We start from the raw sequence: 131,091 nt of genomic DNA, 5'->3' as shown, positions 1-131,091 counted from the left end.
CTAGGGTTAAGTCAGGATTCAGCGTGGCTTGAAGAGCCAGAAGGGCCTTTTATGTGCCGTATCTGAATAAGTCAATAAAATATGTACTGCACTTCTTGTCATAATTATAGTTTCCTCACACAGTGAAACATGCCTCTTTAACTGGAAGCAGCTACTTCCCCCAATACAATTTGCAAAAGGGAGAACATTTCTCAGATTGCGTGGCAAATTATATTTGATTTATTTGTTGAGGTACATTGTGGAATTGCCCTTTGAACCCTTCCAGTCACATCCCCAATTTAATCAATCCTAGCCTAATCAAAGGACAATTTACAATGACCAGTTAACCCACCAACCAGTACTTCTGTCTTCTTCCAGTCCAAATTGGAGCACCCAGCGGAAACACACACACTCATGGGGAGAATATACAAACTCCTTACAGACAGCAGCAGAAACTGAACCCGGGCCATCTGTACTGTATAGTGTTATGCTAACCACTACACTACCGTGCGATGGGAATTGAACCGGGGTCACTGGTACTGTAAAGTGTTGTTCTAACCACTACACTACCGTGTGATGGGAATTGAACCCGGGTCACTGGTACTGTAAAACGTTGTGCTGACCACTACACTACCGTGTGATGGGAATTGAACCCGGGTCACTGGTACTGTAAAACGTTGTGCTGACCACTACACTACCGTGTGAGGGATACTAGATTCAGAGCCAATATTAAACAATTCAATGTCCTTGTATATGTTGGGTGGGTGGGTGGGTGGGGGGGTGAACAGATTAATTTCTTGGAAACCAAAATCCTGTCAGTTATCAAACTTCAGGGAAATGATTTAAGTTTGTTTGTATTTAATAATTAATACTTATCTGAAATATAGTCTCTTTGCTCCCTTCAGTGTTAAGAGGTCTGGTTTTATTTCAGATTTCCAGCATTTAAAACCTGGAATATAACAACACAATACAGGCCCTCTGGCCCATGATGCTGTGCCAACCTTGTATCCTTAATCCAAGATCAATATTATCTTTCCCTCCTAAATAGCCCTCTATTTTTCTATCTTCCATGAACTTACTGTATCTGCCTCTAGAATAGAAAAGAGCTTGAATGTCATTGCTCAAGACAATGCAGTCCATGCAAAACAGATATTTACAATATATGTTGTACGGCTTAATTTAGAAAGAAATAAATCAATGCTTCCATTTAATATCACAGAATGTATACAACCTGAAATTCATACTCTTCACAGACAACCACGAAACAAGAAAACCCCAGAGAATGAATGACACAAAACTTAAGAACTCCAAAGCACCCCTCTCACACACAAGAAGCAAAAGTATCAACCCTCTCCACACTTGTTCCAGCAGGAAGCATCAGCGGCCACCACCCACCAGCAAGCAATAGCAAAGCCCCCCAAAGAGACAATGATCTAGGTCCATCAAGAACTACAGTCCATAACCCAGTTCTTCAACATGCCACAGACTCTCTCTCTCTCTCTCTAACAAGGGAGCGGGAAGTGTCACCCCTTCCACAGCAAGGGGGGAGACCAACAAACACCTCACTGTTTCGATGTTATAGTCTGAAGCATTGTTTTATTTTGAGTTTCTCCAACTTGAAAATCAGTAGCAAACTCTCTACCAGCATATAGACAGAGATAGAAATCAATTTTTTTAAACTCCCATATTTACATGCAACAAGTGACTTTAATAGTCCATGACACCCAAATGTTGGAGTATAGTATTATTCAGCTGCACTCAGCCCTCAGAAAGAAGCTGTTTTTCAGTCTGCCTTGGCTAAATGTTTCTGTATCTCCTACCAGATGGCAGGAGATTGAACAAACGGTATCTGGGATGGAATGGGTCTTTAATGATATCACAATCACGCCGTAGACATCGAGAGTTGTAGATTGTCTCCAGGACCAGTGGTTGAGTCCCAGTGATGTGCTGAGTGTAGGGAGTGTTTTGTGATGTGTCTTGCTGCAGCTAGAGTACCACACCGTTACTCACTATGTCAGGATGCTCTCTATCACATATCGATAAAAGTAATATCTGGGGCAGATTAGCTCTCCTTAAGCACCTGTGGTAGTATAGTCATTATTGTGCCTTCCCTACTATCAAGATTATGTCAATGGACCAAGAGAGCTCCTTGGTGATGTTTATCCCCAAAAACTCAAAACTGGAGACCCCTTCCACTACCTCATCATTTCTGAATAGTGGGGCTTGTTCAGGACCCCTTGCCTTCTTGAAGTCAATGATAATTTCTTTTGTCTTCACAATGTTGAGTTATAGGTTGTGGTTCCTGCACCAATTGGACAGTTTCAGCACCTCTTCTATATGCAGATTCGTCATTGTTTGTGATTTCCACCACCTCTAGCAGGGCATTCCACACACTTACCATTCTGTAAAAATCTTAGGTCTGACATCCCTCCTAAACTTTCCTCCAATCACCATAAAATTATTGATTACCTGACTGGCAGACCACGGTACGTGTGTTTACATAGAAACATAGAAAAACATAGAAAATAGGTGCAGGAGTAGGCCATTCAGTATGATCATGGCTGATCATCCAACTCAGAACCCTGTACCAGCCTTCCCTCCATACCCCCTGATCCCTTTAGCCACAAGGGCCTACTAACTCCCTCTTAAATATAGCCAAAGAACCGGCTTCAACTGTTTCCTGTGGCACAGAATTCCACAGATTCACCACTCTCTGTGTGAAGAAGTTTTTCCTAATCTCGGTCCTAAAAGCTTTCCCCTTTATTCTCAAACTGTGACTCCTCGTTCTGGACTTCCCCAACATCGGGAACAACCTTCCTGCATCTAGCCTGTCCAATCCCTTTAGGATTTTATACGTTTCAATAAGATCCCCCCTCAATCTTCTAAATTCCAGAGAGTATAACCCTAGTCGATCCAGTCTTTCATCATATGAAAGTCCTGCCATCCCAGGAATCAATCTGGTGGTCCTTCTTTGGACTCCCTCTATGGCAAGGATGTCTTTCCTCAGATTAGGGGACCAAAACTGCACACAATTCTCCAGGTGTGGTCTCACCAAGGCCTTATACAACTGCAGTAGTACCTCCCTGCTCCTGTACTCGAATCTTCTTGCTATGAATGCCAGCATACCATTCGCCTTTGTCACCGCCTGCTGTACCTGCATGCCCACTTTCAATGACTGGTGTATAATGACACCCAGGTCTCGTTGCACCTCCCCTTTTCCTAATCGGCCACTATTTAGATAATAATCTGTTTTCCTGTTTAAGCCACCAAAGTGGATAACCTCACATTTATCCACATTAAATTGCATCTGCCATGAATTTGCCCACTCACTTAACCTATCCAAGTCACCCTGCATCCTCTTCACAGCTAACACTGCTGCCCAGCTTCGTGTCATCCGCAAACTTGGAGATGTTGCATTTAATTCCCTCATCATTTATATTGTAAACAACTGGGGTCCCAGCACTGAACCTTGCGGTACCCCACTAGTCACTGCCTGCCATTCTGAAAAGATCCCGTTTATTCCCACTCTTTGCTTCCTGTCTGCCAGCCAATTCTCTATCCACATCAATACCTTACCCCCAATATCGTGTGCTTTAAGTTTGCACACTAATCTCCTGTGTGGGACCTTGTCAAAAGCCTTTTGAAAATCCAAATATACCACATCCGCTGGTTCTTCCCTATCTACTCTACTAGTTACATCCTCAAAAAATTCTATGAGATTCGTCGGACATGATTTTCCTTTCACAAATCCATGCTGACTTTGTCGGATGATTTCACCGCTTTCCAAATGTACTGTTATCACATCTTTGATAACTGACTGTAGCAGTTTCCCCACCACAGATGTTATGCTAACCAGTCTATAATTCCCTGGTTTCTCTCTCCCTCCTTTTTTAAAAAGTGGGTTATATTAGCCACCCTCCAATCCTCAGGAACTAGTCCAGAAGCTAAAGAATTTTGAAAAATTATCACAAATGCATCCACTATTTCTTCGGCTACTTCCTTAAGCACTCTGGGATGCAGACCATCTGGCCCTGGGGATTTATTAATGCTTGCAACACTGTGTGTCCGACAGAGTGATCAGCAGCACTGGGGCTCCACAGGGGACTGTCTTGTCTCCCTTCCTCTTCACCATTTACACCTCGGACTTCAACTACTGCACAGAGTCTTGTCATCTTCAGAAGTTTTCTGATGACTCTGCCATAGTTGAATGCATCAGCAAGGGAGATGAGGCTGAGTACAGGGCTACGGTTGGAAACTTCATCACATGGTGTGAGCAGAATTATCTGCAGCTTAATGTGAAAAAGGCTAAGGAGCTGGTGGTGGACCTGAGGAGGGCTAAGGCACCGGTGACCCCTGTTTCCATCCAGGGGGTCAGTGTGGACATGGTGGAGGATTACAAATACCTGGGGTTAGGAAGTGACAATAAACTGGACTCGCCAAAGAACACTGAGGCTGTGTACAAGAAGGGTCAGAGCCATCTCTATTTCCTGAGGAGACTGAGTTCCTTTAAAATCTGTCGGACTATGCTGAGGATGTTCTACGTGTCTGTGGTGGCCAGTGCTATCATGTTTGCTGTTGTGTGCTGGGGCAGCAGGCTGAGGGTAGCGGACACCAACAGAATCAACAAACTCATTCGTAAGGCCAGTGATGTTGTGGGGATGGAACTGGACTCTCTGATGGTTATGTCTGAAAAGAGGATGCTGTCCAAGTTGCATGCCATCTTGGACAATGTCTCCCATTCACTACATAATGTACTGGTTGGGCACACGAGTACATTCAGCCAGAGACTCATTCCACCGAGATGCAACACTGAGCGTCATAGGAAGTCATTGCTGCCTGTGGCCATCAAACTTTACAACTCCTCCCTTGGAGGGTCAGACACCATGAGCCAATAGGCTGGTCCTGGACTTATTTCCATCTGGCATAATTTACTTATTATTATTTAATTATTTATGGTTTTATATTGCTATATTTATACTCTATTCTTGGTTGGTGCAACTGTAACGAAACCCAATTTTCCTCGGGATCAATAAAGTATGACTATGATAGCCCAACTCTTGTACAGGAATTATTAACTATTAACCTACATATACTTAGTCTACCACTCACAGCAGGACTACCGAGTTTGGTTGGCAGGATAATTAACCAATCATCTCCAGTTTGGTTGGTGACAAAATTATAGAAAACCTACAGCACAATACAGGCCCTTCAGCCCACAAAGCTGTGCCGAACATGGCCTTACCTTTGAAATTACCCATAACCCTCTAATTTTATTGCAGAAGGTGTGAGTACTGCAGAAGATTCTAGAAACCCTAGGTGTGCTGACTAATTGCTAATAGGGCAGAATCAAAGTAAGCTGGAGAAAGTTATAAAACTAGTTAGCTCCATCATAGGCACTAGCCTCTGTAGTATCTAGGACATCTTCAAGGAGTGGTTCCTCAAAAAAGCAGCTTTCATCATCAAAGACCCCCAACACCCAGGACATGCTTGCTTCTCATTGTTACTGTCAGGAAAGACATACAGAATACTGAAGTCACACACTCAGTGATTCAGGAACAGCTTCTTCCCCTCTGCCATGATTTCTGAATGGACATTGAACCCGTGCACACCACCTCATTTTTTCTGTTTTTGCACTACTTATCTTAATTTAACTATTTAATATACATATATATACTTCCTATAATTAGTTCTTTTTCCCCTATATTTATCATGTATTGCATTGTACTGCTGACACAAAGTTAACAAATTTCATGACATGCCAGTGAGGTTAAACCTGATTCGGATTCTCCTTGGGGCAGAGATTCCTTTAACATTTTAGGGAGAGGTGAACGGTAGTGTAGTGGTTAGCCAAACACTATTACAATGTCAGTGATCCGGGTTCAATTCCCAGCCGTTTGTACAATCTCACCGTAAGCACGTGGGTCTCCTCCCACATTCCAAAGACATATGGGTTGGTAAGTTAACTGGTGATGCGGGCTCATTAGGCTGCAGCTTGTTACTGTGCTGAATCTCTACGTAAAACTAATTTACAGTGGTGGTCTTCCACTAGAGGGGTTTCTCACCAGAATCAACCAGTATGGCAGTGTAGCAGTTAGCATAACACTATTACCGTTCAAGTGACCCAGGTTCAATTCCCGCCACTGCCTGTAAGGAGACAGTACGTTTTCCCCATGACCACATTCATTTCCTCCCACATTCCAAAGATGTAGAGTTTAAGCTAAGTGCTCACATGCACTGAACATGCCTGGATTCTTTCGATTTTGTTTTAGACTGTTTTTCCACAGCAAAGCTAGTATTTTGTACACTTTACCTGTTGAAGCACATGGCAAAAACAAACTCAACAGTATTTACCGGTTATAATGTGATCTTTCTTAACAGAAGCAGAATACTGGAAGAATTCAGCAGATCAGGCAGCATTCTTGAGGAGAGAAATAGTCAGCATTTGAAGTCAAGGACATTTCATTGGTCTTTGATTGCCAGTCTGCAGCATCTGTAGCTTGTCCAGTAGTTTGTGTTGCTGCTTTGTGGCTCCAGCAGACTGGCTCTGGAGTCTCCGTGTTCTTTCCATGAGAACACAAGTTTCCTCCCACATTAAAGTTGGAGAAGGTTCACAAAAATGATTCCAGGATCAAAAGGCTTATCATATGAGGAATGTTTGAAGGCTCTGGGCCTATACTCACTGGAATTCAGAACAAGAGGGAAATCTTATTGAAACCTATTGAATGCTGAAAGGCCTCAGTAGAGAGGATGTGAAGCTATGGTGGGTGTTTCTAGGACCAGAGGGTGCAGCCTCAGAATAGAGGGGTGTTCATTTAGAACAGAAATAAGGAGTAATTTCTTTCAGCAGAATGGTGAATCTGTGGAATTTGTTGCCACAGATGGCTGTGGAGGCCAGGTCAATGGGTATATTTAAGGCCCAGGTTGATACAGTCTTGATTAGTCAGGGTATAAAGAGATACAGGGAGAAGGTAGGAGAATGGGGCTAGGAGGGAAAATGGATCAGCCATGATGAAATGGCGGAGCCAAAATGACAAGTCAGATGGCTTAATTCTGCTCCCATATTCTATGGTCTTATGGGTCACAAAGACATGCTGATTGATTAATGGATGCAATTTACCTCTTGGTATAGGTACACATCAAAGGAAAGTTGATGAGCACATGTGAGAAAGAGAGTTGTAAGGAAATGGGGCTAACAGTATTGCTCCACAGGAGACATCATAGAATCGAAAGGACAAATTCCCTCCTGTTTTGTTACAACCTTTAAGATAACATCCCTGAGATTATATGAATTTATTGTTTAAACTTTGCTCTGATACTAATCCTGTAGAATGGTATTTACACCCGATACTGGGGAATGGCTGTTGCAAAACAGATTTCAGCCTGCTTGAATATATTTATATTGTTATACTGTTTATATTGCATGGATCTGCCACACTGCAGTTCTTGACCTGAGAAACCTTTTATTGGTATAGACTTATTCAATACTAGAAACCTTACCACTAAATAGAACATAGAACAGTCAAGCATAGGAACAGCCTACTGTTGTGCCAACCAGCTAAAAAACAAATCAAAAACACCCAAACACTAATCGCTCTTACCTACACCATATCTATATTCCTCCATCTTCCTTACATCTGTGTGCCTATCCAAACGCCTCTTAATAGCCTCTAACGTATCTGCCTCTACCACCATACCAGACAGTGCATTCCAGGCATCTATAACTCTCTAAGTAAAAAAACTTACTCTTCACATACCCCTTGGACCTACTCCCCCCCCTCACCTTCAATGCATGCCCTCTGGTATTAGACATTTCAACCCTGGGAAACAGATACTCCCTGTCCACTCTATCTATGCCTTTCATAATCTTATAAACCTCTATCAGATCAGCCTTCAGCCTCTGGTGTTAAAGAGAAAACAACCCAAGTTTGTCCAGCCTCTCATGATAGCACTTACCCTCAAAACCAGGCAGCATCCTAGTGAACCTCTTTGCACCCTCTCTGAAGCCTCAACATCCTTTATATACCGGGGCAACCAGAACAGTATGCAATACTCCAGATGTGGCCTAACCAGAGTTTTATAAATTTACAACATAACCTCTTGACTTCTGAACTCAATGCCTCAACTAATAAAAGCAAGTATTCCATAAGCCTTCTTAACCTTAAGTGTATCTGAGAGGGTACTGTTAGAATGCCATTTTTTAAACTGTAAATTAAATTCAAAGCCACAATTGGTGAAGTATCTTTGAAGTTTAACAAAGAGCACCCTAATCAATCAGAACTTTTTTATAATTGGGTAGTATTTATATAATTCAAAGTGTGAGACTGTCTCCTGCAATTCCTTCCCCACATGTTTAGTGTCACTAAATGAAAACCTTGTTGTTTAAAGTTCAAATTTTTCTCTTAGTCTGTTAGATCATTTGGAATATTGAGGTGTACAAGATAATAAGAGGAATAGATAGAGTGAATAGCCAGCGCCTCTTCCCCAGGGCACCACTGCTCAATACAAGAGGACATGGCTTTAAGGTAAGGGGTGGGAAGTTCAAAGGGGATATTAGAGGAAGGTTTTTTACTCAGAGAGTGGTTGGTGCGTGGAATGCACTGCCTGACTCAGTGGTGGAGGCAGATACACTCGTGAAGTTTAAGAGACTACTAGACAGGTATATGAAGGAATTTAAGGTGGGGGGGTTATATGGGAGGCAGGGTTTGAGGGTCAGCACAACATTGTGGGCTGAAGGGCCTGTACTGTGCAGTACTGTTCTATGTTAAATCAAACCCTCATTTACCACTTCCGCTGGCAGCTTGTTCTACACTTGTACCACTAAGTGGTTTCCGCTTATGTTTCCCATAAACATTTCACCCTTCACCTGTGACCTCTAGTTCTAGTCTCACCCAACCTCAGTGGAAAAAACCCTATCAAAATTTGTATACCTCTGTCGAATCTCCCCTCATTTCCCTTCGCTCCAGGGAATGCAGTTCTAATTCCCTACAACTCAGGTGCTCAAGTCACAGCATCTCATTCTTATTGATAGCTTGATGGTTTTTAGTTGTAGTGTCACCCAATGTCAGTGGAAAATGGGTGCTTAAATTACCCCTATCTGCACCCTTCATAATTCTGTATAGCATACCTCCCCTCATTCTCAAACGCTCTCAGGGAATAAAGTCCAAAGCTATTCAACTTTCCCTGCAGATAGGTGACCAGAACTGCTTACAATACTCCAAATTATGCCTCACCAACGTCTCACAACTTCATCCCAATGAGTGAGAGAAGAGAGAAGTGGGAGGCAGAGAGAAACAGTGTGCTCAGATTTCCAGTACACACCGCGTGAAGAGTAATAAACCGCATGAAGTTTTATTTGAATCCCAAAGTTTGTCAGATCCAGTTTCAGTCACAATTTTCAAGACAAACCCAATTGAGACAATTAAACTTTATCCAGACTAATTTTAATATTGACCGCTTAAAAAAATGATTCGGGGTACTTAAGTTGAGAGGGCGGTTGCTACCATTGTACAGAGAGTACCTGCAGGTTTAACAGCGTACACGAGTCAAAACAGGATACAATTTCAGAGCTTCAGTGGTTAAAATATAAGCCCAAATGACATACTTTGACTAACCTCCACTTACTTACATTTCAGCAGTGTAAATACTTTTTCCAAATACCTTTACCCTTAAGTTCCAATTTCAATTTATTTTCTATTCTTTCCCAGATTAAAGCATGGAAATATGTTTGAGGGAAAAACAAAATGGATAATGAGCAAGAGATCATTTGCTGTGGGCAACACTGCCCTGCCCAGTGCGAGTTTCCACCCAGTAATCAGGCTATCTAAGACAGGATAGAAATAGGCATTTTCACCTCAAGTTACAAGATGATTGAAATTGTAAGTGTGACAAAGCCCTGAAATTAAACACCCCAGACCTTTACTCGTAGAACAACGCTGTGATGTCAAATACTTTTTCCTCTCTACTGAATGAATTAGACGCGAACACATTTTCTGGAGCCAAAAATCAGCATGGAAGGAGCGTGGAGGTTTGGCTCAAATTTCCCCAAAACTGAGCCAAGCTGGATGCAAGGTTTTTTAAAAAAAAGATCAACCATCTCTACAAATGCTAAGTTGAGGTAACACCATTCCTAAACTAGTGAAGCAGATTGTGCGGGATCTATTCCACAGGTGCACAGACAGTATCTGAATCTTGTTAAATGAGCAAAAATCAACCAACAGGGGGAATCAAATGCCTGAGTCACAGCACACAAAGGTCTAAACAGTGGCCAGAAGGAGAATACAGGGGATTCAGCCTGCCTATGTAATCACTTCATGCAAATTCCTACAGCTAATTTTGAATTCTCGGTTGATTAATACAGACCACCAAACTGCAAACAGCTTGATGCTGGTTTAAAACATTACCATTTTGAGTCTCCTCACTGTACATGCAACTTGTCAGCATCTGCATGGATGCGGAAGCTCAAGGCAATGTGGACAGTGGCCAATGTTTAGGGTCATGGCCTGACAACCTACGCCAGGGATAAATCCTCTGAAAGCCAGTTAATTCAGAGGTAACCAAGGAACGGGTGTAAAAAAAACACTTAAAAAAAATTAATCCAAAACATTCCTATTTTGTCAACATTACTGTATAGTAACAGAGCTAAATTACATTGGAATAAGCTGATTTACTCTCGATGGCAATGTTAGCATTTCCCCTTCCCAGCTTCTAAATACATTGTAGGCCAGGGTCCACTTGCAGAACATTCAAAATTAAAGAGAAAAGTAAACACTTGCCCACCTCCTTCAGGACTTTGTCATTCTTCACTGAGAGATTGGTTTGGATAATGTAATTTTTATTGAAAGAGAAAAGCAAAGGCAATAAAGGGAAACATGGATTTGAAGGAAAACAAAAAAACTATTTGTTAAGCTCAAGAACAGAACACCATCTGTTAAAAGAACTTGTGGAATTGAGAGAGAAAAGTTGTTTACTAAGCAGTGATTTTGTGTTTTTAAACTAGAAAGCAGAACTAGACTGTCTTATTTAAAGTTTTAATCCCATCTGAACAGTCATTATCTAAACCACTTCTGATTATATGAAAACTGTAGAAAGTTAGTAACAGCCACAAGTTAACACCAAAGGTGACACTTGCACGTGTTGAGAGTCCTGTTGGATGGTGTTGTTGAAATGTACTGCCCAGAATCTGATGGTCAGAAAGGCAGCTTGACAGAAGTCTTAGTCCACTGGTCGTTTTTCTGCATATTTCTTAGTAAACTCTTCAGCGTTCTTAAAGAATTTTTTACGGTCCTTAGAGTATTCTTCAGCTAGGTCAGCTCTTAGAGGATGCTCGGGCTGTGGGTCATTGACAAGTGCAATGAGTGACTGGATAACTGCAAGCAAAACAAAATAAAGAGCGTTAACATGCAGATTTGAAAAGTACTCAAATCACAGACAGAAAAAAACTGAAAAGATGACAATTCTCCTGAAACAATCTTCAAACCTATCATTCGTGAAATAAGAACATATTGATTTAAACAGTGAGCAGGTCAGCCAATATGCAGAGAGGGAAAGATATAATGTTTCTGGTTGATATTTCAAAATGCTGCAGGCTCGCAGCAGCTCAGGCAGCATCTATGGAAATGAATAAACAGTCGATGCTCCAGACGAGACCCTTCTTCAGCACTGGAAAGAAAGGGAGTTTATGTCCTGTGTGTGATATATGTTGTGTGGTTACACTGTGCACTGGAGGAATGTTGTTTTGTTTGGTTGTGTATATGCACAGTCAGATGACACTGAATTTGACTTGAACAAGGTCTTAGTTCCCCATCTGTAGGAAACAGACTGAGTTTATTCACCTCATGACGATTTCACACATCTCTATATCATCCCTTATTCTTCTATAAAGTACCAACTGCTCAACCTCTTGGTGCCTCCAGGCCCAACACCATCCTCATATTTCTCCTCTCAACTCTTTCCAGTTTAAAGGCATCTTTAATGGCAGCTGACTAATTAAATGATCCAAAACAATACTAGGCTATTTACACACTTTGGAATGTCAACTTAAGGTCCAATTTCCAGTTTGTTTATTGATTGAGATACAGCGCGGAATAGGCTCTTCCGGCCCTTCGAGCAATCCCCTGATTAAATCGAGCCTAGTCACTGGAGAACTTACAATGACCCTTTAACCTACCAACCAGTAGGTCTTTGGACTGTGGGAGGAAACCAGAGCACCTGGAGAAACCAACGTGGTCATGGGGAGAACATACAAATCCCTTATGGGCAGCGACAGGAAATGAACCCAGTTCTCAGATAAGTCTGCACAGCAGAATGGGTGAGAATGGCACGGTGGTCATTAAAATCAGAGTACATTACTACTCATGGAAAGCTTACGTTTATAAAGATGATATGAATTCTGTTTTAGTTGAAAAGTCAGTTGAGGGGTCACCCACGAAAAGGAATTTTCCGTTTTTTTTGAAAGAAGAGTGAAAGATCTCAGGTAGTGAGTGGGAACTTGGTAAATGACTACGGTCAGGATTTTGTAATGCAAAAGGAATTATTCAGCAATTCATTGGAACCCTTTTAGCATAACTGGGTACTGAATCACAGGTGCACCAGTTTAAAAAGGAGATGGATCACAAACATGAGAAGTTGGCAGATGCTGGAAGTCCAGAGAAACACACACAGAATGCTGGAAGAATTCAACATCTCTGGGGAGCAGAAGAGGAACAGAGGAAGGAGAATTTTTCTTTTTAACTGGAAGGAGAAATCGATATTCATGCCATAAGGCCGGAGGCTACCCAACCACTTATCAGTTGCATCTTTTGAAATAATTTTACTTCTTCTGTGAAGTATAAAACAGTACACCCCACACCCAGAGCTCCAGGATCTGCAGAACTTTGCATGTTTATGATGACATTTCAAAGCTGTTTTTTTTTATCATTTCCACTGCATGGTCAGTCCAGAAATAATCAAAATTTACTGACTATTTAAGTTTACTCTGTGCACATCTTCAAATCCAACAAAACTTCCTTCACCAAAAGAGCATAATTGTTCTAGGATTAAGTATGAAACAGGAATAGGAGGAACCTCTTGATTCTGGTCTTTTGTTCAAGATCTTCAAGAATCACTAGATTCTTGGTTCCGGAGGACTGGAAAATTGCAAATGCCACTACCACTCTTCAAGAAGCCAGGGAGGCAGAAGGTATAGGCCAGTTAGCCTGACCTCAGTGGTTGGGAAGATGTTAGAAGATGTTGGAGTTGATTATTAAGGATGATGTTTCAGGCTACTTGGGGGCATATGACAAAATAGGCCAAAGTCAGCATGGTTTCCTTAAGGGGAAATCATACTTGACAAATCTGTTGGAATTCTTTGAAGAAATAACAAGCAGAATAGACAAAGGAAAATAGGTGGATGATTTTCAGAAGCCTTTGACAAAGTGCTGCATACGAGATAGCTTAACAAAATAAGAGCCCAAAGTACTAAAGGAAAGATACTAGCTGCTTGGCAGGAGGCAAAGCTTTTTCTTGTTGGTTGTGGTGACTAGTGGTTTATGTTGTGATTGGTTCTTTTTACATTAACTACCCATTATTTTGATGACAGAATTGATGGCTTTGTGGCCAAGTTAGCGTATGATATGAAGATAGTGGATAGAACTGAAGAAGCAGGGAGGTTGCAGAAGGACTTGGACAGATTAGGAGAATGGGCAAAGAAGTGGCAGATGGAATAAAGTGTAAGGAGGTGTATGGTCATGCGCTTTGAGACAAGGAATAAAGATGCAGACTATTTTCTAAATGGGTAGAAAATTCAAAACTCAGAGGTGCAGAAGGACCTGGGAGCCCTCTGTGATTTTTTTAAATGACCTGAGTGAAGAAGTAGAAGGGTGGGTTAGTAAGCTTTTTGATGACACAAAGGTTGGGGGTGTTGTGGATAGCCTGGAATGTAGTCAGACATTACAGAGGGACATTGATAGATGCAGAACTGGGCTGAGAAGTGGCAGATGGACTTCAACCCAGATAAGCGTGAAGTGGTTCATTTTGGTAGGTCTAACTTGAAGACAGAATATAAAATAAATGGTAAGACTCTTGGCAGTGAGATCTGAGAGATCTTGGGATCCGTGTCGATCGGACACTCAAAGTTGTTGTGCAGGTTGGGAGTGCTGTTGAGAAGGCGTATGGTGCTTTGGCTTCCATCAACAGTGGGACTGAGTTCAAGAGCCGTGAGGAAATGTTACAGCTATATAAGACCTTCGACAGACCCTATTTGGAGTACTGTGTTCAGTTCTGGTCACCTCACTACAGGAACGATGTCGATACTATAGAGAGAGCGCAGAGGAGACTTACAAGGATGTTGCCTCGATTGGAGGGCGTACCTTATGAGGACAGGTTGAATGTACTTGGCCTTTTCTCCTTGGAGCGATGGAGGATGAGTGGTGACCTGATAGAGGTGTATAAAATGACGAGGGGCATTAATCTGGATAGCCAGACGTTTTTTCCCAGGGCTCAAATTGCTAACACAAGGGGGCATAGTTTTAATGTGCTTGGAAATAGGTACCGAGGGGATGCCAGAGGTAGGTTTTTCCACACAGAGAGTGGTGGGTACGTGGAGTGCACTGCCAACAGTGGAGGTGGAAGCCGATACAATAGTCTTTTTAGAGCCTCTTAGATAGCTACATGGAGCTTAGAAAAACAAGAGGGCTCTGTGCTGGGGAAATTCAAGGCGGTTTCCAGAGTAGGTTACATGGTTTGCACAACATTGTGGGCCAAAGGGCCTGTAATGCACTGTAAATTTCTATGTTCTATACCATTTTATCCTTAAATCCATAAAACTGCTCTCAACCCTTATAATTACCTTCATCTGCATTTACATCAGCGTTGCAGACTTAAATTTCTTAAAAATTTCTTGTAAATTTGAAATTCTACCATGCTATGATCACTCTGCCCTAGAGGAACTTTTAGAACAGCACAGGAACAGGTCCTTCAGCCTTCATTGTGCTGAATCAGCCAAAAAGCAAATCAAAAACACCCAAACACTAATTTTGCCCACCTACACCATGTCCATATCCCTCCATCTTCCTCACATCCACATGCCTCTCCGAACGTCTCTTAAATGTCTCTAATGTATTTGCCTCTACCACCATACTGGCAGTACCTTCCAGGCATCCACGACTCTCTGAGTAAAAAACTTACCCCTCACACCCCCCTGAAACCTATCCCCTCTCACCTTCAACGCATGCCCTCTGGGTTTAGACATTTCCACCCTGGGAAACAGATCCTGTCTATCTATGCTTCTCATAATCTTGAAAACCTCTATCAGATCTTCCCTCAGCCTCCAGCACTCCAGAAAAAACAACCAAGTTTATCCAGCCTCTCACGATAGTACATGCCCTCTAAACCAGGCAGCATCCTGGTAAACCTCTTCTGCATCCTCTCCAAAGCCTCAACATCCTTCCTACAGTGGGGCAACCCGGAACTGTATGAAATACTCCAGATGTGGCCTAACCAGAGTTTTATAAAGTTGCAACATAAACTGTACTGGAGATCATTAAATAATCCTGTCACATTAGGTAACAGTCCACTCCCTGGTTGATCCCTCAATAAAACAATCTCAATACATGATAAACTTGATTTCAAGGTGACTGTTGCTAATTTAACTTCACTGGTCGTTACATAGGGGGTAATTGATAGGAGATTTGTGAACCAACAGAAGGCTGAGAGTTGGGATATGTAGGCGTTTTTCTGGTTGCCAATAAGTAGTGAGCAACTGCTGTAGGGGGTCGGTGCTGGGCCTGCAACCATTCAAGATGTACAGTACATTAATGACATAGAAGCAGGAATCAAGTGCAGTGTATCTGAATTTGTTCAGAAAGATATAGATAGGTTAATTGAGTGGGCAATAGTCTTCCAGAGAGGTTGGTAATGTTGGTAAATAGATGAAAAAATTATTATTTAAATGGTGAGGGATTGAATTTAAGAGTAGGGAGGCTATGCTACAACAAGTAAGGAGACCAAAATTACATGTTCATGGATTCACTACTCACTGGGAAAAGCCAGTCTATCTTTTCTCATGTAAGGAGACATGAACTGTGTGCATTACCAGTACCTGGAGTAATGCATGACGTTCTGGTCTCTTCACCTGAGAACAGCAGAGGAGAGTAGATCACCAAGCTGGTGCAGGAGATGAGGGGTTAAACTACGAGGAAAAAATGAGTCTTTGGGACTATACTTGCTGGAATTCAGAAGAATGAGAATATAGAAACACAAAATTATGAAAGATGCACGAGAGAGATGGGAAAGTTGTGTCCATTGGTAGGTGAGACTAGTACTAGCCTCTCAAGATTCAGGGGAGTAGATTTCAGAAGCAGATGAAGAGGAACTGTTTTTTCCCCAGAGAGTGGTAAATCTGTGGAATTATCTGCCCAGAGAAGCAATAGAGACAACTGTATTAAATATATTTAAGATACGGTTAGATAGATTTTTGCCTAGAAGGGGAATGAAGGTTTAAGGGGAATAGGCAGGTTGGTGGGGCTGAGTCCAGATCAGCCACGATCTTAATGAATGATGGCCTACTCCTGCTCTCATTTCTTGTGTTATGACGATTAAAATCACCCATGACCATTGCAGCACCCTTCCTGATTTTATACTGTGTAGCTACTGTAGGGGAAATGCCAACTACTTCCATCAAGTGATTTCTTATCCTAACTACCTACAGAAAAGATGTAAATAAGTTTGAAAGAGTACCAGAGAAAATTTACAAGGATGTTGTCGGGTCTGGAGGACCTGAGTTACATGGAAAGAGTGAACAGATTAGGACTTCATTCCTTGGAATGTAGAAGATTGAGAGATTTGATAAGGTATACAAAATTATAAGGGTATAGATAGAGTAAATGCAAGCAGGCTTTTTCCACTGAGTTTGGTTCGGACTACAACCAGAGGTCATGAAGTGAGTTGAAAAGTTTAAGGGAGACATGAGGGGAAACTTCTTCACTCAGAGGGCTGTTAGTGTGGAATGAGCTGCCAATGCAAATGGTGGATGCAATCTCGATTTCAATGTTTAAGCAAAGTTTGAATAGGCACATGGATGGTTGGGGGTATGGAGGGTTATGGCCCCAAGTGCAGGTCAATTAGAGTAAGCAGTTTAAATGGTTCAGCACAGACTAGACAGGCCAAAGGTCCTGTTTCTGTGCTGTACTTCTCTACGACTCAAGAATCAGATTTATTATCACTGACATCATCTTTATACGACATCATAATTATGTACCATGTCATATGACGTGGGCGATCATAGTCTTTCCAAGATCATGATTGTTCTTGTCAAAATTTTCTACAGAAGTGGTTTGCCATTGCCTTCTTCTGGGCAGTGTCTTTAAAGATGGGTGACCCCAGCCATTATCAATACTCTTCAGAGTATTGAACACTGGCGCCAATAGTCGCATAACCAGGACCTGTGATATGTACCAGCTGCTCACACAACCATCTACCATCTGCTCCCATGGCTTCACATGATCCTGATTGGGGGAAGCCAAGAAGGTGCTATACCTTGCCCAAGAGAGATGCATCTCCACCCTGCCACTCAACCACAGACATATGTTGTGAAATTTTTGGAGTGACAAATTTACAAATGTTATGGGACCCAGGAATTTGTAGGCCCACAACTAGCAAAGGTGAGGATGAACTCTGCCACTTGTAAAAAAAAAAATCCACTGATTATAAGATCTTAAAAGTCTGACATTTAAACTATTCTGATGAAGCGTCCTGATCTGAAACATCAACTATTCATTTCCCCTCATAGATGCTGCCTGACCTCATGAGTTCCTCCAGCATTTCGTGTTACATCAAACAGATCGAAGGGTAGAGGTCAGACTAGGAGTGGCCCATTGTCCCTCCAGGCTCAGGGGTTCAGCTCAGGGCTAATGGCCCTGACTGGTAAAACAAAACTGTTACTGAATCAGTAATGAAGTATCCTTCTACATCTGCGTTGGATGGTATTTCCGAGTCTCCACCCAGGACTTGAGTGACTGACAGCAGTGAAAACTGAGAAGAAGCTACTGACACGATGAAGGAAGTCCTGAATAAAGCCAATTAAGTGTACCAGAAAAAATATTAATATTGAACTAAACCAAAGAGCAATATCAACTTACCTTCTCCTTGGTGTATTCACTACAATACCCTTCAAAAATCATTGTTACCTTGGACCCTGCTCAAACATTGTCAGCAGGGTCCAAGGTAACAACTGTCCAAGGTAATCATTGTTTCAAAGTAGGGCGCCTGGCTGAGATAGAGTCTCTATCCTCATCTTGCCTCTGAATGCTGCTGGAATGTGGAGAGCATCAACATCCAGATCAGGTAAGGGCAAGCACGGGGCAAACTTTAAGCAAGGTCCTGACAGCCCAGTTGGCATGGCAACATGCTACATATGAACAGCAGCTCTAACCCCATCATGAGCCTCAAGTCATTTAAGACTGCCTACTGTCTATTATCTTACAGGGCTTAACACTAGCAGGCAGGTGTGTGCGCGTGTGTGCGTACTAGATCTGGGACCTCCCTGAAGCGAGGTCATTCTATCAACAGGCAGAATAGTCAATGACAAAATAATAAGCCTTGCCACAAGATTGAAGGGGTGATCATCCAGTATAACTATAAGCAACAGCAACTGAACTAAGATCTGATGGTGGACTCCCTGTGGAGTACAACAGCAATGCGAAAACGGCCAATTCTACCTCCTGGTCCTGTCAGTGAATGCTGGACTTCCACTGATCAGAATGCACACACAAGATCAATTGTTTCAATGACAAGATAAAACCTTTTCTGTATGTAAAGCTATACACACACAAAATGCTGGAGGTACTCAGCAGGTCAGGCAACATCTATGGAAAGGAGACATCTCGGGTCGAGACCCTTCATCAGGACTGGAAAGAATGAGGAGTCAGAATAAGAAGGTGGGGAGAAGGGAGGAAGAAGTACAGGGTGGCAGGTGATAGGAGAAAGCAGGAAAGGGGAGGGGTAGAAGTAAAGAGCTGGGAAGTTGATTGATCATAGAACATAGATAAACTATGGTACAATACAGGCCCTTCAGCCCACAATGCTGTGCCGAACATGTACCTAGAAATTACCTAGGGTTACTGATAGCCCTCTATTTATCTAAGCTCCATTTTTTAAAGCTCTTGAAAGACCCTATCATATCCGCCTCCACCACCGTTGCCACTGGTGGAAAAGATAAAGGGCTGGAGAAGGCAGAATCTGATAGGAGAGGAGAGGATAGAAGATCATGGAAGAAAGAGAAGGGGGAGGGGCAGCGCAGGGAGATCAAGGGCAGGTGAGATTATGCGCAAAGCTGCCTGATTTGAAGACATTGTCATATTTCTATTTCTCCATTTAGAATCAGGAAAGTTCTGGCAAACACTGTTATTTGTAACTGTAATGGAGCCAAATCAAGGAAAAACAAGCAAGTCTGAAACAGGATTAATTTGCCCTGTTAACCTTCTCTCACCTTGGTCAGTTTTGGTTGCTGGTTTCCAGTTTTCTGCACTAATGACTGGGAGACAAACTTGTCCTTTTTCATCGATGTTGGGATGATAGATCTTTGTCTTGAATGTAATTTTAGGTGGTTTGAAAGGGTATTCTGATGGAAAGCTTATTTCAATCCTGAAAGCCCCTTTGTCATACGGAGGGTTATCCTAGGAGAGAAGAGGAGCATTTTAATACGTTGGAAAAACCACTGAGTGGTACTGCTTAGAGAATAAACATCTTAACCAAATAAGCAGAACTGAATTAAATTCCATATTTGGGATTTCCTCTATAGAAACATTACCAATAACCCAAACCTTTTAAGATACCATGATACTTGAGGTTTAAAACCAGCCAAATCGCATACAATAGCAACACACACAAAACACTGGGAGAAATCAGGTCAGGCAGCATCTACGGAAATGAAAAAGTAGTTGACATTTTGGGCCGACACCCTTCGTCAGGACTGGAAAGGAAGGGAGAAAGAAGCCAGAATAAGTAGGTGTGTCACATCTGCCATGGCTAATACCTTATTTTAAGGTGACTGAAGGAAAGTATAGGGGGGATGTTATCAGCAGATTTTTTTTTAAACACAGTATTAGGTGCTACCAAGGATAGTGGTACAGGTAGATACACTGGGGATATTTAAGAGTTTCTTTGACAGGCACATAGATGAAAGAAAAACAGAGGGCTGTGAGGGAAGGAAAGATTAGATTGATCTTGGAGTAGATTAGATATTTGGCATGACACTCCGAGGTGAAGAGTCTTTGCTGGGCTGTACTGTTTCATATTACAGTTTTCAGTGGTAATGTATACAAACACAAATACATAAACTATACATTTTTTTAATTGCAAGATGGCCATTCTGGAACTTCTGTGTTGCCCATTTAATATTTTCCAAGATATAGGAGCAGAATCAGGCCATTTGGTCCATCGAGTCATTTCATCAAGGCAGATTCATTTCCCACTCAGCCCCAATCTCCTGTCTTCTCCTCGTATCCCTTCATAAGCTAACTAATCAAGAGTCTATCAATCTCTGTCTTGAATATACCCACTGACTTGGCCTCTACAGCTGCCCGTGGCAACGGTTTCCACAGAATCACCACTCTCTAGCTAACAAATTCTTTCTCGTCTTCATTCTAATAGGATATCTCTCTACTCTGTAAGGCTCTGTCTTCTGGTCCTAGAGTCCTCCACTGTAGGAAACATCCTCTCCAGTTCCACTCTACCGAGGCCTTTCAATAGGTTTCACAGAACATAGAAATTTACAGCACATTACAGGCCCTTTGGCCCACAACATTGTGCCACCCACATAACCTACTCCAGAAACTGCCTAGAATTTCCCTAGCGCATAGTGCTCTATTTTTCTAAGTTCCATGTATCTATCTAAGAGGCTCTTAAAAAACCCTACTGTATCCACTTCCACCACTGTCACCGGCAGTGCATTCCACGCACCCACCACTCTGTGTGAAAAATTTACCCCTGATGTCCCCTCGGTACCTATTGCCAAGCACCTCGTGTTAGCCATTTCAGCCCTGGGAAACAGTCTCTGCTTATCAACACGATCAATGCCTCTCATCAGGTTACAGTGAAATCCCCTCCCTTCCATCCTTTTGAATTCCAGTGAGTACAGGCCCAGAGCTATCAAACACTCCTCATATGATAATCCTTTCAACCCTGGAATCATTTTCATGAAGCTCTTTAAATCCTCTCCAATGTCAGCACATCTTTTCTTAGATAAGGGGCCAATAACTATGCACAATGCTCCAAGTGAGCTCTCAGCAATACTTTATAAAGCCTCAACATTACATCCTTGCTTTTATATTCTAGTCCTCTTGAAATGAATACTAACATTGGTTTTGCCTTCCTCACCACTGACTCAATCTGCAAATGAACCTTTAGAGAATCCTGCACAAGGACTCCCAAGTCCTTTTCATTGTAATACAAACAAGAATTGCTTGCACAAACACGAGGAAATCTGCAGATGCTGGAAATTCAAGCAACACACACAAAAAATGTTCGTGAACGCAGCAGGCCAGGCAGCATCTATAGGAAGAGTCGACTGTACCTCTTCCTATAGATGCTGCCTGGCCTGCTGCATTCACCAGCAAGAATTGCTTGCAGATCCCCAGTAGGTATCTATGAAGGCCAAAAAGAGTGAAGGTTTAGAAACATCAAAAACCTACAGCACAATACAGGCCCTTTGGTCCACAAAGCTATGCCGAGCATATCCTTACCTAAGAAATTACCTAGGGTTACCCATAGCCCTCTATTTTTCTGAGCTCTGTGTACCTGTCCAGGACTCTCTTAAAAGACTATCGTATCTGCCTCCACCACCGTTGTTGGCAGCCCATTCCACTCTCTGCGTAAAAAAACTTGCCCTGACATTTCCTCTGTACCTACTTCCAAGCACCTTAAAACTGTGCCCTCTCGCGTTAGCCATTTCAGCCTTGGGGAAAAGCCTCTGACTATCCACACGATCAATGCCTCTCATCATCTTATACACCTCTATCAGGTCACCTCTCATTCTCCATCGCTCCAAGGAAAAAGGCCGAGTTCACTCAACCCACTCTCATAAGGCATGCTCCCCAATCCAGGCAACATCCTCGTAAATGTCCTCTGCACTGTTTCTATGGTTTCCACATCCTTCCAGTAGTGAGGCGACCAGAACTGAGCACCGTACTCCAAGTGGGGTCTGACCAGGGTCCTATATAGCTGCAACATTACTTCTCGGCTCCTAAACTCAATCCCATGACTGATGGAAGGCCAATGCTCTCTTTTTGCATTACTTGTTTAATTTTTTAAATATATTTCTCAAGTAATTTTGTTTTTAAGTATACATTTCACTGTACTGCTGCCACAAAACAACATATTTTGCAACATACACCAGCAATATTGAATCTGATTCTGAACATCTGAGGTAACTCTCTTAATCAAAGACCCAGGAGTTCAAAATGACTTAATAAATTCCAGCAACACACATCAAGGTTGCTGGTGAACGCAGCAGGCCAGGCAAGGGAACTGTGCAATGGTCTAGAAGAGCATCTACTCAGTTAAGGCAATCTAATAAGTGTTTATTAAACTTACAACATAACATCTCCAAAGAGGCAAAGCCATAACTCTAGCTCATCTTGGATTTTGCTAATGATGTAATCCCAAATGTTCGTATACCTGGTATTGCACACAATTCTGGTCACCCCATTATGCTGAGGTTTTGGAGAGGGTGAAGAACAGGTTTATCAGGATGCTGCCTGAATTAGAGAGCATGTAATATGAAGAAAGTCTGGAACAAACTTAGGTTGTTTCCACTGGAGCGGTGTTGGCTGAAGGGAGATCTGATAGAGGTTTATAAGAGTATGAGAGGCACAGATAGAGAGGACAGACAGTACCTTTCTCCTAGGGTTGAAATGCTGGTTTTAACCAGCAGGCATGCATTTAAGGTGAAAGGAGGTAATTTCAAATGAGATGTGAAGGCCAATTATTATTATTTTTTTTTACAGAGAGTAGTGGGTGCCTGGAATGTGCTGTCTAGGGTGGTGGTAGAGGCAGAAACATTAGGGATTTTTAAAGAGATGTTTAGATAAGACACATGAAAGGATGTGGACATTTTGTAGGCAGAAGAGATTAGTTTAATTGGTTCAGCACAACATTGTGGACCAAAGGGCCTGTTCCCGTGCTGTACTGTTCTATGTTTGACCTAGTTCAAGATATTGGAATAGAAAATATATCAGTGAGAATGAATCAGTACCCCCTTGTGCAGAGGATCAGTGTCAATTGTACTACAGATGGTAGCACTCTTACCAACATCAGAAGGGTTTAGTACAAAAATTTTAGCCGACAGGGAGTATCACAGTAGCATTACACACTTGGAGATGCCTTCACTCAGATAACACAATCGGAGCCACATCTGATCTCTCAGATGGATATACAATGAACAAGGCACCATCTCAGAGAGCAAAGGAAAGATGCCCAATGTCATTGTCGGTACTAATCCTAAAATCAATATTAGTTAGTGAGAGGAACTGACTGGATTGAGTTAATAACATCACTTAGTGATTGTTGGGTGAGAGAGCACTGCATTTCCTTTCATTATAACCACACGGCAAAAACATCCATTTTGGTTGTTTGCGTTCCAGAGGATGAATGATTCATATTGCTTTCACCTCTCACAATAACTTGCAAAGTTTCAGAAATTATCAAGCATGACAATTCTACAAGTTTTGGCAATGACTCTGCCATTACAAATTCGACCTTCACCAATTTGTTATTTTGAAAGCAGCTGTAAGCAGACGATTGTAGAGTCCCAGAGTTAGACAGCACAGAAACAGGCCCTTCTTTCCAACTGGCCCGTACCTATCATGATTCCCATTCTAAGCTAATCCTATCTGCCTTCTTTTGGCCCAAATCCCTCTAAACCTAGGGTCCACAGACCCCCTGCTTAATGGTATTAGGTCCATGGCATTAAAAAGGTTGGGAACCCCTGCTCTAAGTCTTTCTTATCCGTGTATTCTGTCCAGGTCCCTTTTAAATGTTAAAGTGCTTGCCTCTATCACTTTCTCAGGCAGCTCCTTCCATACACTAACCAAACTCTGGGTGAAAAAAGTGCCCTCCAAGTTCCTATTAAATCTCTCCCCTTTCATCCTAAACCTCTATCCTCTAGTCTAGGAGCTGGCAACATGCAAGGTGGATTTTGTGCTCCGGCTCCAACCAAAGGTGAAATTTATTGTCCTGTTTGCCTTTTTTATGAGCAAAGATTATTAAGACAGTGCTGAATATTAAGAACACTACAACGTGTGAGGGTAATAATGAAGTACTGCACAGTTACGGACTAACATGGGGAGTGGGCTCTCACTCTGCAAACTACTACGGCTACTTGGGGAAGTGGCTGTCGGAAACAGTGCACTCAGGGAAGCATGGTAAAGCTAGACTTAAGGCAGATCCCTGTTGATTCTACTGTACTTGCTTACGTCCGATTGCTGGAAACTAAACTGGATTACCTGTGTCTGAACCAGCAGCAGATGAGAGACTGTTGAACACTCATCTTGACAGAAAGGTGGCTTCAAGACACTATTCCAGGACCTGGCCAGAAGCTGCCACCTCAACACTGCAGGACAGCTTCAAAATCACGGACTGGAGCATATTCAGGGAGATGGCTACCTATGATCAGCACATCAATATTGATGAATATGTGGGATCGGTGACTGGCTACATAGGAAAATGCATTGAGGGCGTTACCATGATTAAACACTACACTGCCAGGGCAACCAGAAACCATGGCTGACTGCGAAGATTTGTGCATGCTTAGGTAGGGCTGCATGCCCACCCCCCATTGATGCTGTCGGATCTTGGGCAAGGTTAAATTGACACAGTTTGTGGATTGGACTCTGTAGTTCACTTTATGATGTGTTTCTGGTCTCTCCTTTTTTTTGTTGTTATCTTGGGTGATTTTGAATCAGCGGAGCCTGCAGATAATGAACACTGAGCTGAATAATTAAGATGGTTTCCATTCCGTGTAGCTGAATCTGTGGCATTCAAGTCTGGCGATCCAGATCTGTACCAGAAAAACAGGTATGACTTGTGGAGGGTTATTTCAAGGGCAAAGAGACAATTTCAAATGAGATTAGAGGCGACATCGGATGCACAACAACCCTGGCAGGGTTTGCAAGACATTACTTTCTACAAAGTGAAACCCAAAAGCGTGAATGGCAGCGATGCTTCCCAGATGAATTCAACACCTTCTACACCCATTTTGAAAGGGAGAATATAACCGCAGATGTGAAGATCCCTGCTGCACCTGGACCCTATGATCTCTATCCCGGAGGCTGATGTTAGGTTGTCTTTAAAGAAGGTGAACCCTCACTAGGCAGAAGGTCCTGATAGAGTACCGGGTAAGACTCTGAAAACTTTTGCCAACCAACTGGTGGGAGTATTCAAGGACATTTTCAGCCTCTCGCTGCTACGGGCGGAGGTTCCCACTTGCTTCAAAAAAAGGCAACAATTATACCAGTGCCTAAGAAGAATAATGTGAGCAGGCCTAATGACTATTGCCCAGTAGCACTCACATCTACAGTGATGAAATGCTTCGAGAGGTTGGTCATGACTAGGCTGGAACTTTTTGCCTCAGTAAGGACCTGGACCCACTGCAGTTTTCCTATCGCCACAATAGGTCAATGGCAGACACAATCTCAATGGCTCTTCACACAGCTTTAGACCATCTGGACAACACAAACACCTGTGTCAGGGTGCTGTTCATCAACCATAGCTCAGCATTTAGCACCATCATTCCCACAACTCTGATTGATAAATTACAGAACCTGGACCTCTGTACCTCCCTCTGCAATTGGATCCTCGACTTCCTAACGGGAAAAGCACAATCTGTGTGGATTGGTGATAATATCTCCTCGCTGGTGATCAACACTGGTGCACGTCAGGGTGTGTGCTTAGCCCACTGCTCTACTCTCATGAACACTCCTCACTTTTTTAATACAGGTCCACAATAACCTTATCCGAAATCCTTGGGGCCAGTTGCATTTCGGAATTCAGAATTTTTCGGATTTTATAAAATGGATAATTATATTGATAATTAACCTGTCTCAGTGCAGGTGGACTTTAGGACCCGGGGGAGCTCCGAACCTACACACATCCTCCCGTATACTTTAAATCTAGATTACTTATAATACCTAATACAAAGTAAATGCTATGTAAATAGTTGTTTAGGGAATAATGACAAGAAAAAAAAGTCTGTTCATGCTCAAGCAATGAGTGCTGGAGAGAGAACTTCCGGGTTTTCCCGATCCGTGCTCTTTTTCACTAAGTGTGCATGCGCCGGTCGTGCATGCAGCCTGGTACAGCTGTTCTGATCAATTCTTTCTTCCTCTTACTTTTTAATTTACGTTATTTTTTGTATTTTTTTTTCTCACGGTAACACGTCAAAGCTGCACCCACTCTAACATGCTAGTAGAGAGAGTTTTATTTGGGTCTTTTTTAGTGCTGGAAATGGTTACATCCCGACACGCGGGACAGAAGCAAGGTCGCATTGTGTATTCCAGAAACCAGCTAATGCCGGTTGGTTTAGCGAGCAGAGCGGCGGACACCCCTGCTGAAATCCGGAGGGAAACACACAGAGGATGCAGAGGGAGATTACAAAGTCGAGGAAAGAGGACCGGGTCGAGACAACAGAGACTTATGGAGAAGAGAAGTTAGGTGGGTAACACCATTCCGGCTGACCGGAAGTGCACTGAGAGCGGTAAGCGTAAAGAAGTTGGGTGCTTACTGATCTGGTTAACAACAGATGGTGCAATCCAGGGCATACTACGATTGAAGAACGTGTTTGCAGACTGGATATTGAATATTTTACTGTTGGACTTCGGCCACATTCCACCGTGATACAACACTTGGCAGCACGGAAGTTCGTTCCTGCCTGTGGCCATCGAATATGCAGCTCCTCCCGTGGAGGGTCAGACACCCTGAGCCAATAGACTTATTTCCATCTGGCATAGTTTGCATTTTATTGTTTGATTGTTGGTGGTTTTTGTATTACTATATTTATGCTCTATTCTTGGTCGGTGCGGCTGTAACAAAACCAAATTTCCCTCGGGATTAATAAAGTATATCTATCTATCTATTGACTTATTGGAATAAATGTGGAACGTAAATACTCTAGGACATATACAGGTTCAAACTAAGCTAAATACTCTACAGGAACCTGATGGGCCAGGAACAAGATTCTCAAGTAATGAAGCAGCACTATGACAGACAGCATGTTTAAAGACTTCTTCAAGTGTCATCTCTCTCATTAAAATAGGCTTATGTCTAAGCAATCTGAATTAAAGTTTACTCTTTAACTGAGTAAACTGCCAAAATCTCTTGCTCACTGATAAATGTATGTTGTTCAAGGCCAGCAATTAACTGATCACGCATTTTCACCATACCGTCTATGGGGATTTTTTCACCTGTGTTCACTATGTTATCATCATCACTACTACCTTCACGCTTACCTATATTTAACACTATTTCAGCAATTTCACCATCACTCAAGGAATGCACAACAGGTGCATCATTGTTAATGTTCAGTATTTCTTCAATGTTAGCTTCCTCCAACTTTACACTTTCGTTCGATAACATTTTAGCATAAGTTCATAGTCATACTTTATTGATCCCAAGGGAAATTTGGTTTCGTTACAGTTGCACTAACCAAGAACAGAGTATAAATATAGCAATATAAAACCATAAATAATTAAATAATAATATGTAAATTATGCCAGGAAATAAGTCCAGGACCAGCCTCAGGGTGTCTCACCCTCCAAGGGAGGAGTTGTAAAGTTTGATGGCCACGGGCGGGAATGACTTCCTATGACGCTCAGTGTTGCATCTCGGTGGAATGAGTCTCTGGCTGAACGTACTCGTGTGCCCAACCAGTACATTATGTAGTGGATGGGAGACGTTGTCCAAGATGGCATGCAACTACAACAGCAGCCTCTTTTCAGACACCACCTTCAGAGAGTTACGAGATTTGATATAATTATCTTCTCATTAGCGACACGAAATCCTTCAAAGTCTTTAAATCATGTACAGTGGTAGTTCCGACACCATATTCTTCAGTAAGACGCCGCACAGACACACCACGATCAAGCTTTTGCAATACTCCACTTTCTGCGTTATTGATAATGATAGATGCTTCCTTCTCTTTTTCTCATTATTACCCATAGGGGTATCTGCAGCTCTTTTGGACATTTTCACAGTGAAATTAAACACAAAGTCAACAGTGAACACAAAATATCAGCGAACAGCAAATGCACGTGTAACCAGTATGAGTGCTGAGCCACAACTGACATCTGGTGGCCTCTGCTAGTGCTGCCACGTCACACCTGAGTGACATCAGCTGTTGGCGCGCCAAACAAGCCTTGTTACGACACACTCCACGAGAAAAACTTCGGGTTTTGGAGCAAGGGATTGTGGACCTGTATATATTATTTGTTTTTGTCCGATTTTTAATCTATTCAATATACTGTAATTGATTTACTTATTTATTTACATTTATTTTTTTTTCTTCTATATCATGTGTTGCTAAGTTAACAAATTTCACAACACATGCCAGTGATAATAAACCTGATTCTGATTCTGAATTTGTCAGGTCATGTCCTCAGTGGTGACTGGGTGGCTATCTAGTTACGTCATCCTCATACACAAGATAAATGTTGTTGGCTCTCGCAGCCTGCTACGCTTTGCAGAATAGAATCAAAGTATTACATCTGGCTTGAGTTGGCAATCCCTAGAAAGTAGCTACTCCCACTGGCATCGGAAACAACTGCAAGTCATCCAGAATTATATTTAGCACATAATTTTAACAGGAGCGTCTTGATGATGTTATATTACAGACAAAAATCTCGCTGATAACTGTGAGTTCTTTTAATTCCTAGAAATGGTCATGTAAGTTGATAAGACACAAAGTTTTCTTGGCAGTTATAGATAACCAATGCATATATTCCAATACAAAGTTCAAAGTAAATTTTATTATCAAAGTACATATATGTCACCATATACAACCCTGAGGTTCATTTTCTTGTGGGCATACTCAATAAATGTACAGAATATTAACTACAACAGAATTAATGAATGACTAGCATACTATGGTGTTCAACCAGACTGCAAAAAATAACGAACTGCAAATACAAAAAGAAGAAACAATAATATAAATCAGCAATAAATATCAAGAACATGAGATTAAGAGTCCCCGAAAGTGAGTTCATAGGTTGTGGGAACATTTTAGATGTTTTTCTTTTAGACATCATACCGAATGTCTGCAAACAATAATCCAAGTTTATCTCAATTTTAATTTACAAACTTAGTCAAAAAACAGAAGTTGGGTGTCAATATCTTTGAAGATATATCCTGGACCCAAAATATCAATGCAACTACGAAGGAGGACGACAGTGGCTATATTTTACTAGGAGGTTGAAGAGATTTGGTATGTCACCAAACACACAAGCAAATTTCTACAGATGTACTGCAGAGAGCATTCTAACTGGCTGCATCACCATCTGGTATTGCGGGGGTAGGGGGTGTGCTATTGCACCGTATCGAAATAAGTTGCAGAGAGTTGTTAACTCAGGCAGCTCCATCATGGGTACTATTCTCTGTAGCATCCAGGTCATATTCAAGGAGCAGTGCCTCAAAAAGGCGGTGTCCATCATTGAGGACCCCATCACCCAGGTCACTGGTAAGAAAACTCTCAGAAGATTCTTGGGTATGGTAGAATATTACAGAAAATTTTGTAAGAATTTTGCAAGTATTGCTCTTCCATTAACTGATCTCTTGAAGAAAAATGAAAAGTTTGTTTGGACAGAGTCTTGTTAGGAAGTATTTGATAAATTGAAAACTATAATGTGTAGTCAACCTGTACTCAGATCTCCTGACTTTAAAAAAACATTTTTGTTAGCTGTAGATGCTAGTGATGAAGCTGCAGGATATGCAAGATATGATGGTGATGAAGTTGATCGACCGTTAGCTTATTTTTCTAAGAAATTTAATGCCCATCCAAGAAATTATTCAACAATAGAAAAGGAACTATTATCTCTTGTTTTGGCTTTACAACATTTTGAAGTGTATGTTAGTACTACTCAGAAACGACTCATAGTTTACACTGATCATAATCTGTTAGTGTTTTTGAGTAAGATGAGAAACAAAAATAGAAGATTACTAAATTGGAGTTTAATGTTACAGGAGTACAATATTTTGATCACTCACATTAAAGGTAAAGATAATGTGATCGCTGATTGTCTATTGAGATGTTAAATGCACAATGTAAATTTTTTTGGAGTGGTATTTTAACATTTGTAACACTCCTACTGTATATTTGTAAAGTGCTGAAAGATAATACTGTGTATATTGTGTATGTTGTAAGTTTTATACCTTTGTATTTTTTTTTGTGGAAATTGTTAATTGTTAAAATTTTGTTCCTTAAAGAGACCAAAATTTTTTTTTGAGGGAGGTGTTACATACCTCAAGGAGATCTTGTGACTTTCTTGGGAGAATGATGTAATGGTCTTTTGGAGGTCACCTGATGTAAGGTCACGTGATGACATGTTCACCACGGGTATAAAAGGGAATATCCTTGGTGACACAGTTAGTTTTCCGGCTAGAACGTTAGTCAGAGTCTCTGTTCCGTTGCGCATTTGCTTTATTGCGCAGTTTCATTTTTAAAACAGAGTTTTACATTCTATTGTAAGGTACAATAGTGCTGGACTGGCAGTTGTTACCCATTTCTGTCAGATTTGTTGATGTACCTTTTCAGTAGTATTGGAGAGTGAAGACTTTTATCAAAGTACAGGATCTGAAGGATATAGAAAAGTTGGTAACGTTCGGCAGTTTAACAAAGGATTGACCTTATTGAGTCTTTGTTGAAGAAGTAGTGACCTGCATCGAAGATAACTCCTGCCAAAAGAGCAAGGTAGTTCATGCAGGATTTGCTCGCCGGAAGAAAGGTCAGTTGCTTTTAAGCCGTTTATTTCCTTCGTCGTGAATCCTTTGGACAGAACCAGCAGGAAAGTCACATCTATGAAGAAATCCTTCTCCAAAGAAGTCTCTCCCAATTGAATGCATAAATCTCCTGGACTTTCAAATTTACCATTTTAAGAACTGTATTTGACTTTACCGCTTTAAGAACTGCTTTCGCATTTATCGTTTTGAGAACCAGTACCGAGTGGCGATTTGTTGAATGGCCGCATAGCGGTTAACTTCCGGTTAAGGTTTTCGTTTGTTTTTTTTATTGTTTATCCATGTTTAATAAATGTTTGGTTGTTTTTACATAACCTGACTCGGTTGATATTCATTGTTGCTGGTTACGTAACAGATGGGATAGCCCAGGAAATTATAGACCAGTGAGTCTTACTTCAGTAGTTGGTAAGCTGATGGAGAATATCCTGAGAGGCAGGATTTATGAACATTTGGAGAGGTATATGATTAGGAATAGTCAGCATGGCTTTGTCAAGGGCAGGTCATGCCTTACGAGCCTGATTGCATTTTTTGAGGATGTAACTAAACACATTGATGAAGGAAGAGCAGTAGGTATATGGATTTCAGCAAGGAGTTTGATAAGGTACCCCATGCAAGGCTTATTGAGAAAGTAAAGAGGCATGGGATCCAAGGGGACATTGTTTTGTGGATCCAGAACTGGCTTGCCCACAGAAGGCAAAGAGTGGTTGTAGACGGGTCATATTCTGCATGGAGGTCGGTAACCAGTGGTGTGCCTCAGGGATCTGTTCTGGGACCCCTACTCTTCGTGATTTTTATAAATGACCTGGATGAGGCAGTGGAGGGATGGGTTAGTAAGTTTGCTGATGACACAAAGATTGGGGGTGTTGTGGATAGTGTGGAGGGCTGTCAGAGGTTACAGCGGGACATTGATAGAATGCAAAACTGGGCTGAGAAGTGGCAGATGGAGTTCAACCCAGATAAGTGTGAAGTGGTTCAGTTTGGTAGGTCAAATATGATGGCAGAATATAGTATTAAAGGTAAGAATTTTGGCAGTGTGGAGGATCAGAGGGATCTTGGGGTCCGAGTCCATAGGACGCTCAAAGCAGCTGCGCTGGTTGACTCTGTGGTTAAGAAGGCATACGTTATATTGGCCTCCTTCAATCGTGGAATTGAATTTAGGAGCTGAGAGGTAATGTTGCAGCTATATAGGACTCTGGTCAGACCCCACTTGGAGTACTGTGCTCAGTTCTGGTCCTCACTACGGGAAGGATGTGGAAACCACAGAAAGGGTGCAGAGAAGATTTACAAGGATGTTGCCTGGATTGGGGAGCATGCCTTATGAAAATAGGTTGAGGGAACTCGGCCTTTTCTCCTTGGAGCGACAGAGGATGAGAGGTGACCTGATAGAGGTGTATAAGATGATGAGAGGCATTGATTGTGTGGACAGTCAGAGGCTTTTTCACAGGGCTGAAATGGCTGTCACAAGAGGGCACAGGTTTAAGGTATTTGGGGGTAGGTACAGAGGAGATGTCAGGGGTAAGTTTTTTTTACGCAGTGTGGTGAGTGTGTGGAATGGGCTGCCGGCAACGGTGGTGGAGGCGGATATGATAGGGTCTTTGAAGAGAGTTTTGGATAGGTACATGGAGCTTAGAAAAATAGAGGGCTATGGGTAACCCTAGTAACTTCTAAGGTAGGGACATATTCAGCTTAACTTTGTGGGCTGAAGGGCCTCTATTGTTCTGCAGGTTTTCTATGTTTCTATGTTATCGGAATCCACAGTACTTTAGCAATAAATTTGAAAAAGCATGAAAACAACTAAAGAAAGAAAAATCACATGATTGGGATTTATGTTGATATTTATATTAATCTTAGTTTGTTCATGTTTGTAGTGTACTCCATTGCTGCGGCAGGAAGGTAATTTCCATGTCATTCAAATCTGAGGCCTAGACTGGCATCTGGGTTCAATCCAGAATTTTCATGTTTTCCTTGTGACTACAAGTTTCTGCCAAGTGCTTCAGTTGTCTCTAATGTCCAAAGGACTTGCTGGCAGGTAAATTGCCATAAATTACCTCTTGGTGCTACAAATTGGTAAAAGATCCAAAGGGGGGTGGGGGGGGGGTTGAGGAAGAGAAGAGGGATTGAGAGGCTGTGAGAGAGAATCAGTTGCCACATAAAAATGAGGGAGAATGGAACTGATTTGATTTCTCTGCTGGGAGACAGCAAAGATGACATAATTAAATACTGGGGTGGCAGGGTGGAGATAAGTCTTTACCAAAGGATGTTTAAGGAGAGCCTTCCCTCCGCAAGCTTGCAGGTCACCCTTGGGCAAAGTGTAGCACCTGCTTAGCCCCCTCCCCACCCCACCGCCCGATCAGGATCACATGAAGCCATGGGAGCAGGTGGTGGATGGTCGTATGAGCAGCCAGTGCATATCACAAGTCCTGGTTATGCAACCACTGATGCCAAGCAGACAATCTTTGAGGAGTAATGATAATGGTTGGGGTCTTGTAAAAACACTGCCCAGAAGAAGACAGCAATGGCAAACCACTTCTGTAGAAAAATTTGCCAAGAACACTGATGGTCATGGAAAGACCATGACCAAGTTTTCAGTTGCATAAGACTACAAGATATAGGAGCAGAATTAGGCCATTTGGCCCAAGTCTGCTCACCATTTCACCATAGCTGATCCATTTTCCTCTCAGACCCAATCTCCTGTCTTCTCCCCGTAAGCTTTCATGCCCTGACTAATCAAGAAGCTCTCAATTTCTGCCTTAAATATACCCAGTGTCTTGGCCTCTACAGTCACCTGTGGCAACGAATTTCAGATTCACCACTCCCTGGCTAAAGAAATTCCTCATCTCTGTTCTAAAAGTTGCAGTGGTAAACATGCCTAACAGTGTGACAAACAAATAGGCCATTTTCTGCCAGACTCCTAAGCTCAGAGTAGATCTATTATCAAAGCATATATTTCACCATATACAACCATGGGATTCATTTTCTTGCAGGCTTGCCCAGTAAATCCAATACCCATAATAGAACCATAACAGAATAACAGAATAGATAAATGGATATTTGAAGTTAGTGGACATAGAATATATGGTAAATGAGAATATAAGCACACGGGGATCAAGGCAAAGGCATGCTTTAAACGTAGAGTGCTGACAGAATGATTCATTTGTTATGTGCTGTGTCATATGATGTTGGCAATCATGGTTGTTCTACGACCATGACTGTTTTTGGCGAATTTTTCTAACAAAGTGGCTTGCCATAGCTTTCTTCTGGGCAGTGTCCTTACAAGACAGGTAACCCCAGCCATGATCAGAGATGACCAGCTGATCATTCAACCATCCACCACCTGCTCCCATGGTCAGGGGGCTAAGCAGGTGCTACACCTTGCCCAAGGGTGATCTGCAGGCTAGCAGAACAAAGGAGCGCCTTACATCTACTGTGGTAGTAGAGATGCATCTTCACACTGCCACAGAATGATTAGTAAGGGCATATGGAAAAGCCTGACTAGAGGGCTCAGGCACAGTATTTTTAGAACAGAGATGAGGAGAAATTACTTTAGCTAAAGGGTGGTACTGCCACGGACACCTGTGGAGGCCAAATCATTAGGTATATTTAAAGCAGAGATTGATAGCATCTAGGTTAGTCAAGTGGAGAAGGCGTTGAGGGAAATAATAAATCAGCCCTCTTGTCTCAGTCAAAGTAGTGACAAGAGGGCTTCAGCTAACTGGAAGCCTAACTGATACTGGCTGACAGGTTCAGATGGATGTATATGAAGTAGAGATGTTATGTAATGTTGTTTAATACAAGCAGAGCCTTGAAATTCCAGAAAACAAACCTGTAGCATGAGTGTGCTTAAGATATTGGAACAGAATCAGGCCATTTGGCCCATTGAGTCTTCTCTGCCATTCCATCATGGCTGATTTATTATTGGGGGGGGGGCGACGTTCATGTTGCATTTTTATTAGTTTTTTCTGTGGGGAGAAGGGGATTTTGGGACGAATGTTCTTGTTACGTTTTGTGTGTGGGGAGGGGAGTTGATGATTGTGTTACCATTCTTTTTTCTGTGTGAGAGGGGTTGGGTTTGCTATTTCTCTTTGAACTGACTTCCAAGGCTTCTCTGTTTTGCGGCTCTCTGGAGAAGAATCTTAAGAGTTGTATACTGCATACATGCTTGGCAAAGAAATAAACCTTTGAACCTTTTGCTTTTGAGATGTCCTGAAAGGGTCTTCAAAAGCACTGCAGCAAATCTCCAATAATTCACTAACCAACTATTCAGAAATCCCGATGGCTCAGGAATGACATTTCCCACCCTGCCCTGAAACTCCCCAAGCCCCAGTCCTTCAAACTCAGCAGATTTTCACTGGAAAATTTATTATCCCATGTAACATTTAAAAAAAATTTAAAGTGTATTGAGATATTAATGGAAATATCATGTGGAAAGTTTGTCAGTCTAGCAGTCAAAGTCCTGTGAACACTGGATTATAAGGGTTTTATGTATATAAATGCAAATATATCTAAATCTGGTGTAAACATTCAATGCACTGACCAGTTTCTTAAAGCATCTTATGTTCAAAGCTATTATAGGAGCGAATTCTTCCCCCTCTTCTATTCCCTACTCCAGCCTCTTACGTCTTCTCCTCACCTACCTATCACCTCCCCTGGTGGCCTGAGAGGGTCTTCAAAAACACTGCAGCAAATTTCCAGTAATTCAGAAATCCCGATGGTTCAGTATCTGGATCAGGAGTGACATTTCAAGACCCTCCCTTTCTTCCGTGGTCCATTCTCCTTTCCAAGCAGACTCCTCCTTCTCCAGCCCTTCATCTTTTCCATCTATCACCTTCCAGCCTTTCTTCATTCCCCCTCCCCCAACCACCTGGCTTTTCCTATCACCTTCTAGCTTGTCCTTCCTTCTCCTACATTTTTTTTATTCTGGCATCTTCCCCTTTCTTTCCAGTTCTGATGAAGGGTTACAGCCTGTAAAGTTGACAATGTATTTGCTGCCTGACCTGCTGATTCCAGTGCCTGCAGATTTTCTTATGTTTACCTTACAGAAAGTAGTTATCTGACATTCACTGATAACGAAACAGGTTAATCTGAGAGCTCCCTCACAGTACAGTACTGCCTTTTCATACTCTGAGTTGTAACAGTTTTTGGTATTTGAGGGATACCTCAAAGCTTGTTTGCCAAATATGAACAATATGACTTCTAACAGTAGCGAATGAACTATTTGTAATTGATGGCACCAGATAATGGTGTCAAATTAAAACTTCTACATTACCTTTGGTTATATCACAGTGGCGTAGTGGTTAGTGTGACACTATTACATCTTGGGGTGTTAGAGTTTGCAGTTTAATTCTGGTGTCCTCTGCAAAAAGTTTGTACAGCCTTCCCATGAGCACATAGGTTTCCTCCAGGTGCTCTGGTTTCCTCCCACAGTCCAAAGACAGTTACTAGGTTAACTGGTTATTGTAAATTGTCCTGTGATCAGGCTTGGGTTAAATAGGTGGGTTGCTGGGTGGTGCAGCTCGTTGGGCCAGAAGAACTTGTTAATAGTGGTCAAACTGAACCTCCACTGGAGATGCAATGTGGACAAATTTTCAACAATCTTTGTACATGAATCAACAATTTAACGTGTAGCAGCCAACTTAATTCCTCCTACATCTCAACCATGGGACAATACTTGGAAATTGTAAGCCAGCTTCTATTCCTTCACTTGCTCTCCACCTTCTTCCTCTGACATTTACCACCTTCCTATCTAGTCCTAATGAAGGGTCCATCTTTTTTCTAATCCTCATTCTGGTTACCCTCTCACCCCTTCTCTTTTCCTCATCTGCCTATCCACCCCCCACTCATTCTCACCCTCTTTCCCTTTCTTCTATGATCTACTGTCTTCTCCTATCAGAGTCCTTCATCTTCAGTCCTTTGTCTCCTCTTCCTGTCACCTGCCAGCTTGAACTCCTTACCCCCCCCACCTTCTGATTCTGGTTTCTCATCCTTTCATTTCCGGTGCTGATGAAGGAACTTGGCCTGAAACATCATCTGCTTATTCCCTTCACTTGCTGAGTTCCTCAAGCATTTCCCAACACCTGTAAAACCTCTTGTGTTTTGGAAATTACACTGACTTGTTGGAGCTACACATATTACAAATTAAATGATACTTCCTCTCCTCAAAGGGATTTAACTGTATTTGCTAATTAAGCAACAACACTTCTGAATTTCACACTAAGTCTGCCATTTTGTACTGGTGCAACATCGGTACCTCCATTTTAACATTTATCATTAAAGTTATACAACCTAATGCAAGTTCATTGCTTATTTGTTTTTTTCAAATTTCGAAATACAGCATGAAACACGTCCTTCGAATTGCACCATCCAGCAACCCACCAATTTAACCCTAGCCTAATCACAGGGCAATTTGCAATGACTAATTAACCTATCAACTGGTAGGTCTTTGGACTGTGGGAGGAATCCGGAGCACCCGGAGGAAAATCACGCATACCCAGAAAGGAATGTACAAACTTGTTTACAGAGGACATCGGAATTGAGCTCTAATCTCTGACGCCCCGAGCTGCAATAGCATTGTGCTAACCGCTACACTACTGTGGTGCCCCTCAGCCACATCAGAATCTGATATACAAAAGCAATGTGATACTGCAGGAAAAACCTGAGAAATAGTCACACAGATGATTATAGTGATCTCTCTCTTCCTTGATGCTGTCGATGGATGGTGCTGGAACAAGGTTTAATTGAAGCAGATTGTAGATTTGGACTCCAATTTGTTTTTTATGATGTGTTCTAGTTTCTAGTTCTGGTCCCGGTCGCTCTTTTTTTGCTCTACTTCTGGGCAATTTTTGGATCAAGGCAGCCTGCAGTTAATGAAGACTGAGCTGAGTTGAACTGAACGGAAATATGCCTTTTGATTTTGTGCTTTATATTCTGTGTTTCTTGCTCATTTTGTTTGTTGCCTTGATGAGGAGAGAAGACGCGAATGGAGAGAGTTGGTAGAGTTCGGGTGGACTTGGAGCGAGGGTCCAAGGGGCAGCGACGACTGGAGGAGGTCAATGGTGGATGATCGGCTTATCAGTGAGCTCCAACTTTGCACAACAGACTGTTTAACAAGATTGGGCCTTTTTTTCGTTTCTTTGCTAACTGTATCGTCAAAGTAAGGATTATAAAGCTTAATCCTATATTGTGTACCGTTTGTTATTTTGGGGTATTGATTTGTAACAGTGGACACATCGCGCAGCATCCACCCAAACAAGATTTCTTAAGTTTGGGTTATCAGCCCCTATATTAAGCCGCTAGCCGAAGCGAGAGTTACACAAGTAGTAGCCCAGATTTCAGAGCTAATAGTATTTGCCATCAATGAATCAGACAGCAGTTTCTGCATTTGCGCACATCTAAATGCAGAGGCAGAGGCTGCTGGCAGATACACATTTTCAGCAATAGACTATCTACTAAAAGACACAATGGCATGAATATGGGTTTTATCTATTAAGTCTCTATTAGTCATGAGGAATCAGTTTGTGCAATTGGCATTAAATTAAATTATAGCTGGGTATAATATTTAATGCCAAACAGCCTTAAGCTTTACACTGCCTCATTCCTTCAAAACAAAATCAGAACTAGAAATTTTAAAGTATATTATTTATTTTCCGGTTGGGGTGGGGGGGGTGGAGATACATCTCTACCGGCCAGCCTGCAGGTCACCCTTGGGCAAGATGTAGCACCTGCTTAGTTCCACACCCAAGTCATATGACTCGGCACATAATATTGATTATTTATTTAGATATATCACCATTCCGACCCAATGAGCTGCAACACCCAGCAATCCACCGTAACCCTAGCCAAATCACAGGACCATTTACAATGACCAATTAACCTACTAACTGGTACATCTTTGGACTGTGTTGCAGCACACGAAGGAAACCCACGGAGTCATAAAGGAACATACAAACTTCTTACAAATGGTGTCAGAATTAAACTCCAGACTCAAATAGTGTAATAGTGTTGCACTAACGCTACTGTGGAGCCCCATTTCAGTTTTAATTTCACTGCCTATTCTTAATCCTGTCCACCATCCCACAAGGCCTGATTCGACTGTCCATATATCACTTAAGTCATCTCAAACTCTCACCACACAGTAACCTGGTGATTTTTCATTACACTTCCTCTGTGATGAGTATAGCCTTTTCTTTTGGCAAAAGAACTAAACTGTGCAATAACTCTTAATTGCTGCTTTGAACACCGGGTGTATCAGTGAAGATCCTTCAACCTGACTGGCTACATGCTACCCAGAGAAGACATCACAGTGGCGAAAGGAGTATCTCACTGGGATAGATGCTGGATCAGATCAAACCCCTCACTCAAAAGCTCACACTGAATCTGGGATAGCTGATAGGCACTGGTCCTTCACTATGAACTGCAGGATTATGCTATGTTGATGCCAGAAGCATGGAGACACTTGTGGGCTGCTCCCAGCAAATCCTCACACTCTGTTGGTCTTTGACACAAGGACACAGTGCACTGTGTATTTTGATGTTTCAATATACATACATGTGACAATTAAAGTTGATCTCTCTAAAGATTTGGGTTATAGAGTCACAGAAAATTACAGCACAAAAACAGGCATTTTGGCCCACCTGGTCCATGCTGAACCATTTAAACTGCCTACTCCCATTGACTTGCACTGGAACTGTAGCCCTCCATACCCCTACCATCCATGTATCTATCCAAACATCTCTAAAACATTGAAATCGAGCTCTCATCCACTATTTGCGCTGGCAGCTTGTTCCACACTCTCACTACCCTCTGAATGAAAATGCTTCCCCTCAAGTTCCCCTTGAACATTTCACCTTTCACCCTTAACTCATGACCTCTGGTTGTAGTCCCAACCAACCTCTGGAAAAAAAAACTGTTTGTATTTACATCTATAACCCTCATAACTTTGTATATCTCTATCAAATTTCCTCTCAATATTCTACATTCTAGAGAATAAAGTCCTGAAGGATTCGGGGACAGCTTCTTCCCTTCTGCCATCCAATTTCTAAATGGTCAATGAACCCATGAACACTACCTCAACTACTTCTTTATTTCTGTTTTTGCACTGCTTATTTTAACTATTTAATATACCATAATCATTTTCCTATACTTATCATGCATTGCATTGTACTGCTGCAAAAAAGAACTATTCCAAACTAAATAAACAAATAATTAACTCCAGCACTTCTTCACTATTTCCTGCCAGTCATGTTATGCACAGCCCAGCATCCCCTTATGGACATTTATGTGTATAATCAACTTATGTATTTATATGTATTGTGTTTTTTATTAATATTATTGTGTTCTTTATCTTATTGCCTTTTTTTGTGCTGCATTGGATTCGGAGTAACAATTATTTTTTTCCCTTTCACACTTGTGTACAGAAAATGACATTGAACAACCATGAATGAATATTGCATGGACTTATGTCAACCAACTCAATATATTGGGAATGGATTACAGTGAATAATATCAATCTAAACTGCAAGATACTATTCACAACTTGGTATAAAACTTAAACGAGGTTCATTTGTTCACTATATCACAATATCTTTTCCCTTTCCTTTTATAAACTTTCCATCAGCAGAAGCGTTTGTTTGTTTATTGAGATACAGTGTAGAACAGGCCCTTCTGGCCCTTCCAGCCGCACTGCACAGCAATGTCCGATTTAACCCTCAGCTAATCAGAGACACTGAAATGCTGATTTGTGAACTGGAGTTTGATGGACTCTGGAATGAGCTCTTTGGTGCTATTGCTGCTGCTCGCATGGTGGGGGGAAAGAGGGGAATCAGTGGTACCCCTGCTCGCATGGTGGGGGGAAAGAGGGGAGTCAGCAGTACCCCTGCTCGCATGGTGGGGGGAAAGAGGGGAGTCAGTGGTACCCCTGCTCGCACGGTGGGGGGAAAGAGGGGAGTCAGTGGTACCCCTGCTGCAGGTGAGAGTTGATGCTTTTGCTGCTGCTTCGATGTTTCTATTGTTCTTTGGGGTTTCTTTGTTTCTGTGAAGAGGGCGAATTTCAGGCTGTATACTGTGTACATACTCTGATATTAAATATACTTTGAAACCGCAGCACCTGGAGAAACCCACGCAGTCACGGGAAAAACTACAAACTCCCTACAGGCAGTGGCAGGAATTGAACCCGAGTTGCTGGTATTGTAAAGCATTGTGCTAACCACGATGTTACCATGCATAAATTCAGACCTGTTATCATCCCAAAGGTGCTGGCAATATAGAATACATTCAAAGAACAAAGTCCTAAACTGTTTCACCATTATTAAAGTTAACCACTTGCTTATAGAGTACACTGGGGTGATTCAGTTCCATCATTTCAACTCAATCTACAGAGTCAGAAACATTCATAACTAGAGTCCAATATGTTCAGTGGAGTTCAGCAAACTTGCTAAAATGATGCAATTTATTTAAAAATATCCTTCGCTTTCATATCACTGCCAAATTTCTGCGGGTTCACAGAAACCCAAGCAAAAAAAAGTTTGCTTAATCTATTTAAAGGGATTACTTTCCATCTTTTTCACATATGCCAACCTGAACAAATCACTTTATGCAGAGTTCTTGTACATCAAGAACCAACAGGAAGTTGCATTAAAATTAGTCAATACGAATTCCACAAATTATTTTCAGGATTGAAATTCAGTTCCAGGAACTGAAATAACTAATGCACCAAGAATGACAGGGCGTAAAAGAGGAAATAAAAGAACTTGTGTTAATGCCATTTTCATTCCTGACTTGAGAGGACAGGAGTAAATGCATCAAATTTTGCTAACAATGCCAAGGTAGATGGTAAAGCAAGCTAAAACAATACAGGTACAACAGAATAACAACAGACTGAGTGAGAAGGCAGCAGATGAAACATGAGACATGGTAAGATACCATTTAGCTACAGAGGAATACAAAAGCAGGACATATTTCTGAATTTTAATCACTAAATGCAGTAAGGAAAAGTTCTTGAGTCTCTTTGCACATAATCGCCAGTTAAGGTTGATATAACAGACAATCAGGAAAATGTGTACACAAGAGGAAGTCGGTCTACAATTCTACTGATCAAGTCACGGCTGGAGATTTTTGCAGTGTTTTTGTGACCTTAATCTACGGAGGATGTGGTTACCATTGAGGTTCACCAGAATGATCCTTGCAATTAGGACTGTCCCAACAGACAAGGAGAATGGATATTTACTGGGATTCCAAAGATTAAAGTGTAAATGGTGGCTGATTCTGCTGCTAACATTGTGGGTGGCTACAGAGGACTGAAGTAGTGAGAGAATGCTGCACTTAGAGATCATCCCTCCCTGAACTCCTCTACATCAAAATTACAACTCCCTTGGTTTTAGCTATATTCAACACTGAAGGTGATACACTTCGAACTTATACGGTTAAGATTCTTGCTGCTGCATTTTGAACAAGCTGCAGCTGATCTATAACTTTCTCAGGCAGTCCTGAAAAGAGTGCCTCACATGAGTCTAATCGGCTAAAACCAATTTTTTCTGCATCTTGAGAAATCAAACTCTTGCAATGTTCCTTATATGTGTAACGCGCTGTAAGGTTTCACTACTAATGTAATGAATTCTCTGTAGCAGCAATGTTTGGGTTATGACTAGAGATAAAGGGGGTTTGGAATGTGTGCCATCCAATGAGAGGCATGTTGTTCTTTCTTGTGGGTCTGAGAGCAGGGATTTCTTTTGTCGGCAAGAGATGAAGAGAGAAGATGCGAATGGAAATAGTTGATAGACCAACGGATGGAGTGGACTCTTAGGTGAGGGTCCGCTGGTCAGCGATGCTTGGAGGAGGTCTTCGATATGGAACAAACGGACGAATCCGTGAGCTCCAACATGCACATTAGAATTGTCTCATTAAAATGGGCCCTTTTTCTTTTCATTACTAACCCTATAGTCAGATTGAGATTGATAAAGGTCAATCGTTTAATTGCATATTTTTTTAAATTAAATGCAATCGCGAACAATAGCCAGATCAGAAATGCTGATCAAGTCAACTAGTTCCCAGAGAACTCTGATAGGCCAATCAGATGGTTCACTACTGCTCAGCACAAAAATGGTGTACTGTCTTGATATTTTGCGGTTCGTATTTATAACCGGACAATACATTACGCAGCATCCACACAAAAGAGGTTCCTCAGTTTGGCTGGGTCAGAGGCGGTCTTACGCTAGACAAACATGCTGGCTGAACCCCAGGGTTACAATTGTGGGGGTATCGTTCCAGGATTGATTCCGTTGGATGCTGTGTGATTGCCCTAAGCATTGAACCAGTGGGTTGCGTGTTTAAGTCTGTGCTGGTATGGATGCTGCCGGGGTTCAGCGGTGATGTTCCGATAACTAATTCATGCGTGTTGAGCAGGGCGGATACTCGTACCCTGGATGAATTGTTAATTCGATTTCTGAGTACTGTTAAAGCTGTTGGCAAAGTTGCAGTTGTAGCGCAGAGAGTTGATAAAATGGTGGGCTCAGACCTTGTTTTAGTTCAGACGAGCACTGACGTAACGGCGATGGCACTGCCCGTTTCTATCGGTGCCCCAGATGAGGGGGGCCGTGGGCTGTCCATACTGTCAGGGAGGATGAGAAGGTAGCAGAGCAGGCCGAGTCACAAGTCAAGCTTCCTGTAGCTGGGGGCACAGACTTGACTATCGTTTCTGAGGAGTGAGGGGAAGGAGTGGTTTGATTTGTAATGTCTAATTAGTCCCCATTCCCCAGTGAAGAGTGAGAATTCTGAGCTGGTATCCACCCTTACCTCTCTGGCGAATAAATGGAAAAATGCCCAGATTCAAAGTCCCTGCTATGGTAGGCTCCATCTATTCTCTATAATAACGCCAACCCCTAAAGAGGACGAGGGGTATGAGACTTGGGTGGAGCAGACCTCTCAGTTGTTAGATGAGTGGCATGGCATGAGTGACAGAGATTGGTTGAGAGTTTGAGTGGGTGGGCCACTGACGTGGTGAGAGCTGTGCAAACACACCAACCTTTAGCTAACATTGCCAATTATCTGGGCACACTGGAGAGCGCCTTTGGTACAACAAGGAGCTCACGGCGGGGTTTCAGAACATGTGTCAGGAGAAGGGGGAGAAGAAGCTTTCTGCTTACACTTTTCAGCTGGAGAGGCAGCTAAATTGCTTGCGGCGCAGAGGGGCCATTCAGGCGACTGAGATGGATCAGTTAAGAATGGACCAGATAGTCAAGTGCGCCCAGTCCCAGGACCTGATTGCTTGGGGTCTCCGACAGTCTCTTTTGTCGAGCTGATCAGAGGTTGCGGAGAATGGCCCCTGCAGAGGTGGAAGATGTTCGGCAGTATTTGTGTAAGTTGAAGGAAGCTGGGATCATCACCGAGACCCAAAGCCCCTATGCATCCACAATAGCAGTGGCCCAAAAGAAGAATGGGAAGGTAAGTATGTGCATGGGCTATAGGACTCTGAATAGCCACACCGTCCCTGACCAGTATATGGTCCCAAGGATAAAAGACGCACTGGCCTATCTAAGTAGTGCAAAGTGGTTCAATATGATGGACTTGAGGAGTGGATATTACCAGATCCCTGAGTGAGGCCGACAAAGAGAAGACAGCATTTATATGTCCCTTGGGATTCTTCCAGTTCGAAAGGATGCTCCAGGGTATATTGGGAGCCCCTGCAACCTTCCAGCGGGTCATGGAGAAGATTTGCTTGAGGTATTGGTGTATCTGGATGATCTCATAGTGGTTGGATCTACCTTGGAAGAACATGAAGCGAGGCTACTGAAGGTGCCCGAAACATGAAGGGTTAAAACCTTCCCTGGACAAGTGACAGTTCTGCAAAACGTCTGTTAGCTATGTTGGGCACATAGTCTCATGGGATGTAGTAGATACAGACCTGGCTAAGATACAGGCAGTTACCACTTGGCCAAGACCCCAGACTGTGAGCGCTTTGCGCTTGTTCCTCGGGTTCTGTGGCTGAATCAGCTTCTGTGCGGTTACCCTCCCTTGGGGAAGAAAGGGAGGGGGAAAAGGACAGGAGGGTGGAGAGTATCTTAGCTCATCAGAGCCCTTTGGACCGAGATGGGGTACAAAATGTGAGGAGGCCTTTCAGTTGCTGAAGGAGCTGCTGATCTAGGTGCCTTTTGCAGACCCCCAATTGCCATATGTACTGCACAAGGACGCCAGCCGAGAGGGCTTAGGGGGCATCCTATATCAGGATCAGGGCACCGAGTTGAGACCAGTTGCGTTTATCAGCCAGAATCTGCCACATTCCAAGAAAAACTATCCCACGCACAAGTTGGAATTTCTGGCGTTGAAATGGGCAGTGGTGGATAAGCTGAGTGATTACCCCTGTGGAGCCAAGTTTGATGTGAGGATGGACATCAATCCCTTAAATTAAATCCTGACCTCGGCGAAACTGAATGCCATAGACCATCGGTGGTTGTCTGCCTAAGATTTCAGCCTGAGGTACGAGCCGGGAAGCAGAAACATTGATGCGGACGATTTGTCCCAACGGGTACGTGAAGGACTGGACAGAGGCAAGGAGTGGGAGAGCATTCCTGCCCTGGGAATGCAGGCCATGTGTCAGTTTGCCATCACCGTGAAGGCAGAGGGAAAGGAGGGGCAGGATCGAGCAGTGGATCAATTGGGGGCTTCTGATGACGCCATTCCCCAAGCTTACTGTAGCCTGACTGCTCTGAAGACAATTCAGCTGCCAGAATTGAGTTCTAGGGAAGTGGCAGCTGCTCAGCGAGATGACCCGGGCATCGGTACCATCTGGTCAGTGGTCAAAAAGGGAGACATGGCTCAGGAAGAGAAGGTGCAACACGAGGCGGTGCCACCATTACTGAGAGAATGGCCTCGGTTGGAGTTGCGGAACCAGATCCTATACCGGGTCACGTCATCCCCAGAACTGACCTCGGCACTGCCAGCTAGTTCTGCCGGAGAAGTATCGGAGGATTGCGTTGAAGTCACTTCATGATGATTCTGTACATTTGGGGTTTGAAAAGACCTATGGATTGCTCAGAGACTGGTTTTAATGGTCCCGAATGAAATTGGAGGTCGAAGGATACTGCAAATCATGCATTCGATGCATACGGCGGAAGACACTGCCTACGCGGGCAGCTGCCTTGTCCCACTTGCAGAGTGCAGGGCCCCTGGACCTGGTGCGTATGGATTTCCTGTCAATAGAACCCGATGCCAGCAACACGGCGAATGTCTTAGTCATCACGGACCACTACACCAGCTATGCGCAGGCTTTTCCTACCAAGGACCAGAGAGTGTCCACGGCGGCCAAAGTGTTATGAGAGAAGTATTTCATTTACTATGGGCTCCCCAGGTAGATACAAAGGGATCAGGGACGGGATTCAGAGCAAACTCATCCATGAGTTACTGGGTATGCTTGGAGTCAAGAACCACGCCCTATCATCCGCAGGGTGATCCCCAGCCCGAGAGGTTTAATTGGACCTTGCTAGACACGCTCGGGACCTTGGAGATCAGCAAGAAGAGCAGGTGGAGTCAACATATTGGACATCTGGTCCACAGTTACAACTGTACCCAAAATGAAGCTATCAGGTACTCGCCATACTATCTGATGTTTGGGTGCGAGCTGAGGTTGCCCATTGACCTTTGTTTTGCAACTGATGTGGGCGACTTACCACTGAAGACTTATCTGAAGTATGTGTCTGACATGAGAAGAGAGCTAAAAAGGATTTATGAATTAGCTGGGGTCGCGGCTGCCAAGCAGAATCAAGGAAATAAGAGGAGGTATGATCAAAAGGTGAGGTTCTCCCAACTCCTGCCGGGAAACCAAGTCTTCATAAGGAATCTGGGGCTACCTGGGAAGCATAAGTTGGCAGACCACTGGGCAGCTATGCCCTATGTGGTGAAGAGTCAGATGCCAAACTGACCAGTTTTCCGGATGAAACCAGAGGATGGGAATGGGCCTGTTAAGATTCTCCATCGGAATCACCTGCCACCCCTGGGACAAGAGGTGGAGGTCGAGCCAAACCCGACTTGGAGTCTACACCTAGTCAGAGGACTCGGTGGAAACGTGGGGCGATTGCAGGGCCCACAGCAAGAGAGGTTCAGCTGGCGTCCATCCCCAAGAGGGATACTGATTCAGAGGATAAGGACCTGCATGCGTGGTATATGCTGCCTTTTGCTAACTCCCCATTGGCTGAGGAAGAGACTCCTAGCCGTTCTCCCGCTGAGTCAGGTGAAATGGGGGGGGGGGGGGGGGGGCGCTATCTGTGGACAGCCTGGGTTGCAGCGGGACCCTGCAGGGGATGAAGTAGGGGTTGGCCATGGGACAGAGGGATCCAAGTTGCTGGTGAGCATGAGTGAGAGGCCGGGGGAGGCCTCGCCAGGTAGACCAGGAGTATCCCCAGAAGTGTTGGAACCTAAAGAGTTAGGTGAGAGGGAACAGAAGTCTCAGAGAATTAGGAGTCCACTGGATAGGCTGGCCTATGTAGCATCGGGGGAACAGAGGGTGACCCCTACAATTTTGGGGAGCTATGTCACTGCCTTTTACACCTGGGTTGGACTTTGTGTTCTGCAGGAAGGGTTGGTGAATTATCTCAACATCATGAGGGCATGACTAAATTTGGTGGGGGGGGGGGGAGTGTAACGCACTGTAAGGTTTCACTGCTAATGTAATGGTTTCTCTGTAGCAGCAATGTTTGGGTTAGAGATAATGGGAGGTTTGGAATGTGCACCATCCAATGAGAGGCATGCTCTTTCTTGTGGGTCTGACAGCAGGGATTTCACTATCTTTCGTCAATGAGAGATGAAGAGAGAAGACGCAGATGGAAAGAGTTTGTAGACCAGCGGACAGAGTGGACTCGGAGCAACGGTCTAATAGTCAGCGACGCTCGCAGGAGGTTGATGGGGAACGAATGGACAGAACCTTGAGCTCCAACAAGAGCATTAGACTTGTTTCATTAAAATGGGCTCTTTCTTTTTATTTTCTTTACGAACCATATAATCAGATTAAGATTGACAAAGTTTAATCTTTACTTGCACATGGTGTACTGTCTGATATTTTGCGGTTCAGATTTGTAACCAGGCAACACATCATGCAGCATCCACACAAACGAGATTTCTCAGTTTGGCTGGGCCAGAGGCTGTCTTCCCCTAGACAAATGCATGTGGCCGAACCTGAGGGTTACATATGAAAGACATTTAATGATTCCCTGCTCCTTGTAGGGCATCCCTCAGACTGTTATCCAAGTAGGTCAAGGACAATGTTAAATTGAAAAGTAGTAAGTGGGAAAGGGCTGATGACACACTAGATAATCTTAAGTAAACACAGAACAGCTCATTAGAAGACAGAAAGCTGATTTTGAGAGGAAGTGCAATAACATCGAAACAAACTGTTGAAGTTTATCTAGAGAGGTAGAAAGGAAAAGAGGATAAGGTACGTATGAGACTTCTAGCAAACCAAGCTGATGAATGAATAGAGACTTAAACAGACTACAGATGCTGGAATTTGGAGCAGAGTTTCGATCTGAAACATCAACTCCTTTCCCCCTTCATAGATGCTGTTCGAGCCACTGAGTTTCTCCAGCACATTGTTTGCTGATGATGAATTCATAACAGGAAAGTAAGAAACTTGTATTCGTTTTCAGTAACACTAGGAAGTCAAAGATGCTTGAAATCCAAAGCAACACAAACACAATGCTAGAGGAACTTAGCAGGCCAGGCAACATCTATGGAAAAGTGTAAGCAGTCCATGTTTCAAATGAGACCCCTCCTCAGATGTGAGAAGGAAGGGGAGAAGATGCCAGAATAAAAGTAAGTGTGTGTGTGTGTGTGTGTGTGTGGGGGGGGGGGGCAGGGGGGGAGAGAAGAGATGGAAAGAGACTAGCTGGAAGGCAAATGGTTGGCAAAGGTCGGTTGCTGGAGAAGAAAGAACCTGATAGTAGAGTGGACAAAAGGAGAAAGGGAAGGAACTGGGTCACAAGGGGGAAGTGACAGGCAGGTAAGAAGAAGTGAAAGGTCAGAGTGGAGTATTGGTCTTCAATGTGGTTACACTGCAAAAATCCCTAAGATACAGTCAAACTAATTTAACAACATGTAAGCACTCATAAAGATCCTGAGCATAAAGGATAAATATTTGAGGAACTCATGGTGCGAAAAGGCGGAGAAATTGCTGGGACTCAAAGGTTTTACAGGAAATAGTGGACGCCCCCGTTGAAATTTTACCAAACTTACTAAGTTCTGAAGAGGTAGCAGAAGATTACAAAACATGATTGATTGTTCTAAAATGAAGGATGTTAAAAGGTGGTGAATTAGTCAAGACAAAAGAAAAAATAACTAATTATTTATGAATATAATCAAATCTAATAAACATGGTTTGATGAAATGAAAACCATTTTTGATAAAATTGCTCAGATTCTTTAAAGCTATGATGGGGAGACTTTACAGAGGGGAACTGTTAGATTTAGTTGCATCCACACAAAATGCTGGAGGAACTCAGCAGGCCAGGCAGCACTAACGGAAAAAAGTACAGTCGACATTTCGGTCCAAGACCCTTTGGCAGGACTAGAGAAAAAAAACTGAGGAGTAGATATAAAAGGTGGTGGTGGGGGGGTGGGGGATGAGAGAAAGACAAGGTGTTGCTTGGATTTCCAGCATCTGCAGGCTCTCTGTTGTGTTTCAAGTTCCTAAGGACACACAAGTTAAGTTAGAATGGATTGAAAACTAGCTGTCACACAGAAAGTCGAGTTGAAATAAGTGGGTTCTTTTCATGTTGGGGGATGCAGCTAGGCATCATTTTTTGCCCTTTCACTCTGTTTCTATTAATGATCTGGAAGAGGGTTTTTAATGCACGCAATGAATGTAATATAATTTTTTAAAAAGGTGATAAGCCAGGTTGTAATGCAGACATTGTAATTCTATAACAGGATAGAAACAGTTTAGGCAAAAGCCTGGCAAATGGAATTTAGTGCGGGGAAGTGCAAGGCACTGTGCTTGGATAAGAGGATCAAATGACAGATCACCAAAATCAAGCAAGATTGCAAATGATGGATGAAATTCAAAAGTAAAGAGAGGAAACTGCAGATGCAGGAATCTGGAACACGAAACAAACTGCTGGAGGAACTCAGGAGGTCAGACAGCACCTAAGGAGGCAAACCAGACAGCTGACGTTTTGGCTTTAGACTCTGTAACAGGACAGATTCACCAGGCTAATTCCTGGAATGCGGGTTGCCCTATCAAGAGAGGTTAGATAATTTGGATCTGTCCTCCTTGGGATTTAGAAAAATAAGGGGGACCTTATTCAAATATCCCCCAAGAGAACCACAACCTTATCATGATTTGGAGGTTTGTGTGCCTCAATGATCCAGAGAGCTTTGCTGGCTGGAGACAGGGCCTGTGATTTGGTTCTTGGTAGGATCACCCAAGCCAAACAGGTCAAAGGGTAGAGGCCATTCTGAGTGGTCCACCATTCCTCCAGGTTTGGGGGGGGGGGGGGGGGGGAGAGAGTCAGCTCAGAGCTAACAACCCTGACTGGCAAAGTAAAAACTGTTACAGAAATAGCAGTGAAGAATCCTTCTACATCAGAGTATGTCGGTAATCCTGAGTTTCCACCTACAGCTTGCATGACGGACAGTAGTGAAAACAGAGAGGAAGCTATTGACACGATAAGGGAAGCTCTGAACACCACCAGAGATCAAAGGACTACACTGTTGCCCTAAACACCAGCGACATAACAGGCAATTAATAATATTCAAATATACACAATTCTAAAGGTGCTTGACAGGAAAGATGTTGAAAAGTTTTCATTATTGATGACGAGCTACAAGAGAGAGAAGAGCACACTACTGAAGACGACATCCATCATTAAGGACCCTCACCATCTGGGCCATACCCTCTTGTTGATGCTGCCATCAGGTAGGAGATACTGGACCCTGATAACCCACATCAAGGTTGAACCAATAATAACTCAATTCAACAACAGTTTCTACCCTACAGTCATCAGGTTCTTGCACTAAATCTGAAATCTCAATACTTTCATTCTTCTCCCTCTTATCTTGCACTCATGTGATGTTTATTTTCTTTTGCGAGTTATTTATAATTTATGCCATTTGACATTTTAGTTCTAATTCGCAATCTCACACCAATATGTCTATCCATTGTCTCCTTTACATGGTACATAGAGTGTATGTTGGGGGTATGGAGTCCCAGGTCAATTGGAATAGGCAGTTTAAATGGCATGGACTAGATGGGCCAAAGGGCCTGTTTCTGTGCTGTACTTCTTTATGACTCTACTGCAAAATTGAGGCTAGACACAGATTAAAGGAACAGCATCTCACATTCCACCTTGGTATTCTTCAACCTGACAGCATGAACACTATTTTCTCTAACTTCCAGTAATCCTTTTGTCTGTCCCCTTTTCCCCTTATCCCACCAGCCCCATCACTCCATCTTTTTCCACTATCCTAGTGCCTATCCATCAATCCACACATTCCCACCTCTACATCCTTCCCTTTATTTAAAGGTCACTGTCCCATCAGATTCTATCTTCTTCAGCCCTTTGTCACTTCAATCTATCATCTCCCAGCTTGCTTCTTACATCATTCTCCTTCTCCTCCTCTATTGCTATCACCCCCTCATATCTGGCTCCTCAGCCCTTTCCCCCACTTTTCTATATTGGCTATCTCTCCTCTTTTTCCAGTCCTGATGAAGGATCCCAACTCAAAATGTCGACTGTCCCTTTTCCTCCATTAATAAACATGCCAATCTTGATTTTATTGTTTGCAAAATCATGGTATTTACACCCTTGGTATATATGCCTATGACCACCATCCTGAACTTGAAGATAAAGACTTCCTTTAAAACTGAGATATATACAAATTTCTCACATAGAACAAAGAAGAGTACCAGCACATGAACAGGCCCTTCAGCCCACTACGTTCTGCCGGACCAGCTAAAAAAGTAAATTTTGTAAAAACCCGAAACTAATCCCTCCTACAGATACTTTATTGATCTCAAGTGAAATTAGTGTCACAGTAGCATTATAACTGTACAGATATAAATATTAGAAGAGAAGTAGAAAGAATAAAAAACAAGTTACCTCGAACAGTCTAACAAGAGGGAGGTTATCACTTCCCCGGCTGTAGGTTGACTCATTATAGAGCCCAATGGCCGAGGGTAAGAATGACCTCATATACCACTCTTTGCAGCAGCACAGTCTTAGTCCACTACTAAACGTGCTCCTCTGTTCAGCCAAGGTGGCATACAGAGGATGAGAAATATTGTTCAGAATTGCCAGGATTTTCTGCAGGGTCCTTTGGTCTACCATAGCCTTGTCCAGTTTGACTCCTAAAACAGAGTTTATTGAGCCTGTTGGCATCACCAGTGTAGATGCCATTACCCCAGCACACCACTGAAGATTGTACTGGCGACAACAGACTGGTAGAACATATGGAGAGGCCTGCATACTCCAAAGGATCTCAGTCTCCTCAGGAAGTAGAAGTGAACTCTAATGTATTTGCCTCTACCACCATACCACACCATCCTATGTATCCACTACTTACTTACACTTCTTACTCCTCACATCCCCTTTGAATCTACATCCCAATTCCATTGGGAAAACTACACACATTGAGATAGATCAACATCTAAAAAGTCGAGGAACTGAAAGGGGATCTGGCACAAAACAGGTTTTGAGACTGACATACATCAGCCTGATTATATTGAATAGCGGGACAGCTTGTGGTGCCTGGTGGCTCTTGTCTGATCTTGCATTCTCATATTCTTGCCCACTCTCACTTCATTCCTTTAATTCTCAAGAAGGGGTGTATGGGGCATCCAGAGAGGGGAAGCATCCCTGGTACAGGGGCATGACCGTGACCAGGCAGCTCTCACCTGTGGCTCCAAGTAGCTGACTGCATGCGACAGCAGTCATACCCTGGTACACAGCTTTGACAGATGGGCTAAGCCGGGTGAGGGTAGCCTGTGGCCCCATATCCCAATGAGATAGAGATCCATTGACCACAAAGGTGGTTCGGCAATGCTTCATGCAGAGTGAAGGGCATGATAAGACAGAGAAGTAGTCACTGTCATCTACTGCAACCATGGAGGACCCCAGTTCCGGACATCCAAGGTCAAGAGAGTGTTACTGCCCCAATTTAAGAACTCCCACGCACAGGTTTCTTGGCATTGTTGGATACGACAAACAACCAACTATCCTCAAGCAACTCAAATGTGGAATCATTCAGTACTGGCAGGGCAGGAAGTGCCTAAAGGTATGGAAGGATTAGTGATGGTGAAGTCCTTCTGCCAGACTTCTGCTGGCTCCTGATGTTTGCATTTGGGATTTCCAATGCTCTTTCAGAAGTTTGAGTGGCCCTCCTGCTGCGTCAAATTGTTAACCTCTTTCTGTGACAGAGTTTGAAATAGCATTTCAGGGCTCTGGTGCTGAGCATCTGAATATTATCACATTTATTTTTGATAATTCCTCACAACACAGGAGTGCTTTTGGCCCATCAAGTAACTGATTGCTCTCAGAACAAAACCATTCTCCCACTGAAATTGCGGGGGCCCTGGCAGAAATATTTAAAATGTCGCTGTCTACGGGTAAAGTGCCGGAGGATTGGAGAGTGGCTCATGTTGTTCCGTTGTTTAAAAAAGGATCGAAAAGTAATCCGGGAAATTATAGGCCGGTAAGTTTAACGTCAGTAGTAGTTAAGTTATTAGAGGGAGTACTAAGAGACAGAATCTACAAGCATTTGGATAGACAGGGGCTTATTAGGGAGAGTCAACATGGCTTTGTGCGTGGTAGGTCATGTTTGACCAATCTGTTGGAGTTTTTCGAGGAGGTTACCAGGAAAGTGGATGAAGGGAAGGCAGTGGATATTGTCTACATGGACTTCAGTAAGGCCTTTGACAAGGTCCCACATGGGAGGTTAGTTAGGAAAATTCAGTCGCTAGGTATACATGGAGAGGTGGTAAATTGGATTCGACATTGGCTCGAAGGAAGAAGCCAGAGAGTGGTGGTAGAGAATTGCTTCTCTGAGTGGAGGCCTGTGACTAGTGGTGTGCCACAGGGATCAGTGCTGGGTCCATTGTTATTTGTCATCTATATCAATGATCTGGATGATAATGTGGTAAATTGGATCAGCAAGTTTGCTGATGATACAAAGATTGTAGTAGACAGTGAGGAAGGTTTTCAGAGCCTGCAGAGGGACTTGGACCAGCTGGAAAAATGGGCTGAAAAATGGCAGATGGAGTTTAACACTGACAAGTGTGAGGTATTGCACGTTGGAAGGACAAACCAACGTAGAACATACAGGGTTAATGATAAGGCACTGAGGAGTGCAGTGGAACAGAGGGATCTGGGAATACAGATAAAAAATTCCCTAAAAGTGTCGTCACAGGTAGATAGGGTCGTAAAGAGAGCTTTTGGTACATTGGCCTTTATTAATCAAAGTATTGAGTATAAGAGCTGGAATGTTATGATGAGGTTGTATAAGGCATTGGTGAGGCCAAATCTGGAGTATTGTGTTCAGTTTTGGTCACCAAGTTACAGGAAGGATATAAATAAGGTTGAAAGAGTGCAGAGAAGGTTTACAAGGATGTTGCCGGGACTTGAGAAACTCAGTTACAGAGAAAGGTTGAATAGGTTAGGACTTTATTCCCTGGAGCGTAGAAGAATGAGGGGAGACTTGATAGCGGTATATCAAATTATGATGGGTATAGATAGAGTGAATGCAAGCAGGCTTTTTCCACTGAGGCAAGGGGAGAAAAAAACCAGAGGACATGGGTTAAGGGTGAGGGGGGAAAAGTTTAAAGGGAACATTGGGGGGGGGCTTCTTCACACAGGGAGTGGTGGGAGTATGGAATGAGCTGCCAAACGAGGTGATAAATGCGGGTTCTTTTTTAACATTTAAGAATAAATTGGACAGGTACATGGATGGGAGGTGTATGGAGGGATATGGTCCGTGTGCATGTCAGTGGGACTAGGCAGAAAATGGTTCGGCACAGTCAAGAAGGGCCAAAGGGCTTGTTTCTGTGCTGTAGTTTCTATGGTTCCTTTCCTACAATCCACTCTGTCTCACATGCTCAGTGGCTCCATAATGATTCTTACCAGCCATCCTCACTGAAGCAATTTAGTGACTGCAGTTAACCTACATATCAGCAACCCTCTGGGATATAGGATGAAACCGGAGCAGAGGGGGAAACTCATGAGGTTAGAATCATCCTCCGGACAGTTCACAAAACTACTTCTTCCACATCTTCTTTCAAATGTGGGTCTGTTACTGTTGGAGCCTGTGATCTATATCTCGGTGGCGTGTTTTTGGGCCGATTGAGCGATCTGGAACTCTGCTGTCTCCACGGGGTTTCGATAAGGTTTCAAGTGAAGTTTGCAGCCTCAAGGACAAGAAGTCTATAGTCCATGATCAACTCCATTTCTTGCAATCTAAGCAAAGAGGAAAACTGAAATCATGAAGAATGAGAGCAGGTGGTGAGTGGCTCTTTAGCGCAGCGGTCTCCAACCACCGGGCTGCAAAGCATGATGCCACCGGGCCGCAAGGAAACGATATGAGTCAGCTTCACCTTTCCTCATTCCCTGTCACAGCCACTGTTGAGCTTGATCGCACGCGAGGTCATTACACACGCGTCATCCATGTCAGCGTGGGAAGAAGATCAACTCCTTGAGCTTGCAAATGACAGCGGGTTGAAAAGTATGTTTGACATAACACCTCTGCCGGCATTCTGGATCAAAGTCAAGGCTAAATATCCTGACATAGCCACGAAAGCACTGAAAACGTTGCTTCCATTTCCAACATATCTCTGCAATGAACGCAACGAAAACTAAACTGCGGAATAGACTGGACATAAAGAACCCCCTTCGAGTATCACCGTCTCCCATCACCCTTCGATGGCACCGTCTTGTTGCAAGGAAACAAGCCCAGGGCTCCCACTGATTCAGTGATACTGGTGTGTTGCAATGATTTTATATGTCCATATGGGGAAAATATGTGCTGTGTGTTTAATATCCAAATGTTACTTAAAATGTTATGATGCCATTGACTTATAAAACCATATAACAATTACAGCAGGGAAACAGGCCATCTCTGCCCTTCTAGTCCATGCCAAATGCTCTCAACTAGTCCCGCCAACCTACTCAGCCCATAACCCTCCATTCCTTTCCTGTCCATATACCTATCCAATTTTTCTTTAAATGATAATATTGAACCTGCCCCTACCACCTCTACTGGAAGTTCGTTCAACACTTACTTCAAGCTCCCCTGTCCTCCCCTGATAATTGACTTATCACTATATTCATGCGAGGAAAATATGCGCTGTGTGTTTAATATTAAATACATTAGATAAACCCTTTCAGAAATTAAATTGGGTGTATTAGCCATTTATCAACTATATTCCAGTCGTGATCAACAACCCCCCCACCCCGAACAGAATTGCCAAAAGCGATTTGTAGAAAAAAAATCGGCATGTACACGCATGCACACTGGTGCCCGCGCAAGGCTTCACGCCATTGTAGTCTTTCTCGGGGTAAACACAACGTACTTGACTGTTACTCTTGTCCATTGGCAACCCTACCCCCCCCCCACCCCCACAGTCGGCCAGTCCGCAAGAATATTGTCAATATTAAACCGGTCCGCTGTGCAAAAAAGGTTGGGGACCCTGCTTTAGCGCCATCAACCAGCCTTTCACTCACTGCTGTCGGAGGAAGATGTCAGTATGTGACAGTCTCTCTCTCTCTCTCCTTCGATGCTGTCGGAAGATGGTGCCAGAGTCCTCGGTTTTGGGCAAGTTTTAATCAACACAGTGCGTGGATTGGACTCTATAGTTCATGTTATGAGGTGTTTCTGGTCACTCCGTTTTTGTCGGTGTTTTATATGATTTTAATCATGGCAGCCTGCAGAAAATGAATGACATGGCGCTAGATTGGGCTGAACTGTATATGCCTGGACTCTTTCAATGACTTTGTGGGTTGGTATTTTATATTCTGTGTTCCTTGCTCTCTTTCTTCTGCCATTTACTCGATGATTTTTTTGCATGTTGGGAGCTCTGAACGAGTTCCATAATTTTTTTTGTTCCACGCATTCTGTGTGAAGAGGAATCTCATGGTTTTTCACTGAATATGTACTTTGAATATAGGAAGAAATTCAAAGCTACAGACAAGACAATGCTGGCAGCTAGCTTGCTGGAAGTGAGACACACCAACAAATCCTATTGTGAATTACTCCCAGGGTCCACTGTTCCCTCGATCAGATTCCCTCTTCTGCAGCCCTTAACCTTTCCCAACTTCTCATACTCCTCCCCCTCATCTACCAGCTGGCACTTCTTCCCCTCCTCCTTATTCTGGTTTCTTCCCCCTTCCTTTCCAGTCCTAATGAAGGGTTCCGGCCCACAGCTTCAACTCTTTATTCTGTGAGGGTGAGAGAGCGAGAGAGAGCACGAGAGAGCGAGAGAGCGAGAGAGAGCGAGAAGAAAGCAAGCACAGCAGGAAGTGAACGGCTGGTAGATGGTGCTGAACACTCGTCACCCTCTGCACTCACCTTGATGTTTTCAATCTTCCTCAACACTTTAATTGGCGAGAAATGGAGTATGTCCCCAGTGGTAATGTTTTTATGACTCTGGAAAGCGCTGGAAGCTTCTCGATATTACATTATATCAATAGAGGCTTTCTGATTAGCCGACTCGTTTGCAAATCTGAATAGAATCTTTCTTATCCATGTGTATAAAAAAGCTGACCACCAGGCAGCGCCAACTCCTTTCTTTTGCCTCTCCCTCTTTTCACTTACTAGACATCTAACACAGTCCATTTTCAACCTTCTTTGGTCAATGAACACTTAATAAAATGATCATAAACCAACATGTTTTGTGCTTGTTTCCTGACTTCAAGAATCTTGGACTAAAAACATCAGATCCAATATGGTCAATATAACACAATAAAATGATAAAAGGATGGGTTACACTTGAATCCTAGGGGGACCAATATCCTGGCAGGGAGATTAGCGAGGGCTACTGAGGTGACTTTAAACTAGAATGGTTGGGGGGTGGGAATCAAATTAAAGAGGCTAGGCGAGAGGAGGTTAGTTCACAACAGGGGGATGGGAACCAGTGCAGAGACACAGAGGGGTGTAAAGTGAGGGTAGAAGCAAAAAGTAGTAAGGAGAAAAGTAAAAGTGGCAGGCCGACAAATCCAGGGCAAGCATCAAAAAGGGCCACTTTTCAACATAATTGTATAAGGGCTAAGAGAGTTGTAAAAGAGCGCCTGAAGGCTTTGTGTGTCAATGCAAGGAGCATTTGTAACAAGGTGGATGAACTGAAAGTGCAGATTGTTATTAATGATTATGATAATGATATAGTTGGGATTACAGAGACATGGCTCCAGGGTGACCAAGGATGGGAGCTCAACGTTCAGGGATATTCAATATTCAGGAGGGATAGACATGAAAGAAAAGGAGGTGGGGTGGCGTTGCTGGTTAAAAATGAGATTAACACAATAGAAAGGAAGGACATAAACCGGGAAGATGTGGAATCGATATGGGTAGAGCTGCGTAACACTAAGGGGCAGAAAACGCTGGTGGGAGTTGTGTACAGGCCACTTAACAGTAGTAGTGAGGTCGGAGATGGTATTAAACAGGAAATTAGAAATGTGTGCAATAAAGGAACAGCAGTTATAATGGGTGACTTCAATCTACATGTAGATTGGGTGAACCAAATTGGTAAAGCTGCTGAGGAAGAGGATTTCTTGGAATGTATGCGGGATGGTTTTTTGAACCAATATGTCAAGGAACCAACTAGAGAGCAGGCTATTCTAGACTGGGTTTTGAGCAATGAGGAAGGGTTAATCAGCAATCTTGTCGTGAGAGGCCCTTTGGGTAAGAGCGACCATAATATGGTGGAATTCTTCATTAAGATGGAGAGTGACATAGTTAATTCAGAAACTAAGGTTCTGAACTTAAAGAGGCGTAACTTTGAAGGTATGAGACGTGAATTAGCTAAGATAGACTGGCAAATGACACTTAAAGGATTGACAGTGGTTATGCAATGGCAAGCATTTAAGGATTGCATGGATGAACTACAACAATTGTTCATCCCAGTTTGGCAAAAGAATAAATCAAGGAAGGTAGTGCACCCGTGGCTGACAAGAGAAATTAGGGATAGTATCAATTCCAAAGAAGAAGCATACAAATTAGCCAGAAAAAGTGGACTGGGAGAAATTCAGAGTTCAGCAGAGGAGGACAAAGGGTTTAATTAGGAAGGGGAAAAAAGATTATGAGAGAAAACTGGCAGGGAACATAAAAACTGACTGTAAAAGCTTTTATAGATATGTAAAAAGGAAAAGACTGGTAAAGACAAATGTAGGTCCCCTACAGACAGAAACAGGTGAATTGATTATGGGGAGCAAGGACATGGCAGACCAATTGAATAATTACTTTGGTTCTGTCTTCACTAAGGAGGACATAAATAATCTTCCAGAAATAGTAGGGGACAGAGGGTCCAGTCAGATGGAGGAACTGAGCGAAATACATGTTAGTAGGGAAGTGGTGTTAGGTAAATTGAAGGGATTAAAGGCAGATAAATCCCCAGGGCCAGATGGTCTGCATCCCAGAGTGCTTAAGGAAGTAGCCTAAGGAATAGTGGATGCATTAGTGATAATTTTTCAAAACTAGTTAGATTCTGGACTAGTTCCTGAGGATTGGAGGGTGGCTAATGTAACCTCACTTTTTAAAAAAGGAGGGAGAGAGAAACCGGGGAATTATAGACCGGTTAGCCTAACGTCGGTGGTGGGGAAACTGCTGGAGTCAGTTATCAAAGATGTGATAACAGCACATTTGGAAAGCGGTGAAATCATCGGACAAAGTCAGCATGGATTTGTGAAAGGAAAATCATGTCTGACGAATCTCATAGAATTTTTTGAGGATGTAACTAGTAGAGTGGGGAGAACCAGTGGATGTGGTATATTTGGATTTTCAAAAGGCTTTTGACAAGGTCCCACACAGGAGATTAGTGTGCAAACTTAAAGCACACGGTACTGGGGGTAAGGTATTGATGTGGATAGAGAATTGGTTAGCAGACAGGAAGCAAAGAGTGGGAATAAACGGGACCTTTTCAGAATGGCAGGCGGTGACTAGTGGGGTACCGCAAGGCTCAGTGCTGGGACCCCAGTTGTTTACAATATATATTAATGACTTGGATGAGGGAATTAAATGCAGCATCTCCAAGTTTGCCGATGACACGAAGCTGGGCGGCAGTGTTAGCTGTGAGGAGGATGCTAAGAGGATGCAGAGTGACTTGGATAGGTTGGGTGAGTGGGCAAATTCATGGCAGATGCAATTTAATGTGGATAAATGTGAAGTTATCCACTTTGGTGGCAAAAATAGGAAAACAGATTATTATCTGAATGGTGGCCGATTAGGAAAAGGGGAGGTGCAACGAGACCTGGGTGTCATTATACACCAGTCATTGAAAGTGGGCATGCAGGTACAGCAGGCGGGGAAAAAGGCGAATGGTATGCTGGCATTTATAGCGAGAGGATTCGAGTACAGGAGCAGGGAGGTACTACTGCAGTTGTACAAGGCCTTGGTGAGACCACACCTGGAGTATTGTGTGCAGTTTTGGTCCCCTAATCTGAAGAAAGACATCCTTGCCATAGAGGGAGTACAAAGAACGTTCACCAGATTGATTCCTGGGATGGCAGGACTTTCATATGAAGAAAGACTGGATGAACTGGGCTTGTACTCGTTGGAATTTAGAAGATTGAGGGGGGATCTGATTGAAACGTATAAAATCCTAAAGGGATTGGACAGGCTAGATGCAGGAAGATTGCTCCCGATGTTGGGAAAGTCCAGAACGAGGGGTCACAGTTTGAGGATAAAGGGGAAGCCTTTTAGGACCGAGATTAGGAAAAACTTCTTCACACAGAGAGTGGTGAATCTGTGGAATTCTCTGCCACAGGAAACAGTTGAGGCCAGTTCATTGGCTATATTTAAGAGGGAGTTAGATATGGCCCTTGTGGCTACGGGGATCAGGGGGTATGGAGGGAAGGCTGGTGCAGGGTTCTGAGTTGGATGATCAGCCATGATCATACTGAATGGCGGTGCAGGCTCGAAGGGCCGAATAGCCTACTCCTGTACCTATTTTCTATGTTTCTATGATCGTAAAGCAACACACAAATACGAGAAAGTCTGCAGATGCTGGAAATCCAGAGCAGCACACAAAATGCAAGAGGAACTTAGCAACTCAGGCAGGATCTAATGAGAGAAATCAACAGTCAACATTTCAGGCCGAGACACTTTTCAGGACAGGAAAGGAAGGGGGAAGACGCCAGAATAAAAAGGAGGGAGGGGAAGGAGGACAGCTAGAAGGTGATAGGTGAAGCCAGGTGATTAGGAAAGGTCAGGAGCTAGAGAAGAAGGAATCTGCTAGGAGAAGAAAATGAACCATAGGGGAAAGGGGAAAGCGATAAGTGGGTGAAAACAATTAAAAGAACAAAGTGGGGAATAGAGGTGGGTGAGTGTGGTGGTGAGAGAGGGAGAATTTTTTTTTACTGGAAAAATCGATATTCAAAACCATCAGGTTGGAGGCTACCCAGATGGAATAGAAGGTTTTCCTCCTCCACCCTGAGGATGGCCACATCTTGGTACAACAGACCCATGGAACTGGAATCAGAATTAAAACGTTTGGCCACCATAAATCAACACGTTCAGTACCTCTTTCCCGAATTCCAAAAGATCTTGGATTAAAAACATCAGAATCCAAAATGGTCAATAGTGAATTATACAGCAGGTGTAAAAGAGAAAACAACTTGCCGACTTTCAACATCACATCATACAACTGAATAATTGACTAATAAGCAGTATTCGCACCCTGCAATAAACATTGCAGAGGTAATGCTGAAAAGCAATGGTAACAATGTACAACACAGTCTTGTCATTAAGTTCTAAAATGAGGAATATCCCTTCCAACCTCCAATTAAGAAGCATGGAAAAGGGTCCTTAAGTGTCAGAAGCAGCTTGTGCTAGGTTTCCCTGTTGTTATCTATTTCAGCAACAACTACAGCTTTTTGGTTACTGTTGGAGACAAAGACTTATCACAGCAGAGCAGCTGCCAGGTCGGTAGCCCTGTGACTCAGCAGAGAAGGATAGAGTCAGACAACACAATAGTAATAGGAAACTCAATATTCAGGGGGCTGACAGGAGATTCTGTGGCTGTAAAAGAGATGTCAGCATGGTGTGTTGCCAGGGTCAAGGATGTCTCAGAGCAGCTACAGAACATTCTCAAGAGGAAGGTGAGGAGCCAGAGGTCATGTTGCAAACAGGCACCAATGAAATAGGAAGAAAAAAGAAAGAGGTCCTGCACAGTGAGTACAGGGAATCAGAATCAAGTGTAATATTACCAGCATATGTAGAGAAATTTGTTGTCCTTCTGGCAGCAGTACCACACAAAACATAATAATAGAAAAAAGGTGAATTAAAATATATACATATTAAATAGTTATAAATAGTACAAAAGTAAAAATTTAAAAAGTAGTCAGGTATGGTTCATGGGTTCAATGTTCATTCAGGAATCAGATGGCAGAGGGGAAGAAGTTGCTCCTGAAATGTTAAGTAAGTGTCTTTAGGTACCTCTTTCTTGATGGCAGCAATGAGAAGAAGGCATGTCCTACATGATGAGGGTCCTTAATGATGGATGCCACCTTTTTAAGGCATCATTCCTTGAAGATGTCCTGGATACTATGGATGCCATGATGGAGTTGACTGAGTTTACAATAAGCTGCGATTCCTAACATGTGCAGTGACACCCTCCCCTCATATCAAAGATAATTCAGCTAGTTAGAATGTTCTAAAACGGTACATCTGTGGAAATCTGCAAATGTCTTTGGTGACATATCAAATCTCCTCAAACTCCGAATAAAATATTGCCTCTTGGAGTTGAATTAGGGCAAAAGTAAAAAGCAGGACCTCAAAGATAGTAATTTCTGGATTTCTCCCTGTGCCATGTGCTAGTCAGGGCTGGAACGGAAAGGTAGAACTTGTAAATATCTGATAGAGGAACTGGTGCAGGAGCAGTGTTTCAGGTTTCTGAATTGTTGGAACCTCTTCTGGGGTACGCGTGAGCAGTACAAGAAGGACTGGGTGCACCTTAGCGGGAGAGGAACTGATATACCTGGCCAGAAGGTTCGCTAGTGCTACTCGGGAGAGTTCAAACTAGATTCATAGGGATGGGAACCAGAGTATCTGGTCATAAAGCAGAGGAGTTGAGAAGAAGGTAAATGTTGTGACCAACAAGAACAGGCAGGAGGAGCAAGGTAATGGGATGTGTGGGGTGAAGTGTATGTTCTTGAATGTTAGGAGCATTAAGGGTAAGATTCAGTGTCACTTGACCCTGCCACTTAGATCTGGCCCACTTCTTTATTAACCTGGTTCAACACTACTTGGCTTTATTGGAATCTTTCTCCTTACATCTACAGTGGTTCTAGGAAGTTTTTAACCCTGTAGAATTTCTTCTATTTCTACATAAATATGACCCAAAATATGATCAGATCTTCATACAAATCCTAAAACTAGATTAAGAGAAGCCAACTAAATAAACACAAAAAACTTGTTCATTTATTTATTGAGAAAAATGATCCAACATTACTTTTTCTAACAAATACATGTATGTGAATCCCTAGGATTATCAGTTCATTTAAAGAGGAAATTAGAGTCAGGTGCTTCAATCAATGGGATGACAATCAGGTGTGGGTGTGGGAAGCCCTGCCCCATTTAAAGAACATAAACTTTGGTCTTCACTATCAAGTCTGATTTTCACCACACAGGTTTTCAGATGTTTGCCATGCCTCGGTCAAAGGAGATTTCTGAGGATCTCAGAAAAAAAGTTGTTGATGGAAACCATCCATCCTTTTCCAGGCTGGAAAAGGATACAAAACCATTTCTAAAGAGTTTGGGGTCCACCAGTCAAGCAGATGGTGTACAAATAGAGGAAATTCAACACCATTGTTACTCTCCCAAGGGGTGGTCGACCAACAAAAATCACTCCAAGAGCAAGGCATGCAATATTCCTGGAGGTCACAAAGAACCCCAGGGTAACATCCAAGGAACTACAGGCATCTCTTGCATTGGCTAATATCAGTGGTCATGAGTTTACCATCAGACAAACACAGAACAACAATGATGTGTACGGCAGGATTGCAAGGAGAAAGCCACTACTCTACAAGAAGAACATTGCTGTCTGTATACTGTTTGCTAAAGACCACGTGGATAAGCCAGGAGCTATTGGAAGAATGTTCTGTGGATGGATGAGTCCAAAATAGAACTTTTTGGCTTATATAAGAAACGTTTTGTTTGGCAACAAGAAAACACTGCATTCCAGCATAAGGACTTCACCCCACCTGTGAAACGTGGCGGTCGCAGTGTCATGGTATGAACCTGCTTTGCTGCCTTGGGACCAGAATGGCTTGCCATCATTGATCAAACTATGAATTCTGAAATGTACCAGCAAATTCTACAGGAAAATGTCAAGATACATGTCAGTTTACTCAAGAATGGTTAAAGCAGAAGAAATTTCATGTTTGGGAATGGCTGAATCAAAGTCCTGACCTTACTCCTATAGAAATGTTGTGGAAGGACCTGAAGCAAGCAGTTCATGAAAAGAAGGCCACCAACATCCCAGAGCTGAAGCAGTTTTGTAAGGAGGAATGGCCTAAAATTCCTTGAAGCCAATGTGCAGGACTGATTAACAGTTAACAGAAATGTTTGGTTGAAGTTGTTACTGTACAAGGGCGTCACACCAAGTCACTGAAAAAAAAGGTTCACATAATTTTTCCAACAAACACGTAGTATTGGATCATTTTTTTCCTCAATAAATAAATGAAAAAGTTTTTTTTTTGTGTTTATTTAATTGGGTTCTCTATCTAGTTTTAGGACATGTGAGATATGATCACATTCCAGGTCACATTTATGCAGAAACAGAAAACATTCTAAAGAGTTCACAGATTTTCTAGCACTACTGTATCTTAAGATTTAGAGTTATGAATATGCTAAGAGTTTATGGGTGCGGTGGGATTATTGCTTTTGCTTGGTGTTGCAGGGGAGATGAATTGTAGGGCTCAAGTGGATGAGGGTGTGGGCATGTAGATGTGTGTGAGGTTAAGGTTGGGACACTGTGCAAAGAGAGCTCTTATGGGATGTCCTCCTTAGGTTTGGCTGTCCCAATAAATTTGTTAACATCCTCCACGAAGGGATGACTGCTCGGGTGACCATAGGAGGACAAGAGTCCGAGCCCTTCCTTGTACACACAGGGGTGAGGCAGGGGTGTGTGCTAGCACCAGTGCTCTTTAACATCTTCCTTTTGTGTGTTACCAAGCTTCTCCACAACGAGGTTGAAGACAGCAGCCGTGTGGCAGTGGAAGTCAGATTAGATGGCAACCTCTTTGACATCAGGAGGCTCCACGCAACCACAAAACTCTGTAGAGAGCAGGTCCTGGAGCTGCAGTATGTCCTTGCTGTGGCGGTGAGAGTGTACAGCAGGATGGGGTTGACAGTCAATACCACCAAGACAGAAGTGGTTTGCCAATGGAGTACCAGTGTCCTACCCACTCTACCTGCCTTCACTGTTGGTGATGAAAAGCTGTCAGTAGTGCCATCTTTCAAATATCTGGGGAGCATTCTCTCTGAGGATAGCGGCATTGACAACGACATCCAGAGCCGCATTAAACAGGCATCAGCTGCCTTTGGGAGACTTCAGCTTACAGTCTTTCAGAACAGCAGCCTTCGTCCCTCCACAAAGGTCGCCGTATACCAAGCGGTCTGTGTCACCACTCTCCTTTATAGCTGTGAAGCTTGGGTAACCTACAGCCGTCACATCAAGTCCTTGGAGAGCTTCCACATAAGCTGTCTCCAGCACATCCTGGGAATTACCTGGCGTGAGCGAGTGCCTCACACTTGTCAAGACCAACTGCAGGAGTATTGAGGCCATGATCACCCAGCATCAGATGGGCACGTGATAAGGATGCCCCCATGTCGGCTACCCTGCAGACTGCTATACAGCCAGCTACATCATGGTCGACGCTCAGCTGGAGGGCCAAAGAAGCGCTATAAGGATCAGATGAAGAATGCTTTAAGGAAGTGTAAGATCAGACCCGAGGACCTGGAGGAGGTACTGCTGGCCGTACCACTTGGCGACAGCTGTGTAGGGACGGGGTTTGTATTGTGGAGATGGAAAGTATAACCAGAAGACAACAGAAGACAGCCAGGAGAAATGCAGCCATGGTTGCCACCGCTACCACATATACATGTCCCACCTGCAATAGAGCTTGTGGGTCCAGGATAGGACTGTATAGTCATCAAAGATCTCACCGTTAAAGGAGTAGACGTCGTCATTGGATTTCGATGAGACAACCGAAGGTGGTTGGGGATAGGGATAGGGGTAAGGTTGGGATGAAGGTGAAAGGCCGGAGGAGGTTGGGTTGTCAACGTAGAGTTAGAGGTAGGATTGGGGTATGGAGGTGAGGGTCTGGAGGGGAGAAGGGGGCTGGCAGGAAGAGAAAGGGGCATGGATAAGTACATGGAACTATGATGTTGTAGCCATAACAGACTCTTGGTCGAGAGCCAGACAAGATTGGATGCTTAATGTTCCAGGGTTCCAATGCAATAGAAGAGATGGAGAAGGGCGCAAAATGGGTTGGAGGGGGGGGGTGTTGCAGCACAATTTGTTTGGTGCATCCTGTAGTTTCTTTAATCAATATGCAGAAGTGCAACAAGAGGAGGGGCCATATTGCACCTGATGATGGACAATGGGGCTGACCAGCTGCCTGACCTATCAGAAGCAGAACTGATAGAGAACAGGAATGACAACTCCATAGTTTTATTAATTAATTGAGAAGCTGTGCAAAACAGTACCTCTCGGCCCTTTGAGCCAGCAACACCCACCCCAATTTAACCCTAGCCTAATCACAGGACAATTTATAACGACCCATTAACCTACCAACCGTGAAGTGTTTGGGCTGTGGGGGGAAACCGGGGTACCTAGAGGACACCCACACGGTTAAACGCATGGCAGGAATTGAACCCAGGTTGCTGGTACTATAAGACACTATGCTACGGTGCTGAACAGCCAATTAGCCTACCAATCTACAGATATTATTGTGGGTGGAAGCTGGAAACACCCAAAGGAAATCCATGTAGTAAACGAAAGAACACACAAAATGCACAGAGATATGACCTGAGGTCAGGGTTAAAGTTGGCTCTCTGGCACTGGGAAGGAGTGGCTGAACTAACTGCACAATTGCTCTAACCTATAATTTCAGGATTATGTGGAAATATATTTGCAACCCTGAAGTCTTTTAAGTAAAATATAATGTGACAAAATGGAACCTGTGAGATCCCAGAGTGTTTTGCTAGTTTGGATGGACACTTTAAGGTGTCTGTGTGTTTTCTGATGGGGGGGAAGGGTGTTTATGGCAGGACTATTTTGATAACAGGAAAACAGAGCACAGCTGTCATGGAGAAGAAGCCTCTAAAAAGCAAAGTCCTTTGCAGATAACCGAGGAACGTTATTATGGAATAAAACAACCTAATTACTATTCTCTGTATGTAACATGCTGCAGTGTTTCACTGCTGTTTAACATGCTGTAAGGTTTATTGTTAATGTTAATGGTTTCTCTGTAGCAGCAATGTTTGGATTATGACCAGAGATAACAGGGTTTGGAATGCTGTGTTCTTTCTTGTGAGCTGGAAGAGAAATTTTCATGGTTTTTGCAGGGGAGAAATGAGGAGAGAAGACGCGAATGGAGAGATTTGGTAGACCACCAGATGGGGTGGACTTGGAGTGAGGGTCCGAAGGGCAGCGACGATCGGAGGAGGTCGGTGGTGAACGATCCACTTATCAGTGAGCTCCAACATTGCGCGACAGACTGTTTAATAAGATTGGGCCCTCTTCTTTTTTTCGTTTCTTTACTAACCATACAGTCAAAGTAAGAATTATAAAGCTTAATCGTTTAATCGCATATTGTGTACTGTTTGTGATAACTGATTTGTAACAGGGGACACATCGCACAGCATCCATCCAAATGAGGTTTCTTAAGTTTGGCTGGGCCAGGGGTTATTACCCCCTATATTAAGCTGCTAGCTGAAGCAAGAATTACAATTGTGGGGGCTATGTTCGGGATTGATTCCGTTGGATGCTGTGTAATTACCCTGAGCAATGAACCAGTGGGGCAGATATTTGTACTCCGGGTGAATTGCTAATTCCACTGTTAAGTACTGTTGAAGTTGCAATTGTTGGCAGAGGTTTGATAAAATGGCTGGCGCAGCTCTCGTTTTAATGCAGACCAGCACTGAGGTAGCAGTAGCTGAAAGCAGAGATTTCAAAGACAGGGTTCTCTCATTTCTGAGGAGTGAGGGGAAAGAGTGGTCGGATTTGGAATGTCTAATTAGTCCATGTTCCCCGGTGAAGAGTGAGAATTCTGAGTCAGTATCCACCCTTACTTCTCGGGCGAATAAATGGAAAAATCAGATTCAAAGTCCCAGCTATGGCAGGCTCCGCCTATTCTCTGGAATAACGCCCACCCCTAAAAGGGAGGAGTATGAGACTTGGGCAGAGCGGACTCTCAGCTGTTAGATGAGTGGCAGTGCTCTGATGATGAAAAGCGACAAGAGATTGGTTGAAAGTTTGAATGGGCAGGCTGCTGACATTGTGAGAGCTGTCAGGTTGAAGTCTCCCGTAGCGACAGCTGCCAATTATCTGCAAGCACTGAATAATGCTTTTGATCCGACTGGAAGCCCGATGGAGCTCATGGTGGGGTTTCAGAACATGCGTCAGGAGAAGGGGGAGAAGCTTTCTGCTTTTATTTTTCCGCTAGAGAGGCAGCTAAATTGCTTGCAGCGCAGAGGGGTCATTCAGGCAGCTGAGGTGGATCAGTTAAGAATGGACCCGATAGCCAGGGGCACCCAGTCCCATGACCTGATTACTTGGGGTCTCTGACAGTCTCGTAAGATGTGCCCCCCTCCATCTTTTGTTGAGCTGTTCAGAGAGGTACGGGGAGGAGAACGCGGCGGAGGCGCGGGAGGACTCAGTCAGCAGGATACAGTGCTTGGTAGTAGTCCCCTGCGGTGATGTGACCACAGATAGTCTACCCTGGGGAGTAGTAGAGGAGATTGTGGCAAAGTTATCGGCGGGTGTGACCCCCCAATGTGATGGAGCTGATGGGGGGGGGGGGGAGATTCCCCAAGGGGGCGAACAATGCGGAGGGCTGATGGCAGCAGGTGTCACGCCAGAAGGAGAGTGAGCCCCCGGGTACCTCAGCAGGGAGAGTCGTTGGGAAAACCAAGAGGAGACCCAGTGAGGGAACGGCCTGGCGTCTCTGGGGGAACACGTTCTCAGCAATGTATCAAGGAACCCCCGAAAATGAAAAGCCCAATTCCTGAAGGCTTAGTGGGTCCATGCTCCAGTATGTTGCTACTAATAGAGGGTATTTACGCTAAAGCCATACTCGACACCGGGTCGCAGGTCACATTGTTGTACCAGTTGTTTTACAACCGGTATCTGAAACATTTACCATTGACACCATTCAGGGCACTGGAGATCTGGGGGCTTAGTGCTAGTGATTATCCATACGACGGTTATTTGTCAGTGAAGACGGAGTTCTTGGAGGCCGATGTGGGAGTGTCTGAGTTCCCTGATACATTGGTGCTGATCTGTCCGGACCCTGTTGAGAAAGGCGGCATTTCAATTCTGGTGGAGACCAACACCCCTCTTGAGAAGAGGCTCATGGGGACCTGCAAGAAGGCTAGCGAGAGCTTTCTGGGAACACTGTCCGTGCACCCTGGATTTTGAGTTGTTTCTGAGGAAGTGCATGGCAGCATTGGGCTGGATACCGAATTTAAACCAGGGACTGTGTGGTTCACCCAGTCGAAGCCAATGGCAGTATGGCCCGGGGAAGTAGCAAGAGTGATGGGGACCCCCAAATTTCCCGGAGTGCCTGAGGGCGAAGCCCTCTTATTGGATGTTCCAGAAGACCACGAGGGGAAGTCGGATTTCCTGCTGGGGTAGTGGTGAGGCCCGATCTGCAGAAGCCCTCAGCTGTACAGGCCAGCAGGATGGCAGTAATTGTCAGGAACACTACGAAGAGGGAGGTCACCTTCAAGCGGGGGATGCCCCAGGCACATTTGTTCCTGGTGACTGTAATGTCCAGTGCCCCTGTGAGACATGCCGGGGAGAAACTATTGGAAAAGGCGGTAAAGTTGATGCTGAGTCATTCAACTTCGGGGATTCCCCGGTTCCTGCGGGTTGGAAGAGGAGGCTGGTAGAGGAGACGCTGAAGCTGGAAGGTGTCTTTTTCACTGACGACTTTGATGTGGGTTGCTCGAAGAGCATGAGTCACACATTCGGGTGACTGAGGATACCCCGTTCAGAGAAAGGTCGCAGTGACTGGCCCCTGCAGAGGTGGAGGACGCTTGGCAGCATGTGTTTAAGTTGAAGGAAGCTGGGATCATCACGAGTCCCGAAGCCCCTATGCATCCCCAGTAGTAGTGGTCCGAACGAAGAATGGGAAGGTACGGATGTGTGTGGACTATAGGACTCTGAACAGGCGTATCATCCTTGACCAGTATACTGTCCCAAGAATTGAAGATGCGCTGGCCTGCCTGAGTGCTGCAAAGTGGTTCAGTGTGCTGGACTTGAGGAGTGGATATTACCAGATCCCCATGAGACAAAGAGAAAACTGCATTTATATTTCCAGTTCAAAAGGATGCCACAGGGCATCTTGGGAGCTCCTGCAACCTTCCAGTGGGTCATGGAGTGGATATGAACTTACTTGAGGTATTGGTATATCTGGATGACCTCATAGTGTTTGAATCCACCTTGGAAGAACATGAAGCGAGGCTGCTGAAGGTGCTGGACCACCTGAAAGCTGAAGGGTTAAAACTTTCCCTGCCAAACATCTGTTAGCTATGATGGGCACATAGTCGTACGGGATGGAGTAGCTACAAATCTGGCTAAGATAGAGGCGGTTACCACTTGGCCAAGACCCCAGACTGTGAGCGCTCTGCACTCGTTCCTTGGTTTCTGTGGTTACGATCGGAGGTTTGTGAAAGGCTACGTGAAAGTGAGTCACCCTTTGAATCAGCTTCTGTGCGGTTACCCTCCCTTGGGGAAGAAAGGGAGGGGGGAAAAAGGACAGTAGGGTGGAGAGTATCTTAGCCCATCACAGCCCTTTGGACCAAGGTGGGATGCAAACTGTGAGGAGGCCTTTCAGTCGCTGAAGGAGCTGCTGACCTAAGCGCTGGCTTCTGCAGACCCCCGATTACCGTATGTATTGCACATGGATGCCAGCCAAGAGGGTTTAGGGGGTATCCCGTATCAGGATCAGGGCTCCAGGTTGAGGCCCGTTGCATTTGTCAGCCAGAGTCTGTTGCCATCTGAGAAAAACTATCGCACAAGTTGGAATTTCTGGCGTTGAAATGGGCGTTATCAGTGGTTAGAAGCATTGTCTGCCTATGATTTCAGCCTGAAGTACTGGCCGGGAAGCAGGAATGTTGATGCTGATGCTTTGTCCCAATGGATGCATGAGGGACTGGTCAGGGACCAGGAGTGACAGAGCATTCCTGCCCTGTGTCAGTTTGTCATCACCGTGACGGCAGAGGAAAAGAAGGGGCAGGAGTGAGCGGTGGATCAACTGGGGGCTTCTGATGACTCCATCCCCCAAGTTTATTGTAACCTGACTGCTCTGAAGACAAATCAGCTGCTGGAATTGAGTTCTGGGGAAGTGGCTGCTGCTCAGCGAGATGATCCAGGCATTGGTACCATTTGGGTGACGGTTGAAAAGGGAGACATGGCTCAGGCAGAGAGGACAAAACACACGTTGGTGCCTCCATTACTACGAGAATGGCCTCGGTTGGAGTTGAAGAACCAGATCTTATATCAGGTCACGTCACCCCCAGACCAACCCTGGCATTGTCAGCTGGTCCTGCCCAAGAAGTATTGGAGGATGGCGTTGAAATCACTTCATGATGATTCTGGACATTTGGGGGTGGAAAAGACCTATGGATTGCTCAGAGACCTATTTTACTGGCCCCGAATGAAGTCAGAGGTCGAAGAATACTGCAAGTCATGCATTCGATGCATACGGCAGAAGACACTGCCTATGCGGGCAGCTCCCTTGTCCCACCTGCAGAGTGTACGGATTTCCTGTCAATAGAACCTGATACCAGCAACACGGCGAGTGTCTTAGTCATCATGGACCACTACACCAGATATGCTCAGGCTTTTCCTACCAAGGACCAGAGGGCGTCTATGGTGGCAAAGTTGTTATGAGAGAAGTATTTCATTCATTTTGGCCTTCACAGGCGAATACATAGTGATCAGAAATGGGATTTCGAGAGCAGACTCATCTGTGAGTTACTGGGCATGCTTGGAGTCGAGAAGTCGAGGACCACGCCCTATCACCCCCAGGGTGATCCCCAGCCAGAGAGGTTTAACCAGACCTTGCTAGACATTCTCGGGACTCTGGAGATCAGCAAGAAGAGCAGGTGGAGTCAACATATTGGACATCTGGCTCACAGTTATAATTGTACGCGAAATGAAGCTAATGGGTACTTGCCATATTATCTGATGTTTGGGCGCGAGGCAAGGTTGCCCACTGACCTTTGTTTTGGGACTAATGAGGGTGACTTACCACCGAAAGCTTATCTGAAGTATGTGTCTGACATGAGAAGAGAGTTGAAAAGGGCTTATGAATTAGCTAGGGTCGTGGCTGCCAAACAGAATCAAGGGAATAAGAGAGAGTATGACCTAAAGGTGAGGTTCTCCCAATTCCTGCCGGGAGACAGAGTCCTCATAAGGAATTTGGGGCTATCTGGAAAGCATAAGCTGGCTGACTGCTGGGCGGCTACGCCCTATGTGGTGGAGTCAGATGCCAAACCTACCAGTTTTCCGGGTGAAACCAGAGGATGGGAATGGGCCTGTCAAGATTCTCCATCAGAACCACCTGGGTCAAGAGGTGCAGGTAGACCCAGAGCCCGAACTGGAGCCTACACCTAGTAAGAAAACTCTTTGGAAACACGGGGGACTACCAGGCCCCCAACAAGCGAGGTTAGACCGGCCCCCACCCGAGAGGGATACTGATTCAGAGGATCAGGACCTGGATGTGTGGTCCTAACTCCCCAGTGATTGAGGAAGAGACTCCTGGCCCTTCTCCCATTGAGACAGATGAAGTTGGGGGGGGGGGGGAACTATCTGTGGGCAGACTGGGTTGCAGTGAGACTCTGCAGGGGAGGAAGCAGGGTTCGATCACAGAACAGAGGACTCCGAGTTGCAGGTGGGCACGTGTGCTAGATCAGAGAAGGCCTCGTCAGGTAGACCAGAAGTATCCCCAGTAGTGTCGGAACCTGAAGAGTTAGATGATGGGGTGCAGAGGTCTCAGAGAATTAGGAGACCACCGGATAGGTTGGCCTACGTAGCACCAGGGGAACAGAGTGTGACCCCCTACTGTCTTGGGGAGCTATGTCACTGCCTTTTACACCTGGATTGGACTTCTGTGTTTTGCAGGAAGGGTTGGCGAATTATCTCAACGTCATGAGGACATAACTAAATTTAGTGGGGGGGGGGGGGCGGGGGACAGTATAACATGCTGTCAGGTTTCATTGCTGTGACATGCCGCAAGGATTCACTGTTAATGTAATGGTTTCTCTGTAGCAGCAATGTTTGGGTTATGACTAGAGATAACAGGGTTTGGAATGCTGTTCTTCTTTCTTTTGGCTGGAAGAGAGATTTGCAGTCTTTTGCTGGGGAGAGATGAGGAGAGAAGACACGGATGGAGAGATTTGGTACACCGCCGAACGGGGTGGACTTGGAGCGAGGGTCCAAAGGGCAGCGACGATCGGAGGAGGTCGATGGTGGACGATCAACTTATCAGTGAGCTTCAACATTGCACAACAGACTGTTTAATAAGATTGGGACTTTTTTTTCTTTTCTTTACTAACCATATAGTTAAAGTAAGAATTATAAAGCTTAATTGTATATTGTGTACTGTTTGTGATTTCGGGGTACTGATTTGTAACAGGGGACACATCCCGCAGCATCCACCCAAACGAGATTTCTTAAGTTTGGCCGGGCCAGGGGCCATCACCCACTATATTAAGCTGCTAGCCAAAGCGAAAGTTACATGTAAAACATATAAAACTTGTTTGTTTGAGCTATAAGATTGAAGCTTTTCTCCAATAACGTGTGGAGGTAGTTTCCCTTTCAAGTAAAATGATACAATGTGTCCATAATTTGATCCACTCTGAATTTGTTGTAGTTTGTTGTTGTACATTAGAAGACCCAGCTGAACGGTACATGACAATTACCATGACTAAACTGGCTTTTGAGTTTAACTTCCATGGTTGCCATGGTGAGAACTGAACCTGCACTATGAAATCAATGGTGCAGAAGATAAGCTGCTAACCCAGTAACTTAATACTATTGTAACCTTCCCTAACTCATTATCAACATCATATTCTGAACTTCCCTTGGCAGTCTTTTTAATTACATATAAAGATATCCTCATTCAAATGTAGTAATTCTTATTAATAGTGGCCTATTAAAAAAGCAGCCTGTTATTTTTACTAGAAACAAAAGTCTTTCGTCATACCATAGAACATGCCATTGGACATTTGACAGAAGCCAGATTACTGAAACTGGTCAACAGTTTGATCACAGGTAGGTCTCAAAGTGCATCTTAAAAGTAGTAAGAGTGAGGTAGAGGGGTTTAAGAGGGGGAAAAAAAGTGAAATATACGACTGCCAATATTCAGAGTCATTTAGTCATAGTCATACTTTATTGACCCCGGGGGAAATTGGTTTTCGTTACTGTTGCACAATAAATAATTGAATAGTAATAAAACCATAAATAGTTAAATAGTAATATGTAAATTATACCAGGAAATAAGTCCAGGACCAGCCTATTAGCTCAGGGTGTCTGACCCTCCAAGGGAGGAGTTGTAAAGTTTGATGGCCACAGGCAGGAATGACTTCCTATGACGCTCTGTGTTGCATCTCGGTGGAATGAGTTTTTCTTTGGGGACATTGGTGAAATCCAAATATTGTGGTGAGTTACAGGGGCAAATAATATTATTTAAATGAGAAGCTAGTGGGGATTTGAAACATGGAAATATTAGAACTGAAAATGTAATAATAATTAAATGGGAATTCTACAAATTAAAAAAAAAGCTGGACAAAATTTTTAATGATAAGTACAATTTACAATGACCAACTAACCTACTAACTGGTACGTCTTTGGACATAACTGAGAGTGCCTGGGAAGAAACCCAGGCACTCACAGGAAGAACATACAAACCTTACTGGAGGACACCAAATTGAACTCTGAACTCACGAGCTGTAATAGCATCACACTAACTGCTACGCTACCATGGAACAATCAAACGCTGGGAGATAATGAAACATTGATGAGTTTCAATCGCAGATTAGCAGAGGGAAGAAATGAACACAACAATGTTATAAAGATGGAAAGGGGCAATTCTCTGTGATGCAATGGATACCAGGCCAGGTGTTTCTACAGGGCCAGAAGTAACACCAGATATGAGCATTGTTCACATTGATTTCAGACAATCACCAATAATTCCAATAAAACTCAGTTAAGGAACTGAGTTCACCACTAAACTTTAAAAAAAAAATGAAATAGTTACTTAATTTCTGTAAGATGACAAATTGCTTTGAGCTTTGCACTGTGAACTAACAGTGAATTGATAATTAAAGCGTGATCAACTACAAAGCTGGATTGTGTACAGTAAATTAAACTGTGGTCTACTTACAGGAACAATAAGCCCTTGCCAATACAAAAGGTTCGCTTCATCCACTAGGATATTACGGAAATTCTTCATTCCAGACTCACGAATATCTTTAAGCTCCTAAAAAGATTAAAAAAAAAACATTGGTAGAATACCAATAACTACTCTGTGGCAGAATATTGAACACTGGACCTATTCCAATTACTGGCCATCACTAAGTTTATGTCAAATCATTTCACTATATATCATCAAACGAGACAACATTTCTCCAAACATTTCTTCTTTCTGAAGACGGCGAATGCAATGTTGGCATTCATTTCTAGAGGAATAGAGTATAGGAGCAGGGATGTGATGTTGAGGGTCTATAAGGCACCGGTGAGACCTCACTTGGAGTACTGTGGGCAGTTTTGGTCTCCTTATTTAAGAAAGGATGTGCTGACGTTGGAGAGGGTACAGGGAAGATTCACTAGAATGATTCCGGGATTGAGAGAGTTAACATATGAGGAACATTTGTCCGCTCTTGGACTGTATTCCTTGGAGTTTAGAGTTTAGAATGAGGGGAGACCTCATAGAAACATTTCGAATGTTGAAAGGCATGGACAGAGTGGATGTGGCAAAGTTGTTTCCCATGACGGGGGAGTCTAGTACGAGAGGGCATGACTTAAGGATTGAAGGGCGCCCATTCAGAACAGAAATGCGAAGAAATTTTTTTAGTCAGAGGGTGGTGAATCTATGGAATTTGTTGCCGCGGGCAGCAGTGGAGGCCAAGTCATCGGGTGTATTTAAGGCAGAGGCTGATAGGTATCTGAGTAGCCAGGGCATCAAAAGTTATGGTGAGAAGGCGGGGGAGTGGGACTAAATGGGAGAATGGATCAGCTCATGATAAAATGGCGGAGCAGGCTCGATGGGCCAAATGGCCGACTTCTGCTCCTTTGTCTTATGGTCTTAAACCAGAGTGTAAAACACATATGATACACTCATACTTGGACACATCACACACGAGCAGGTCCACAAGACCATCCAGCACCATATTGGCCACCGTGAAGACCTTCTCACAACGGTGAAGAAAAGAAAGCTGAGATGGTATGGCCACGTAACAAGATCCAGTGGCCTTGCAAAGACCGTTCTACAAGGAACTGTGGAAGGGAAAAGGAGGAGAGGTAGACAGAGGAAAAGATGGATGGACAACATTAAAGAATGGACAGGGAAAACATTTGCGGTGAGCCAGACTCTGGCACACAACCACGACAGATGGAACAGACTGGTGCAAAGCTTGCCATGACGGCGCCCCGACGACTCCACCAGGAGTTCAGGGCACAAGGCAAGGGAAGAGTTCATAAATTAAATATTGTAAGGGGCAGGACAGATTAATCAGTGACACTTTGAAAATGATACGGCAGGGAGTTCAGAATCCTTATGGCCCTGACCATTCTTGTCTTCATGCATCGGATTCCCCTGCCTGATGGTAGAAAGTCAAAGAGGATGCTGGATGGATTGGTGGGTTCCCTGATAACACCAAGGGCCTTGCCTACTTAATGCTCCTAATAAATGACCCCAGTGGATGGTAGGGAGACCCCTACGATCCTCTCAGCTGTTCTCACAGTTTGATTTCCTATCAAATGCTTGGCTGCTCCCAAACCAGATGGAGATGAAACCTGTCAGGATTCTCTCAATAATGCTCCTATAAAATGCAGTTAAGATTGGGGGGGGGGGCAGGGGAGAAGACTCATTTGCTTTAGTCTCCGTAGGAATGGTGGTGCTGCTCAGGGAGGTGGGTGAAGTACAGAGAGGAACAAGCTGATCCTCTGAACCTTCCCTCTCAAGGTGAATAGGCCTCAGGCAGTGTACCCTGAAAGTCTATCCCATAACAGCCTGAAAACCTTTTGATGATTCATTATCAAAGGACTTGTAGCATAAACATGCTTAACTAACTTAAAAAAGTAAACATTTAAATATTAAAATGTACAAAATATATCACTCATGTACATTTACACTCTATTCAGGGAGTTAAGCTATTTATCTGGCCATCACTGGCATAAACTCCAGGAGTCAAGGTGAAGTACATACTACGGTTAGTCAGGACATCATTGATCTACCACTGGCATCAATGACGACTGGTGAAGTAGGTGGTCAGGTGAGCCGGCATAAAGACAGGCTGACCAGAATAGATAAATGATAGTTCTTTACAGGCCCAGGAACAATGAGAAAAATTCAACTCAAAAATTTGTTAATTCCTCTCCCTTGAAAAAGGCAGCTAAATGGTTCAAAGTATTAAATATTTGTTAAGAAAAAGTATTTAAAAGGATATAATTGAAATCCTCTGCAGCAGAAAACTGAATGCACCATGCGCTCAGTGGTCAAAGCAAATTAATAAATTTGACCTTGCAATGTTACCTTCAGAGTTCATCCATATAATTGCATGAATCTCCTAATCACTTGTTTTAATATGGTATGGTTGTTAACACACAGAAATGTGGCAGCCAGCAACAAGGAAGGCCCAATAAACAGAATCCCAGCTATGGTGATTAAGTACTTATTTCAGTTTCAGATCATTTTATGACACCTAGAGTGGTTTGACTGGTTTCACATCCTATACTGCACTCAATCACCAATACAGTGGCTTATCAATGCAGAAACTGGAACTTCCAGTTTAAAATGGCACTGTTGAAGGCATGCAACAGCATACTTGTGGTTCAAAAGCAAAGAAGTTCAATTAAAAACATTACTAATAACACTTTTTTGAAGTAAATTGTGGTAAACTATCACACAAACAACGAAGAGAATTCGAGAGAGGTGTCATGCTGGAGCACTACAAGATCAACGCACTTGGAGCTGAAGCCCTACTGGTTGGAGTGAATGATTTGGACAGAAGTCAGAACAGGAGTTCCGATACCTGTCCAACTAACCCAAGTGTGGGGGTAGATCACTCTAAGTGATTTGGAGAGGTCAAAAGTGGCTTTTCAACAGCGAAATCTAGGCCTGGAGTGATTTGCCACTGTTCCGAAAATTTGAACACCAGCTCAGATAGACTAGAAAAGCATAGTGTTGAGAATACAGCCGATTTTGTTTGCTCTCCCGCAATGTTCAATCCTCTCTCTACAACGCTGAGGCGGTGAGACTGCCCGCTGCTACTGTGCTTTATGTCTGCAGACTTGCGACAATTTGCCCCGCTACCATGATGAACTGGGGTTAGGGCTTACTCCGGAGAGTTGGATCTAAAGACTCAATTTGGTTCGGAACGCTGGTGTTGTTGCTTGTGTCTATTGTTTGTGTGATATTTGTGTTTTTTTCTCTTTCTGCTCGCATTAGGGGTTGGTCTTTTTTTTAAAATTGGCTTCTTTCGGGTCACTGCTGCCATCAAGGAAGGAGGTACAGGAGCCTCAGGCTCAGGAACAGTTACTACCATCAGGCTCTTGAACAAGAGAATAACTTCACTTACCCCAGCACTGAACTGTCCCCACAACCTATGGACTCACTCTCAAGGACTCTTCATCTCATGTTTTCAATATTTATTGCTTATTTATTTTTTCTTTCTTCTTGTATTTGCATATCCTATACTGCACTCAATCACCAATACAGTGGACTGTGTGTGCGGCCTCCACTGGTCGTGCTTGACCATGGGTACTGCGCCTCTGGTAGTCACTGGTTTGACAAGCAGTGTCGACTGTGGCTATTGAGACCGATCCTGGAACGGGTTTGCTCTAGGTGTTGCTGAAGAGTACCTTACCATTTGTTGCAGTCATCTGCTGAATCCTCCCAGCACTCTTTGTTGATTTTTAAGGCTTTCAGCTTGCAGAAGTCCTTGAAGCAAAGCTGGGGTCTACCAACGTTCCTCTTGCCTGTTGCTAGTTCTCCATAGAGGATGTCCTTCTGCAGTCTACCATCCTTCATACGATGGACGTGGCCCAGCCAGCGCAGTCTGCATTGTCTCAAAAGCGTGAATATTGTGGGAAGTCCAGCGCAGGAGAAAACTATTGAGTTTCCTCTCCTGCTTGGAGTAGATGGTCCAAGTCTCGCTACCATACAGGAGGGTGCTGTACCCTAATGCATGCACTGTACACAGCAGTCTTGGTCTTTGTAGCGAGTTTCCGATTCTCCCAGACCTGCGAGGAGTGTCGAGCAAGGATCGATGCTGCTTTGCCGATATGCCTATTGATTTCAGCATCAAGGGAAAGAGTGTCGCTAATGGTCGACCCCAAGTATGTGAACTCATTGACCACTTCTACATCGTAACTGTCGACGGCAATGACTGGTGTCTCCGCTACTTTCTGGGCAAGGATATTTGTTTTCTTCAGGCTGATGGTAAACCCGAAGTCCTTGCATGCTTTAGAGAAGTGTGAGTGTTTGTAGTGGCTGTTTGGTGTGCAAGGTTATAGCAGTGTCATCGGCAAAGAGCATGTCACGTATTAAGATCTTTTGCACCTTTGTTCTTGCTCTCAGGCGCGCAGGGTTGAACAGCCGCCCATCAGACCTGGTGTGCATGTAGGTGCCTTCTGTCGACGTCCCAAACGTGTGCTTCAATAGCAGAGAGAAGAAGATGCCGAATAATGTTAGAACCAACACGCATCCTTGTTTGACTCCACTACGAATAGTGAAGGATTCTGATGAGCTGCCATCGTACTGAACTATCAATGCAGAAACTGGAACTTTTACACAATTGGTTGCTTGCCCATTTGTGCACCGTTTTTCATTGATTGTGCTTCTTCATACTTACTGTGAATGCCCCCAAAACAATGAATCTCAGGGTTATATATGGTGACATATATGTACTTTTGATAGTAAATTCACTTCAAACCACACATGAAAACCAATTATTATACCTTTAAAATACTTTGCTTCACCTTGAAATTCTCTTGCACCATTAGTGCCACATTAGATCCAAATAGGTGCCAATAACTCTATTAATTGATTTTCTCCATGAACGCGTACACACAGTTTCAGTCGTGCTTAAGGCCCAACAGAGCGTTTAGTAGAAAATGTATCATTCTGAAGGTCAGGCCTGTATTGTGATCATAAAGATGAGGAGCACCAGAACCCAGCACCCAGCAATGAGGGGGGCAGGGACAATGAGAAGCACAGATCGCATTGGAAAAGAGCCAAACCCTGAATGCCAAAGTCAAGTACATTTATTATCAAAGTATGTATGCAGCATACAACTCTGAGATTTGTCTTCTCCAGACAGCCATAGAACAAAGAAACATGGAACCTGTTCAAAGAAAAATCAACCCCTCTCCCCACACGCACAAAAAAAAACAATATAAACACAAAATCAAAAGGGCATTTCAATACAGCTCAATGTTCCTTATCTGCTGCCTGCCTAGATTCAAAATCACCCAAACTAGCAACAACAAAAAGGAGTGAACAGAAAAACTAGAAACACATCATAACATGATTTGGAGTTCATTCCACAGCCCACTTCGATCAAACATTGCTCCAGCACCACCCTCTTGACTGTTCAAGACTACCTTTAATTGCCCACCTTCAAGTCACTCAGTTATTTTCAACAAAGTTACTCAATTGACAGAGAAGGAAGTCCAAGCAAGTTTGCACTTTGTACTCAAAAACCTCAACTCCGGTAAAAATTTTCATCTTCATTCTTTCAATAGCTCTTCCACTTCTCTAATGAATTCTGCTGTTATAAAGAGCGTTTACAACAGATGACATTCTCACTCGCTCAAAATGGAGGAGGTTTTGAGATAAATGAAGAACCTTAATTCTATGTTGGGAGCATTGAGAATCTCAGCACCAAAGGCAGATGGAGTACACCAACTCCACACAATCTTTTGACTGGTCAGACCTTAACTGGTCACCTGTGGCAGAACCTGCAGTCCCAAACCTGTCTCAAGTCACCTTAGAATCCACAGAACTGGTGCGGAAACAAATCACCCTCAATACTGCGTGACCATGTAAAAAGATATTAGAATTAATTAACGAGTTACATTCTCTTTTCTGAGGTAATAACTTCAGATGAATGACAACAGATGTTTTTATATGTATATATATAATTATAAAAATAGTAAACAATATTAAAATTATGACCCAAGCTCAACAGCCTAATAGCCAAGACAGAACATTGTAATTACATAGAAGCTGGTGATAATGGAATACGTTCTGAGAATAACTCTGCTACAGCAGTGAGCTTGTATCCATTGAAAAGCTTAAATATTTAGAAAAGAAAAGAAGGACACGGGGAAAGGACAGGGATATGTATTTACTATGGATAGATCCAGTTGGAATGAATGCAGCCCTGACAGGCTGAATACTTTCCTCACAAGCCACAAATTCCATGATTTCATTCAATGTATGACCACCAGGCAGAGATTTTGGAGCTTGTAGATGGAAAGACAAGTGATAAGGAACAAGACTACTTCCATTGCTTCCAAGGAAAATTATAAATTGAACATAGAAAGTAGTTTTTTTCTAGACCATTATTGAAGCAGATGTCATTAAAGTGCTCAAAGTGGGGAAGCTTAAAATACTGAAAGGGGAAGGGTGGCAAGCATTAGAATATGATTTGATTTGATGGAACAAAACATCAATATAAACTTTAAATCAAATATACCTTTTCCATGCCAGGTGTTATGATTAATCATAATAACGGGAATCTGAACCAACTCTTTTCATAATTGTGTGGCAGACCTAGAACTTATCACTTATTGAATTTCGTTGCCAGATGGAGTTGGATGAAGACACTGAAGTTGAGGCGCCAGATTTGCTGCTGACATAGCTAGACTGAGACTTGAATTGTCCACAGGACATCAAGAACCTAAAAAGGAAGTGGGTTTAAAAAAAAGATAAAATGCATTGAGTACAGGAAAAATAATAAAATATGTTATCTAAATGAAGAGATTGAAGATCTCTAAACTGGAGAGAATGAGTCACAAAAGCCTAGTATGTAGATAGTCAGCAATTAAATAAGCTGATAATTTACTACAAGGGGAATTAAATACAAAAGCTGTGCTATACTCACATTATATAATGCATTGGTAATGTGTCATCTGGAATACTATATACATTGCTGATTTCCATATTTACCGAAGACTATAAATTCACTGGTTGTAGTACATATGTTTACTAGAATAACAATGGAATGTGGTTTTCCTTAAAAGAAATGCTTTGTTCAAGTTCAAGCCCTCGGCCATTAGGCTCTATAATCCTCCTTTTAGACTGTTTATGGTAACTTATTGTTTTATTTTCTACTTTTCTTCTAATATTTATATCTGTGCACTTGTAATGTTACTGTGACACTGTAATTTGCTTTGTCATCGTACCTATCTGTCAGTCAACCATACGCGTTCCAGTTTAAGATGACACTGCTGAATCTCAGTGGCTTCTGGCCAATGGCCAATGAACAAGGAAAACAACTAAATACTTTGTTAGTCACTCTGTTTCTGGTAAGTGATCATCGCAAACAATAGCCTGCAACTTCCCTTTGGACTTGGAGGCAACTTGATACGGCAGAACCGAGGCGAGACAAGACAAGACAAGGGAGTGGGCCTGTCGCTGAGAGAGAGGAAGCGAAGTTCAATCGATTTAAGCTCTGGGTCAAATCCGAAAGGTCGGGTACAGGCCAAATCCAGGCGGCAGGGTCTAGGCCCCAGAGCGAATCGAAGTGAGAGAACCCGATAATTTAGGTGCTGAGCCAGATTGAAAAGATCAGGGTATTGGGACCCGAGGTGAGGGACAGACCAGTTCAGCTCTCTGCTCAGCTAAGGGTCTATGGAAAAACTCTGTCTGTGGACTTCTCTTCAGAATGCTATTGCATGATTCGTTTTTTTTCCCTCTCTCTGCACATTGGATTTCCTCTTTCTTTTTAATGAGTTCTTTCAGGTTTCTTTGTTTCACAGCTGCTTGTTAGGAGACAAATATCAAGGTTGCATAATATATAAACGTTTTGATAATAAATGTACTTTGAACATGTATACAGCTAAACAAAACAACATTCCTCCAGGGTCAAGGTGTAAAACACATGGTACATATAGCTACGATAACAGATACACTCATAGAAAAAATTACATAAGTTCCCTAGTGGCATGGCCCGAAGACTGGTGGTACATGGGATGTTGCCTTGGAGCCATGTTTCTGCAAGAACAAGTACGTAGCAGCTCACCTTGCGTTGGGTCAGCCTCAGATGAACACAATCGAGCTTGTCTTCCACAGACTGAACAGAGAGCAGCACCAACAGGAGAACCGGTCCGCAGTGGGCAGCCCCCAACTCAGCAGAGATTCCAGCGCACCTGCCACGCCTCTGTTCTCTCCTACCCTGCCTCCCCTGGGTGGCTGTAACAGGCAATACCGCAGCAAGAGGGCCTGGCCCGTGCAACAACCGAACCATGAAGCTCCCCCATCACAGGTCTCACTAATAAACTGGACATGGCATTTTTTATTATCAATATCAATCGGGGTCTTGTGATCACAAGAAAAATGTTTAAGACACATAGCTGTACCACTTATTAGTCTTGCAGAGGACACTATGAAGAAATGCGCCATCATTTTACTGGAAAGATAGACTACACTTACATTTGTTGGTTTTTATAGAGTGAGGGGTAGCTTGAATGACATATCAATGATGAGGGAACTTGAGGAGGTTGGGTGCACAGAGGATGGTTCTTTTTTTTGGAAGAATCTAGAACTATGGGTCACTTCTTGAAAAGTGGGTCATATACATTCAAGATAGATGAGGCAACTTTTTTCCATTGAGTAAGAGATTTGGAAGCCTCTTCTGCAAAAGGCTATGAAAGTGGAATATTTTAAAGGCATGGTTAGAGAGGTTAATGGGCTGAATGGAAGGTCAACGGTTGGGGTAATGTGAAGTAGTGGGACAATATTATTGAAGGGTACACCAGGTGGTCTGCACTTCAATTTTCTCTATAGTCCTGAATTTCTGGTTATACTCAAGAAAGTACCTACAAGAGGACCACAATCTTGTCGCAGGGATTGGAGGCTTGCACATCTCAATGACCTGAAGAGCTATGCTGGCTGGAGTCAGGGTCTCGTACTCTGACTCTTGGTAGGGTCACCCATGCCAAACAGGTCAAAGAGTAGAGGCCAGACTAAGAGTGGTCCACTGGTCCTCCAGGTTCAGGGGTTCAGTTCAGGGCTAACAACTCTGACTGACAAAAGAACATTGTTACCAAACAGCAATTAAGGATCCTGTTTTATCTGTATGTGATGGCATGAACAGAGATGGAGGATCTTCATCACTGCCCTAAACTCCAAAGAGAATAATGGGCAGTAAATCAAGAAAATGGCACTTCACATTCTCCTTTAGCTGCACTGGCCTGTCCTGGACCCATCATATAAATATAATTGCAAAGAAAGCATGACAGCGCCTCTATTTCCACAGGAGTCTGCGGAGGTTTGGCATATCATCAAAAACCAAGGCAAACTTTTATACATGCATGGAGGAAAGTGTATTGACAGGCTGCATTATGGCCTGGTATGGGAACACCAATGTCTTTAAGCAGAAAATCCAATGTTCAGAAAATCTCATGCTCTAGATATTTACTGCTTATACATTATTTTTTTATTTGTACAGTTTGTTATCTTCCATACTCTGGTTAAACACCCCAGTTGATTCAGTTTCATTGTTATGGTTATTATTCTATAGATTTATTGAGTATGCCCACAAGAAAATGAATCTCAGGGTTGTATATGGTGACATGTATGTATTTTGATAATAAAATTAACTTTGATATGCAATATCAAATGTTTCTTCAGTTTGTAACGTATTTTTGGAAAAAAAGCTTTAAACTTTGATAGTTCATTATTCACCATTCTTGGAAAGGTGGATAACAACCTACATGGGAGCAGTCCACTTCATGCTTTATCTGCTTTAGTACTTGGAAGGATTTCACTTTCCTATGAGTCAGGGATCTGTCTTACTGGTCTGCATGACACAGTGGTACCTTTATCCACCGAGGCATTTGTGACCTTCTAGAGTTCTCTGTTCAATGTTTCTGATGGAACACCAGTGACTGCCAAGCAACATGGCTCAAATCAGGTGCCACTATAGGTGTGAGAACAACATCCTAAGTCTGAGTGTGGAGAAGACCAATGAAATGATTGTGGACTTTAGGAAGGTGCAGATGAACCATCCCCCTCTGAACATACAGTGCCATGTAAAAGTCTTCAGTCTCTAATCCTTTGTTCACATAAGTGAGTATTACAACCAGGGATTTTGATCAATTTAACTGAGAAGTTTCATTTATGAATCACATGCTCCTTTTTTCACAGCAGGACCCAAAAACAGGAAAATTTGTAAAGCATAAAAAATTAAAAATTCAAAAACTGAAATGTCAGCAGTTCACCCCCCTTTGCTCAGTGCTTCACTGAGTTGAACCACCTTGCAAATCTATTACAGACAGTAGGCTTTTTTGGATGAGTCTCTATTAGCTTTGCACAATGTGATGGAGCAAAATTTGCCCATTCCTCCTTGCAAAATTGCTCAAACTGTGCCAGGTTATCTGGGGAGTGGCAGCAGACAGAAATCTTGAGCTCCTGCCAGTGATGTTTGATCAGGTTAAACTCAGGACTCTGACTGAGCCACTCAAGGGCATCAATTTTCATCATTTGAAGCCACTCCGTGGTTACTCTGGCAGTGTTGTTTGGGTCATTGTCCTGCTAAAAGACGAAATTCCTCCCCAGTTTAAGTTTTCTGGCAGAGGCTAACAAGTTCTTATCTAGGATCTCTGCATTCATCTTCCCATCAATCCTGACCAGATTTCCAGACCATACTACTGAAAAGCATCCCCATAGCATGATGCTACATCCACCTTCCTTTACAGTAGGGATGGTGTTAGCTTGTTAATGTGCAGTTTAGTCTCACACAACCACAAGATCTTATTCCACACATTTGCAGCAAGTTGTGCTTTGCAAAGTATTTACCGGCAATGATAGGTTTTGTTTTTAGCCATTGCTTCTTCCTTGCTACCCTTCCATAAAAATATCCTTTTTGTATAAGGTCTTAGAAATTGTGGAGTTGTGAACTTGATTTCAAGTGGTCAGTGACTTCTGCAGCAACTAAGTTTAGAGCAGCAGTCTGATGTAGGCAGTGTGCTATTGATTTCATGATTTTTTCACTTCACAATGGACTGCACTGAGCTCCTTTGAGATGGTCTTGTACCATTCCCCAGGTAAATACTTCTCTATTACCATTTCCCTGACTTGTCTTGAATGTTCTTTTGTCTTCATTGTGGTTTGGTCCATTGAAAATCTACCACACTGTTGGACCTTGCAGAGAGAAAGGTATTTATTCTTATGAATTCACTGAAAACAGGTGATCCTCTAATTTTTTTACATCAACAAATTGGGTGAGTTGGTATGGTAGTACTGTATGTTGCAGATGAGGAAAGTTAGCATAGTAGTTACAAAAAGAATGAATATTTTTCAGCCTCACAATTTTTTTTTAGTAAATTATTGACAGGTTTTGGAATTTTTCTTTTAACGTGGTTTTGTCGATTAGCTCAAAATATCTCACTTCTGTACACCAATGACTATGTCGCCCACAGCTCAAATCTGCTAATTAAATCTGCAGATAATACTACATTGATTGGCCTTATCTCAAATAATGTGGCAGCCTACAGAGAAGTAGTCATCACTCTGACAAAGTGGTGTAAAGAGAACAACCTCTCCCTCAATGTCGCAAAAACAAAGGAGCTGGTTGCGGACTACAGACAGAATGGAGACAGGCTCCCCCTATTGACATCAACGGATCTCGGGTTGAGAAGGTTCCTCAGTATACACACCACCAAAGATCTCACTTGGTCTGTACATACCGGCCGTGTGGTAAGAAAAACACAAAAGCACCTCTTTCACTTCAGACAGCTGACGAAGTTCGGAATGAGTCTCCAAACCGTAAGGATTTTCTACAGGGGCATAATTGAGAGCATCCTGACTGGCTGTATCGCTGCCCAGTATGACAACTGTACTTGCCTCAATCGCTGGGCTCTGCAGAGAGTGGTGCAGACAGCCCAGCGCGTCTGTGGAGGTGAACTTCTCACTATTCAGGATGTTTACAGCAACAGGTGTGTAAAAAGACCAGACAGATACTGGGGACCCGAGTCACCCCAACCACAAACTGTTCCAGCTACTACCATCTGGAAAATGGTACTGCAGCATAAAAGCCAGGACCAACAAACAGGCTCCGGGATAGCTTCTTCCACCAGGCATCAGACTAATTAATTCACACTGACACAATTGTATTTCTGAGCTATATTGACTGTTCTGTTGTGTTTCTTACTGCACATACTATTTATTACAAATTACTATAATTTGCACATTGCACATTCAGACGGAGACATAACGTAAAGATTTTTACTTCTAATGTATGTCAAGAACGTAGGAAACTAGACAATGGGGTGACCCGTTGGGGCACCCTTTGAGAGAAGGGTAGTGCAGTCTGAGGTGGCCAGAATGAACATTAAATTTTCCTGAATGTTATTGGTATCGCTTTGCTTTGGAAACTAAAGTAGAAAACCTCAGTTTATTCAAGAAGAACAACGCATAACAAAGCAAATATAGCTGTTCCTCATTTAACGAAGGACACTTTTGATGGTATTATTTCTGGTTTATCTGCAACCCTTGTGCCTCTCGTTGTCATTCTGGAAACATGCAGTCCTTTCATCTCCCGTCTCTTCATGTCTTCTGCTGTTTGTTGTTTGTCTCTGATCCTGGAGATGTGCATGCTTCTCCTCTTCTTCTGTCATCTTTTTTGTCCTGACTGTTTGATCCTGCAGTCATGTGGCCCTGGCTTCATCCGATTCTTGTTCTCTCCCTCTCCTTGCCACTTCCTGATAATGTTTGGTGTCATCTCTTGACCATAATGTCCCCCTTCCCTTTCCACACGGCATAATTAGGCTGACCATTTTTTTTAACCCTAATGCTGGATAGAAGATACGAAGCAGTAACACCAAAGGATGCTGGTTATTCTTGATGATGTGGTTGGAGCTCTGCTAAATGGACGTGATATAGTCACCGCTGTCCTTTGACTGCAGCAAAGGGCTTTATGGGTGTCTTGAAATACGTCATTACAATAAGATTTAATTATCTCTTATTGATGGATGGCAGTTAGATCTGTCCCGATCCTGCACATGCTGATGGTGATTAGCTGAATGTGACCCCTCAAAATAGAGCTGCCCTTCCCTTTAGCTCCAGTAGGTGCCGCTGCTGAGTCTGGCCGTGCACACGCGTCGGGCTGTCGCATCCCCATTTCCATGATGGCGGATCGGCTCTCGGGTGAAAGCGAACCTGTTGATTTTGGCGAATGAGCAATCTTATATGAATATATAACCCTGAACTTTGTCTGCATTCTGTAAGTTAGCGCATTTTAATTTGATTTAGTCAAAAAAAATGCCGTCGTAATGCACCATTTGCGCTAATTGGAGGTCACAAAGAGACAGAGCATGAGAGTTTTAGCAGTATAATAGATAAAGTCAATTCAAGATATTTAACTTTAGAAAAATAACATAGTAAAAAGTAAAAACAGTTATGGGGCTGAATACTTTTTCCAAGTGCTATACATGACTCCTCTATAGAGCTAAATGAATCAATTTGCTGGGAGTTCACATCAAGGTCAAGCTCACCTGGTCCCTCAATAAGGGGGCACAGCAGCGTCTTGACTTTCTGAGGAGATTAAGGCAAGCAAGGCTCCCCCCCCGCCCCACACTTTAACTGTATATTACAAGAGCACCACTGAGAGCGTCCTGACAAACTGCATCTCCATCTGGTATGGGAGCAGCAGAGTGTCAGACCGGAAGTCCTTACAGGAGGATCATAGGGGGTCTCCCTGCCATCCATCAGGGACATTTATCAGTACGCAGGACCATTAGTTTTATCATGGATAACACCCATCTATCCAGCATCCTGACTTTCTACCATCAGGCAGGAAACTCCAATGCATAAAGACAAGAATGGTCAGGATGGGAAACAATTTCTTCCCTCAGGCCATTAGGCTTCTGAACTCCCTGCTGCATCAAATTCAAAGTGTCACTGGATAATATGTACTGTACCCTATAATATTTAATTTATTCACTTTACTTTGCTTATCTATGAGTAATTCATTTGTAGATTTAATTCTTACTTTGCTAAGTTATTGTGTGTTATGTGTACTACTGCACTTTACAGCTCGTTTGACAGTGTACATTGCAATTGAGCTATAGCTGAATGACAATAAACTTGACTTGCTTATTCACACTACTGTGCAATTTCCTCCCACATTTTATCCTTCAGAAAGTTAAGACTTTGTACAGGGTGACTAGTTTACTTAGCAGCCCTTCCATGCAAACTATAAGAACTTTGAACCTTATTAAAGGGACAAATAAATTTCTTACATAAATGGATCCTATATTGGAATGCAATAAAGGAAATCAAATTTTGAAAAATAAGAACAGAACCCCCATATCCAACTTACACTGCAAAACAACAAGGGTAATGGCAACAGATAACATCCTGAGTGCTCATTTTCCAACTAATAATCATTGACAGTTATGAGGCCATTATTTCTACATTTTGTTATCCAAATGGTTCAAATGGCTCAATTTAATATCAGAGAATGTATATACTATTTGAAATTCTTACTCTTCACAGACATCCACAAAACAAGAAACCATGAAGAAGAACAACATCAGAGCCCCAAAGCCGCCCCCTCCCACAAGTTGCAGCAGAAGCATTGACCAGTAATTGAAACAAAAAAGCCAGAATAAACAAAAGAGCTTTTAGTTAATGTTTAGCAACACACATAAAAGTTGCTGGTGAATGCAGCAGGACAGGCAGCATCTCTAGGAAGAGGTACAGTCGACGTTAATGTTTTATATTTTTTTGCTCAGCCAGTAAGGTTTGCATCTGCAACTACTCTTATTTTTTTATATACAAATGTTCCATTCTAACAAATGAACTGACTCAAGGAGAGATGTTTTTACAAAAACAGCGTCCTTCCACATCTAAATGCAGCAGTCCACCCAGGACATACTGCTGAAAGTGGACAGTATGACAGGAGCATAAGAAACACTGGAATAATCAAATCACAAAGAAATGATAAAGTAGTTGTGGGTCATGGTCAGGATATTGGGATTTAAACACCAGCCTAGCATTTATCCAGAGATACAGCAGGGTGACAGGACCTTCCAGCCCAGTGAACCCATACCTCCCAATTATACATGTAACCAATTAACCTACCAAGCCACACAATATGGTAAACATGAGAAAGTCTGCAGACACTGGAAATCCAAAGCAACAAACACAAAATGCTGGAGGAACTCAGCAGGTCAAACAGCATCTATGGAAATGAATAAACATTTTGGGCCGCTGCCCTTCTTCGGGACTGATAACGGGCACACATATACATAGCTACTGTAGTAATTTTATGTATTGCACTGCGCTGCTGCTGTGAAAAAAACAAATTTCATACACGTGAGTAATGATGAACCTGATTCTGATACGGGTTTCTATTAGAAACCATACAAAAACTACAGCACAAACAGGCCTTTTGGCCCTTCTTGGCTGTGCCGAACCATTTTCTGCCTAGTCCCACTGACCTGCACACGAACCATATCCCTCCATACACCTCCCTTCCATGTATCTGTCCAATTTATTCTTAAATGTTAAAAAAGAACCCGCATTTACCACCTCGTCTGGCAACTCATTCCATACTCCCACCACTCTCTGTGTGAAGAAGCCCCCCCCTAATGTTCCCTTTAAACTCCCTCCCCCCTCACCCTTAACCCATGTCCTCTGGTTTTTTTCTCCCCTTGCCTCAGTGGAAAAAGCCTGCTTGCATTCACTCTATCTATACCCATCATAATTTTATATACCTCAATCAAATCTCCCCTCATTCTTCTACGCTCCAGGGAATAAAGTCCTAACCTATTCAACCTTTCTCTGTAACTGAGTTTCTCAAGTTCCGGCAACATCCTTGTAAACCTTCTCTGCACTCTTTCAACCTTATTTATATCCTTCCTGTAATTTGGTGACCAAAACTGAACACAATACTCCAGATCCAGCCTCACCAATGCCTTACACAACCTCATCATAACATTCCAGCTCTTACACTCAATACTTTGGTTAATAAAGGCCAATGTACCAAAAGCTCTCTTTATGACCCTATCTACCTGTGACGCCAGGTAGGGAATTTTGTATCTGTATTCCCAGATCCCTCTGTTCTACTGCACTCCTCAGTGCCTTACCATTTACCCTGTATGTTCTACCTTGGTTTGTCCTTCCAACGTGCAATACCTCACACTTGTCAGTGTTAAACTCTATCTGCCATTTTTCAGCCCATTTTTCCAGCTGGTCCAAGTCCCTCTGCAGGCTCTGAAAACCTTCCTCACTGTCCACTACACCTCCAATCTTTGTATCATCAGCAAATTTGCTGATCCAATTTACCACATTATCATCCAGATCATTGATATAGATGACAAATAACAATGGACCCAGCATTGTGGAGAGTGGGAAGGGGGCAGGGAGAGGGGAATCATGCTTGGGAAAAGGTGAAAGGATAAGGGAGGGAGCGGGAAGGACCAGAGACACATTCTGCAATGATCAATAAACCAGTTGTTTGGAATCACATGACCTTGCCTGGCGTCTCAGGGCTGGGTTTGTCAGGACCCAAGCTAATTGGATTGCTAGCATGGCAATACCACTACACTCACTGCTAAGCTGCCGTACCACCCAACTGTAAGACCATAAGATACAGGAGCAGAATTAGGCCATTTGGCCCATCGAGTTTGCTCTGCCACTTCATCATGGCTGATCCATATCCCTCTCAGCCCCAATCTGATATGGTGAGCTATTGTTTTCTCTTCTTGTTTACTCACCAGAAGGGGCAGAGACTGGACCTATATACACAGTGGCCATTTTATTAGGTACAGAAGGTACCTCTGAGTATATTTCTGTATGTTTGTGGTCTTCTGCTGCTGGAGTCCTCCATTTCAAGGTTTGACGTGTGTGGTCAGAGATGTCCTTCTGTACACCATTGTATGGTGTGGTTATTTGAGAGACTGTCACCTTGCTCCAGTCGGGACATTCTCCTCTGATATCTCCCATAACAAAGCGCTTTCATCCACACAACTGCTGCTTACTGGATTTTTTTTGAGTTTCACGCCACTCTCCGTAAACTCCAGAGCCGGGGTTCCCAACCTGGGGTCCACGGACCCCTTGCTTAAAGGTATTGGTCCGTGACATAAAAAGAGTTTGGGAACCCCAGCTCTAGACTGTTGTACACGAAAATCCCTGGAGATCAGCAGTTTCTGAAATACTTAAAATCACCCTGCCTGGCACCAACACATCACTTCCCTGTTCTGATGTTTTGTCTAAGCAACACATGAACCACTTGACCATGACCTTTTGACTTGCTTTTAGGCATCTAGCTGTTGCCACATGATTGACTGATTAGATATTTGCACTCAAAAGCTTCTACAGATGTGCTGTACAGTGCATTCTGACTGGCTGGCAGCACCACTGTCTGGTATGGAGGGTGGCAGCTACTGCACAAGATCATAGCAAGCTGTAGATACTTGTACAATTAGACAGCTCCATCATAGCCTCTGTAGTATTCAAGACATGTTCAGGGAATGGTGCCTCAGAAAAACGGCTTCCATCATCAAGGACCACCATCCCCCAAGACATGCCTTCTTCTCATTGCAACCATCAAGCAGGAGGTACAGAAGCCTGAAAACACACACTCAGCAATTCAGGAATAGCTTCTTCCCCTCTGCCATCCAATTTCTGAATGGGCATTGAACCGATGAACACCACCTCACTTTTTTTAAAATTTCTGTTTTTTTGCACTACTTATTTTAACTATTTAGTATACATATATACCTACTGTAATTGATTTACTTTTTTTCTATATTATGTATTGCATTGCACTGCTGTCGCAAAGTTAACAAATTTCATGACACCAGTAATATTAAACCTGATTCTGATACTAATAGATAGACAGATACTTTATTAAACCTAAAGGAAATTATAGTGTCACAGTAGCATTACAAGTGCACATATGTACAAATATTAGAAAAGTAAGAAAGAATAAAAAAATAAGTTACCCCAAATAGTCTCACAGGAATGGTTCTTCGCTTCCCTAGCTATAGGTTGACTCATTACACAGCCTAATGGCCAAATGACCTCATAGCCCATTTTGGTGCAGAGTGGTTGTCTTAGTCAGGTGTACCTAATAAGCAGGCACACTTAATTAAGTGGTCACTAAGTGTACATTCCAAAATTATTTCTTTTATTGATAACAATCTCACTGGCAATTAGTACTGCCTCATGATCACTTCACTTTGGCCACTTGAATTTCCATGTGATAGCCAAACAATTCTTATAAATTGGCACTTATCCCATTCACTAAATTCTAAATTAAAAGTAGTATGATTTATGGCATCATTAGCATATTAGCATGCAGGCAGCAGCGCCAGCCATTGCCAGATGACATTGCATGAAGGTTGTACAAGATTAAATGAAGCTGCATAATTGCAATGGCTACTGCTTAGTTTGTGGAAATGTGTGCTTTCAGTTTCTAGCAGCCATACTTGTCTGCAAAAGGTGCAATCGACATGGTTCTGTAGGCTTCTATTTAACAATGTCCAGTGATTAGAGGGCTGTAATGATGAGACTAATTGTGACAGAATTAGATAAAGTTAACTATTTGAAACACATTTAAGTTAGACATTATCAAGGTAGATGATGTGTTGAACGACAATCTGGATCAGAATCAGGTTTAATATCAATGGTATATGATAAAGGATATGGTGCTTTCCCAGCATATATGAAAAATAAACTCTTCTCAGGCTTCCAGCCGAGAAATACCGGATTAATACCATCCACAAACCCATAAGGAAGCTCAAAATACATCTTATGTGGGTCAAAGTTGATCTGGGACTAGAAACATAGAAAACAGGTGCAGGAGTAGGCCATTCGGCCCTTCGAGCCTGCACCGCCATTCAGTATGATCATGGCTGATCATCCAACTCAGAACCCTGTCCCTGCCTTCCCTCTATACCCCTGATCCCTTTGGCCACAAGGGACTCAGGTCAGCTGGCATTTACAGGATTCCCTGTGCAGCATACATTGACCTGACCCCTATCAAAGAGCACAGGAGGCGTATCTGTTTCATTTACCTGGAGAAATCAGCGTTAGCAAAACATTGCATTCACAATGGCCATAGAAATGACTTCAACAGCACAAAAGAGGATGTCTGAAAAAGAGGATGCTGTCCAAGTTGCATGCCATCTTGGACAATGTCTCTCATCCACTACATAATGTACTGGCTGGGCACAGGAGTAAATTCAGCCAGAGACTCATTCCACTGAGATGCAACACTGAGAGTCAGAAGCCTGTGGCCATCAAACTTTACAACTCCTCCCTTGGAGGGTCAGACACCCTGAGCCAATAAGCTGGTCCTGGACTTATTTCCATCTGGCATAATTTACATATTATTAATTATTTATGGTTTTATATTGCTATATTTATACTCTATTCTTGGTTGGTGCAACTGTAATGAAACCCAATTTCCCTCGGGATCAATAAAGTATGTCTATCAATCTATCTACTGCTCCAATGGGTTTGGGACCAACTGTCCCAAACAGTAGAGGGCTAAACATACATCCTTGAGGTAGGTTGGTGTTGGCTGTCATGACTGTCTCCCGGTGAGGAAGTCAAGGGTCCAGTTGCAGATGGGGGTAGAGGCCCAGGTTTGGAGCTTGTTGATTAGTAGGGGGGGTACGATGGTAGGTATTGCTAGTGTCCAGGTGACCCAAAGCTGAGTGGAGAACCAGTAACACTGCATCCACTGTAGAAGTATTGTGGCAATAGGCAAATTGCAGCAGGTCCACGTCCTTGCTTAGGCAAGAGTTAGTTGTAGCCATGACCAACCTCTCAAAGAACTTCTTCACCATAGATGTGAGTGACACTAGATGATAGTTATTAAGACAGCTCACTCTGCTCTTCTTGGCCACTGGTACGATGTTGCCCTTTTGACGCAAGTAGGAAACTTCAACTGCAGCAGTAAGATCGAAGATGTCCTCAAACACTCCTGACAGTTGGTTGGCATTGGCTTTCAGTGCCCCACCACGTACACTATCAGGACCTGGCGGCTGTGAAAGCTCACACTCTTGAAAAATGTTCTGGCATCAGCCTCCAGGACAGAGATTACAGGGTCACCAGATGCCACAGGGATTTGCACAGGTATAGTTTTAGTCTTTCTGTCAAAGCATGCATGAAAGACATTGAGCTGATCTGGGCATGAAGTATCACAGCCATTAATGTTAGGTTTCACCTTGTAGGAAGCAATGGCCTACAAACAACCATGTCAGACCACGTCAAATACACTCGAAAACTTCTATAGTTGTATCGTGGAAAGCATTCTGACAGGTTGCATCACTCTCTGATATGAGGGGGCTACTGCACAGGACCGAAAGAAGCTGCAGAAGGTTGTAAACCTAGTCAGCTCCATCTTGGGTACTAGCTTATAAAGTATCCATGACATCTTCAGGGACCGATGTCTGAAAAAGGCAGTGTCCATTATTAAGGACCTCCAGTATGCAGGGCATGCCCTTTTCTCACTGTTACCATCAGGTTGGAGATACAGAAGCCTGAAGGCACACATTCAGCGATTCAGAAACAGCTTCTTCCTCTCTGCCATCCAATTCCTAAATGGACATTGAATGGACGATTCCTACCTCACTTTTAAAAAAATATATACAGTACTTCAGTTTTTGCATGTTTTTAAAATCTATTCAATATACGTATGCTGTAATTGATTTACTTGTTATTGCTGTTCTTCTTTTATTTATTATTTTTTCTCTGCTAGATTATGTATTGCAGTAAACTGCTACTGCTAAGTTAACACATTTCACGTCACATGCCGGTGATAATAAACCTGATTCTGATGTGCATCTGAATCCAATAGAAATTGATGTTTTGCTATTAAAATAGCCTCCCGTAGGTCGTACCTGGACAGTCTTGAATGCCACCGATCTAGCCCTCAGCAAACTATGAATCTCTTGGTTCATCCATTGCTATAGAATGTCGGAGTTGATAAAAAGCCATTGGGATCCATGATGACTTTATCTGCAATAAGGATTTGCCATTTAAGGCAATTCGGTTGAGAGTTGGTGAGCAGGGAGTGGAGTTGGCAAGCAGTCACCTGGTACTGTAAGATTAGTCTGTAGAAGGTGATAAGGGACAGTAGGTATGGAGTAGGTTGCATCCAACAAGTACAGGTGCTTTTACAGCCTATGTGAATGATAATCACAAATGTGGCATGTATGAGCATACTGATGGCACAATAATTGTGCAAGGGATCATTAAAGTAAGAAAAGAAAATAGTAGTACAAAGGGACACACATCAAAGTTGCTGGTGAACTCGGCAGGACTAACTGACGAAGGGTCTCGGCCTGAAATGTCGACTGTACCTCTTCCTAGAGATGCTGCCCGGCCTGCTGCGTTCACCAGCAACTTTGATGTGTGTTGCTTGAATTTCCAGCATCTGCAGAATTCCTGTTGTTTGTGTAGTAGTACAAAGGGGACAGCATTGATGGTGTGAAGCAAGTGATGCTTTCTACAGTTACTGTAGGCTAGACCATCTCCCCACTGCTAGGCTAAAGGTATCTCTTCAGGAGTGGAGTATTACTTGGGCCAGGCAGGAAAGTTCCAGTAATAATAGTCTGTGGTCCGTGTGGGAACCAATGAAATAGTTGATTGGAGCAAACCCTGCTCAGTCAGCTCCATCATGGGCACTAGCCTCACCAGCATCCAGGACACCCTCAAGAGTGATACCTCTGATAAAGTTTAAGGGAATGGGGGATTCTCAGATTCCTGTAAACAATGGATTAAGTACTGTGACTGCAGTGTGTTTGAATAATGTCTCACAGCTGCTTTCTTTGGAGCAAGATAAGGGTTAAATTTCACCCAGATCCACATAAGATGTCTCTAGAGCTTTTCACACCTTTTGATAAAAGGCAGTACCTGATGGAAATTAGAGCATTCCTTTCTTAATTAAAGCATAAATTTGATGTATGTTCTTATCTTTATAATTAAGTTGTGGCTCCAACAAACCAGGTAGGACATTCCTTTCTTTAATTAAGGTGGCTGGAGTGTCTATCAAACTGGTTGTTCTTTTGCATCAATAGTCCATTGACTTGGCCGGAATGGTTATCAAACTGATTGTTCTTTGCATCAATAGTCTATTGACTTGGCTGGAATGCTTATCAAGTTCATTGTTCTTTGTATCGGTGGCCTTACAACTTCTGACAATTCTGACATCAGGCAGTGAATTTGTTGAACTGCTGGGGAGATGAGAACGGTTCTCTCCCTGATGTCGGGTCCAAGTTCACTCGCCGGCTGAGCTCAAAGAAATAAATGGGTGAAAAGATAAATAATGATCTATTTGTGCTGTCGTTATTTGATCCAGCAGAGTAACGTTTACACCTCAGAAAGGCGGAATCCATCATTAAGGATCACCTATTACCCAGGACATGCCTCTTCCATTGCCACCACTAGGAAGGAAGTACAGGAGCCCGAGGACACGCACACTCAATGATTCAGGATCAACTTCTTCCCCTCTGCCATCCAATTTCTGAACGGACATTGTACCCACAACACTACCTCACTACATTTTTTTTTGCACTAGTTAATTAGACCATATACTTCAAAGATTCAAAGTAGTACTTACTGTAATTGTTTTTTTAATTATATATTGCATTTGAAATTAAATATATATATATTTATTAGAGGTGGCAGTGCTGGGAGCCAAATGCCTGTTCACAGTGAAGGCTGTGCAAGATGAATTAAAGCTGCACAGTCAAAATGTTGGGTGGAGATACATCTCTACCAAAGGAGGAGCGAGGAGGTCCTTCCCTCTGCAAGCCTGCAGGTCAACCTTGGGCAAAGTGTAGCACCTGCTTAGCCCCCAAAACAGGGCCACGTAAAGCCGCGGGTGCAGGTGGGGGTTGATCGTATGAGTAGCCAGTGTATATCACAAGTCCTGGTTATGTGACCACTGACACCAGGCAGACAATCTCTGAAGAGTGTTGATAATGGCTGGGGTCACCTCTCTTGTAAAGATACTGCCTTAGAATGCAGCAATGGTAAACGAGCTCTGTAGAAAAAAAATTGCCAAAAATAATCATGGTCATGGATAGAGAAAAGAAAAACAACAGTGTTTTGAGGGTCTTCCTCACAGGCACAGATTAAAGGTGAATGGAAGATCATGATTGCCCACATCCTAAGACATGATACACAATGATGAATCAAAATGCAAAAAGCAAGTAAACCTGTTGAAGTATGAGTAGCCACGGTCCAAACTAAAATGCAGCACTAAAAAAAAGTAATACCCTCAGCTTTACTACCTGGCTCAGAGTAAATAAGATCAAACAGTTGAGTGAATGGCTCAAAGTTTGGAAAGACAGAGAGAGAAATGAGTGAAGAGGGGGTTGTGGTATTTGGAGGAATTTACAATGTTAAAGAGAAACGAAGCAATAGTGCAGTGCAACAATAATCAGTATCAGTCAGCAAAGGACAATACATATAAACAACACTAAATTGAACTGAACAGAACATTTCCAGGCTGCAGTTTGATGTTTTATATTTGTGTGTTACTTGCTCATTTTTTGTCATTTGCACGATTTGTTCTTTTTTTTGCACATTGGGTGTTTGATGTTTTGCTTTGAGCGGGTTCCATGTTGTTTTCTTGTTTCGTGGCCATTTGCTGGGAAGACTATTTTCAGGGTTGCATATACCTACTTTGATAATAAATGTACTTTGAATCTTGAAGAGGGTATACATCAAATTTTTAGGGTAAAGAAAAATTGCACAGTTAAAAGGTCTTTATCTCAATACAAGCATGACAAGGGAGTAATCAATGAGAAGCAGGAAATGGAACAGTAACAACAAAGGAAAATGAATCTCAGAGTTGCAGACAGGGATATATATGTATTCTGATAATTTACTTTGAAAACAGATTTGCAGTTGCAAAGTAACAAAGCTTGGGAACTAACTATTCTAGATTATTAACTTTTAGACGGAATAGCAAAGTGGGAAAAGAGATAGGGTCACTCTGATGACCCTACATCAAGTATGAGTGAAGGGTTAGTGGTGGGGTTGACATTCCACTTGAATGGTGTGTCAGGAACTGGGGATGATGGTCTCAAGGTACAGACAGAAGCAATTTCTTAACTCAGAGGATCATGAATTTTCATCATTCTTCATCCAAAAGCACTATGGGCACTTAAGACACTGAGCTTATACAAGGCAGCAATCAATAGATTTTATATAATATATTTTTATTAAGTCAGTTCAGGGATTATACAGTTGGTGCAGAAGAATAAGTTGTAAAAGCTCAGCTGCCATCTTATTGAATGATGTTAGCTAGCTTCCTCTTGCTTCTAATCATACTTTCATCTAAATATGGCAGAGTTTCACAGGCGTGTTTCTTCCCTCAGGCCATTAGGCTTCTGAATCCCTGTCGCATCACATTTGATAATTTGTACTGCAATCTATAATATTTAATTTTTGCACTTTATCTGTGCTTAATTCATTTGTAGATTTAATTCTTACTTCCCAAAGTTATTATGTGTTATGTACTGTGCTTTACACCCCGGTCTGGAGAAGCATTGTTGCGATTGGCGATATACATGTATACAGTTAAAGGACAATAAACTTGACTTGACTGCCTTTATGTACTTTACATTCTGAACCAGTCCCTCATCTTAGTGCTGAAGTGTCTAATTTTGACTGAGATGCCACAATTAACCTCAACGAACTCATTAGAAACAATTAACCTCAACTGCTGCGACTGATCGCTGCTAGAGCCTTCAAGTAGCTCAAATGATATCATCCCTCCTCTTCCCACCAAAATCCTTCACAAGTCATGTAGCAATAATCTTCCTATATAAATTTATAAGTGAGAGACCTGACAACAGAATCAAGAACGTTCAATGGGGTTGTAACAATGGCCTAAAAACAGAAATTGCTGGAAATATTCAGCAAGTAGGACAGCATCTGGGGACAGGATTGACCAAGGGCCTTCAGCATGAAATGTTCACTCAATTGTCTTTCCACAGGCCCAACCTGCTTAGTGCTTCATGAACATGCTTCTTTTTACTGAACTATTTTCATTTTCAAAACTATCCCTACCAGGGACCAATAATGATAATGAAGGGAGGAGGAGAAAACTTTAGTACGTAAATTAATGCTTTATATCCAGATCAATTAAAACTAGTTCAATGTGTCATTTCATTCCCAGTTTCTAACACAATTTGCCTGATCAAATTCAAATTAAATTCACATTTGTCAAAAATCTGATATGTATCACCAGATTACATTCCCCATAATTTTCTCCCCTCCCCCCCACTTCTGAATAGGTATATTAACCACATTCATCAAGGTATGGGTATTTTGATAAAAGTTTACAATTTATCAAGAGGTAGCATCCATTTAACATAAAACAGTACAGAGCACAATGTTGTGCCAAACCAGCTAAAAAAGCAAATCAAGAAACCCCAAAAACTAATCCCTCCTCCCTGCACAATATCCATATCCCTCCATCTTCCTCAGAAAGGACAAGGCAAGGGAACATCAAAGAGGGATCATAAGTAGAAAGAGTGAGCAATTTCAGGTTTCTGGGTGCCAATATCTCAGAGAATCTATCCTGGACCCAACATACTGATGCAGATACAAAAAAGGCACAACAGCAGCTTAAAATTTCATTAGGAGTTTGAGGAGATCTGGCATGTCACCAGAAATACTCGCAAATTTCTACAGGTGTACCATGGACAGCATTCTAACTGGCTGCATCACTGTCTGGTATTGGGTGTGAAGGGGAGTGGGGGGGCTACCGCACAGGATCAAAATATGCTGCAGAGTTGTAAACCCAGTCAGCTCCATCATGGATACTAGCATCTAGGATATCTTCAAGGAGCATGGCCCCAGAGAGGCAGAGTGTCCATCATTAAGGACCCTTACCACCCAGGACATGCCCTCTTCTCATCAGGAAGGAGATACAGAAGAAGCCTGAAAGCAACACTCAACAATTCAGAAACAGCCGTTTCCCCTCTGCCACCCGATTTCTGAATGGACATTGAACCCATGAGCACCAGCTTCTAGTTTCATTTTTGCACTACTTTTTAATTTATATAACATATACCTATAAAACAGAAAATCATAATATATATACATAAAATAGGAAATCAAAATACATATAAAATAGAAAATCATACACACACACAGAGGAATGAAAGGTTGTTTGCTCTATCATGTATTGCATTGCACTGCTGCTGCAAAGTCAACAAATTTCACGACATATGCTGGTGATATTAAACCTGATTCTGACTCGTGCCTATCTAAACATTATTGAAAAGACTAATATTTATTTGTAGTCTGTGCTATGTCACTCCAGCCAAAGTGAGCTGCATTTGAAACCATGAGTCACCTACAGATAGCTCCTTAAATCTATCAGCATGAAAATGATAGGTGAGAAACAAAACAAATTGAACTGAAAACTTATGAACAAACACTCAGATGCTTTTAATTTGTTATCATAAAACAACTGAATGCCTCTGCACAATTCATGAGAGATGCAGTCAAGTGGGGAATGAGACAAATGACCTAAGGTCATGGTCACTTGGCACAAGTGATAGAGCCCATCTCCTCTGGATGTCCTCCTTGTTCTTCTGATAGAGAGTTAAAGGACATCCACAGCTCACAGCAGAAGTGGGGGACAACTACTCTGCTCAATTATTTGTAAGGCATTCATTCAACCAAATGGAAGTATTCACTTTCTTACAGTACTATGCAAAAGTCTTAGGCACATATAGATAGCTAGGGTGCCTAAGAGTTTTGCACTGTACTGCAGCTGCAAAAAAAAAACAAAATTTCATGACATATGACAGTGATGATAAACCTGATTCTGATATAGGTCTCTATTGCACTAGAAAGACATTCTGTAGTGATCAATAAACCAACTGTTTTGAATCAAATGATCTTGCCTGGTGCCTCAGGGCTGGGTATGTTTGCACATGTGCCACACTCCCGGGGTGCCCCTGGAACTCCTCCTCTGCCACTGGCCCCACACCCCTCCTGCTACGTTCCATCCTCACCATTCGTTTACTGCATCTCCATTTAGACTTCTTCCCTACAAATCTTGGTGCTGTCAGTGATGAGCATGGTGAAAAGTTTCATCAGGGTTATGCGGACATGTAGAAGCTGTATCAGGCCATGTGGAATCTATCACTGCTGGCTGATTACTGTTAGACACTTAAGTGAGAAGCGTCAGCCACTGAGTACAATGAAAATCAGCAACAAAACATTTTTAGCTTGTCAGGGTTGCAAAGCATCAACACCGTTATGCAATTAAATGCATTATATTCAATAATAGTCTGAAATTATATTCGTGCTCAGCTTCAAGTAATATATCCTAAATTTTAAAAAATTCTAAGGCAGCAACACTTTCGAAAAAAAATTGTCATCTAGCGTTATGCAGGACTAGTTCAGGCTTAGGGAGCTGGGCAGTCCTACTTCTCCAACTTTCTTACAGTTTCCTAATGAATTAGAAGCACTGTTGACATAAGGCAGAATGATCCAAGGAAGATGTCTGGTATTCATTGATTTTCTCTTGGGAGTCTTGCTGAGTCACCATCTTCAGCATGAAATAAAATATTAAATTAATTCAGTTTATTTAACATTAGTCAGAATTCTGTTCAGAAACTATTACTAGAACTATTTCTTACACTTTAACCTCCCATCAGGAATTGGTCACTAGACAAATTATGTCATCTTAATTATAACATTTTGGCTAACTGGTGGCGTAGTGGCATCGGCACCGGACTTCGAGGCGAGTGGTCCTGGGTTCAAATCTGGCCACCTCCTTGTACGCTTTCCATCTGTGCTGGGTTGATCATCGATAGCAACTCGGTCTCGTAAAAAAGCAGACAAATGCTAAAGAAACTGCAAGATTGCTGCCCAATCCATAAGGCATGGAAAGGAATAACAATTATCAAATTAATCAGAATTTTTAAAAACTTGCTTGAATACAAACCCTTTCAGGACATACAAAGACATCAGGTCCAAAAGACACACTTGATATAGAATGAAATTAGAGGTATATAAAGAGATACATCTCTACCAAAGCAGGTGTACGGCACTCCTTCCCTCCACGAGCCTGCAGGTCACCCTTGGGCAAGGCATAGCACCTGCTTAGCACTAACCCCCCCCCCCCCCCAACCCAGATCAAGGTCATGTGAAGCCATGGGAGTAGGTGGTGCATGCTCATATGCATATCACAAGTCCTGGTTTTGTGGCCAACTGACACCAGGCAGACAATCTCTGAAGAGTACTGATAATGGCTGGGATCACCCATCTTGTAGACATTGCCCGGGAGGAGGCAATGCCAAACCACTTCTGTCAAAAAAATTTGTCAAGAATAACCATGGTCATGAGACCATGATCGCCCATGTCAGACACAGCACACAATGATGACAATGATATTGGCAAACAAAACAGACTGAAGCAAAACAGAATGACTTCTTTTAAAAAAATCCAATGGAAATGTCTTTAATACAGCTTAGTCCAAATCAATCCATCAAACTAACCTGACTACCAATTTGAAAGCCTACTCACAGAAACTAGACAGAGGCAAGATCAGGTGGGTTCTTTTTTTGCCAGAAATGTCAACATCTCCAGAGCCATATTTTTCCCAAACAGTTTTAATACAATATTTATCTCAAATTACACACACATACACACAAAATGCTGGCAGAACTCAGCAAGTCAGGCACCATCTATGGCGAGGAATAAACAGTGGAACAAGTTCATTTCCTTCCCTATAAACCAGGGGTTCCCAACCTGGGGTCCAAGGACCCCTTGCCTTATGCCATACACCAATGCTATATAAAAGTTTGGAAATCCCTGCTATAAAGAATCAAATACTTGCTTTCCTTTCCCTACAAGTGACAGATTAGATGCTCCTGGATAGGAAAGCAGATTACAAATTTTCAATCAAATTAATTTAAGTAATGCACACCTAGAATCTGTAGTATTTTGGACAAATCTCTATCACCCTCTTAACCAATCTAACCTGAGAAACCATGTGCAGCACGCACAAAATGCTGGAGGAACTCAGCAGACCGGGCAGCATCAATTGAAATGAATATAGTCGACGTTTGGGACCGAGAAGCCTTCTTCAGGACGGGGGCGGTGGGGAGAAGAGATCAATGTGCAGTGAGATGCGAAGACTGCATTTCACGTCACTGTTGCGAAATCAGTACCAAAATGAGATACAGAAGCAAGACAAAAAAAAGGATAAGGAGATGAGAAGACCAGAAACTGAACACTTGAAATTATAAAACACTATAGGAACTCCCTGTTTTGCCTGGGGGGGGGGAATATTCGCCGCTAATAACGGTATTATATACCGTCTGTTATATAATACCGTTATTATATAGCAGGCGCCTGTTAGCTTCACTGCAATTTCCCCTGAAAGCAAGTCTAATTTTAATGAGATGGTGCTGGCGATAAGGACGAGGGAGGTGCTGCAGCAGTTGTGACTTCCAACGCCCCCCCGGGGGGAAACGAAACTGCTGAGTCAAGGACGGAGGGCACGTTTTCCCCTTCCCTCTCCCGGGAGCCAGTAACCCTTTTGGCCGACTCTGCTTTCGGTTTTATGCGCGGCGGGTCAAGGTGGGGGCGGCGAGGGAGGAAGAGGAAGAATCTGCAAGGCCGCTTAGATCAGCTCACACACACACGGTGTGCGGAAGGCCCGAGGCCTCCCCGGGGCCGGACAGCAGGCGGCGCCACGAAATGGACGGGAAGGCCGCCCCGATTTTGACGACGAAAATACCGCCGCCGCCGCCTCCCTCTAGCCCGGGGCCTGTCTGCCCGCTTCGCACCGACATCCCCACCTACTTCCCCCTCTCACCCCAGCTAATCAGCCGTCTAGATTTCTCGCCTCTTTCTTCCCCCACCCGGGGGGGATTTATTTCCCGCACACCCCCGCCATCACACCGACACTTACCCTACCGAGCCGCTTGCTGGCCGCCATCTTGACGATCCTTCACTTCCCACAATGAACCGGCGCTTGCTCACCCGCTTCCGCCGTCCAATCAGAAGGCGGCTCCAGGGGCGGGCGCGCCTGCGCAGTAACCCGGCCGGCCACTCGGGAGGCGCAATCACACCCCTGGCCCTAGCGCGTCGTTGTGTGTCTGAACATGGCTGCGTAGACGCGCGCAGGCGGAATCCTGGGCCACATGTATGGGGCATATATGCACTGATTTTCCGTGTTCGCAGGGCATACTATCGCCTTATCTCTACATATATATTCATCGATACATATTTTATGCATTTGCACCCATTTTTGGCCCCTGGTCAGATCAGGCCTCGATCCCCTGCAGTTTGCCTACCAGGAGCGCATTGGAGTTGACGGTGTTCATCTAACTGCTGAAAAGAGCCTACTCCCATTTGGATAAGCAGGGCAGCACTGTGAAGATCATGTTTTTTGATTTCTCAAGTGCCTTCCATACCATACAGCCTTCATTGTTGGGGGGAAAGCTCTGTTCAAAGCTGGGTGGCACTTCTATTGTATCCTGGTTAATGGACTACCTAACTGGCAGACCACAGTTTGTGTGACTTCAGAGCTGTGTGTCAGACATGGCTATAAGCAGCACTGGCTCCCTGTTTATCCTGATACAGCAGAGTCATGTCATCTGCAGGGTGTATAAAGGGAGGACAGGAGGATGAATACAGGGCCCTGGTGGAGGACTTTATTGAAATGTGCAAGCTGAATCATCAGCAGCTCAACATCAGTAAGACAAAAGATACGGTGGTGGACTTTTAGGAAGTCTAAAGGCTGATTTATACTTCTGCACCAAATGGACGCTGTAACCTACGCAAGTGGCCTACGCGCGTTGTGAGCATTTATACATGCGCGTTAATGCGTCCGCGTCGCTCTGCAATTTGGGTACGTCGCGCATGCGCGCACACCTGCCCGTGCAAGGCTTCATGGTAATGGTAGTCTTTCTCGGGGTAAACCAGTTTAAAGCGAGCGCCTTTTTTCGTAAAAGCGAAATGTGTCCTCCATAATTTTGGAGGTCTGTAAAGTTTTATGGAAAGCATTGCAACCAGAGTTCCTTCCCTGCCCTTCAGTCGCCCAATGGGAAGCTACTGCAGCGTAGGAGGAAATGCGATGCTGCCAAGCGGACCAATCACAGTTGTTGCAGTCTGCGTTGCCGCGACTCGTAGTTACATTTTGGGAGAGGTACGCGTCAGGCTACGGCGTACCTACAGCGTCAATTTGGCGCAGAAGTATAAATCGGCCTTAGGCCTGCCTTTCTCCCTGTTACTATTGATGGTGAGGACTTATAAGTACCCGTGGGTGCACCTGAATGACAGACTTGAGTGGAGTACCAACACAGAGGCTGTGTACAAGAAGGGCCAGAGTCGCCTCTACTTCCTGAGGAGACTGAGGTCCTTTGGAGTATGCAAGCCTCTCCTTCACAGGTTCTACCAATCTGTATTCACCAGTGCAAACTTCTGTGTGTGGTGTGCTGGAGCAATGGCATCAACATGGGTGATGCCAACAGGCTCAATAAACTGATTAGAAAGGCTGGCTCTGTAATAGGAGTCAAACTAGACACACTGGAGTCTGTGGTGGAACAAAGATCCCTATGGAAAATCTAGGCAATTTGCAGTAGAACAAAGGTCCCTGTGGAAAATCTTGCATGCCACCTTGGCTGGACAAAGGAGCCATTTTAGTAATAGACTAAGACAAATGCGCTGCTCCAAAAAGTGCACCCTAACTCTGCAAATTTATGCATCGATTCACATTTTATGCATTAGAGATATTTCTCAGGGTACTTAGCATTGTCAATGACACCTGGCCAACAATCTTGTTGACCCACCCAATCAGGCTAGAGGTATCGTAGCATTTGAACAAGGACTGTTAGGATGGGAAACAGCTTCTCTCTTCACCCCCCACACCCCATCCCAGGCTGTGAGATTACTGAAATCCCTGCCACCATCCAGCTATCATCACACATGAAGTGCCAGTAGGGTTATACCATTTGCTTTTTATCTAGTGTCGTAAATGCACCTTATTATTTCAAAGTTCATAATGAATTTTAGTTTCATGGTACATACACGTCTCCACATACAACCCTGAGATTAATTTTCCTGCAGGCATACTCAGCAGATCTGTAAAATATTAGCTATAACAGGATCAAAGAAAGATCAACCAGAGTGCAGAAGAAAATAAACTGTGCAAATGCAAAGATAAATAAATGAGAACATGGAATAACAAGATAAAGAGTCCTTAAAGTGGGATCATTGGTCATGGGAACAACTCAGTGGATGAGCAAGTGAGTGCAGTTATCCCCCTTTGTTCAAGAGCATTATCATTGTTAAATTATTTCTGTTAGTAATATGCACTATATTGATCCAGAGAAACTTTGCTGGTGTATGTGTATGGTTGAACGGCAACATATTGAACTTGCACCATACCTCCGCCGAAGGATGAATGGATGTACCTACAATCTCTGCCGAAGGATAAATGGATGTATCTACAATCTCTGCTGAAGAATGAATGGTTGGATCAACAGTCTCGGATGACCTTTCAAACAAAAGGTCACCTGACTGCTCTTTCCTTCTACAGGTTCTCCCTGATCTGGTTATTCTTTATCAGAATCAGGTTTAAAATCACCGCAATATGTCATCTAGTTTGTTGTTATGCAGCAGTAATACATTGCAGTTAGAAATAATATATTGGAGCAGAATTTAGCCATTTGGCCCCTTGAGTTTGCTCCAACATTTCATCTTGACTGATCCATTTTTCCTCTCAGCCCCAGTCTCCTGCCTTCTCCCCGTATCCCTTGATTCATTGACTAATCAGAATCAGGATTATCATCATGTGTCATGAAATTTGTTAACTTAGCAGCTGTAGTACAATGCAATACGTGATAGTATAAAAATTAAAAATTAAATAAGCAAATCAATTGGAGTATGTAAGTAAATAAATAAATACATTTTATTTATATATATATATATAATTTAGATTAAAATAGTGCAAAAACAGAAATTATATTAAAGGAAGTGAGATAGTGTTCATGGGTTCAATGTCCATTTAGGAATCGGATGGCAGAGGGGAAGAAGCTGTTCCTGAATCGCTGAGTGTGGACCGTCAGGCTTCTGAACCTCCTGCCTGATGGTAACAATGAGAAGAGGGCATGTATTGGGTGCTGGGGGTCCTTAATAATGGATGTTGCCTTTCTGAGACACCGCTCCTTGAAGATGTCTTGGATACTATGGATGCTAGAACCCAACATGGAGCTGACTAATTTTACTTCCAACTTCCGGTAATTCCCTCCCCTTCCCTTCCCTTATCCCCATTTTACTCTGCCCCCTCCCCCAGCCGCCTATCACCTCCCTCATGGTTCCGCCTCCTCCTACCACCCATTGTGTTTTCCCCTATTCCTTCTTCACCTTTCCTATCTCCTCCCTACTTCCCCTCCCCCACCCCTTTATCTTTCTCCTTACTGGTTTTTCACCTGGAACCTAATAGCTTTCTCCTTCCCACCCTCCCCCTACCTTCTTTATAGGGCCTCTGCCCCTTCCCTCTTCAGTCCTGTCGAAGGGTTCCGGCCCAAAACGTTGACTGATCGTTTCCACAGATGCTGCCCGACCTGCTGAGTTCCTCCAGCGTGTTGTGAGTGTAGCTTTGACCTCAGCATCTGCAGAGTATTTTGTGTTGACTAATTTTACAACCTTTTGGAGTTTTATAAGTTTTATATGGAGTTATATAAGTTTTCAAGCGTTTTATGTGACAAAGCTAATCTCTTCAAACACCTAATGAAGTATTGCCGCTGTCTTGCCTTCTTTGTAGCTGCATCAATATGTTGGGACCAGGTTAAATCCTCAGAGATCTTCACACCCAGGAACTTGAAGTTGCTCACTCTCTCCACTTCTGATCCCTCTGTGAAGATTGGTTCAGGTTCCCTTGTCCTACACTTTCTGAAGTCCACAAACATCTCTGAGTGCAAGTTTGTTGCTGTGACACCACTCAACTAGCTGGTATATCTCGCTCCTGTACGCCCTATCATCTTCATCTGAGATTCTACCAACAATGGTCGTATTATCAGCAAATTTATAGATGATATTTGAGCTATGCCTAGCCACACAGTCATGGATATAGAGGGAGTAGAGCAGTGGGCTAAGCACACACCCCTGAGGTCTGCCAGTGTTGATTGTCAGCGAGGAGGAAGTATTATAACCAATCCGCACAGAATGTGTTCTCCTGATTAGGAAGTCGAGATTCCAATTGCAGAAGGAGGTACAGAGGCCCAGTTTATCAATCAGGACTGTGGGAATGATGGTGTTAAATGCTGAGCTATAATCAACAACCAGCATCCTGGTAGAGGTATTTGTATTGTCCAGGTGATCTAAGGCCATGTGAAGAGACATTGAGGTTGTGTCTGCTATACACCTATCACCATACACAGGTCCTTGCTGAGGCAGGAGTTCAGTCTAGTCATGAACAACCTCTCAAAGCATTTCATCACTGTGAATCACCCGTGCTAATGAGTGATAGTCATTAATGCAGTTCCCTTTACTCTTCTTAAGCACTGGTATAATTGTTGTCTTTTCGAAACAAGTGGGAACTTCTAACCGTAGCAATGAGAGGTTGAAAATGTCCTTGAATACTCTCGCCAGTTGGTTGGCACAGTTTTCAGCACCTTACCGGATACTCCATCGGGGCCTGCTGCCTTGCGAGGATTTACCCTCCTTACAGGCAGCCGAGACAGAGATCACAGGGTCACTGGGTGCAGCAAGGATCTTTACAGCTGCAGTTATATTCTCACTTTCAAAGCGGGCATCAAAGGCATTGAGCTCATCTGGTAGTCAAGCATCACTACTATTCAAGCTATTGGGTTTCACTTTGTAGGAAGTAATGTCTTGTAGGCCCTGCCAGAGTTGACATGCATCCAGTCGCCTCCAACCTCGCTTGGAATTGTTTCTTTGCTCTTGAAATAGTGCTCCACAATTCACGCAAACACAAGGAATTCTGCAGATGCCAGAAATTCAAGCAACACACATCAAAGTTGCTGGTGAACGCAGCAGGCCAGGCAGCATCTGTAGGAAGAGGTGCAGTCGACGTTTCAGGCCGAGACCCTTTGTCAGGACTAACTGAAGGAAGAGTCAGTAAGGGATTTGAAAGTGGGAGGGGGAGGGGGAGATCCAAAATGATAGGAGAAGACAGGAGGGAGAGGGATGGAGCCAAGAGCTGGACAGGTGATTGGCAAAAGGGGATACGAGAGGATCATGGGACAGGAGGTCCGGGGAGAAAGACAAGGGGGGGGACCCAGAGGATGGGCAAGAGGTATATTCAGAGGGACAGAGGGAGAAAAAGGAGAGTGAGAGAAAGAATGTGTGTATATAAATAAATAACGGATGGGTACGTCGGGTCTTGCCAATATATAGAAGGCCACATTGGGAGCACTGGACACAGTATATCACACAGGTGAAATGTCGCCTCACCTAGAAGGATTGTCTGGGGCCCCTATATACTTCCATCCCCCATCAGGAAGGTCTCAAAGCTCTCCGCTTCTTTATGGATTCCAGACCTAATCAGTTCCCCCTTACCACCACTCTGTTCCGTCTAGCGGAATTAGTCCTTACTCTTAATGATTTCTCCTTTGGCTCCTCCCACTTCCTCCAAACTAAAGGTGTAGCTGTGGGCACCCGTATGGGTCCTAGCTATGCCTGCCTTTTTGTTGCCTTTGTGGAACGATCTATGTTCCAAACCTGTTCTGGTGTCTGTCCCCCACTTTTCCTTCGCTACATCGACGACTGCATTGGCGCTGCTTCCTGCATGCATACTGAGCTCGTTGACTTCATTAACTTTGCCTCCAACTTTCACCCTGCCCTCAAGTTTACCTGGTCCATTTCCGACACCTCCCTCCCCTTTCTAGATCTTTCTGTCTCTATCTACTGCTTATCTACTGATGTCTACTATAACCCTACTGACTCTCACAGCTATCTGGACTATTCTTCTTCTCACCTTGTCTCTTGCAAAAATGCCATCCCCTTCTTGTAATTCCTCTGTTTCTGCCGCATCTGCTCTCAGGATGAGGCTTTTCATTGCAGGACGAGGGAGATGTCCTTTTTTAAAGAAAGGGGCTTCCCTTCCTCCACCATCAACTCTGCTCTCAAACGCATCTCCCCCATTTCACGCACACCTGCTCTCACTCCATCCTCCTGCCACCCCACTAGGAATAAGGTTCCCCTGGTCCTCACCTACCACCCCACCAGCCTCCGGGTCGAACATATTATTCTCCGTAACTTCCACTACCTCCAACGGGATCCCACTACTAAGCACATCTTTCCCTCCCCCCGTCCCTCGGCTTTCCGCAGGGATCGCTCCCTACGCAACTCCCTTGTCCATTCATCCCCCCCATCCCTCCCCACAGATCTTCCTTGTGGCACTTATCCTTGTAAGCGGAACAAGTGCTACACATGCCTTTACACTTCCTCCCTCACCACCATTCAGGGCCCCAGACAGTCCTTCCAGGTGAGGCAACACTTCACCTGTGAGTCGGCTGGGGTGATATACTGCGTCCGGTGCTCCCGATGTGGCCTTCTATATATTGGCGAGACCCGACGCAGACTGGGAGATCGTTTTGCTGAACACCTACACTCTGTCCACCAGAGAAAGCAGGATCTCCCAATAGTCCACCCATTTTAATTCCACATCCCATTCCCATTCTGATATGTCTATCCATGGCCTCCTCTACTGCAAAGATGAAGCCACACTCAGGTTGGAGGAACAACACCTTATATTCCGTCTGGGTAGCCTCCAACCTGATGGCATGAACATTGACTTCTCTAACTTCCGCTAATGCCCCACCTTCCCCTCGTACCCCATCTGTTATTTATTTTTATACACACATTCTTTCTCTCTCTCTCTCCTTTTTCTCCCTCTGTCCCTCTGACTATACCCCTTGCCCATCCTCTGGGATCCCCCCCCTTTTCCTTCTCCCTGGGCTTCCCGTCCCATGATCCTTTCGTATCCCTTTTGCCAATCAACTGTCCAGCTCTTGGCTCCATCCCTCCCCCTCCTGTCTTCTCCTGTCATTTTGGATCTCCCCCTCCCCCTCCCACTTTCAAATCTCTTGCTAGCTCTTCCTTCAGTTAGTCCTGGCGAAGGGTCTCGGCCTGAAACGTCGACTGTACCTCTTCCTAGAGATGCTGCCTGGCCTGCTGCGTTCACCAGCAACTTTGATGTGTGTTGCTCCACAATTCATACCTGGTTTTCTTGTACAGACCTGGCTAGCCAGACTTATATGCCACCGATCTAGTCCTCAGCAGACGGTGAACCTCCTGGTTCATCCACAGCTTTTGGTTTGGGAATGTACTGAAAGTTTTCGTAGGCACACACTCATCCACACAGGACTAAATGAAGTTGGTGATAACTGTGGCATAATCATCCAGATTCGAAAGTGATCCCTGAATACGGTCCAGTCCACCAATTCAAAGTAGTCCAGTAGGCACTCCTGTGCTTCCCTTGTCCATACCTCTTGCTCTTTACCACTGGTACTGCAGCCTCTGCCTATACTCAGGGAGTAGAAGTACAGCCAGATGATCAGACTTCCTGAAGTGAGGGCATGGAACAGCATGGTAGGCAGTCTTGAAGAATCAAGGATTTATCAACCTCTGCCTTGAATATACATATTGACTCGGCCTCCACAGCTGCCTGTGGCAAACAATTCCACAGATTCACCACTCTCTAGCTAAAGAAATTCCTCATCCACCCCCCTCTGTTCTGAAGCTGTGTCCTTGGGTCTTTTGGATTCTCCAACCATAGGAAACATCCTAACCATATCCACCCTATCAAGGCCTTTCACCATTCAATAGATGTCAATCAGGTCACACTTCATTCTTCCAAGTTCTAGTGAATACAGGCCCAGAACCATCAAACATTCTTCATATGACACGCTGTCCAATACTGGAATCATTTTTGTGAACCTCCTTTGAATCCTCTTCAGTTTCAGCACGTCCTTTCTAAGATAGGAGGCCCAAAACTGCTCACAATACTCCAAGTGAGGCCTCACCAGTGCTTTATAAAGTCTCAACACTGATGAAGTTTAAGGGTGTTGGGGAAGTAAGAAATCATTCTCTGATTCTGGTAAAGAGCAGGTTAAAATTAGGTGCCGGCTTGTGTATGCTCTGTTCTGTGAAAAGTTGAAGAGACTGTTCTTGACTGAAAAAAAACTGCCTTCAGTGCTTTTTTTAACAACTCACAGCTGTCTCTTTGAGAACGATCTGTGGGCTGTATTCACACATGCTGCATACATCATGTCTTATAAGTTCACATATTGATTTATGTTCCTAACTTTGTCTATTCAAGTTTTACTGACAAGGCAAGAATTTGTCTGTAATTAAAACACGCGATTTAGTGTACTCTCTTATCTTGGTAATTAAGATTTGCTGTAACTGATTTGCTTCGCCAGTTCTATAAAATGTCATATTTCTGAGTGTTAGACAGAAAGCTCGTTTCGAGCTGCCAGACAGACAGAAATCTCTGATGTTCAGGCTCTAAGTTTTTCTCGCCGGCTGAGTTCAAACAAATAAACAGGTGAAAAGCTGAAGTAAAGACTTGTGCGTGGTGCGATTATTTGGTCCGGCAAATTTAAGTTTACAACACTACATCCTTGCTTTTATATTCTAGTCCTCTTGAAATGAATGCTAGCATTGCATTCGGCTTCACCACAGACTCAACCTGCAAATTAACCTTTAGAAAATCCTGCACGAGGCTTCCCAAGTCCCTTTGCACCTCAGGTTTTTTTTGTATTTTCTCTACATTTAGAAAATAGTCAACCCCTTTCATCCTTTTCATTCTTTCTAAATTGTATAAACAAATGAATAATCCAATAGTTAAGCATACTTTACGTATATGGTTTCAATTTTGAAAATTTTTGGGTTGAACTTATTTTAGCAGGTCCTATTATATCCAATTTCTTTTTTCAACCTTCCACTATGGATCAAGCTTATTGAGACTGGAAAATCAAAGGTATAGTACGATTTTGTGATTTATTTTTGGATAATTGTTTTATGTCCTTTGAACAACTACCTAATAAATATAATTTACCTAGATCTCACTTTTTTGGAGATCTATAGGTGAGAAACTTTTTAATTACTGTTTCTCCTAATTTTCCATATTTATATCCAATGGATATTTTGGAAAAAATTTTAGATTTATATCTTTTTCAGAAAGGTGTTGTAGCAGTTGTTTATAATATAATTATGAATTTATGTCCTGATGTATCTAATAAAATTAAAACTGATTGGGAAAGAGAACTTAAGATTACTGTACCGATTGAAAAATGGGAAAAAATTCTTCAATTGGTTAACTCATCCTCTATATGTGCTAAACATTTGTTGATACAGTTTAAAGTAGTGCACAGGGCTAATATGTCCAAAGATAAATTATCTCGTTATTACTCTTATATAAATCCTATAGGTGATAGATGTCACTCCGAGATAGCTTCTTTAACTCACATGTTTTGGCCATGTCCTTTGTTGAAAAAATATTGGAAAGAAAATAGTCAACCCTTTCATTTCTTCTACAAAGTGCATGGACATACACTTCCTGACACTGTATTCTTTCTGCCACTTCTTTGCAAATTCTCGTAATCTGTCTAAGTCCTTCTATAGCCTCTACTTCCTCAGAAATGCCTGTTCCTCCACCTATCTTCACTTTTTTCTTCTTCTTCTTTCCCTTCTTGAAAAGTCGAGTAACATTTGTAATTTTCCAATCTTCCAGAACCATTCTGAAATCTAGTGATTCTTGAAAGTCCATTACTAATGCCTCCAGAGCCACTCTTTCAGAACATTGGGGTGCACACTACCTGGTCCAGCTGACTTATCTACCTTCAGACCTCTCAGTTTCCCAAGAACCTTCTTTCTAGTCATGGTAACTTCACACATTTCATGACCCCTGACACCAGGAACTTCCACCATACAGCTTGTGTCTTCCATAATGAAGACTGATGCAAAATACTTATTCTGTTGTCTGCCATTTTGTTGTCCCCCATTACTACCTCTGCAGCATCATTTTCCAGTGGTCCGATATCCACTCTCGCCTCTCCTTTGGTATCCTCTTCAATATTACTGACTAGCTTACTTTTGTATTCCATGTTTACTTTCTTAATGACTTTTTTATTTGCCTTCTGTTGGTTTTTAAAAGCTTCCCAATCATTGAACTTCCCACTAATTACGTGTCCTCTCTTTGACTTTTATGCTGGCGTTGACTTCTCTTGTTCGCCACAGTTGTATCATCTTCCCTTTAGAATACTTCTTCCTTTTTGGGATGTATATATCCCGTGCCTTCCAAATTTCTTCCAGAAATTCCAGCCATTTCTGCTCTCCCATCATCCTGCCAGTGTTCCTTTCCAATCAATTCTGGCCAACTCCTCTCTCATGCCTCTGTAATACTGATATATCTGACTTTAGCTTCTCCTTCTTAAATTTTAGGGTGAATTCGATCATATGATGATCACTTTCCCCAAGGGTTCTTTTTCTTTAAACTCGCTAATCAATTTTAGTTCATTGACAATACCCAAACCAGAAAAGCTGATCCCCTCGTGGGCTCAACCATGAGCTGCTTAAAAAGCCACCTCATAGGCACTCGAGAAATTTATCCTCCTGGAATCCAGCACCAACCTGATTTTCCCAATCTATCTGCATATTAAAATTCCCCATGACTATTGTAACATTGCTCTTCTGACATGCATTTTCTAACTCACTTATAATTTGTAGACCACATCCTTACAACATGTATCAAAAGTCTTTTTTCCCTTGCAGTTCCTTAGCTGTATCCACAAATGATTCAACACATTCCAACCCTATGTCACCTCTTCCTAATGGTTTGATTTCATTTTTTACCAACAAAGCAACACCACCTCCTCTGCCTTCCTGCCTTTCCATTCGATACAATGTGAATCCTTGGACGTTAAGCTCCCAGCTATAGTCTTCTTTCAGCCATGATTCAGCAATGTCTACAACATCATACCTGTCAATCTGCAACTGTGCTGCAGTTTCATCTACCTTATTCCATGTACTGCATGCATTCTAATATAACACCTTCCGTCCTGTATTCACCCTTCTTGTGTTTTGTCTGCCTTTTCCATTGCAGCTCATCCTTTGACTGCAATTTTGCCCTATCAACAGCCTCTTCTCTTGTGTTTGCAAACCAGCATCTTCAGCACTATTATCCACCTTTCCTACGATACTTCTTGCATTGAAATATATACAGCTGAGGACACTAGTTGTACCATGCTCAACCTTTGATTTCTGACTTTGCTTGAAGTCTGCCTCCACAATGTCTCCACTAACCGTTCTGGCACTCTGGTTCCCATCCCCCTGCCATTCTAGTGTAAACCTCATCGTGCAGCATTAACAAACCGACATATTAGTCCCCCTCTAGTTCAGGGGCAAGTTGCCTCTTCTGCACAGGTCCCATCTTCCCTGGATGAGAGCCCAATGATCCAAAAATCTTATGCTCTCTCTCCTACACCAATTCCTTAGCCACATATTAAACTGTATAATCTTCCTGGTTCTGGCCTCACTGGCATGGAGCATGGGAAGCAATCCTGAGATCAGAGCCTTGGAGGTCCTGCCCTTTAACTTAGCACCTCACTCCCTGAACCCCCCATGCAGAACCTTGTCACTCATCCTGCCCATGGCATTGGCACCGACATGGACCACGACTTAGACCATAAGACATAGCAGCAGAATTAGGACATTCAGCCCATCAAATCTGCTCTGCCATTCCATCATAGCTGATCCCAGATCCCACTCAACCCCATACACCTGCCTTCTCACCATATCTTTTGATACCCTGACTGATCAGGAAACGATCAACTTCCGCCTTAAATATACCCACAGACTTCAACTCCACTGCAGTCTGTGGTAAAGCATTCCACAAATTCATGACTGTCTGGCTAAAAACATTTATCCTTACCGCTGTTCTAAAAGGACTTCTGGTTGTTCACCTTCCCACTTAAGAATGCTGGGGACTCAGTCTGAGATTTCCCGTACCTTAGCACCTGGGAGGCAACATACCATCCGGTAATCTCGTTCTTGTTCACAAAACCTCTTGGCCATTCCCTTAATTAATGAATCCTCACAGCATGTCTCTTCTTCCCCCTTCCCTTCCAGAAGCAGACTCAGTGTCAGAGACCCGACGACAGCGACTTTACTCTGTTAGGTCGTCCCTGTGACAGTACCCAAAGTGGTATACATTTTGTTGAGGGGGATGGCCACAGGGATACTCTGCACTGGATCCTTAACCCCTTTCTGTCATGGTCCAGTCCGTGAAGTCCGCATTCTGGTTCTCGGACCAGTCCATCGATCCTTATTCCAGCTTTTTCAGTTTTCCCTTTTTCTGTTGGTGCCTTAATTGAGGCACATGATTATCATTTTGGGCTGACTACATAAACAGCTCCTGGGCTTAGCTTCAGTTGCTGGACTGTTCCCTTCCCTTCCCCTTCCTTCTGTAGCCCTTGGCTGAAGCCTTGCCTGCTACCTTTCGCCTGAAGCCTTCCCTGCGTCTTCGCCTATTCTCACCGTCAAGTTCTACCGCCGGAACAAGACCGGAGCCTTGCTGTGTCTAGACAAGGAACCGTCTTTCGTTGTTTGGATCTGTCTCTGTGTCCACGCCTTTGCTAGGTAGGTCTGGCCGTTTGCCACTACCTTGTGTTAGGATTCGTCTTTGTGTCCACACTTTTGCTAGGTAGGTCTGGCCGTTTGCCGCTACCGTGTGCTGGGAACCGTCTGTGTCCACGCCTTCGCTAGGTAGGTCCGGCTGTTTGCCATTACCTTGTGTTGGGAACCATCTCATCGTGTTCAGCATTCTGTGTATGACTCCTGGCCCTACATCCTGTTCCCAAGGAGTGGTCCCGGCTCTGGATTCCATGTTCCTGTCTCCCAACAACCAAGTCAAGGCTTCATGTTCTCATCCTGTCCATGTGCCTCGCCCAGCCCAGGAGTTCTTCACCCAGCCCGGTGCTGGAGCTCCCTTGTCCTATCCAAGCCATTGTCCAAGAACCTTGTCCTGTCCAAGTCAAGGCTTTGTGTTCTCATCCTGTCCATGTGTAGGAGTTCCACTTCCTGTTCTGTAGCCACGTCCTGTCCTTGCCAAGATCCTAGTCCTGAGTACCAACCAAGACCCAGGTTCTGGATCCTTGTCCAAGCTCTGGTTCTGGAGTTCCATGTCACTAGTCCAGGCTCCTTGCTCCAAGTTCCTTGTCTGGGTTCTGTGTTTCTTGTCCATGTCCTACCCCAGGCCTTGCATCCTGGTCTCGTCCAGGGCCTGTGTCAATGTTCAGTGTCCCTTCTTCCCCACTTCCCTTGCTTTCTTGACAATCCGAGTCCTGTTCCTAGTACTTCAGTGTCTGTGTCTTGCATTTGGGTCCGTTCACCAGCGCCCCACCCCCGTTATGACACTTTCCCCTTCCTGACTGTCACCTAGTTTCCTGTGTCCTATACCTTGAGTGTAATTACCTCTCTGTATGTCCTATCTATCACCTCCTCAGCCTCCTGAATGATCCAGACTCCATCCAGCTCCAGCTCCAGCTTCAACTCCTTAACGCAGATTGTTAGAAGCTGCAGCTGGATGTACTTCTCACAGTTGCAGTTGTCAGGAACTCTGGAGGTCTCCTTGCCTTCCCACAGCCTGCAAGAGAAGCATTTCACTACCCTGACAGGCATTTCTACTGTCCGAACTCAGCAGATAGAAAGAAGGGAATGAAAATAAAACTTAACCTTGAGCTTTTTTTCTTACTTTGCTTTCACTGAGTGAAGCTTCTCTTTGCAGAAGCTTGAAGAACCAAAGCCACAAGGTCACCACTCTGACTCTGTCCACTCAGATGACAGCCATGAAATGACGACTGCTGCACTTGACCCGCCTTCCTTTATTTTGCTCTTGCTAATCAATGTCAAATGTCGATTAGTCATTGGTCAAAGCTCTTTCTCACCGTACATCTTTTCTTAGATATGCAGCCCAAAACTGCTCACAATGCTCTGCATTACATCCTTACTTTTGTATTCTCATCCTCTTGAAAGGAATGCTAACATTGCATTTGCCTTCCTTACCACCAGCTCAATCTGCTAATTAACCTTTAGCAAATCCTGCACAAGGACTCCCAAGTTCCTTTGTACCTATGATTCATCCCTAATAGTCAACTCCAACATCTTTCCAACCACTGAGGTCAGACTAACTGGCCTGTAATTTGCTTTCAACACATATCAAAGTTGCTGGTGAACGCAGCAGGCCAGGCAGCATCTCTAGGAAGAGGTACAGTCGACGTTTCAGGCCGAGACCCTTGACCTTGCTTGAATTTCCAGCATCTCGTGTTTGTGTAATTTGCTTTCTTCTGCTTCCTCTCTTCTTGAAGAGTGCAGTAACATTTGCAATTTTCCAGTCCTTCAGAACCATTCCAGAACCTAGTGATTCTAAAAAGATCATTACTAATGCCTCCATAATCTCTACAGCTACCTCTGGGCTGTTGGTCCAGAGGACTTATCTACCTTCAGACTTTTCAGCTTCTCAAGCGCCTTCTCCTTAGGAGTAACAATGACACCCTTTTCTGCCCTGTGATACTCTCAGATTTCTGGCATTCTACTCGTGCCTTCCACAGTGAAAACTGATGCAAAATATATTCATTTCTTTGTTTCCCATTACCACCTCTCCAGCATCATTTTCCAGTGACCTGATATCACTCTCATCTCTCTTTTACTTGTTATATATCTGAAAAACCTTTTTGCATCCTCTTTTATATTATTGGCCAGCTTATCTTTATAATTCTTCTTTTCTCTCTTCATGGCTTTTTGAGCTGTCTTCTGCTGGTTTTTAAAAGCTTCCTAATCCTCTAACTTCCCACTAATTTTTGCTCTATTATATGTCCTCTCTTTTGCTTTTCTGCTGGCTTTGACTTCAATTGTCAGCCATGGTTGCCTCATACTCCCTTTAAAATATTTATTTATCATCGGGTTCTATCTTTCCTGTACCTTCTGAATTGCCCCCAGAAACTCCAGACATTGCTGTTCTGCCATTATCCCTGCTAGCGCCCTCTTCCAATCAACTTTGGCCAGGTCATCTTTTGTGCCTCTGTAATTCTCATTACTCTACTGTAAAACTGATACACCTGATTTTAGCTTTTCCTTTAAATCTGCAAGGTGAATTCAATCATTTTATGATCACTATCCCCCTAAGGGGTTCCTTTACTTCGCACTCTTTAATCAAATTTGGGTCATTACATAACACCCAGTCCAAAATTGTCATTTCCCTAGTGGGCTCAACCACTAAAAAAGCCATCTTGTAGGCAGTTTACAAATTCCCTCTCTTGGGATCCAGCACCAACCTGGTTTTCCCAATCTGCCTATATATTGAAATCCCCCATCACTATTGTAACATGGCCCTTTCTACAAGTCTTTTCTATCTTCCATTGAAATTTATATCCCAACATCCTAGCTACTGCTTGGAGGCCTGTATATAACTCCCATCAGGGTCTGTTTACCCTTGCAGTTTCTTAACTCTACCCACAAGGATTCTACATCTTCTGATCCTATGTCACGTCTTTCTAATGATTTGATTTCATTTTTTACCAACAAAGCCACTCCATCCCCTCTGCCTACCTACCTATCATTACAATACAGTGTATATCTTTGGGTGTTAAGCTCCCAAATATAATCTTCTTTCAGTCATTACTTCTAGTTGTATACCACCTGCACCACCCTCAACTTAACCACTCTACCCGCACCCCCACCCCCCCACCAAATTAGTTTAAAATCCCAACAGCTGTAGCAAACCTACCCACAAAGATATTGGTCCCCATTGGGTTCAAGTGTAGCCCATCCCTTTTGTACAGGTCATACCTTCCCCAGAAGTGATTCCAGTGACCCAGAAAACTGAAACCCTGCTCCTGCACCAGTTTCTCAGCTACGCATTCATCTGCCAAATCATCCTATTCTTTCCTCACTGATGTGTGGCACAGCAACAATCCAGAGATTACTAACCCAGAGGTCCTGCTTTTCAGCTTTCTACCTAACTCACTGTATTCTCTCTTCAGGACCTCTTCCCTTTTCCTACCTATGTTATTGGTGCTAATATGGACCAAGACTTCTGGCTGCTCACCCACTCCCATTAGTATGCTGTGGACCCAATATGAAACGTCCTTGACCCTGACAACTAGGAGGCAACATACCATTTGGGGGGCTCTTTCATGCGCACAGAATCTGCTGTCTTCTCCTCTAATTATGGAATCCCCTTTCTCTTCTCCCTCTTTCCCTTCTAAACCACAGAGACAGACTCAGTGCCAGAGATCAGGGTACTGCAACTTCCCGAACTAGGTAGGTACCTGAAGTATCTCCTAACAGTATCCAAAGGATTACACTTATTTTTGAGGGAACGGCCACAGGGGTACCCTGCACTGGCTGCCTATTCCCTTTCCCTCTCCTATCAGTCACTCAGGTGCCTGCCTGCTGCACCTTGGGGGTGACTAGCTCCCTGTAGCTCCTATCTGATAGGAGAGGAGAGTGGACCATGGGAGAAAGGGAAGCAGGAGGGACACCAGGAGGATGTTCAAAGTAAATTTTATTTTCAAACTACTTATATGTTACCATATACCACCCTGAGCTCCATTTTTTGGTAGATATAATAAAATTATAGAATAATAACCATAACAGAATCAATGAAAGACTGCCCAACTAGGGTGTTCAATCAGTGTGCAGAAGACAGCAAATTGTGCAGATGCAAAAAGAAGAAATAATAATAATAAACAAGCAATAAATATCAAGGGCATGAGATGAAGAGTCCTTGAAAGTGAGTGCCTTATGTTGTGGGAACATTTCAATGATGGAGCAAGTGAAGTTGAGTGAGGTTATCCCCTTTGGTCCAAGAACCCAATGATGAAGGGGTAATAACTGTTCCTGAACCTGGTGGTGTGAGTCCTGAGGCTCCTGTACCTTCAACCTGATGGCAGCAGTGAGAAGAGAGCATGTCCTGGATGGTGGGGGTCCCTGATGATGGATGCTGCCGTCCTGCGACAGCTCTGTGTAGATGTACTCAATGGTGGGGAGGGCTTTACCTGTGATGGACTTGGCCATATCCACTACCTTTTCTAGGATTTCCCATTTAAGGGCATTGGTGTTTCCATACCAGGCAGTGATGCAGCCAATCAGTACACTCTCCATCACACATCTATAGAAGTTTGTCAAAGTTTTAGATGTCATGCTGAATCTTTGCAAACTTGTAAGGAAGTAGAGGTACTACTGTGCTTTCCTCAGAATTGCAATTACATGCTGGGCCCAGGGCAGGTCCAAAATAGTAACACCTAGGAATTTAAAGTTGCTACCCCTCTCCAGCTCTGATCCTCCGATGAGGACTGGCTCAAGGACCTCTGGTTTCCCTTTCCTGAAGTCTACAATGAACTCCTTGATCTTGCTGACAGTGAGTGAGAGGTTGTCGTTACAGCACCACTCAGCCAGATTTTAAATCTCCATCCAATGTGCTGAATCATCGCCACCTTATCAACTGAGTTTCATGACATTGAAACATCCCAACGACTGTTTCTTAAATGCTGATGAAGTTCCATTTAAACTGTGGATTTGCTGGTGACACCAAGATGTATTGGAGAGAGAAGAAGGCTATTATGGCTAGCTATGGGATCTGGACTAGATGGCAAATGGACGGAAAAAATGGCAGATGGAATTGAATACAAACAAGTGCAAGGTGTTGCACTTCGGTAGGCTCAACCAGTGAACGGAGGGCACTGAGGAGTGCTGTCAAACAAAGGAATCTGGGGATACAGGTCCATAATTCATTGAAAGTGGCATCACAGGTCATTAAGAAAATTTTTGGCACATTGGCCTTCATAAATCAATGTATTGAGTACAAGAGATGGAATGCTACGTTGAAGTTGTATAAGATGTCAGTGAGGTCTAATTTGGAGTATTGTGTGCAGTTTTGGTCACTTATGTACAGGAAAAATGTAAACAAGGTTGAAAGAGTACCTTTTACAGGGGTGTTGCCGGGTTTGGAGAACCTGACTTTACTCCTTGGAATGTAGAAGATTGAGGGGAGATTGCATGGAGGTATACACATTATGAGAGGTATAGGCAGGGTAAATGCAAGCAGGCTTTTCCCACTGAGGTTGGGTGGGACTACAACTAAGGGTCATGGGTTAAGGGTGAATGAAAGGTAAAAATTTAAGAGGAACATGAAGAAAAACTTTTTCACTGAGAGATTGTGAGAGTGTGGACTGAGCCCAGCACAAGTGATATATGCCAGTTTGATTTCAACATTTAAGAGAAGTTTGGATAGGTACATGGATGGTAGGGATATGGAGGGCTATGGTCCAGGTAGACTAGATGGGCCAAAAGACCTGTTTCTGTGTTGTATTTTTCTATGTCCCTATGTTAGCAGAAACACCAGAAAGTCTGCAGATGCTGGAAATCCAAAGAAACACACACAAAATGCTGGAGGAACTCAGCAGGTCAGACAACATCCAAGGAAATGAATAAACAGTCAACATAGCGGGCCAAAACTCTTCTTTAGGACTGGAAAGGAAGGAGGGGGAAGATGCCAGAATAAAAAGGTGGGGGAGGGGAAGAGGATGGCTAGAAGGTGATAGGTGAAGCCAAGTGAATGAGAAAGATAAAGGAATGGAGAAGAAGGAATCTGATAGGAGAGGAGAGTGGATCAAAGGAGAAAGGGAGGAGGGGAAGCAGGGGGAGGTGGTAGACAGGTGAGAAGAGACAAGAGGCCAGAGTGGGGCATAGAGGGAGGGAACAGGGAGTGATTTTTTTCTCAAAGGGAGAAATCGATATTTATTTCTGCAGGTTGGAGGCTATCCAGGCGGAATATCAGAATTAGAATCAGGTTTATTATCACTGGCATGTGACGTGAGATTTGTTAATTTAGCAGCAGTTCAATGCAATACATAATATAGAAGAAAAACAAAATAAAATAATATAAATAAGTAAGTAAATCAATTACTGTACACGTATATTGAATAGATTAAAAATCGTGCAAAAAGCAGAAATACTATATGTTTTAAAAAGTGAAGTAGTGTTCATGGGTTCAATGCCATTTAGGAATCAGATGGCAGAGGGGAAGGAGCTGTTCCTGAATCGCTGAGTGTGCGGCTTCAGACTTCTGTACCTCCTACTTGATGGTAACAGTGAGAAAAGGGCATACCCTGGGTGCTAGAGGTCTTTAATAATGGACGCTGCCTTTCTGAGACACCTGTGGTCCAAAGATCTCAAGTCTGCTGAGTTCCTCCAGCATTTTGTGTGTGTTCAAAGGGCAGCAGGTGCATGGTAACACTACCACCAGCAGATGGTGCTAAAGGTTGCAAAGTGTGCAAACTTTTTTAGAAACATAGAAGCATAGAAAACCTACAGCACGATAAAGGACCAAGATGCTGTGCTGAACATGTACTTACTTTAGAAATATCCTCAGGTTACCCATAGCCCTCTATTTTTCTAAACTCCATGTACCTATCCAAGAGTCTCTTAAAAGGCCCTATTGTATCCGCCTCCACCACCATTGCCGGCAGCCCACTCCACGCACTTACCAACAGGAATTCTGCAGATGCTGGAAATTCAAGCAACACACATCAAAGTTGCTGGTGAACGCAGCAGGCCAGGCAGCATCTGTAGGAAGAGGTGCAGTCGACGTTTCAGGCCGAGACCCTTCGTCAGGACTAACTGAAGGAAGAGTGAGTAAGGGATTTGAAAGTTGGAGGGGGAGGGGGAGATCCAAAATGATAGGAGAAGACAGGAGGGGGAGGGATAGAGCCAAGAGCTGGACAGGTGATTGACAAAAGGGGATACGAGAGGATCATGGGACAGGAGGTCCGGGAAGAAAGACAAGGGGGGGGGGGACCCAGAGGATGGGCAAGAGGTATATTCAGAGGGACAGAGGGAGAAAAAGGAGAGTGAGAGAAAGAATGTGTGCATAAAAATGAGTAACAGATGGGGTACGAGGGGGAGGTGGATCTTTCCCTCCCCCCCTCTCTCTGCATTCCCCAGGGATCGCTCCCTACACAACTCCCTTGTCCATTCATCCCCCCCATCCCTCCCCACTGATCTCCCTCCTGGCACTTATCCGTGTAAGTGGAACAAGTGCTACACATGCCCTTACACTTCCTCCCTTACCACCATTCAGGGCCCCAAACAGTCCTTCCAGGTGAGGCAACACTTCACCTGTGAGTTGACTGGGGTGATATACTGCGTCCGGTGCTCCCGATGTGGCCTTTTATATATTGGCGAGACCCGACGCAGACTGGGAGACCGCTTTGCTGAACATCTACGCTCTGTCCGCCAGAGAAAGCAGGATCTCCCAGTGGACACACATTTTAATTCCACATCCCATTCCCATTCTGACATGTCCATCCACGGCCTCCTCTACTGTAAAGATGAAGCCACACTCAGGTTGGAGGAACAACACCTTATATTCCGTCTGGGTAGCCTCCAACCTGATGGCATGAACATCGACTTCTCTAACTTCCGCTAAGGCCCCACCTCCCCCTCGTACCCCATCTGTTACTCATTTTTATGCACACATTCTTTCTCTCACTCTCCTTTTTCTCCTTCTGTCCCTCTGAATATACCTCTTGCCCATCCTCTGGGTCCCCCCCCCCCCGTCTTTCTTCCCGGACCTCCTGTCCCATGATCCTCTCGTATCCCCTTTCGCCTATCACCTGTTCAGCTCTTGGCTCTATCCCTCCCCCTCCTGTCTTCTCCTATCATTTTGGATCTCCCCCTCTCCCTCCCACTTTCAAATCCCTTACTCACTCTTCCTTCAGTTAGTCCTGACGAAGGGTCTCGGCCTGAAACGTCGACTGCACCTCTTCCTACAGATGCTGCCTGGCCTGCTGCGTTCACCAGCAACTTTGATGTGTGTTGCTCCACGCACTTACCACTCGCTGCGTAAAAAAACTTACCCCTGATATCTCCTCTGTAACTACTTCCAAGCACCTTAAAACTCTGTCCTTTCGTGTTAGCCATTTCAGCCCTGGGAAAAAGTCTCTGACTATCCGCACGATCAATGCCTCTCATCATATTATACACCTCAATCAGATCACCTCTCATTCTCCATCGCTCCAAGGAGAAAAGGCCGAGTTTACTCAACCTATTCTCATAGGGCATACGCCCCTATCCAGGCAACATCCTCATAAATCTCCTCTGCACCGTTTCTATAGTTTCCACATCCTTCCTGCAGTGAGGTGACCAGAAATGAGCACAGTACTCCAAGTGGGGTCTGACCAGGGTCCTATATAGCTGCAACATTATCTCTCAGCTCCTAAACTCAATCCCAAGGTTGATGAAGGCCAATGCACTATATGCCTTCTTAACCACACAGTCAACCTGCTCAGCAGCTTTGAGTATCCTATGGACTCGGACCCCAAGATCCCTCTGATCTTCCACACTGCCATTAATACTATATTCTGCCATCATATTTGACCTACCAAAATGAATCACCTCACACTTACCCGGGTTGAACTCCATCTGCCACTTCTCAGCTCAGTTTTGCATCCTATCTATGTCCCATTGTACCCTATGACAGCCCTCCACATTATCCACAACACTCGCAACCATTGTGTCATCAGCAAATTTACTAACCCATCTCTTCACTTCCTAATCCAGGTCATTTATAAAAATCATGAAGAGAAGGGGTCCCAGAACAGATCCCTGAGGCACACCAGTGATCACCAACCTCCATGCAGAATATGGCCTGTCTACAACCACACTTTGCCTTCTGTGGGCAAACCAGTTCTGGATCCCATGCCTCCTTACTTTCTCAATAAGCCTTGCATAAGTATTCACTAAGGAGAAGGATATTGAATTGTGTAAGGTAAAGGAAACAAGAAGGGTAGTTACGGAAAGTATGACGATTAAAGAAGAGGAAGTACTGGTGCTTTTAAGGAATATAGAAGTGGATAAGTCTCCGGGTCCGGACAGGACATTCCCTAGGACCTTGAGGGAAGTTAGTGTGGAAATAGCAGGGACACTGACAGAAATATTTCAAATGTCATTAGAAACGGGGATGGTGCCGGAGGATTGATGTATTGCTCATGTGGTTCCATTGTTTAAAAAGGGTTCTAAGAGTAAAGCTAGCACTTATTGGCCTGTGAGTTTGACATCAGTGGTGGGTAAATTGATGGAAAGTGTTCTTAGAGATGGTATATATAATTATCTGGAGAGACAGAGTCTGATTAGGAACAGTCATCATGGATTTATGCGTAGAAGGTCATGTTTGACAAATCTTATTGAATTTTTTGATGAGGCTACAAAAAAAGTTGACGAGGGTAAAGCAGTGGATGTTGTCTATATGGACTTCAGTAAGGCCTTTGATAAAGTTCCACAGGGAAGGTTAGTTAGGAAGGTTCAATCGTTAGGCATTAATATCGAAGTAGTAACATGGATTCAGCAATGGCTAGATGGGAGATGCCAGAGAGTGGTGGTGGATAACTGTGTGTCAGACTGGAGGATGGTGTGTAGCGGTGTGCCTCAGGGATCTGTACTGGGTCCAATGTTATTTGTCATATATATTAATGATCTGGATGATGGGGTGGTAAATTGGATTAGTAAGTATGCAGATGATACTAAGATAGGTGGAGTTGTGGATAATGAAGTAGGTTTTCAAAGCTTGCAAAGAGATTTAGGCCGGTTAGAAGAGTGGGCTGAAAGCTGGCAGATGGAGTTAAATGCTGAAAAATTTGAGGTGCTACATTTTGGTTGGACTAATCAAAATAGGACATACATGGTAAATGGTAGAGCATTGAAGAATACTGTAGAACAGAAAGATCTAAGAATAACGGTGCATAGCTCCCTGAAGGTGGAATCTCATGTGGATAGGGTGGTGAAGAAAGCTTTTGGTATGTCGGCCTTTATTAATAACAGCATTGAGTATAGGAGTTGGGATGTAATGTTGAAATTGTATAAGGCATTGTAAGGCCAAATATGGAGTATTGTGTACAGTTCTGGTCACCGAATTATAGGAAAGATGGCAATAAAATTGAGAGAGTACAGAGGAGGTTTACTAAAATGTTGCCTGGGTATCATCTCCTAATTTACAGAGAAAGGTTGAACAAGTTAGGTCTTTATTCTTTGGAGTGTAGAAGGTTGAGGGGGGACTAGATAAAGGTGTTTAAAGTTATGAGGGGGATTGATAGAGTTGACGTGGATAGGCTTTTTCCATTGAGAATGGGGGAGATTCAAACAAGAGGACATGAGTTGAGAGTTAAAGGGCAAAAGTTTAGGGATAACTAGAGGGGGAACTTCTTTACTCAGAGAGTGGTAGCTGTGTGGAACGAGCTTCCAGCGGAAGTGGTTGAAGCAGGTTTGATGTTTAAAGTTAAATTGGATAGATATATGGACAGGAAAGGAATGGAGGGTTATGGGCTGAGTGCAGGTAGGTGGGACTAGGTGAGAGTGAGAGTTCAGCACAGACTAGAAGGGCCAAGATGGCCTGTTTCTGTGCTGTAATTGTTATATGGTTATATGGTTATATGGGGCACCTCATTAAATGCCTTGCTGAAATCCACATATACTACATCTACTACTCTACCTTCATCTGCCTTCATCAATGTGTTTAGTCACACCCTCAGAAAATTCAATGAGGCTTGTAAGGCAAGCCTTTGACAACACCATGCTGACTATTCCTAATCATATTATGCCTCTCCAAATGTTCAGAAATCCTGCCTCTTGGGATCTTCTTCATCAACTTACCAACCACTGAAGTAAGACTCACTAGTCTATAATTTCCTGGGATATCTCTACTCCCTTTCTTGAATAAGGGAACAACATCTGCAACCCACCAATCCCCCAGAACCTCTCCTGTCCCCATTGATGATGCAAAGATCATCGCCAGAGTCTCAGCAATCTCCTCCCTCACCTCCCACAGTAGCCTGGGTTATATCTCGTCCAGTCCCAGTGGCTTATCCAACTTGATGCTTCCCAGAAGCTCCAACACATCCTCTTTCTTAATGTCTATATGCTCAAGCTTTTCAGTCCACTGTAATTCATCCCTACAATCGCCAAGATCCTTCTCCATAGTGAATACTGAAGCATTCATTAATTACCTCTGCTGTCTCCTCCAGTTCCATACACACTTATCCACTGTCACACTTGATTTGTCCTATTCTCTCACATCTTATCCTCTTGCTCTTCATCTACTTGTAGAATGCCTTGGGGTTTTCCTTAATCCTGCTCAACAAGACCTTCTCATGGAAAAGGTATAATTGACTATCAAGATCAAAAGATATGTATTGTTCAAGATTATTCATCAGAAGTTATGGTAGAACGTTTTAAGTTCAAAAAAGTTATGATGGAGTTATACAGTCAAAATTTTAAACCCTCTCTTTGTTCTACGGCTCAACTGATGATTACATTGGAAGATGGATCATTTAAATGGTTTTATACAAAGGAACAGGTGCAATAATTTTTAGACTTCAAAGGAAAGTGAATGACTGTATATATATATTGAATAGACTAAAAATAATGAATAATTGTTATTTCTGTTTGATAAACTCCTCTAAGCTTGTTTCTCACCGTATTATTTAGTCTAGGTTGGAAAGTAAATAACCTTGAATTCTTGAAGCGGTTCCAACAGGCTTTCTAAGAGAATGTGTTTAGGGGAAGTAGATAACCGTTGCTCTATGACCGAGTTTCTTTCTTTGGTAGCGGGAGAAGGGATAGGGAGTCTTTTTTTCTTGAAGCTGATTTGGGAATTTAGTCAATTCTGTTGCTTAGTTAATATATTTCAAGGTTCACTGGTGCTGAGTAAAATCCAAAAATCAAAATGAGGCAGGCAGGGAGAGGTTTTCAAAGATTGACTTGTCACAAGCCTATCTGCAAATAGTGATTGAGGAGTCAAGCACGAAGTTCCTCACAATCAACAGACACAAGGGACTGTTCCAGTATAATCGTCTCATCTCTGGCATCACATCAGCTCCAGCTATTAGGCAAAGAGCAATGGGCCAAGTGCTCCAAGATATCCCAGGAACACAATGTTCCCTTGATGACATCATTGTGACTGGCAAGAATAGTGAAGAACACCTCCAGCACCTTGGTGAAGTGCTTACCGGGCTGAGTGAGTTTGGTTTGCGTGCAAAGAGAGAGAAATGTGAGCTTTTCAAGAATGAAATCTCATGTTGTGGATATTCATTGACAAACAGGGCTTACATAAGTCACAAGAGAAGACTGAAACAGTTTTTAAAAATATATATTTATTCAGAGAGACAGCGCTGTAATGGCCCAATCTATGCATGCTGGCCAATCACACCCAAATGACCAATTGACCAACTAACCTGTATGAACTTGGA

The 131,091-nt window shown here is 43.3% G+C and overlaps 1 protein-coding gene across 2 annotated transcripts; it reads right to left on the bottom strand.

The window, feature by feature from the left end:
• Positions 1 to 9,397: 9,397 nt before the first annotated feature.
• On the bottom strand, positions 9,398 to 105,834 carry LOC140186515 (ubiquitin-conjugating enzyme E2 L3). 2 transcript variants are annotated; one of them, XM_072240901.1, is made up of 4 exons: positions 105,729 to 105,834; positions 75,749 to 75,844; positions 19,442 to 19,628; positions 9,398 to 11,345 (listed from the first exon to the last, which is right to left on the bottom strand). In XM_072240901.1, the coding sequence occupies exons 1-4, from the start codon at positions 105,753 to 105,755 to the stop codon at positions 11,191 to 11,193; spliced, it is 465 nt and encodes a 154-aa protein (XP_072097002.1). In that variant the 5' UTR covers positions 105,756 to 105,834; the 3' UTR covers positions 9,398 to 11,190. The 2 variants fall into 2 exon arrangements, with proteins under 2 accessions (XP_072097002.1, XP_072097003.1); XM_072240902.1 differs by lacking the exon at positions 105,729 to 105,834 and adding an exon at positions 82,287 to 82,486.
• Positions 105,835 to 131,091: the final 25,257 nt, after the last annotated feature.

Source organism: Mobula birostris, chromosome 22 (assembly GCF_030028105.1).
Source record: "Mobula birostris isolate sMobBir1 chromosome 22, sMobBir1.hap1, whole genome shotgun sequence".
Classification (NCBI taxonomy): domain Eukaryota; kingdom Metazoa; phylum Chordata; class Chondrichthyes; order Myliobatiformes; family Myliobatidae; genus Mobula; species Mobula birostris.
Note: the sequence above shows the minus strand (reverse complement) of the source record. Positions and strands in the feature narration are given on the sequence as shown.

What these genes read in the sequence shown, in the direction of transcription:
- LOC140186515 (XM_072240901.1), bottom strand. Translation starts at nt 105,755, where the DNA reads ATGGCGGCCAGCAAGCGGCTCGGTAGG. An exon ending in CCAGCAAGCGGCTCGGTAGG is followed by an intron (nt 75,845 to 105,728) that starts GTAAGTGTCGGT and finishes TAATCTTTTTAG; the next exon opens with GAGCTTAAAGATATTCGTGA. An exon ending in AGCAACCAAAACTGACCAAG is followed by an intron (nt 11,346 to 19,441) that starts GTGAGAGAAGGT and finishes TTTTGCTTGCAG; the next exon opens with TTATCCAGTCACTCATTGCA.